At 39.8% G+C, this 127,679-nt stretch overlaps 6 protein-coding genes across 6 annotated transcripts; 5 read left to right on the forward strand and 1 right to left on the reverse strand.

Moving 5' to 3' along the window:
* Nucleotides 1-11,953: 11,953 nt before the first annotated feature.
* On the forward strand, nt 11,954-33,391 carry LOC146632164 (FYVE, RhoGEF and PH domain-containing protein 5-like). Its single transcript, XM_085354127.1, has 21 exons — nt 11,954-12,145; nt 13,073-15,635; nt 21,812-21,965; nt 22,480-22,538; nt 22,646-22,676; nt 23,220-23,371; nt 23,565-23,721; nt 25,390-25,480; nt 25,605-25,655; nt 26,224-26,282; nt 27,224-27,295; nt 27,524-27,592; nt 29,214-29,297; nt 29,449-29,528; nt 29,726-29,822; nt 29,950-30,087; nt 30,241-30,343; nt 31,708-31,844; nt 31,946-32,071; nt 32,214-32,368; nt 32,809-33,391. The coding sequence occupies exons 1-21, from the start codon at nt 12,136-12,138 to the stop codon at nt 32,843-32,845; spliced, it is 4,425 nt and encodes a 1,474-aa protein (XP_085210253.1). The 5' UTR covers nt 11,954-12,135; the 3' UTR covers nt 32,846-33,391.
* Nucleotides 33,392-38,555: 5,164 nt separating this feature from the next.
* LOC146632165 (protein kinase C delta type-like) lies at nt 38,556-53,063 on the forward strand. Its single transcript, XM_085354128.1, has 18 exons — nt 38,556-38,616; nt 41,097-41,225; nt 41,369-41,568; nt 41,649-41,715; nt 42,019-42,172; nt 43,240-43,271; nt 44,083-44,168; nt 44,760-44,889; nt 45,250-45,350; nt 46,330-46,426; nt 46,600-46,730; nt 47,069-47,242; nt 47,349-47,440; nt 50,380-50,442; nt 51,245-51,383; nt 51,503-51,691; nt 52,525-52,653; nt 52,743-53,063. The coding sequence occupies exons 2-18, from the start codon at nt 41,117-41,119 to the stop codon at nt 52,899-52,901; spliced, it is 2,052 nt and encodes a 683-aa protein (XP_085210254.1). The 5' UTR covers nt 38,556-38,616; nt 41,097-41,116; the 3' UTR covers nt 52,902-53,063.
* A 1,722-nt stretch (nt 53,064-54,785) lies between these two features.
* Nucleotides 54,786-58,364, forward strand: rft1 (RFT1 homolog). Its single transcript, XM_085354129.1, has 10 exons — nt 54,786-55,050; nt 55,143-55,228; nt 55,313-55,435; nt 55,512-55,803; nt 55,894-56,028; nt 56,842-57,102; nt 57,195-57,339; nt 57,431-57,536; nt 57,629-57,878; nt 58,000-58,364. The coding sequence occupies exons 1-10, from the start codon at nt 54,988-54,990 to the stop codon at nt 58,162-58,164; spliced, it is 1,626 nt and encodes a 541-aa protein (XP_085210255.1). The 5' UTR covers nt 54,786-54,987; the 3' UTR covers nt 58,165-58,364.
* Nucleotides 58,365-59,281: 917 nt separating this feature from the next.
* mustn1a (musculoskeletal, embryonic nuclear protein 1a) lies at nt 59,282-60,415 on the forward strand. The gene is made up of 3 exons (XM_085354130.1): nt 59,282-59,379; nt 59,480-59,606; nt 59,924-60,415. Exons 1-3 carry the CDS (start codon nt 59,371-59,373, stop codon nt 60,019-60,021), a joined length of 234 nt encoding a protein of 77 aa, XP_085210256.1. The 5' UTR covers nt 59,282-59,370; the 3' UTR covers nt 60,022-60,415.
* Nucleotides 60,416-60,609: 194 nt separating this feature from the next.
* On the reverse strand, nt 60,610-68,419 carry ruvbl1 (RuvB-like AAA ATPase 1). Its single transcript, XM_085354131.1, has 11 exons — nt 68,167-68,419; nt 64,317-64,403; nt 64,079-64,211; nt 63,120-63,271; nt 62,867-62,956; nt 62,070-62,219; nt 61,889-61,952; nt 61,607-61,805; nt 61,407-61,509; nt 61,226-61,317; nt 60,610-60,863 (listed from the first exon to the last, which is right to left on the reverse strand). Exons 1-11 carry the CDS (start codon nt 68,305-68,307, stop codon nt 60,704-60,706), a joined length of 1,371 nt encoding a protein of 456 aa, XP_085210257.1. The 5' UTR covers nt 68,308-68,419; the 3' UTR covers nt 60,610-60,703.
* A 431-nt stretch (nt 68,420-68,850) lies between these two features.
* On the forward strand, nt 68,851-80,638 carry eefsec (eukaryotic elongation factor, selenocysteine-tRNA-specific). The gene is made up of 7 exons (XM_085354132.1): nt 68,851-69,360; nt 71,516-71,723; nt 72,039-72,135; nt 73,369-73,533; nt 74,745-75,389; nt 76,821-76,977; nt 80,198-80,638. Exons 1-7 carry the CDS (start codon nt 69,057-69,059, stop codon nt 80,377-80,379), a joined length of 1,758 nt encoding a protein of 585 aa, XP_085210258.1. The 5' UTR covers nt 68,851-69,056; the 3' UTR covers nt 80,380-80,638.
* Nucleotides 80,639-127,679: the final 47,041 nt, after the last annotated feature.

Here is a 127,679-nt window from a genome sequence, read left to right on the forward strand (position 1 = left end):
AGTGAAATGGTATGGGGAATGCTTTACCGATACGGTTTTGGGCCCCAATACAGCTAAATATTGCGTAAACATCACAGCCACCCCATTACTGTTGCCAATCACGTCCTTCCTTTTATTATCATAGTGATCTTCTGGTGGCTGCTTCCAGCAGGATAGCACACCATGTCACAGAGCTCAGATCATCTCAAACTGATTTCCTGAACATGTCAGTAAGTTCCCTGAACTCAAATGGCTTCCACAGTCTCCAGATCTCAATCCAGTGGAGCACCTTTGAGTTCTAGTGTAACGGGAAAATTGCATCATGGATGTGCGGCTGTCGTATCTGCAGAAACCGTGTGACGCCATCATGTCAATGTGGACCAAAAATCTCTGAGGAATGTTTCTAACACCTTGTTAAATCTCTAAGACATGTCTAAAAGCCCAGCACGACCAAGATGCACCTAGTGGTAAATTAAATGTGTCAATGTCATCAAATTTCAAAATCAAAGTCAATATTTCTCAGTTTCAGTCACTGCTGTCCAAAGTGAGTGGCTCCGAACACTGACCACGACTAATCTGACCATACAGCCTTAACTGAGTGGGGCCAAGAAGTAAGTCAGTGCCTTTTGTGTGCAGTTTTACCAAAGACTGAACAAGATTTGACTTGCTGACTTATCACTTTAATGAATCTAATCACTTATTAGGGACATGAAGGTGTGTCCTGCTGACAGATCTGCCTTTCTCTCAAGGATCAGCCACACTGGGAAATCATTTCTGTATTTCTGTGTGGCATTTTAATTCTGCTCTGGGTGAGCAAAAATGGCAATCAGCCATTTTCTTAATGGACAATAAATGATCTGCACATCAAGGATACTTACAATGCACTCTGTTTTTTTTCCCCTAATAATTTTTTGGGGGTAAATCAAAAGCATTAAGTTTCGCCAACAGCCACACATGTGTTGATGCAACTATGAAGCCACTCAGTGCTGAAGGTTGCAAACTGGGGGTGATGTGCACCACTTTCTCAGCGATGCCCTCTAGACTTGAACTGATGATCTAATCTCTGCAGGGCCCTGATCCAGAGAGGTGGGAAGAGAAGGTCTGTCCCCCTGTTAATGCACTTACACTGACATAAAAAGCAAACCAGGCCAGTGAGCTGCAGCGTTTATCCCTTCTACCTGCAACATCAAACTACTGGCACTGGGAGATCAAATAAATCCTCTCCTCGTGCTCCAGAGAGGTTCAGATAAACTAGAGCAGTGCAGAGGTTTCACACTGACTCTTTGTATTAAAGTTTGTATAGTTTGGAGCTGATCCTGATTATTATATTGATATATTGAGGCAAACATTTTCTGTGTCCTCAAGTCTGTAATTAATCGAAATTGATCAAATTAGATTTTTTTGGCTTTGTAGTGGAGATACTAAAATCAAAAGTGCAGCTACAGCCACTTGTTCACTGGGAAGAAGGGAAACAGCTGGCCTGCCTCTGTCTGAAGGCAAACTCTTTGTATAATTATTATTTACTTACTTCTTGGCCATGAGCTATATACTTCCTGAAATCTCACGGTTTAGCTTACACTACAACGTCACACAGGTCTTTCCAAAAATCTGTTCACACTGTACCGGCATTACTTTAGTTAGGCCCAGGCGAGCTGTGAGCTCAGACGACACACCGGTCTTTGGGATGTTTTTAATCCTCTGGGCAGTTTTATGATGCAGAGTATCAACAGCACAACAGGGGACTAAACTCTCAAAATGGAAAAGCAATCAAACTCATAAATTGTCAGTGCAGGACACACAACTGCAAGTTCACTGAGCTGGATGGAGGTTTGGTAATAAAACGAAACCTTCATCAAGAAGTTTTTTTCATCAAGAGGTTTGTTTTTAAGGTTTAATGTAACGGTAAGAAAGGAAATAGCAGGGTTTCCTTGAACGGTAATAAGGGATTACGTTTATTGATTAATGACATGCACATTTGAACCAACAGAGACATTTAGAGACAGTGACAGATTACTGAAATTGTTATATGCAAAAAATTGCGAAAGAATGTGTCAAGTATTGGAGATTTTCTTTTACATAAACTGAAGTTTCTAAACATTTGACTAAAAAATCAGATTAAAGTTTTAAAGATATGCAGAGAGCAGGTTAAGATGGTAAGCACACATTGGTGTGTGTGTGTGTGTGTGTGTGTGTGTGTGTGTGTGTCTGCATGTGCTCACTGAGCAAAGTTACTTAAAGTTGGATCTTCACTGGAGTCATAAAACAATAGGGGGGCCTTTTTGTGAAGTCCAGCAATCCTGAAAGAGAGGCTGGTGGAAAATCTAAAATTCATTAGAGCTTATTATGTTTAATTTCTGACACGTAAGCATTTTTATGCCTCTAAAATTAATTTCACCTTCTGTAAAGAAGGACAGCAGCTTGGTTTCATTTCCTTTCAACAATCCATGATTCCTGCTTTGGGATCCGCGGCGTTCTTCTGTGTGCTTATCTCAGCTGTGGAGCGCTGCAGGAGCTTCAACTTATTTGATTCCAGAGTCCTCCTAGAAATGCCACATGATAGAAATTAATTGAAAAGTTGCAGGGGAACAGAAACAGAGAGATAGAAAGAAGAAAACACAAATCAGAACAGGCTTCATGCCTTTGTTTTACCACTGTTGCTACTTCTTCTCGCTACAGCTATTACAAAAGAAATGGGTGAAACTCATGCTGCCCCACGGCTTGATAAAAATGAATAGCAATGGCACCCAAACAAAATGTGTCATTAGAACATCCTTTAAAAAAAATCTTCAATGAGCATCATCTAAAGATAATTAATTAAAAAAGAGAGCTCCATTAAAAAATAAATACAACAACAACAAAGAAAAAAAAATTAAATTTGTGCACGGAGCAGACAATTAAATCACATTATTAGCTCGACATCCCACACTGCTCAACGGGAGCACTGCTTTGCTGCTGTAGGCTTCCTTAATGGTTCATCAGTGAACAGTCTTACACTTATGTGTATTGCCACCTCCACACCATGAGAGGATGTGCTTCAGATGGAGGCCCGGGTCGCTCTGTCAGCATCACCCCACGGTGAGCTGTAATGAGTTGGTGAGCATAATGATAGCTAATGCTGCCACGGCTACTGAGCCCCTCTTGCCACAAGGCCGTAATGTGCTCCTGCTGCGCTGTGTCAAACAGCCACATGTAAAACAGACTGGTGCCAGTGAGCTTGATGGCAGGCCTGCTGCAATGTCTCCCCAGCAGCAGATGGATCAGAGAAAGAGGGGACAAAAGGGCCGTGGAGTCTGTAATGACAGTGTTTGGCTGCGGATCACATCACGACTTGGGGCAGCTGAATTTATGTTGTTAAATAACACCTCCTGCCTCCTCTGATCACATGTTGTTAACACGGGGGTGATATCAATGAGAATTTTTCAGTTCCACTGCCAATGCAACCACTCGGTCCTGATACTGCTGCTTTGTGAGACGTATGGTTAAGAGACTCATGGTTGCATCAGCTGACTAAAGTGCAGTCAGTATTAGTATCCAAAAAAATGCCATAAGTACTTCTAACAAGTCAACAAACTGCATTCACTGTCCTACTTGATTAAGCAAACACTTATTGCTACCCAAAAGTAATAATGAAAAAATTAATTGTACATATAAATGTCCCTGGTTGCTATTACATTGTGTATAACATAATTAGACAATTAATTCTGATCCATCAGTGTACCGGCAGCATTTGAGTGCTGTATGAGGGACCACAAAGCAAAACGACTGGGAGAAACGGATTTAATCTTTTCATTAATATGCTTATGTTTGTTTGCTTTTAAGGTTTGAAATAAATGAATCAAGTCCAACACAAGAACCCAGGACTTTGAGTATAGTGTATATGAGTAATATAAAGGTACAGAAACCACACTGCTGGGTGACATGTTTAAGATGAACAGGGATGCGTTTTTCAGTTCATCACTGTGGTGAATATTAACAGACATACCAAATCAGTCTGCATTAATCTTTAGTCAATAATAGTCCTCCTTGAGTAAGTTTTGGTAAAGCTCACTGAAAACTGCTAAATAGTGGGCTTTTTTCTAAATTAATAATATTTGTGACAATTTGAGCACATCACTCTGTGAGAAGCTCAGAGCCACAGACTCTGTAGGCAAGTGAGAAAATGCAGAAAAAGTGTATTTTATGCAGTTATACATGATTAAGCAGTATAATGCTATACTTATTTTTAAGTGATGTGATCTGATTTCCTTTTTTTGTATGTTTGTCACACTTGAATGTATCCTATCATTAAACAAGTTTAAATATCAGACTGTATATAATAACTGTATACACAGTAGTAAGTGTACCTGATTTGAATCTATGGTAAAACTGATAGCTGATGTGTTTCTGTACATTTATGTCTTCACTTGTATTGTTGCATTGCTCCTGATTCTCTGGGATTTTGAGCACTTTTCACTTTTCCTCTATTAAAAGAAAAGGTTTGTGCTGAATTCATTACTGAAGTTGTTTCCTTATAGAAGCAAACTAATGTGTCTGAGATGCTGAGGAGTGTAAAATGCATCAAGTGTATACAGTACTTCTGGGCTGAGCTGAGCTGTGAGCTTGGAGGTAGTTTGTCTCCTGGGCAGTGTATGTGTCGCCTGTCAACTCTCCCACCCACCCACCCACACACACACACACACACACACACACACACACACACACACACACACACACACACACACACCACCCACTCTTCACGATGGTGGATAAAGATATTAGCTGGGCACTGTTGACATTGCATGCACACCCGTAATGGCCTCATAAATTCTGCTGATGTGAAAGGGGAGAAAAAAAGGAGTGAATAGGAAGGAAAGGGACTGGGGACTCATTGCAAGTCTACTCATTCTCCTGCTGCTCTAAACCACCCAGCAAGCTTTCTACCTGCAGTTAACAGATGCAGCAAATAGTCCTGCAAGTAGCATTTGACATTTGTGTTTACGATACACTTCAGAGCTCTGCTGCTTCATGTTGTGGTCATATGGTTTCTTTTTGGAATGTAACTCCTTTTTAAAGTGCTGCTAAAGTTCTTATATTACCATGTTTGATATTGTTTTAACAATCTATTATTCACTTTTACCCTAAAATGGCAAAAATAGTATGTATATTATATTTATGGATTTATTTTAGATAGATTTTGGGTATTTGATTGTATGAAAGTGGAAATTAAATTTGTGTGTAATATAGTTGAATAATGGTGCTGCCAGTTTTTGTCTTTATGTCTGTTCAGCTGATAATGTGCTGTGTTTGGACTCTGGTAAACTATTATTTGGTCATTACCTGTAAATGAAAGATGGATATTGTCACGATAACATCACCTACTTTTCTGCCATCCTAGGTTTTAAAACCAGATGTTAAGAGTGAGGGACAACCGGTTGGTATAAAATAGACAATAAAATATGCAATAAATAAAACTAGAAAGGCTAAACAAACAAAAAAAAAACGGACTAAAATTATCTTGACTAACTAATATTAACTCTGGTGTGTGTTTTTAAATGTGATTTAAAGTGGAGGACCAACTCATTCTATAATTTGGGGGTCACAGACCTTTGTTTGGTGTATATGTGCAGAAGGTCTGCCAGGTAAGTGGGAGCCAAGCTCTAAAATAAAAACTGCTTTATTTACTTCACGTAGGACCTAATTTTTTTTTAAATTAAAAGAAAAAAAAGATTAAAAAAGACTTGAAAGTAATGATTACATTTCATGGAACATGTTTGTTGAGATCTGACCTTTTCGTTGTTACTTTCTGATTATTTGTAACTTTTACTTTTGCACCAGACGAGTCAGCACCTGCTGGTTATTTGGAGAGAAAAAAAAGTCCTCCTTTTGCATAAAGCTCCATAAACATATTGCGCATATTAGTGTGTTTTAACTGCAACTGTCACACCAGCTGCAGTATTTTGTGAACTTTTACAACTTCTTGAGCCTCTGACCAAACATCTCATACCAATTACATCAAAGTAATAGACATAAACAACAAAGATCACCTGATGCTAGCTGGCTAGACAACTTTTCGCCCCTCCTACGGGACACACAGGCTTCAACAACACTTCTGAAGAAACAATGCTATAAGTGCATGTTACAATACACTATATGCATTATTTACCTTAACAAAAAAGGGGGCCATGTGACCTAATTTGAAGGTTTTGTGACATGTGGAAAGTAGAAGTGTCAGCTGAAAACTAAGTGTCTAGAGTCAGACTACTGAGTTGAATTTGATGGTGATCTATGGCAGTCAGTGACCTTCCCTAAATTAGATGCTGTAAAGAACGGAGGCGGTGTTTCTTGGCAGCAAAGATGTCACTCTTGCTAGCTCCAGAGTCACATGCCCAGTATTGATTGTTAGATCCAGGAGCTGTTAAGGGGCTGCTTGCATCTCAATGTGTCCTTCAGCAGAGAATTAATGCTACCTCTGTAAAACAGCCTCTTTCCTGCTGGATTTCACTTCATTATTAATTAAGCACAAACAACAGTTTCCGAAACCAAAGTAAACTAAAAGATTCAGCAGGCACAGATCAGCATTCTAGTCAATACTGCTGTATTTATTTGAGAATTTTGAGCTTTCACAAATGCATCTCTGTGGTAAATACGAGGCCACAGCCAGGAGTCAGTTAGCTTCATCAGGTAAAAAAGCACATTTTTACACATTTCAGTATGTATTAAACAAACTGGAAATGAAATACCCAAATCAGGGACATTAAAGGGATTTCATGCTTATAAGTTGTGAAATGGAGTCTGTGACTCAGACGCATTCCACAAATTCAAAGAAGGCAAGATGATGGTGTCAGTGCAGCTGCTTAATGCATGTTGTCTCAGTTAATGCAATGCAGCAGAGCCAATACTGTATATGAATAAGTACATATAGTACTCATTCAGAAATCATACTTGTTATTAATCTCTGGCTCTCTTCCACAGCATGTCTTTTATCCTGTCTTCCTTCTCTCACCCCAACCTGTCGCGGCAGATGGCCCCGCCCCTCCCCGAGCCTGCTTCTGCTGGAGGTTTCTTCCTATTAAAAGGGAGTTTTTCCTTCCCACTGTCACCAAAGTGCTTGCTCATAGGAGGTCATATGATTGTTGGGTTTTTCTCTGCATGTATTACTGTAGGGTCTACTTTACAATATAAAGCACCTTGAGGCAACTGTTGTTGTGATTTGGTGCTATATAAACAAAATTGAATTGAATTGAATTCAGAGGATGTCAGTTGATGTAGCAGATACACAAGGCGCCATGTCCACTTGGGTAAATGGTAAATGTATCCTTATTTCCTAAAGATGAAATACTCATAGAACTAAACCACATCAAACTCTTAGGAAATTTATGTATTCAAGGGGGAAATATGGGAGAGGCATAACCCATGAGACTTTTCATGAGTTTCACTCCCACACGAGACCATCATTTAATTAATTAGTTAATATATTGATTTTTACTTATTGTTGCATTGCTTTAAGGACTTTGATTTTTAGTTTTTCTGTTTGTTTACTAAGAGATAGGGCAGAGAACATGGTGCGTTTATGAAAATATCCACATTTCTTTCTGTACATTAAGCAAATTAGATACTCTGTATCCCTCTAATATAGACACAGACAGATTTAGTCCAACAAAACGCCTGATGTAATCTGATTTAGTGTGAAACACTGAACATTTGTTCTCATTTTTTTCCTCACTTTGTTGCAAATCTTCTGGAAATACAACGCTTAAATAATCAAAGGAACACTTTGCAAACCCATCAGATCTCAGTGGGAAAAGACTCTATCTACACTGATATGGGTTTGGTAATATGTTATAAATGAAAGGATGCCACATTGTTTTATTAAAAATGAAATGATCAGTGTGGGAAGCATCACTGAGGTCCTGGACAGTCTGAGGTACAACCTGGCACTATCAGATGAATGAAATATATTGTCCCAGAGGTGTTCTACTGGATTTAGGTCAGGTGAGTGTGGGGGCCAATCAATGGTATCAATTCTGTCATCCTTTAGGACCTGCCTGCAAACTCTTGCCACATGCGGTGAACCTGCTCTAATATCTGAAAAGCAAAGAGTGCCGGTGGTGGCCTGCCAGTTCTGGTATTCTATGGCAAAAGCCAATCGAGCTCTATGGGGCAGTGGGCACAGAGCCCACTAGGGGTTGTTGGACCTTCTTTTTCTGATCGTGTGGTCAGAGACATTCACACCAGTAACCTGCTGCAGCTCATTTTGCAGCTCTGGCAGTTCTAATCCTGTTCCTTCTTGCACAAAGGAGCAGATTTTACAGCCTTGCCCAGCTTTCCTTGAGAGAAATGGTCTCCTCCATGCTCTTGAGTCTGTGCTGGGAGACACAGCAAACCTTCTGGCAATGGCATATATTGATGTGCCATCCTGCAGCAACCTCTGTAGGCGCAAGGTATCACCTCATGTCACCAGCAGTGACACTGACCCTAGCCAAATGCAAAACCAGTGAAAAAACAGTCAGAAAATATGAGCAGAAAAAAAAATGGCAATGGCCTCCAACTATAAAACATTTTTAGGGAATTGTCTCATTGTTGCCCCTCTAGTTCACCTGTTGTTAATTTCATTAACACCAAAGCAGCTAAAACCGATTAATGACCCCCCCTCTGCTACTTAACTGACCAGATCAACATCCCAGAAGTTTAACTGACTTGATGCTTTACTGTGATTAAAAAGTGTTCCTTTAAGTTTTTTGGAGCAGCATATTTGTTTTCACTGAGCTATTACTGAAGTTCAGCGACTTGGCCTCTGCGTGCAAACACACACTGACATTTTATTACAGGAAACACACAAAATATTCAAGACAGAGTTTAAATTAAGTTCATTTTTTCTTTTGTTTTTTTGAAATGACAGTTTTAAAATTTTGCATCAACAACCTTATGGTCACAGTTTTCCTTTGTAAAAAACGATCCCTATTGTATACTTCTTGTACACTATTGTATGAAAGTTCTCACAGAAGAACAAAAACAACCTTCCAGCTGTGTTTTCTTCCTTGTCATGATGTGAAGGGAAACTAAAATTAGACCGCCATGACACAAAAGTTTCTTCCTGCATCCTATCAGACCCTGTCAGTTTACTGGATTCAGTGTTGCCAAAGAGAGAAAAGTCAACAAAACTTTTCAAGGATACTGAACATGCGCCTTTATTTTTCACTGGATGTACAAAAATAAAGTTTACCTGTTAGTTATCCATCAGTGTGGATATTATACTAGCTACCTACTTGCCTTCTGATTTTAGTTTTGAGACATTTTTCTCTCAAGTAACCTCTCAGTGCTGATAAAAAAGTAGGACAATGAGGCCCTGATTGAAAATAACTTGAATTATCCTTTACGTTTGTTGACTACACCCTGTGTGTAGTTTCACTGAAAGGCTTGAAAACAGTGACAGGAAGGAGTAGATCAAGATGGAGTTCCTTTTTTAAGCCTCGGCCTTATTGTTTTACCTCAGAGCAGGAGAGAGGAGCAGACGCACTCTTTTCTTGTCTGACACAAACAGGAGACACACAGATGGAGATGAACCTCTGAGTTTATCTCCATCCTCACTGTAAACAAACTGCTTTTCTCATCCATTAGTTGTTATTGTGTATTTTCAACATAACGTGACATGTGTAGCCTATATCTCTATTAGGTTATGTACTCATTGTTCTTTAGTGATTTCTTATTATCTGTCATATATATGTACTATTACAGTGATGGATGTAACAATGGGCACACCAAGTGGTGGGGGCACGCTGCTCGGAAACCCGACAATGGGTTTGTCATACTGTGTTTGGGTATTTTGCTGGCTTGTCTTCTTAGAGGAGAGATTAACTGCAAATCAATATAAAGTTGTTCAGAGTAATCACCTTTATCCTATGATGAAATATTTCCTTTATTCAAAGATATCCTTTAATTTTTCACCTATCCGCATGCCTAAAGAGCAGGTCTAGAGAGATCTTATCTTCTTCTTATTGCAAACAAATCCAATTAAAAAAATTATTTTAGGTACTTATTGAAGGTACTTTAGTGACAGAGTTTGCACTAGTGCACAATAGTGTATCAGAGCAGAGTGTAAATGATCCTGAGACAAGCATACCTAAATTCACACCATTTTTTCTTCTTTATGCTCAATTTTTGTTAAAAAAAACTTGCTGTGCCCAGCTGTTTTGGAAAACAGCCAGATGCCGACAGACTGGGGAAGTTGCAAAGTACTGAGGGACAAATTAACTCATTGTTTGTTCAGCTCTGTACTTTAGACTGACAATAGCATCACCAGCCTTACCCTATTTTATTGTGTGCGCTCGTGTTTGTGTGTGTGTGTGTGTGTGTGAGAACACCCACTCATCCTCAACATGTTTTTCTTAGCGGATCTGTCATTACTGTTTGGTGCTAGAGCTCACCTTCCCCTCTTTATTGACTCAATATGAAAACACAATTATTGCACCAACAAAATCAGGGTCAAAGGTGGAACCACATGATGTTTGTAATGAGTCTAACACTCTCTTAATGACAGGACTATTCACGGCCTCACATAGAGCAGCACATTTGGGGTGCTTTTCATTTAGGCAACTGTTTGAAATCAGCCTAGTTTTGTGTTTCTTCGTCAGAGCATCTCAAGCTTTATGTTGGGCTGTGATAAACCATCTATTGTGGGGTTATCAGAGATGATATTTTCTATAGTTTAATGCATGCAAGATTGACTGGCATTGTCGGGGGACTGATTTTTGATCTTAAAGTGTGATGCAGAAGAATATCAAATGTGAGGCTATTCATCCTTATGTTGCATGGCCACATAAACTCTCCGCTCACTTGTAACCCACTAAATATGTACAATGGGATAACAGCCAAGGAAATGTCCATTATAAATGTTTGAGACACAAAGTCTACTACATATGATTTGCCCTGGATTAGCCTTTCTAGCATTTTGTAATCTAATTTCACTCATGTTTTGTGATATGAAAAAAGGATATTTAAAAAAAGAAAAAGAGATCAATTCATTTGCTGTTTTCTGTTTGATGTGAATTATGTGTTTTTGAGTCAAAACAGCTGTTACTTGACTCCCCCCTTTTTCGCATGCTGGACTTATCCCCCACTGAGCCACTCCCCTAACCCTGCTGTTTGCTGCTGTAACACACACATATTTTTGGTGTTATAAATCTTCACCAGCTGACTACAATTGATTAGTAAAAATAACTCCCCTTACTTCACCACCGGTGAGTCACAGTAAAATGCACGGAGGGGTTAAATGATGTCCATAGGCTGCTAAGGATGTGAAGTTGGGCTGTGCAGGAAACATGGGAGAGCAGCTTCCTGTTGTGCAAAAAAGGAGCCTGTTGTACAGCAATCAGATGGACAGATGGGCGTGCAGGGAAACAAAGCCGGTTTATCAATGCAAGAGAGCTGTTCTGAAATGTCAAATATATTTTATGCTGCTAAGAAAAACTGTTTTATGAGAATATTATCCAGTCGTTGCTCTGATTTGACACTAATAAATCAAACACTCAGTTTCACAAGAACAACTTTAAAAAACGCCCATAAGTTGCAAGCCATGACTTTGTTGTATGTTTTATTATCTCGTGATAATGTTTAACATTTGGTTACTTTGTATGATATAAGTGACATATATATATATATATATATACACACACCCTGGGACAAAATGTGGCATTTTTTGCTTTTATGGGATTTTCCCAGAATTATCGTTTTTGTGTGTAGTCCACCTCGTGAACAGGCGTTAAATTAAGTTTCTTTTACATAAATTGAGTGACTGTCTACGTAAAACATCCACATCACTCCGTTTAATCTCATCCCTGTTATATTTACTGATTACAGTAAAGTACCAATCATCGCTGAAATTCATTTGTAGGCGGACTGTAACATTTCCAACACTTGACTGGACCTGCTGCTGTGCAGGGATTCTCCTCAAGTGCGGTTCATTCCAGTTTCCAATCGCGTCCGGCGCGCACCAAGACGCACCAGCGAGCGATCAGCTGGGCAGCGTTTCCCTCCCAGAAGGCAGGGCTGCGTTGAGGCACACTCACTCACTCTCTGCTTAGACTATTCAACAGAGTTTGCTGTTTGCTCCATTTTTATTACTTTTTGTGTCCTGACTGATTTTGCGGACGAGATGTTGGAGATACTCGCTTTCCAAAAATGAACACAGGTGAGACGATTTGCCTCGAGCCACGAACTGCTTCACTTTCGACATTTTTAGAAAATTAGAAGACATATCATCTTTTTAAAGATATATATATATATATATATATATATATATATATATATATATATATATATATATATATATATATATATATCTCACTTTGGCTCCTTTCTTCGTAAATGAATGACTCCAGCTGTAGCAACAGGATATGGAGCAAATCAAAGTGTGCCTTTACCCAGTGTTTCTTGATTTTACAAGGAAGTATGGTGTTGGTTATATAGAAGAAAAGAGAGCGCTTTAGCAAAAAATGAAGCTAGCTTGGGGTTTGAAAACTTCAAATCAATCTTTAACTGCATGTTTTCTATTTATAGGCAACTGTCATAATTGCCTATTTTAACACTTCCTTTATATAGATATTGTGCATTGCATAATGTATTGATGTAATTCATGTATTGAATACACGTGAAGTACATGTGCTGATTTATTAGCACTGTCCTTTGCCACATGTAAAGTGACCTATTGTTCTTAAAGCAGTACAGGCAGCCTGACAGGAGTGTCTCTCGCTTGAATCACAGGAAGTGAATCAGGGAATTCCCTTCAATTCTTTCTTGAAGAATATCAAAGTATACATTACTAATTTAGCATCTTTTTATTATAATCTTACACCACCAAGCTGTACCAATTGGAGGAGCTATCTTGGTTTGTACTGTCAGTTTCATGTATGGAAATATATATATTTTTACAAAGAAATATTCTACAGATTTTGTGAAGAAAATGTGCACAGCTAAATATGACTCTTACACACGGTTCAAAGTTTTATCATTTGTGAATCTTTAATCAGTTTTAGGTCACAGTGAAACAATGCAAATGACCTGCAATCTATTTTAAAGCACATAATCTTACAGTTTCCTTTTCCTGTTGTTCTTTCAGACTGCACCAAGCCCTCTGTTGCTCCCAAGCCAAGATTTGTTTGTCACGCCAAGCTGTCCCCCCTTCTGTCTGCAGCCAGGGGTCCTAAACCTTCTATAGCCCCAAAACCTAAAGTCGCATCAGAGGTAAATGGCAGCCAGGGAGGATGCAGTAATGGCAGCCTGGTAACCTCAGATGGTGAGGCTGATGAGGAGCACAAGACAGAGAATGGTCTAAACAAAGCAATTATAGACACATTGCCAACGGAGCAACAATTTAACTCTTACATCCTCAAATCACCACAAACAGACTCACCATCGGGGTCACATGGGCTGGAGGACAGAGATGTGACAGAGGAGGAAAACGAAGATGAAGATATGATTCTGAAGATGGATGAGGACTGGAGATTAACTGACAGTGCTGTGACAGAGGAAGCTGATTCCCTGGAAACACTTTGGATCAGTGATGCTAGACCCACGGCTGACTCGGAGGAGGCAGTGGAGATGATTGACACAGACGTGACGGAGGACATGGATGCTGAAGGTTGCGATGCAGGTGAGGCGCTGGCCGACACAGATGGCATCTCTGTGGGAGACTTTTCTGTTAACAGCATCGATGAGGAGGCAGGCTGTTATTCTGGTGAAAGTCGAGACCTGAACAAGAACCAGCGCCAAATTGAAGAGGATGCAAATACAGCAGACGATCTAACTGAGTCTTGTACAGATGAACCTGATGTCCTGGGTGAAGAAACCACAACTGAGGCTGATGACAAGCGTGTTTTTCTAGCAGAAGATGAAGAGAAAGTAGAACCAGTCTCTGACTGTGGTTTCACTTGTAACATCCTAAAGCTGAGGTGTAGCCCTAAGATTAAAGAAAAAGGTGAAAGCCAAGAGCGCACCCGTTTTTATGACTTCACTCCTGACGACCAGAAACAGATCTCTGGTGCAGCTAAGAGACACACTGGCTTAGAAGGCGATCCAGGTTATGAGCCGTTTTACATCTCTTCGGAGGACATTATAAACCGAGACTTGATGTCAAGGAAAGACAAAACTTGTGGACCACTAGAGAGTGCACTCACACAAAGTACCGTTTCTTCTTTAAACAGCCATGGAGTATCAGCCAGGAAATATGAGGAAACAGCCGAAAATATACAAACGGAGTGTTTGGGTTCTCAGGATTACATTAACAACACTCATGAAAACAAGGTAAGGATATGTCCGAAAAGGATGCCTGTCAAAACTGAAGAGCATAATTCTCATGCAGTGGGAGACATATTAAATCATTTGTACTTCCAGCCGAGGTTCAGGCAGATATCCATCTCAGTACCAACAGATGCCGATACCTCACTGACCTCTTCATGCTCAGGAAGCCAGCTCCTGTCCCCAAACGACTCTGACGTCTTCAGAGACGACGATGACTCGGAAGGCCACATTGTGCCCTTTCTGGATGACACCACTGACACAGAGCAGGACATCAGCGATGAGCATCTATACGAGGAGCCAGGGAAAAGTTTGTATGCGGAAAATGGTTTTCCTTTTGATAGGAAAGTGACCGGGATTCGATCCCACTCTTTGTCACACCGCATTACTAATAAAGTGGAGGATACAGGAGTGCAGTTTCTTCAGAAGCCCTACACGAGTGGATTTGGACAACCTGCAATGAGCAGCAGCCCCATGTTAAACTCAACACGGCACAAAAGTTACTCAAAACCCCATTATTTGTCCCTGTACCCCCGTTCCCTGTCCATGGAGGGCCAAGACTCATCTCTGTGTGTCTACAGGGAAGGATCTCCTAGACAGAGAGGTGCCCTTTGTTCATCTGAAAGCTTCTCCAGGCGCTCCCCTCTCTCATCCAGTGCCCTATCCACACCTACATCTGCAGTGGATATCCCTCCTCCGTTTGAGCTGGCCTACATCACTAAGAGGCCTATTACAAAGAGTTCTCCTTCCCTTCTCATTGAGGGGGACTCATCAGAGAAAAACAGGAAAAAGAAGTCCTCCCTTAAGCGCTTTCTCATGCTTAAATTTAGGCGGAAGACAGAAAACAAGCCTGCGGTCGATGTCAAACCATCGTTCTTTAAGCCCTCAGCAGAGTCCAGCCACCGTACGCCCAGCAGACTGCTGGATTTAGATAGAAGCAGCATAAACAGCTCTCCGCAGCTGAACTCACGCTCAGTCAGCAAACTACAAGTTTCACCTGAGCCGGCCTCTCCCTTCCTGTTCTACAAGGAAAGCAGAAGGAAAGGGAACACTGTGGCCTTCCTCAATCGCAGCGTTGTCCGGGTGGAGTCCTTCGAGGATCGCTCTCGTGTGCCTTTCACTCCTCTCCCCCTGACCAAGCCTCGGTCCATCTCCGTCCCCAACACAGATACCTCTGACTACGAGAATGTTCCGGTCATCAGTTCAGACTACGAGAACCTTCAGGTGCCGCAGCGGAGGCCTGTTCGGCAGATACCTCTCACAGACTTCTTTGTCCGTCCCAGTCGAGTGCTGTCTGCTGCCAATGAGACAGATGGTTATGTGGACATGAGCAGCCTCCCTGGGTTTGAGAAAAAAACTCAGTCACTTGAACAGGAAACAGAAAGGTATGTAAATGAACCAAAGCTTGTAGCACTGCCTTGAGTTAAATGATGACATTGCTAAAAACAATAACAATGTTGGCTTAAAATGTTATCTTGGTAATTGCTTATTACCACTAAACATCACACGCAAGGTTTTATGCAATTCAAATTTGACGTGTTGACGCTATCAGAAGAAAGTCATGTTATCTAAGTTAGGGCTCCACACTGGATTCACCGTCTGAAGATTATGAATCTCTGCAACAATTTTTATGTCTGTCCATCCCAGAGTTTTTGCAATAAATCCATCAGCACCAAAGCAGTGGAGTGTCTTACTAAAAGACCAAGAAGCCAAACAGCTAACACGCATGGCAATTGTGCATCATATTAGTGATTCCTGCCACTACCATTTTTTATTACTTCATGGTCACTTTAATAATGTCCTTGGAATTATCATTATTTGTTATATAGAGACCCCCCTGATGCTATGATCCCTGCAGGTATGTAAAGAGGAAGCTTACCTCTTACCTTGCAGTAAGACTAAACTTGTCTTGTCATGGCTTGTTGAGTGGGAGAAGAGGAAATGCTGGTGTAGGGGTAGTGGCTTAAGATGTAATTGAAAACGGGCTGTTTTCATTCATAAATCATCCCTTTAGGTACAGAAAATGGGGTCCTTTTGGGCTGATGTTGTAGGCAGAGCCTCTTGTGTCTCTAGTGGGATGCTGTTTGTTGTATGATCAGCCAGGCGGCTCTGACTTTAACCCACCTCCCCCTTACCCCCCACCCCCACATTCCTGTTAGCTGTGCCCATATCATACAGGCTGTCCACGATGATTAATAGTCAGAGTCTTTTGGAGTCATTGCTCGTCTCTAGCCATTCAGAAACAACAGGCGGTGATACAATCTCAGTATGTTCTGTAGTCAGCAGTTGTTCACCAAAGAGCTTCCCTCTCCTCATGTTCACCATTTAGGTTATACTATATGTGCAAACAAAGCTGTACAGCAGGGCTTATAATACACTGCTGAAGAGGCTGACACAGTGTGGTTTGACACAGACCGTTGTATTTTATACTCTATATCATTTCTGTGAAAATTAACTCCTAAAATCAACCATTGGAAAACATACAGGTGTACTTCTGACTCTTAGTCATCAATGAACAGCTTGCTGTCTTCATCCTTTCATATATTTTCCTCACAAGAAGTTTTTACAGTCTATAAACTTAAATATTTTATGTTTTAAATCAATAAATCAACCTGCACACACCTTGAGTTGATGATGAACATGTGAACATGTTGTATGGCTGAGCATATCATTATTACTCTGGTTTGGGCAAACTTTTTTTCTGGTGCCTTAAACTACACATGGATACTATTATTTAGGGACTTGTTTAAATTCCAGCTTTTTCATATGGACACTGTGCTCACTTGCATGTGCACACACTGGCTCCCCATAGTATTGCAGCGTGAGTTAATAGAGTAAATTAACCTGTTTATCTACTACACATTTGAGAACTGTGAAAATGCCAAAGACAATATTGAAGAGCCCAAGGTGGCTTCATCAAGAATCTTTATTTTGGCCAAAAAATGCAAACTATTTTTAAAATAATGACAAATAAAAAAAAGTAAGAAATGTGAAAATGACCTAAGGGATAAATTTCAAGCAAAGACCAGGCAGGTAACTTATGCACACAAACAGAAAAACCAGAGCATTTGCTGCTTTCTCTTGTCATGGTTACAAACACTGCTTTAGCTCACTGATTTGAACAAGTGGCCCAAATGCCATAAGCCTAGTATAGAGGCCCAGGTTGGATTATGCCCCACAGCCATTTACTGCATGTCTTCTGCCCTGGTCTTTCTCCCAGTGTCTTCTCGCCACTGTTCTATCAAAGTAAAGGCTGAAACCCAACAAATAATTAAAAAAACAGACTTTATTTAAAAGATACCTCCATGACGTCCTGTTGTGAAGCCTCGTGTTTGGTACAGACAGTATAAAAGACATAGCCACCCTGACTCTATAACTGTAACTTAGAAATTCTGCATTTTGAAGCTTCAACATTAGCATTTTTGTCTGCTGTGTTATTTGGAGCCAGACATTCCCTTATATGGATAAATGATGGTATAAGCTACCACTATAGCCAGCATGGTGAGCAAGCTACTTTCATAAGCTGTACCAGGTAATACCAGCTAATTAAGCACAGACTTCTGCAATGGTCTATCTAACAATAAAGCTAAATATCAGTCAGATAACACATTAAAAGTGCTCAAACAGCACAAACATGACACTCACAAATGCACACACAGTTGGGAGGTCCAGTTTAATGACTTGAACTAGGATGAGGCCTACCCAACTGGCTCCAGCTGCCTATCCATAGATGCTGAAACTGTTTTTAGTACCAGGCTGTAAATGTGTTTTTCTGTTCTGCAACATTGGACATTTTAAAGTGTGAGCCTGTAGGGGCTGACTGTCTTTTGCTGAAAGCTTTAAGCATTGTCTTGAGGAACTGCAGTTTTTGCCACTTCTGTGCTGACATCATATTTCATTCACAGAGGTTGCCCCCCTGGTTTGACAATATAATCGTCACCATCTTGATTTTTTGGAGACAGAAAGAGAAAGGGTTACAAAATGAACACTAATAATGTTAATAATAATAATGATGATGCTAGTGCTAAGATGTAAATCAATAATTAATAACAATGATAGAATTGCAGGGTCAAGGTGCATAAAAAGCAAATTAACTGGAAAAGGCAAATTAACGTGAGACTCGTGTAACATTAAAATTGTTTCAAGAGAAAAATTATTTTGGGAAAAAATGGTCAGCTATGTATATAATGCTTAAAGTTTAACACTGAATGTATAATAATTATTTTTAAAGAATCATCACCCTTTCAATTCTTACAAAGGGGGTTTATAACAAACCCATAAACCCTTCCAGTTCCTGCTGTCTAGTAGTGTCAGAGATGTAAGTTCCCTTTCAAAACAACAACGATTTTAAAAATAACACTACTAATAATCTACTTAATCCAGTTGAGCCTTATTTGTCAAAGCAAAACAGGAAAAAAAAAGTATTTAACAAAACTCCATCGTAAATACTACGTAAACAGTGAATAGCTACAACCTCAATAAATCAGCAAAGTTGTCAAATTTAAGAAGCTACAGTAACAAGATTTTTTCATTATATAGATTGAAATAAAACTTTTTAAAATAATTAATGAATAAGTTGTTTTTTTAAATTATTTGCTGATTTTTTTTTTATTATTATTTTTATGCACGACTAATTTATTGCTTAATTGACCTTTTAATGTTAATCCTAAACAAACAGTGGTATGAATATGATTTCTGCACGGTGTTTCAGCTTCTACAGAATAAAGCCAGCATAATCACAGTTCTCCAAATGGACAGTCGAGTTAGAGGCTGAGGATGTTAATTTTGCAATAGCCTGAAGGAGCCATATTAACAGATAGTTTGGAGATAATTGGTGTCTTTTCTCCAGTCAGCTTTCATTGGGAACCTTGCTTGAGGAAAAAGATAGAAACAATATTTTTTATCTCCTGTAATTTATCGCTGCACATTTCGCCTTGAGACGTCATACATTGTGGCAGGAGCGTGTGAAGAGATGGAGGCAGTTTCTTTGGCAGTGATATAAAAGCCTAATATAGAGACTGTCCGTGCAGTTTTGTGGTATCTCATTCAAAGTTTGATCTAGTAAACAGTAATGGGCCATGCAGCTCTAATGTGTGTGATGCAGAGATCTGAACTGCTCACATATGTTGTTCATATGTAGCTAATTTGCATCTCAGTGGGATTTAATCCACCGGTGCTTGGAGTGAAACATGGCAGGAAGATTGGCAAAGCAATTATCTGGTCAAGTAGAGGACTACTGCATCACCACTGTAACTTTAAGGATGTGTTGTTATTTGCGTAGCTTACATTCCCCGCTGAGCGGCAGACATTAGCATATTCATTTGGGCTCCCCGCAGAAGGAAATCTCATAGCATAAAATACCAACATGTGTCCCTGATCGGGTACAGTTGTCACCGCGGGCCTTTCAGAATCAGTTTATTGGCTTTTGCAGACCTGCAATGTTTTATCTATTCACATTTAATTCTAACACTGACTATGTTTATTATAGTGATATTTCAATGTGAAGCATAAGGATGATTTGAATGGTTAAATAAAATTCATCTGATTTATTCTCACATGAATGAAGCTCATATTATAGAATCACTTGGTCAAAGTGTGGGGAAAAAAATGAAATGACACATTTTAAGGCTAGAGTAGTGGTTTTCAACAAGGGGATGCAATATACACTCACCAGACACTTTATTAGGTACATTATGCTAATACAAGGTTGATTTCCCATTTAGCTTCAGAACTGCCTTAATTCTTTGCGGCACAGAATCAACAAGGTGCTGGAGATTTTGGTTCATATTGACATTGACGGCGTCACAGAGTTGCTGCAGATTTGACAGATGCACATCCATGAAGGGTGTCTTTAGATCTACCAAAACACAAAGGTGCTAACTAACCCCCACATCATTACGCCACCACCATCAGCCTGAACTGGTAATGTGAGATAGGATAGATCCATTCTTTCAGCAGCAGCTTACAGCAGAAATCAAAACCAAAATCATCTTTTGTGGTCCAATTTTGGTGAGCCTGTGTGAATTATAGCCTCAGTTTCCTGTTTTTAGCTGACAGGAGTGTCACCTTGTGTGGTCTTCTGGTGCTGTAACCCATCATCTTCAAGGTTTAATGATTTCATCCATTCAGGGATGCTTTTCAGCATAACTTCATAACTAGTGTTTTTTGAGTTACTGTAGACGTCCTATCAGTTTTAAGCAGTCTGACCTCCTCTGACCTTTAGCATCAAAATGCACTTTTGCAATTCAGTGGATATTTTTCTCTTTTTCTGGACCTTTCTTCGTAAATGCAGAAGTCAGCTGGGCGGGAAAACCCCAGTAGATCAGCAGTGTCTAAAATACCAACACGTTCTCACTCCCAAAGCGTAACATTTTACACTAGGTGACAAATCGTCAACATATTACGTTTTCGGCTACCCACCACGTTCCTAAATGACGACCTCGGAAAAAAGAGGAAATATGAGAACCGTCTGGACTCCATCTAAACATGTTCGCTCTTTTTCTTCAAATCGCTTAGAAACACGCTATTTAACATCATTATAGTCCTGGTTAAGATCAGGCAAATACTCAGACTAGCCTGACTAACAGACACCGAAAAAAAAACCCAACAACATGCAAAGTCACTTAAATCATTTTTCTTTCTCATTCTGATGCTCAGTTTGAACCTTAGCAGGTCATCTTGATTATGTCTACATGCACTCTGTTGCTTCCATGTGATTGGCTGATTGGATATTTACATTATTGAGCATTTGAACCAGTGTCTATAACAAAGTGTCTGTGGATATATTATTATTAAGGAATAAGAAGGAACAAGCACTTTCCCCACATATTTTGATTTTTGTCGATTAATGATGAAAACAATTACAGATCCTGAAGGTAGGTAAGTTTAGCCAGACTTTTTGTAAGTCAAAAAGCAGAGACAGCTGGAATGTTTTGGTCACAGTAATCACTTTTCTGTGGATTAAATAGGTTAAAATGTCGTATTTAGTGAGCTTTAAGATGCTCCTTGGCAAATATTATTTTGTTTCGGCGTTAGCTCTGTGTCCTTGTATTCAGTATTTATGTTAAGGTGCTAAAGTTCTGCTCTCCATATCTTCATAAAACCCTTACGTTCTGGACTATTGTCCATCTTAAATAATACCCCACATTTACTTAATTTAGTCCGTAACACTATGAGGCCTGTGGAAGAATTTGAGATGAAATAAGTCTCTGTATCCTTTTTACCAGGCAAAAGTGTGATTTGAAAATATTTTTGCTCTCAACAAATCAAAACTGTAAATTAGGCAGAGTAGTTATGAGGCTGTTACATCAGTGTTATGAGCCAGAAACCAAATGAGGTACAGCCTCATAAAAATAAGCCAACAAGGGCGATATTATTAAACATGTTTTTGAAATTTTCCATTTTACCAAATTCAGTGCAAAAGAAACCAATAAAATGCTACATGAATTTTCGTCATTATTGTTAAGAGTGTGCATATACTCTGTAGCATTTTTTGGACTGTATATCCAGCACGCTGCCTTGTTTCACACCAGCCACTCCTTTTTTTTGTTGCTTCCCACAGTGCCTATACAGAAGCATACAACGTGTGTGCGTTGGCAGCTGGTCCACAGGTTAATCCGGTGGGTGAAGATGTGAGAAAGACAATGGGTGAAGAAGACCAAGGACGCACCTCTGAGGAAGACGAGGCAGTGACAGAAAACAACTATGACAGACAGGTTGGGTTCCTTACAGGCACACTGAGGGGAGAAAAAAGGTTTTATAGGTAGAATAACAGATTTCCACAACAAAATGTTAAATATCTTGTCCATAACATACTTAGCTTAGAAGTCCCCATTCACTAAGCCTTTTATTCACCTACTCTTATTTAGAAAACCCTCCATCCTCAGAAATAAAACTTAATTATTTAATTGTTTTTACAGAGAAGTCACCTTTCCTCCAAATGACTGGTAGAAATGAAGATGTATTGTAAGAAGGGAGTAACATAACACAGAGTAAACTGTTTTTTTTTTCACCTTGGCCAACTGCAAAAATGCCCTCCAGTGCCAGCATTTTAATGCAGGTTAATGGAGGTTAATGGGCTACTACAGGGCTGTCCTCATTATTTAGAATTTGATTGCTGCTTGGAGATGATGTTGAGTGGTGAGCCAGCTACATTTGAACCTGCGCCAGAATGCTTTAGTTTCTCCCAACATGAGGCTTATTCCAAGTAAATAATATGATTGTTTACAGCCTGACGGTCGATCCAGAGCCTTTTACATCGTCAAAGAGCTGGTGGATTCAGAGAGAACGTAAGTTTCCTATTTAACATATTATTTCTTATTAACTATATCTGCTAAAAGCAGTCTCGTTCCCAGTACTATCCTGCTGAATTGTGGCTTTATTTATCTACCCACAGACATGTTAAAGCCCTCAAGGTGCTCCAGGAAGTAAGTGAAGTTTATATATATATATATATATCCTTTTCCAATTAACCAACCCACTCTACATCTCCTGTATGCATCCAGATATTCAGTACGGGTAACATTACAGCTCAGGTTTATATTTATTACCTTTATTCCTGCGTCTGCTTTGCTGTGTGTTCGGACCATAGTTACTCATTCACAAGCTCATTTTCACCACACTCATTTAGCACAAGTACACTTTTCTTCTGTCCTCTTTGTAGCTCCACTGAAACAGTGTGGAGCACCTCTGCTGTGATAATGAGACAGGAGCAAACCCTGTTTTTTTCATTTTGCTTCCTGCTACAGTATAGGGCATAACCAGTGACCTAAACCACTCCAGTGCTTGAAGAGATGATGAGATTCCCTGATATATTAGCTTAAGCTCTTCCTGCTGTGGGAGAGTTAATCTATGGTGGAGAAAGGGACGGATTGTTGGAGGCTAACTGCGTGGTTTTGGGAAACTGGAAGCAATATTCTAACCTAAACTGTGACATAAAGTTAATTCCTCCACACTCATCCATGTGCCAGGACTTTCGTGAGGCTGTTCGGTCGACAGTAGGAGACCAAGGGGAACCTGCGCTGGATGATGAGAGACTTCGAGAGATTCTTAATGAGCTTCCTGATGTTTACACCCTGCACCGCACGATCCTTACTGAGCTAGAGAATCGAATCCAACACTGGTGAGCGATGGGACAGCATACATTACTGTTAAATAGGAAATACTTCAACACACACACACCTAAAACACATCAAGCTATTATTGAAAAAAAAATCCTTTCCAACCTTTTTCTTCCTCTATTGTGTTGCTCAGAAAGCAATCTAAGGGCAGTGGGTACTTCTCTGTCATGATCTCGCCTCTGTTTGTTCATTCAGGGAGGACAGCCAAACGATTGCAGATATATTCCTGAGCAGGAAAGCAGAGTTTTTGGTCTTTACCACCTACATCGGCCACTACGATCGGAGCATGAGTTTACTGGAGGACAGCTGCCGAACATCGCCCGCTTTTGCGGAGATTGTTCAACGTTTTGAGGTATGACCTATGACAGGGTCTTTTAACTGACTTGTGAAAGGTAGCACAAAATTCAAAATGGCATATTGTTAAAATTAACTATAAATTTAAAAAAAAAGAAAAAAGAAAAGGTGTTTTTGAGAATCAAATGGTCTTTGCTGTGCTCAGTGAAAGCTGCACAGCTATGATTACATTTTCTTACTATAAGGACATTATTAGATAGTCAAGAAGTCAAGTAGAAAACCTATACTGTTATTGTATGTTCAAAAGAACAAAAACAGAGTTAGTGATGATTAAATGTAGGATACTTGTCTAAGTAGTTATGGATTTCTATATACATATATGTGTGTGTACATGTGTGTATGACAGAGAGAGAAGAAATAGAGACATAAGGCTTTGAAAAGTCAGACACTAAGTAGCTAGAAGTCATCGTTTTATTTCAAGCAGCAGCTACATTCATCTGCCAAAAAAGGAGCAGTTATGGCACCCAAAAGACAAATAAAGACATTAAAAAATCTTTCAGAATGACAATTTAATCACCAAACCTTTCTTAAAATTTATGTTGCTTGCATTTACCAATGGCTTTTTGAACTTTCCCAACACAGGCACAAATTAATTAGCGACTAATTTTAGCTCCAAGGCTGCAGTTATAATTAGCCTCAATTAAACGAGCAGACACAGGAATGTGTTTGTCTAACCAGAGAGCAACAGATAGGAAAGCCTTTAAGTTGATAAGTTTGGAGTATTAAAAAACGATAAGTACAACAAAAACGCATTATAAGCATTTCTTAAACAGCTGTTGTCTTATTCTCAGTCGCATGTTATTTAGAGTTCAGAGCAGGTCAGTCTCAAGTTTGTTCTTGCTGTTTTTCTCCTCAGGGTTTGGTTACTCAAAGTATTATGCTTTTTAATAATGCCAGTTAATTGTAGATCAACGTCGAGTGGCACAGTGTACATGTGTTTTATTTATTGACAGAGGAATTTTCAATATTTTCCATCCATTTTACAGACCACTAAGGAGAGGAGTTGGCTGTAAAAGTTTGCAGAGCTGCGCAGTTTTCTCCGTCTAATTTAAGAGCACCGGTGTTTAAACGTCCTTAGATTCTACTTTGTGCATTAATGCCAACGCAGTGAGCTTCTTTGTCTACCCTTTAAAACAAGAGGCTGCTGACAGAATAGTTTTTTTTTTTCACTATGAATTAAAAAAGTGAAAAACTCAAATTATCACAAAAATACTATAAACAGAAATATGTTACACTGTCCATTACATTTATTTACAGGGCAAATACCTTCAGTACTTGCCGAGCCCCATTCTTAACAGTAGCATTGAACCAAGTCTTTCTAATGACTAACGAAGATTTGCATTTTTGTCGCTAGCAGTGTCTGTGTGAAATAACTAAATACAAGTTCAGGCACACACCCAAACTCACAAACTGCTGTGCTGACAGGAAGTTTGGGTTATTGGCCCTTGTTCACGTTTAAAATATGACTGTTTCTCCTCAAAGCTCCTGTGATGTTGTATAGCTTGTGTGTCGATACAGCTGTCCTCTTTTTTGTGGACAGTTTCATTCCTTGCCTTTTTAATCACTCTGGCATTGTTTGACTTGTGTTCATGTGAGCTTCTGCAGTAAACGTGGCCCTTAGGGGCAGCTGTGATTAAGGGAAATAACAAATATGTATGTGTCTCAGGAGAAAAATCCAGCTGGGGAAAATGCCTCCTTTAAACATCAGCTTCTGCGGGTCATCGTGCGTGTGGCTCAGTATCGTATGCTCCTCACGGGTGAGCCAAATTTTAATTAAATCAGGACAAAGCGTCCGTCCTACAGTATTTAGATAATATCTTACTCAACATTGTTGTCTTCTTTACTCTCTGGAGGAATTCTTTTCTTTTCTTTCTCTTGCAGATTACTTGAACAATCTCTCCCCAGATTCCAAGGAATATGAAGACACTCAGGGTACAGTAAACATATCACAAGAGCAGGCAGCAGTGTGCACAGAGGCTGCAAAGTTCACACTCTCTTCTACTCACAGGAGAGCTTTGCCAGCTTCTGTTTGTGGCTGTGTGTTTAGAAAGAATTTATTCGTGCTCATTTGGCATGTAGAAATGGTCAAGAGAGAGCCAATTTAGATTTCTTTGTTTTTGGTGGTAACCCACCGAGGAGTCATTCGAAGTATTTTCTGCCTGAAGACAGTAATGTGTAATTCATGAGAAGGCACGTTGAAGCAACACTATCTCTTGCTGTATCTCCCATAAGGGAGCCACCTAGTCCAAACATGCAGACACTTCCAGACTCCTAACTTAATCACTTTGCACACAGAAGCAAGGAAAAAAGATCTCATGAGTTATACAAACCTTTAATGTGATTGTGGTCGTGACTGAAACGAAATAAATCCAGTTCAGCTTTATTTATGCGAAGTCACAATAGTACTGACACCTTAACTTTATGATATTGTAGAAAGAAACCAAACAATCCTCTCTGACGTCTCTACCCTGATCCCTCTGTCTGTGTTTGTTTTACTCAGCTGCCGTAGTAATCATGTCTGACATCGCAGATCAAGTGAATGACAGCCTAAAACATGGGGTAAGGGTCACACGTTAACTCTTGTACACACAACACCACCTGTGATGCAGAATCACACTTTTTAAAAAATCTTATTAAGAGCACACACACACAAATGCAACATTCATACAGGAGTACAATCAATGATACTGGTTTATAGACCTAGTTGAGAAGGAAAGTTCACTGCTCCCTTATTAATAGTGTCACTTTTCAATGTGAATGCATTATTAAATGCACACATTTAATAATGCATTCAACCCAAGATATCATCAAAATCACACTGTTTAAGCAGTTCTCTTCTTTCTCATGTTGGAATATGAACAAATATCATTTAATCCTTTCTTATTGTCATGAAGACATTTTGCAGCCACACTAAACTGAGACATATTTGGTGATTCCCAACCTTTACCAGCTTTTGGAAGGAAAAATCTGATATTTTCAGTCAGAAGCAAATAAGCTAAAATTTCAGGAAATCCCCCCCAAAAGAAATAAAACACGTTGTGTAGTATATATTTGTTTATTTCTTCTAATCTACATCTACTTTATCCTTTTACCCTTTGTGAACCGTCTGAAAATACCTGAAAGTGCAACAACTGCTGGATGTACTGACAGGAAACTGGGCACACTCTTCCCCACCTTTAAAAGCTGCAGCTGCGCTTTGAGAGTGAAATCTTAAATCAAACATTCATAGTAATAAGAGTCATAAGTAGAGACTCAAATCAGCATCCAGCTACAACTGTGTAGTTGGAGTCACATGTCTGGCATAATGACATTTTTGATTGGGTATGGTCTAAAGCGAAACATATATGGTATGTTTGTCTGATTTAAGAGATAGCTCCACTCTGGAGTCAGACAAAATATAAAAATATCTTGATGTTGTCAGGAAAATGACGATAATGCCCTTTCATCCATCCGTCTCTTATTTTGGCATCTCACCCCTCTCCTTTCTTTCTGTCTCTCAGGAGAACTTGTTGCGTCTGGTCAACATAGAGTACAGTGTTCGTGGCCAGCGGGACTTGCTTCAGCCTGGCAGGGTATGTGTCTGATAACAGTATTGTTTCTGCTTAAAGCTTGCCAGCCCACCCTGTCTGTGTTGCACCACTCCTTGCTGCCCTTTACACAATCATTCAGCTGGGAATCCCCACACCGCCTGGTTAAATAACATTAATTACCGCAGATGCCCTCTTTGTGTCAGGATTTGATGAGTTGTGAAATGCTTGGTTTGATTAAATCATGTTTGTTTTGTTTTTTTTAACCGTCAGATTTTTGTGAAGGAGGGCACGCTGATGAAGGTCAGCAGGAAGAGTCGACAGCCCCGCCATCTGTTTTTGGTAAATGTTGTTTCCTGTTTGCAGGACATTGGTATTAAAGACTCATGTACCAGTCTCTTATTATACCAACTTTTTAAGATATGTGTGCTATTTGCTTAATTAGAACTTCTTATTTTTATTAAATGTGTAAAATGTAGAGTGAGGCATTTTCTGTCTGGTCTATTTCCATGTCCAGACTGAGCTATTAAGAGCAGGGTTTCCTGACAGGATGTTTCTGAATGCTGGCTTCCTGAGCCAGTTCTTTACTGACAGCACAGGGAAGGTCAACAAGAGCTCCTTAAAAGCTGAGCGATCCATGTAGAGTTTTACAAGGCTAATTGTGTTTGGTAAATATTAGACTAGCATGCGTTTAGCTCCTTCAGTTGATCCTTATTAAGTTCATGCGATATGATGATAAAGAAGTAGAGAAGGATGTCATTGATGAAACAGAAAGCATAAACTTAGTAACCACCTTAATACAATTGCTCTGTTTATTTACTCTAAAAATTCAGTTTGAAAAATCAATACAAAGATATGAAATATGAAATACTGCAATCAAGAGAGGTTGGGAAATTAAACGCCTTCGCATATTATCCATAGAGCATGACCGAGGTGGATTGTTTTTCCCTCCTGTGGTGTTTTTGAAATTTGTGGTCTGAGCTCGACACTAAAAAAACCCTCGTAAATGTCTCTTCTGGAGGAATATTGATAATCATCACAGCATAACTTTTATTTCCAAGCTTATTGGGATTAATGTTGGGGAGAGCATAATAAAACAAGACTGCAGGAGCTGGCAGTTTCCTCAAAGACGGTACTAAAATGCAGAGGGACAGTAAATAAAATGATGTACTGGAAAAATAATAAAAACTTTAATGATGCAATTTGACACCGACTTTGATAACCGTTGTCTCAAATATCTCACATATGTATAATCATAAACATTTATAAGTAGGAGTTATCAATTCACAGATCCCCTGCAGACATGAAATAATAATCTGCATATTTTTATTGGTTGTCTCACAACTTTAATCCTGGATTTCCTCATTGAAAAATTGAAAAATTTGGTATTTCAAACTGCTGGATATTGTTTCATAAAAAAACACATTGGAAGCACAGGGAAACTTTCCCTGTTAGGAGATGAATCTAAAAATGATCTTCTACTGTCAAACTATGCATGTACGTTGGTGTTCTCATTGGAGGGCAAACATACAGGGGACATGACACATGAGACGCAACCTACATAGAGGGTGACTTCACAGTTTTATTTACCATGTTTCAGAATAACCGATAAGTTCCTAATGAAGTCAAAATCGATTATTGGTTTCTTTTAGAAGAGGGTCTGATTGTGTTTTCATGCATGAGAAATTATTGTTTGTAAGCATTCAAATACACTGTGACTGTTTTTACTTTGTGCAAGAAAACGGCTGATAATTAAAAGGGAAAAAAAAATCCTGTTCTTTTTTAAATGTGAACACGGTGGTCAAGTTTTGCATTAGAGTGACGCCTACTGGAGAAAAGCTGCATATACATGAACGATGAACTGCTCAGCTGACTGTTTTAACTGCTGACTATTGTTTTTATGCTTCTAACAAAGCCTTTCATCTACACTCACTAACTGTGTCTCATGTCTGCCTGTTGTCAGATGAATGACGTGCTTCTTTACACCTACCCTCAGCAGGATGGCAAATATAGACTGAAAAACACTTTGCCCCTCACTGGGCTGAAGGTCAGTCTTAAGATTAGAGTCAGTAATGCTCAATCGCCGGCTTACATGCAAGTTACATCTATAAAAGCACATGGATATTTCAAGAATGTGTTTGAATTTCTTGTACGTTTTTTCTTCATGTCTGGATGTCTGATCTTGAATGATTGCTCAGGTCAGTAAACCCATTATTGAAAATGTCCAAAATGCACTGAAGATAGAGGCAGCAGACATCTCCATCACTTTGTCTGCAAGGTGGGTCACAATATAGAGCATCCTGTAAAAATGATCGATAATATCTGTGGTACTGATGGTGGTGAAAAAAACAAACAATGATTTTGCTACCAAAGAAGTCTAAAACCTTTGAAACTAAAGAGATGAATGTGGATACTATCACATTAGGTGTCTAGTTGAATTGAAGCTTGTTTTGAGCTTGTCTGTATATTTTGCAGTTCCTTTTTTGAAAGAGAGGACTGGTTTTACACTCTTAATCGCGCTGTGACTGAACATATGAGAGGCTCTGTGACATTCAGCAGTTGCTCTGGAGAGGTGAGCAAACCCTGCTTCCAAACAACTGTGTTAATACTTTACTACTGATATTTCTTCAGTCATGCTTAACCGCACCAACCACAATGAGACTGATATATCTGTGTGCTTCTGTGTGTGTGTGTGCCAGGCCAGAGATCGCCTCCGGCTGACTCTAGGAGAGAAGGCTCCCACACTTGTTCCCGTCTCACAAGTGATGATGTGCATGAACTGCACCTCAGATTTTAGTCTCACTCTTCGCAGACACCACTGCCACGGCTGTGGACGGGTGAGCCACATACAAATAAAACACTGAGCTTTAAGATAGTTTAAAATCTACAGTTTAGACAGGATGCAGCAAACTGTAGCTTTCACAAGTGTTAATCGTCATTAGAGCTTGTTTTAATGCGCTTTGTGGTTCCTTCGTATATTTGTGTCACAGATTGTTTGTCGGAGCTGCTCCAGGAACAGATACCCTCTGAAGTACATGAAGGATCGCATGGCCAAAGTGTGCGATCACTGTTACAATGAGCTAAAGAAGAGAGGTGAGAAAAATGTGCTCAAATACATTTGAATATCATATATTAAGAATTTCAAACTCAGTTTACATCATGAGTCACATGCAGCCGACTTTGACCTCAAATGGATTAGAACAGTGAAGCCCCCCCCCCTTTTTTTTTAAGTATAAAGAAGTTTAATCACACATTAAATCCCTCAGTTATAAGAAAAAGAAGTGCTATTTCAAAAACATGTCCCAGTTTCTCTACATGACAAAGAAATACTTACATTGAAATGTACTTTAATACTTTCTGTTGTAGTTAAGTGAATAATGTGAAACATTTCTTTCATTTAAATGTTCACCTATTACTTGATTACTGTGGTGTAGTACGAATGCCCCCATAGGGGCTGTAAAACTTCTGAAAATACAGTTAAAAGTAGAAAATCAATCGAACATGTGATGGTGCGGATTGGAGTCTTTGGCAGGCCGCTTTGGGGCACTGAGCCATATGTTTGACAACCATCTCCTTTGTCTTCACCTGTACATGCAGGTCCTTTTGATTAGTTAAGTTTATGCTCGGACTGAGTGTGAGTGGAGTCAAACAGAGCTGGAAGATTAAAATGTTTATTTTACCAAAGGTACAATACTGGGCAAGAGTCTTGAGTCGCCCCTCCTTTCTTTATATTTTGCCAGAAGATCTGAAATAGATGCATTGATTTAGTGAAACGTGTGCAAACAAACAGGAAAATACAGGGAAATATGTACCTTATAATATTGTTTAAAACTGCTGGTTCATCCCTTCAGTTAGGTGTCTTTGTATGCTTAAATGATTCATAGGTCAGTAAACAAACAAACAAATTAACAAATTCTCTCAAAAATGGTCAAGAACGTGGATGGGACTGAGTAAAAAGCTGCCAACATCCAAAGAACTGTGAGAAAGCCTGGAGAGCTAACCCCTAGCTCAAAACCACGACAAAAAACAAAAAATCAAGAAAGTCTGGCTCCTCTGGAAGTCTGGAAGCAAAATATAAAGAAATGAAGCTCAGGACCTTTGAAATGTGTATTCGGAAAAGACAGGAAGTTGTACTATTGGAAAATAAAATAAACAATCTAAATTAAAGATGAAACTCCTGGGCTGCTATTATGTACAACAGCTTTTTTACTGTCAGCTGCACCACGGTACAGTTACCTGTTACAGGTAAGTGGTCAGACAAAATAATAAATGTGATTGTGTTATCATTGCATTAGTATATTACTTGAATTCACACAGTTGTTACTGTGCAGTTTTCATCGTTATTCGTGCACGTCTTCATAGTCACAACAAATATGCCTGTGCTGTGAGTTCTCATTTGATTGGGTTGTAGCAGCTGTCCTTCACGCTGGTTGAAAGAGTGTGGGCTCTCTCCACAGGCGGAGATGCTGCTGTGATGTCAGGGCAGACTAGCCCTCGGTCAAACCGCTCCAGTCGTCCGCTCTCCACCGTGTTCCAGAACATTCATCCTCCCAATATTTGGAGACATCGGAAAGGCACTGCATCCTTCACACAGGTAAATTCAACAGAGTCTGTGCATTATGAAGGTTAATGAATCGCTGGTAATGAAGTGACAGCTATGCCATTTTATTAAGTAAAACTGCCATTGTTACACAGGTGACAGTGTCGGAGGAGGGCTCAATCAGTGGCAGTCTACAGCGAAGCAAGAAGAGCAAAAGGAACTGGAAGAGACTGTGGTTCCTCCTAAAAGACAAGGTGCTTTACACCTACAGAGCCCAAGAGGTGAGGGGAAATATGCACTCCCCTTTAACCTAAACCACACATATTTTACACCTATACAGACTGGCGCAATGGCGAGGTTTAATAACAAAGTGTTGTATGTTATAACCTGTTTAGTTTCCTCTGATTTATCTTCCATCTGCAGGAGAAGGTAGCGTCAGAGAGTTTACCTCTGTTGGGTTTCACAGTGAGGCTGCCTGACAAGCAGAGGGGAGATGAAGAGGCTAATGTCTTCCAGCTGTACCACAAAAACACTTTGTACTACACTTTCAAAGCTGAAGATAACAACACAGCCCAGAGGTGAGAAGCACATTTACCTGATAGCCCATAAAATGGAAAGAGGCTTAGCTCTTAGCCTGACTCAGTTTGAAACACAACAAGCATTACTGCTGTATGGATGCTGGTGTTGATCTTGGGAACTCACAGTGTCTTTGCCAGTAAAAATAACTAAATGATGGCTTCGCATTGACGGGTTGTTGCTTTCTGGGAGAACAACTTGACCTTAACCCACAGACCATCTACAGCAATTCTTCAACTCAGTTTAAGCATGAATAGCACCAAATTTGGGGAGAAAACAGAAAAGCTACCATCCTTGGCCAAGATAGACTAATATTAAAAACTGAGATATAAGACATAAAATTAGCTCAGTGAATAACGTAGCCACCCGATAGCCCTGGTTATTGTTAGGTGGTGCAGACTAAAATGACTCTTTTCTGATCTAAAATCTTTTCCTTGTGCAGATGGGCAAACGCCATGGAGGAAGCCACAGTTTTATAGAATAAGCTGAAAGAAAAGTCTGCCTTTCTCTTTCTACACACTTGCGCCCCTCAAAAAACTTCTGACTGTGAAACCACAGCGAAGAGGAACAAACACTGTTTTATTACTGCAGGTTTACAAGTTATAACTTGCCAGCTGGACTGAAGAAAAGAAGACATTGTGTTCTTTGAGAAGGGACATGATCACCTACTTTGTCAACCTCCAAGTGTTCCCTGCCTGCTGGTAGAGCAGGTGTGATGCTGAGAACCACGAGATGCACTGGCCCAGATACCTGACAGTGTGGAACATTACAATGATGTGACCTGTATTTCCCCCAGCAGCTGATCAGCGTCACTCCTCCAAATTGTGGTGAAATGCTGTCGATTATTTCCAAGTTTTATTACTAACAATATTTTGAATATGTTGAATACTTCAGAAGAGGCTGAAAAGATAATAACACCTGTCAGCGTAACTCAGAAATGGCCTCATCTTTAGTCAAACATGCATTATTTATGCCTTAATTTCAACATTTGTTCTTGCACTGGATCTCCATAAATATGCTCTGAAGCACAGGCTGCATCAAATAGGGAGTAACTTTATATGTATAATAGTGTCTATTGCTTTGCCATGTACTGTATTGTGGAGATGAACGTGAATAAGTAGTTTCTATGCCTTTTGCACTGATTTGAAAAAGAAATGATTGTACAAATGAGTGTCATTCATTACTGGGACCAAAAGGTTCAACTACTGTACTTAATATACTAGCTACTGGGAAAATGTGGAAAACTATGTCTTTAACATTTTAAATCCCTATAATAAGTATATTATAAATCCATGTTTGTATAAGACTCACTGAGCTGGAGCAGATCTGCAGACGTGGACTGAAACATGAATCACTGATTGCACTGATCTACATAATCAGTGTTTTGGACTTTGTACTGTACTAGATGTTTTCTTATGTTTATTTACAAGACAATAATTTTAAAACAAAGTAAAAGATACTATATGATCATACAAAGAGTCAGTGTCTGTGCTTTCTCTTCATTCTGCTCGTGTCCTCTAGATGGCAGGTGGACTATATTTTAAAGCAGGTGGCAGGCTGTCATTGATTTTCTGTTACCGTGTCCTTGCTCGTGGTTTACAACACATACTTTAGATTAAAATAGGAAAAATTCAACATGCAGCAGCTTCTAAATAAACCTAAAGGTGCCTGGGCTGACAAATAGTCCATGTGACGCTTGTTCCGAGACCAAGCTGGTCAGTTTTTCAGCTCACGTGCAGAGCTTCTCGGGAAGACACAGTGGGACTAAGTGATACACAGACCAGTGTGCTGTTGGGCCAAAGACAGGCCAGGCCTGTTCTGCTTCTCATCTACCCCTGAGGCTTCCTGACCCAGAATAATATCAGGCAGAAAGTTTGCTTTCTGGGGCTACTGAAAAGTTGCAGACACCTCGTCCTACATAAAGGAGAGACCATTCATCACTGTGTTCTTCCTCTCTAGCCCCAGTTCTGCTTTCTCCCTACTCTGTTTGCTTTCATCACATATCTTCAGTTGGGACTTCTCTACCTACGTTGCATAGCAGTTGCCAGATGCCACAAGGAAAGCAGGGTACAAACCTAGTTTACCTAAATGTAGAACTTCTCTGTCAGCTTCCAAATGCAAATTTAGTGTGTCCGTATTTAAAATACTTCCCCTTAACTTTTTTTCCTTCTTCTAAAAACAGGAACTCATTGCAAGGGCATATATGAGGGCATATATGACAAGAACAGGTATATCCGGTGGCACTTTTAATGATTATTTATGTGCTAGTTAAGAAGCACAAAAAGAAAGCCTTCTGTGTGCTTGACGTGTCTTTTTCAGTGAGGCAGGAATGGTGTCATAATCCGGTCTTACTTCCACATTGCTGCAGGCGGGAGCAATGCAGAGTGAAGCAAATAATCAATCGTACACACAGCCTACTCAATAAGGTCAGATGCAGGCAGCTCTGTTATATGTGGTCTGTTACCATTAACAACTGATGCTACGGAGCCGCTTGAAATCTATTCTGAGGTGAGCTTCCTTACCTGTGGCTTTTTACTCACAACGCACCAACAGCACACACTCGACTTTATTTAACGACAAACTCACACTGACACGCTCGGACCGCCAGTCTTTGTCTGAGAAGGGAATGCAGCGTTTGCATTGATGTCGTGAGCTACAACAGGATAGCTTCTCATCTTTCATAGTGCTGTGTGGGCAGCATTGCCTCAGGGGAAAGGAAAAGAGTTTATTACGCAAGAGCTGGATGTTTAATAAAAAGAAAGACTCCATCCCCTTGACATTGGCTTGACATTTCTGGGTTTGCACCTTGTGTTTCTCGTTCTCACTCAGAGATGGGGAGAGGAAGTGGAGAAAAGAAAAGATACAGAGAGGCTGGAAGAATAGAGGGACTCACTCTTATGTCCCACTTTGCAAACTCTTTGCAGCCTACACTGCCAAGTCAATGTTACACCTATTCCACCTCCCCTAAAGCTTTAAATAGCCCGCTTTCCCTCAAAAGGACAAACCAGAGAGAAACACACAGCCTTCAGCACACTCTGCACCTCCGACTGAACATACATTATTCCTGCTGCCTAAACGGGTAGTCTGCATTGTGCCTTCTGTTCTCTGGTGATCAGTGTGTCATAAACATTTAGAAAGAGATAATTAAACATATGTCAGCAGGACCAGCATCCAACAATAAAAGGCTTTGAGATATGACATCTCAGAGGAGGCTTTTGCAAACTCCAAACACTTTAAAAAATGCTTGTTATTTGGTGACCAGGCTTTAGAGCTGTGTTAATGAGAGTTAATTTAGAAGACTGACATCACACTCGGGAATTTCCATTTAAAGTGGATCTTGTTTTAGTTTTTTTTTAATTTTGACCGTAGAATCACTTTATTTGAACCATTTTAATTAATAAAAATAAAGAAAAGCCTGATAGGTTAAAGAGTGTGACGACTGGGGAACAAATAGATTTTCAAAGCAAACAAATAATACCTTTCAAATCTATGGAGCTCACTAACAAGAATCTTGTTTCTAGTTGAAAATGCAGAAGTGAAAAGGTAACCTTGTCAACAAACATCACAATGTTTTACCCTCATGCCCTTCATCCAGACGTGAAGGCTTTATTTTTTCTTTTTGTGCACTGCACTTCAGGTGTAAAAACATCTGATTCTGATTCTGATCAAGTTGTAGTTTGCTTGGAGTTTATTTAGAAGACCATGGGAATCAAACATAAGCTTCGGTGGCCCAAATAGGACTGGGCCAACACTCCACTGAACTGAATTTGTGCTTTTAATAGTATTTTTTTTTTTTTTATATATAAATAATGCAACAGTTTTCCAAACAATTAATTGCCAGTGACAGATAAATTCTTGTTTTTCACTATCTACTATGTAAATGGCTGAGCAATGAGTAATTTTAAAATGTAAGCCCAAAGAGTAGTGCTGGCAGATTTCTTTCATTTACCACAGTACCATATCTGCATTATGCAGAAAAACTAAGACATACTGGTCAAATTTCACTTATTTTTCTGATATTAAGATATTTCAGGGAGCAGATGTGTAGGTAAAATTCATTACACTGACAGAAAGCAGAGTTTCACTGGTCCAACCCAGATGGTGAATTTTGGGTTGTATGAATCAGACATCTCTGTAACAGACAATATATTAGCTGGAGGAAATTGCAACCAACACAGAGTTCAAGCACCCGCTGGTTTATTCTATATAGCCTCCATAAAAACGATGAAGCACTGCTTTTCCACTTTGTTTTTGTACAGATTTAATAACATTAACTGTGTTAATTCACAAAGTCAAGTTGTGGTGGAGTTTCCGCCACAAAAGCAAGAAAGCTGATGTTACACACTTATCCCTTAAACATGGGAAACGATCTGTTTATCCTAATACTTGTAAATGGAAATGCTCTAAATGTCTTTTCCACAGAGCAATCGGGAGATGCTGCTGTGTCTCTCTAGCATTATGCATGAAACTAATTCATCACACAGTCTTTATCTGCAACTGTCAGGCACCCCCAAATTTTTTTCTTCCTATTTTATAGCTGATGCTATTCTGCTTAAATCAGCAGTTGTGATGTGCCTTTTTACATTTGATTTTTTGAATTGTACAAAATAGAGAAAATAATATTTTCTAAATTTAAAATTCAAATGTATCCTCTATTTACAGCAACAAAAGAAGCAGCTTTGAATAACCTGACGGCCAAAACAATTTAAAAAAAAAAGTCTTACACCTGTAGTTGACCATAATAAACATTTAAATAATAAACTCACAACTGAGTATGCACTAAAACCCATGAAAGAAACCTCAGCTTCAAATGACGAAGCCTCTTCCTTAGCTTCCTAGCCCACAGAGCCACATAGCCATATGCATTCATCTGCATGCATAAGGAGTTTCTATGTAGATGATCATTCTCTCTTCCATCTCTGCAGGCTCAATTTAACATCCGCCTGTTCTCCAGCCTATGAATCCCACTGGTGGATCATCACAGTGTGTGTATGTGTGCATGTGTGTGCTGGAAAAAGAACAGAATAACAGGGTTTCTTGAGCTTTGAGGGTGCCTCAGTGAGAGTCAGAAGAGTCGGTGAGCATTGAAGTCTTTAGTGCACACACCTAGTCTGCAGACTTCCTGTGTCTACCATGAGTCAGAACCTGCTTGTTATGTAAATCCACAGAGAAGTGAGGGGGACACCGGCACACCTGTGCCCTGCCAGCCTGCTCCTGTCCAGGTTTTTTTTCCTTCCCTTTTGACACAGAGCAGCAATTACTTATTGCTCCCAGTCATTGAACTATGACTCATCCTGGAGGAATTAGGCCCTCAATCAGCCAGTATGTTCTATAGCTGCCTCTAATCAGATGACGATGAATACCAAGTTGGGCTTAACCCCCCCTTACTTGTGCTGACATACAATTATTTAGATCTATGTGTGCGTGTGTGGGGGTGAACACAGGCATGAAACAAATAAAGAGTGTGGATAATCTGGAGTGCCTGTTTATAACAAGAAAAGATCCTTCTTGGTACCGGAGCCAAATCTGCCACCTCCTCACCAGCAAAACCTAGCGCAAACCTCAAAACTACCCCCGCAGCCTACAGTCCCAGCCACGTGACCCCACCCCCTGCCACACAAACACTTCACGTGGAAAAAAAAAGACTCTTCCCCCACATACTGTAATCTAGGGCATACTCACCAGCAATGCGGATCTTTATGCACAGTTATAATGTGTTGGGTCGCTTTTTCATATTTATAACTCATATAGTCTCATATATGATCAACAGGTCTGCTGTGACGAACACGCCCGTTAACTTCAAACAGGCTTACATGTCAAGTGACACGCGTGACTGAAAAGTGATAGACTATGTGTGTATTTGCCTGCATCTGTGCTGTGTTTGTGTGTGTTAAGGGAATACTCCCACCCCTGAGGGGGGAGAAAAAAAGAAAAAAAGAATTATGGTAAGTGGCACGGCCCTAAATTCAATGAGGGCAGCTAAGTGTACAGTGCCCCGCCACCGCTTCACAGACTACCCTGTGTGAGTCTGTGTGTCTGAAAGAGAGAGAGAGGGGGGGAGTGAGTGTGTGTGTCTGTGTGTGTGTTTGTGTGCATACTAGGTAAACGTCACAGCTTGCAAAGAAAGCCCCTGCGCTGCGAGCGCGCGCCACACTTCCTCAATCGACGGAATCACAGAGAGAGAAAAAAACACTAGAGGAAGAAAAAGAGCAACTTTCGTCGAGAACAACCGCCTGGTTTGCAGGACAAGGTGAGTCTGCCATTACAATCCTTTTCAGGCTTCAGTCGAGTGGGTTTTTAGTAGCAGAGTACGGGTTTTACGTCTAAACTTTACAGAAAGTTACAGAAAACAGTACCGTTTCGTCTGCTTCTTTCATCCTTTGGAAAACCTCACTGTGAGGGTGAGGCGAGTAACGCTAAACCCTGGCTAACTGGTTACAGTTTTTCTTCCTCGCTGAAAGCGTTAGCTGTTGTAGCGCAGTGAAAGTTTAGCCAGACACGTTTCATTTCTATGAAAAGTCAACAAGGCAGCTGGCACTACACAGCTGTTTTGGTTAAAATAATAACCCCTGACAACTTTTCCGAGTAGCGACTGGAGCTGCTTCAGTGAAACAGTGCACAGGAATCCGTGACCCCGTCACACTTGCTGACGCTACGGGGTCACAAAAGGTACTGACAGGTGAATTATCGCGACCTACTGATCTATACCCACCACCCCTTTGGACTGGAACATCTGCAAGCATCTGCGGCCCTGTCTTAACACAGTCGGTAACTGCATGCAGTATGTCGGTAATTCTGCTTATGTGGAATCCGTTAAGTGACAGAATATCACCAGGGATGAGGAGGAATGTGAGCAGGTCTGGACAGCAAGGATGGAGGAGTAAAGATAAAAAGAAGAAAAGGGAGAAAAGGGAGAAGGAACAGTTATTTACTTGTCATTAAGACAATCTGGCTGCAAGCTGCTGTCTGAGTCAGACGTGGGGTGACATCTGCGTTCAGCCAACTGACAATCGACCACATCCTTTAGAGAATAAAGAGAGAATCAGATGCACTGACTGATTCTCGGTGAATGTGACCGTCAGAGTTTAGTTTTTCATTATGCGCAAGACTCAAATCTAGATAGGACCTGTGTCAACCTCAGCAATGGTTTAGGTGTTCTGCGCGATCACATGAGGCGTTCAAAAGTGTTTATGAGGGGGTAATTACGTCGAGGAAGAAAGGCTCTTTTCCATACCACGATGAAACACAGTCAGGCTCTCAGAATCAGGTATTATGTTACCATTTCAGTCAGTAAAAGCGATGTTAGTATTCTTCTGTGTGGAAGAAAATTAAAATTTTAATTGAACTTTAAATTAAGCAAAGGTTCAGAGGAGAGTACAGCCATCAAATTATGTTTCAGTGCTCAGGGGTTTATTTTTTGTAATGATTTTACCACATTGCCTTTGTGAATGAACAGCGTGTAATGGTTTTTGATACAATTATTAAGCAATAATAACAGAAATCAGTAATTGTGTGGTTTGTTAGGTCAGACATTAGGAAGTAGACAACATAAAGTTGAATAACAAGCTTCTAGAGGATGTTTACCAGTTACAGTATGCTGGGGAGGTAACTAGACAGGACAATTTGAAACTGCTCACAGCTGGTTGGGAAATCAATCACTATTGGCCTGAAACACACAGCATGCCTGCTGTTGATTAACTCCCAAAAGCCCTGGCATCACAGCTCCCAGCTGCAGTACGTGAGTGAAACTGGTTGCATGCTTTTTTACTTGCCTGCATCTTTTATTCCGTCTTACTTTTCTGAGTCTGAGTGTAGGTGGTTACAGTTTCAGGCTTGTGATAGCAGCTAGGCTTTCTTTGGAGCACAGCATGCATTTGGATCAGTGACATGTTGAGACTAGCTCTGACTTTGTAGTGCTAGGAAACACCTCTGGTGTTGCAGCTGCAACCTGTCAGAAACTGCAGGCATAGTGATAAGGAACCAAACAAATGTGACTTTGTGCTCACATTTTAAATGTGTATCAGTGGCAATAAGAAAATAATAATTAAAGACTCCATGGGTGTAACAGTTAACAGGGGTTACCTAATGTATTGCACATACTGAAACTAGTGGTGTTTGGGTTGTTATAGAGAAAAGTTGTGGCACTGTCTGCAACACTTGTGGAGTTATGCAAGCAGCAAATCATGCGTGAGGTAACAAGCACCCAGCACAAAGGGGGACATTGATCGCTCATTATGTGTCACCACTGGAATTTCACTTCTAATGCAAAAGAAATCCAGTTATTCAGGTATTTCCTCTGTAGGTAAAAAAGTGAATGATTTTTTTCTCTTCAGTTAGGAAAAATATGGAAAATATATACATGACATAAAATTCAGGTCATGTACTAAATGTGTGCGTAACTTGCTTCCAACAAGCAGTCATTTGGATTAATAGCCAGTCCACCATAAAAAATTGAGTCAGAGTAAATCTTGCAGTGAGAGAAAGCAAAATACAAATTTGTGCTGCAGCCAGAGGCAAATTTTGCTCATTGCAGGTGTCTCGCTTAGTGACAGGAAATTCTCAAATACCAGTAAAAAGACCGCTTATCTTATCTTCTGTCTTTTTTTTGTTTGGGGTCAAAATGCTCAGATAGAACTTAGCACTATTGCTTGACATTTTGCAATATTTTGAGACAATGCGATGATGCACTTTAACAGTAATAAATTTGTGGTTGTTCTTGTCTGAGAACAGGCGATCCTGGTACTTTCACCATGGCTCCTTTCTTGAGGATTGCCTTTAACTCGTACGACCTGGGTATCCTGCCTCCTCTGACTGACCCACCCTTCTGTGCTATCAAGATGAAGGAAGCCTTGACAACTGGTGAGATCATTTTTTTGTCTTTTGCAGAAGTCTCTACTTCTGCTCAAACAACAAACACAAATTATGTTATCTTATTTTGTTTAAATTGAAAACATGCCAAAAATATTTTTTCTACTTCCTCTATCTGCCCATCTGCTTCTCAGAAAGAGGGAAGACCCTGGTTCAGCGTAAACCCACCATGTACCCAGCCTGGAAGTCCACTTTTGATGCACACATCTATGAAGGTCGTGTGCTCGAGGTACTGCTGATGAAGACAGCGGAGGAGCCGCTGGCTGAAGTGTCTGTCGGTGTGTCTGTCCTTGCTGAGCGCTGCAAGAAAGCCAACGGGCGTGCTGAATTCTGGGTAAGTCATTACACACTGTCCTTTGTCTTTAAGAGCAAATGTCAGGATCCTGTTTAACTGTACTTATATTTTGTGTTCAGATGGATCTCCATCCTTCAGGAAAAGTAATGATGGCAGTGCAGTATTTTCTGGAGGATGCAGATGCAGGTGAGATTAAATTACATTATATTTTTATATTATTTATTTTTATTTTCTCTTCTATGCACTTCCTTTTATTTAAGTATGTTTTGCAGCCTCTTCAAAGACAGTTAGAGGGGTATCCCCCTCACCCACACCAGTCATCTCTGGTTTTCAGCTGCTAATTTAATGTAGTCCTTACACACACTTTAACGTGTGATTCCCTACTGCAATCATAAGGCTATCAGTCTGTAACAAATCTGTAATATGACCTCTCTTTTTCTGTCACAGTGTTGTATATGACTGACTTGTTTTTCTCTCTTTATTTGGAAGAGAGCAAGCAGCCTGTGAAGGAGGAAGCTCCTACTCTGAACCGTAGACGCGGGGCCATAAAGCAGGCCAAAATACACTTCATCAAGAACCATGAGTTCATTGCAACTTTCTTCAGACAGCCCACTTTCTGCTCTGTGTGCAGAGAATTTGTCTGGTCAGTGCCCGTCTAAAACTTTCATCAAATTAGGAAACAGGATATTGAGAATCTAGTGTTCAGGAACTTGTGGATATGTAGTATTAGCAGACTTATTTCTGATTAAGACTGTAATTATTTTTCTAGATCACTGTTTTGTATGTGACACTTTTAATGTGAACAGTTCCTGGAAATATGAGCTCTCTAATTAAAAAAGAAGTGAGGACAATCCCCTGACATAGTTTGGCAGAAACTCTCAATAACTATTTTTGTTTGCCAGACCATGACCCAAGACTTTGATGACCCATTTTCTTGATGTTATACATAGAATGCTCATGTTTTCCTTTGAAGACTTTAGTTGTCCAGTTATCTGATATGAAGCACATTTTGATGAAATTGGAAATTTTGTGCAAAAAGATACACAAAACTACATACTTCATTTGGAGCCACATTACAGAAATGTACTATTTTAGGCCTAATATTAGATAAGCCTAACATTATTTTCCCAAATAGATTCTACAGAAGTAAAGTCTAAATATAGGAGGCATCCTATCTTATCTGACTTCACTTTATCTTATTTCAGATTAGGAAATGATAAATATACACCCCAACATCTCGTTTAAGCCCATTATTGACCACCCGCTGGTACTTTTCCATCTTACTGAGCTCCACACATCCTTGTTACCATTAGCTTTCTCAATGATTGCTGTTGCCACGTTAGTTAAATGAAGTTCAGAAATAAAGTACTACCACTAACCCCTTCCTCACACATCTGTACTTACTCACTCTACTTGATGGAAGAGGGATTGTTAGTGTAGCTCTAAGATTACCCTAAAGGTAGGAGACTTGTGCTTTTGGGAGGTTATGTTACTTGTGTTATGCACTTTAATATTCTTAGGTAGAGTAGCAAATCAGGGCCTGTTCCTATGAAGTGTTTTAACCTTAATGAGACTTAATCACCATCGTTACCACACAGTTAAGATAGAATTTACAAGTTATAAAGTGTATGCAATGCAGTACCTGTTCCTTATTGCTTTTGAGTGATAAACTGGGAAATCATTCACAAAGCCTGTCTTTGTCTCACACAGGGGACTCAACAAGCAAGGCTATAAATGCAGACGTAAGTGTACTTCATTAAAAAAATCTCAATACATTGTGTTATAGCTAAAACAGCAACATAGATGTTCAACACGTTCTCACTCCCAAAGCGTTACATTTTACGCTAGGTGACAAATCGTCTGTATATTACGCTTCCGGCACCCAACACGTCCCTATATTATGAGATCGGAAAAATGAGGAAACATGAGAAAACATGAGAACCGTTTGAAATGAATCTACACATGTACGTTCATTTTACTTAAGTTGCTTTAGAAAACACTATCTAATGTCATCAAAGTGCTGGTTAAGGTTCGGGATAAGTTTATGGTTAGGGCTGGAATACATGGCTGGAATGTGTATTACCGGTATTCTACTGGAATTCATCTATAACCAGGCGCGTAGCATAATACACGTTCTTATGCTTTCGCGTTCCTCAGGAATGCCTCGGGACTTAACATATCGTGAGTATATCACATCTCGGGAGTGAGAATGGCTGAGATGTTAAACATAAAAAATGTCTACTTAACCATAAAAGCAAACTGTGAAATGTACATATTCATTTCTTTTACCGTTATGCACTCAAAAATATGCTGATTGCTGAAATATTTCCATGTAATTTTTTTTACAAGGTAAAATGATAGATTTAAAGGAGTCTGGTCAAAAGAAATGTAGTGGACTACCATTTTCCTGCAAGATTAATTATATAGATAAATTTGATTTGACATATTTTCACTGAATTTTATTCAAAATCACTGCTTCATGTTTATGAAAGCATGTGTGTGTACAGCTTAAAAACTAAAGTATTAATCTGCTATATCGTTTCTTTTTCTCAGAATGTAATGCAGCCATCCACAAGAAATGTATAGACAAAATCATCGGCAGATGTACTGGTACTGCTGCCAACAGTCGGGATACTGTGGTGTGTAACACACATTTCTTCTGTACACCATGTACTGTTAGTGTTCGCCATATGTGTCCCAATTAGTGCGCAATAGTCAGTTTAGTGTGGGCTTTTTTTCCTCTGTGATTTACGATTTTGATGTATTCCTCCTTAGCAAATCAACAATGATTCGTTTATCAAATTAAAGTGTATAGTTCGGTCAGGGTTTAACACAAAGGCACATACCTGTTAGTTTCCACTTCCAGTGAAGCATTTTTCAATGTCCATCAATATTAGGGGATAATCAAAGTCCAGCTAACCTAGATAGCAGTGACAGGAATGAGCACTGCACCCCCACACATTGTGGGACTAACAGATGGGGTGTGGTCTTAGGGAAATACTTTAAATTCAACTAGCAGGGACAGATCTGGCCCACAAGTTGTAATCTCTGAGAATTTTTTTTACACAGTGCTGTAGTGACTTTTGACACATTGAAGTTAGAGAGGGAAGAAGAAGACAAGGGGGAAAAAAAGGATGAGGAAGGTGCGCAGGAAAGCTAGATGTTACAGGCCTGTGAGCGTGAGTCCTTTGGTCATACATAGCAATGATGAATCTTCTCCGTGCCCAAAGTTCCAGAAGGAGCGATTTAAAATCGACATGCCGCATCGTTTCAAGATCAACAACTACATGAGTCCCACCTTCTGTGACCACTGTGGAAGCCTTCTGTGGGGTCTGGTCAAGCAAGGCCTGAAGTGTGAAGGTACAGCAGAGACATGATTGACTGGATGGTTACAGGAGCGTGTGCTTCTGTACTCTACAGACTAAAAAAATATTTACACCTAAAATGTTGACTTTAAGCAACTTAATTAAAAGTAAATTTTCTGTGTATTTTTTACATATAAAACATGTAAAACATTAAATTTAATGGATTTGGTCAAATTAAATTTACCGTATTGAAATACATTTAGTTTATCCTAAGCATATTTTCCTTAATGATTATTTTAAAAAATAACCCTTCAGTTTTATAGATTTCATTTTTATTTTACTCAAAATTATTGCTTCATATTTATGGGGGCCAAGAAAAATTTTTTCAGTGCAGACTTGTTTTTTCTCTTTGCAGACTGCGCCATGAATGTCCATCACAAGTGTCAGGACAAAGTAGCCAACCTTTGTGGTATCAATCAGAAACTACTAGCCGAAGCCCTCACACAAGTCAGTCAGGTGAGTTCAGTGAGTCATTCAGTGGATTGTATCTTTTGGTATTCAAGTCCACATCAAGATGGATGACATTACAATGAGAAAGAAGTGTGACTCAGGTGTCATTCTACTAACGCGACTTTGCTCTTGGAGATTTTGTGACTCCGAATGATAATGAATAACAAATATAGATAAGCACTTTATTAAATTTTATATAAAAAAGATAATTTAAAAACTGGTTGTTGCTGTTCTGTTTTCTATGTAGTGGCACTTATTTGGATGTTTTCCAGAAATATTAGTAAACATATTAGCAGCAAATTTCTTTATAACTTTATAAACTTTCTGAATAAAATGAATACTTAAGCCTTATAACTACATCTCTATATTTTATCATCATTTAAGAAATGAAATAGCATTTAAATTCTTGAAGTATTTACATTATTTATCATAATGTGTAAATGTTTGTTTTGAAAGGATAGAGAAGATTCAAATAGATCTGAAATCAAATCTAGGCACTTAGCTTGCAATGTTGCCAGTACCCCGAGATGCTTGTGTTTGTTGGCTCAACAAAACCTAAAACTGGTTATAGAGATAATGGGTGTCATGATAACAGTTATCAACTTTCTTTGTTTACCCAAACTTTCCACTTCAGGCTTCTTACCTGAAGTGGAAAGATAACAAGCTGATTAATAATAACTAACTAGCAAAAAAGTATCTTATTTGTTTCACTTGAATGTGAAACTCAAAGTTACTGGTGTGTGTTGACCTAATTTTCCTGCCCTTCTGTGCTAAACGCCTGACTCATTCTGTTCTGTCTTTACAGGCCTGTCGTTCAACCCAAAATCTATTTAGTTTTGAAGACAGTTAAAGAGAGAAGAATCAAACAAGTTTTTGACTCAAATGTACCACGGCTGTTAGTCGACCATTGTTAGGAAACAGTTGTTTGAGTTCTTCATGTTTATTTTTTGTTTATGTGTTTATTTTTCTTCCTTTTTTCCATCAGAAATCATCCACTCGCCGTTCAGATCCAAATCTGCCTAATCTCCCGGATATTGGAATCTATGACGAAGTGAATAAACTTGCTGGACTTGAGATCAATGGTGAGTGAGGCTTTATTTGTTGGTGCTTTTTCCTCCAAACATTCAAGCAGAAAGTTAAAGTTCTGTACTGATAGCAAATGCTATGCAAATAAAAACTGCAGAAAATATGCAAAGGTTTGAGATAATTGTGTAAATATGTCATTTCTGTGTGTGGTAATGTATTTGTCCATTAGATGGGTCGACATACGGCAAACTTTGGGAAGGTTCCATCCCACGGGTACCGTCTCGTCTTACCCACTTAACCAAGATCAACATGGACAACTTCATCTTCCACAAAGTCTTAGGAAAAGGCAGTTTTGGAAAGGTACGGAGCAATGACGTCAGTGTGAAACGAACTGTGAGACTGCCATCTTAAAAACTAGAGAGAAAAAGAGAGAATATAAATAAGTGAACCAACAACACTCAAGTCAACCCATATCAGCTGTCATCATTACAATGGAGGCTGTAGTTCTCTTATAGAACTTATTACATGGACTGTGGGTGTTTCATCAACCAGCGAATTAAAATACTAATACTTCTCTTCTCTTCTCTTCTCTTTTCTTCTCTTCTCTTCTCTTCTCTTCTCTTCTCTTCTCTTCTCTTCTCTTCTCTTCTCTTCTCTTCTCTTCTCTTCTCTTCTCTTCTCTTCTCTTCTCTTTGTAGGTCCTGCTGGCAGAGCTGAAAGGGCGTGGAGAGTATTTTGCTGTGAAAGCTCTGAAGAAAGATGTAGTGCTTATGGATGATGATGTGGAGTGCACGATGGTAGAGAAAAGAGTCTTGGCTTTAGCCTGGGAAAACCCCTTCCTCACACACCTTTACTCCACCTTTCAGACCAAGGTACTTCCCCTCCATGTCATTAATGACTGTATTTTATTCTGCATCAGTAGTTACATTACATTACATCGTTGTGCCTTTAATAGTAAAAAATGAAATGTTTCTCTAGGAGCATCTGTTCTTTGTGATGGAGTATCTGAATGGAGGTGACTTGATGTTTCACATTCAGGAAAAAGGGCGCTTTGAGCTCTACAGAGCCACGTGAGTTCCACCTGTCACACAGCCATCATGACATACTGTACGTTACTCAGTGGAAACACAATCCCTGCCATCCTTACTCAGTGTTCACATGCTTGTCTAGCTGCCCAGAGACTCACATTTACAGAAGATACTTGTAAAGATGAGCATATGTTTATTGTCTCTTTGTCACTTTTTTAGCCTGCATCTTGTTTTCTTTTATATGATGTATAAAGTCTGAAGGACTGGGGCAATGCTGGCATCTATTAGCTCCTGTTCTTTAGAAGACAGGCCTTGTAAGGAGTGAACAGCTCTTAATGTTTGTGTATGGGGAGATATCAGTTACTACACCCACTTCTCATCACACTATGGGAATCTCTCCAGAGAAAAACAATCGCAAGCTGGTGAAATAAAGCGTTATGAATCCAAAATCTGGCGGCACCTTGACTGCCAACTAAACTTTTACTTTTTTAAATTAAATTACACTTTTACAAACCTGCTGACATTTCTTAGCAAGTGCTAAGGATTCAGAGAGATTAATATGAGAGTAATAATCATGTTATGTGGTGTTTAGAACCGATGAAATTCTTGCTTTTTAGTCAGTTATAAATTTAATTCACTGAGTGCAGAAATCTTTTGAAAAGTAATGTTTTGGCTGAAGAGTTTTGACAGAATTTGGCTGTATGTAGCAGAAAAATACAAAGAGTGTACAGCCGGGTTTTAAGACTGAATGCATTCGCTGGATTTTTTTCTTATGAACCACTGAAATGCTTCATGTTCTGCTTTCTAACTGTTGTGCTTAGTCACTGATCTTACATCTCCTGTAGTTAAATCAGCGGCTGTGTCCAGTACCTTTGAGATGACAGGAGTAATTTTGTACTTTGCAAACACTGACACCTGATCCTTTGTTGGCATCCTCTAGAATTCTCCTCATTCAGTGACTGTATTCACTCTGGGTAATTTATCCTCAGTGAGTGAGAGAGAGAGTGGGCTATTTTATTTCCCTACTATTCATTCCTTTACGTGTTTGCATCTTTTTTTATGTTAATGCTTAAAACAAACATGCCTCAACAAGACAGCAGAAATTCTGTGGTTCATAAGACCGAATTTAAGTCAATTCCAGCAAAGCAGTAAATTAATTAAACAAATTTGCTTTAATTTAAATGTATGCTTACAGTCTGTGGTGTTAACCATGCATTGTTTTTGAAGACTGAATGGTAATATCAGTAAGAGCAGCAAGTTCATGCTATGAGCTGTTGCTTTTTTATGCAGTGCACTTTATGTAAGTTAACCTTGGTAGTTTTGCCTATCTTGCTGACAAACAGCATAGCTCCACCATGACTATAACATTGCCTGTTATAGTCATGGTGGAGCAGGTTGGTTGTTTAAACTTAAAAAAAAAAAAATAGGATGCTTGTAGATGATGCATTTATACACATTTAAAGTGTTAAACAAATGAGGATGGATGGATTAAAATAAGGACTTTAATATTCTCTGCAGGGAAATTATTTTGTAACAGCTCTAATACTGGCGAGTTGTAAAATCCCACAAGCCTAACACAACACAGGACTACAAGAAATCACTGGGATGCATAGTCCGTAGTCTCAATGCAAGTGTGGATGATGTCACACGGAGTTGCCAGTTTGCTGGAGAGCGCGATGTAAACAACAGCCAATCTGGCATGTGAAAAGTCTGTGGGTATATAGTGTGGAAGTAGCCCCATGTTAAATATGTGGGCTGCAGAAGCGTTCCTTCACAGTAATGTGACAAGGGTGGCACCATCTGTTGTTAATAAAAGTGGCAAATCATCCACATCTTTATTTATTACGCTTGGATTTATTCCTGTTCACCCGAACTGTCTGAAAGCGGTTGATGGTAATCAAGGGATCTGAAATATACCCTGTTGCTATGTCTCTGTAAAACGTAACTGCACACTCATTAGGCTCATTTCCTTGTCAATCTCATGCCATTAACATAATTTCCTGCACTGTTAGAGGTGAGATATGGCTTTGATCCCCTCCTTTCATTTTCTTATCTATCTGTTCCTCCAGTGGCATTTCCTCTTATTTCTGTAGGAATGCTCATTATTGTTGTGAAAAAGACAAAGCAGTATTCTTCCATCAACCTGCACTTCCACCGCCATGCCAGTCAGGAAGTCGTCTAGTACCTGCAATATACATAATCTTCTGGTGACTTATTTATAATAGAATAGTTTCTGTAAACTTGATGACACACAAGATTAATGTGTCTAAACTGTCGTGTTGTATATTGCTGCACAGGCTGTCACAGAATATAAGGCATGTGCTGGATCTGGTTATGCAACATTTTTCCTTTGGCAGTGACTGAACTGCAGAGTCTCAGTTAAGCTCGTTGCCACCACAAAGGCTGCTGCTAACCTGACAAAGACTAGTTTCATGCACCATTTCAACTTTCCTTCAGCTTGCATGCATATCGAGGTGTCCTCTTACAACTGTGTGTTTTTGTTTTGTTCTTCGTGATCCAGGTTGAGACGTTCTTGTACATATGCCTGTACTGTCTGACTCCTATTCTATGAGGACTGCATTTCTAATGATGTTAAGTGAGAGATATTGACAGTCTATTCAGTCCTGTTCAGCAGGTCATTTAGTGTCACTGTGCAGGAACTGGGCTGGAGAGATGGCTTTGTGTGCTCTCCGGACCTGGTTGTTTCACTCGACACAGATGACAAGAGAAGCAGGTCAGCGATAGGCTAATCATTCGGCTCGCAGCAGCTCTTGGGTTTCACATTATGAGAGTGTTATTCACCTGTCTCCTACTCCATACAAATGTCCTCTTCAATAATTCAGGTGTACACTGAAATGAGTCTGCAGTTACACCAGTGTTAAGCCTCCAGCTATGTACTGAGATAGCTCCGCACAGGCCTGTAGCTTTCCATCAGAGATGAGTGTCTGATATTTCTGTCTCTGACTCCTTTGTCTTGCCAGGTTCTACTCTGCCGAGATCATTTGTGGTCTTCAGTTTTTACATTCCAAAGGCATCATCTACAGGTCAGAGCACAGAATAGGAATTTCACATGAATATAAAATACACTTAAAAATCTGTTTTCTTTACATTATTTTGTTGTTGTTTTTTAATGCGCCAATGATTTCAGTTGCAAGTGTAATGAGAAAATGAATTTGCAAAGTCTCCAATCTTGTTTAGTTAGGTAATCCCACGCATTTTTGACACTTTTTCCCCCTGAAAGTTTAATTATTATTGTGTGGCATGCATTGAGCAAGGGCTGTTATGAAAACTGTGGACTTGGATGCAGTACAAAAATGTGATTTAAAATTTTTTTAAAAGATTTTGGGAAGAGGAAAATGTAAATGTGTTTATTTGTTACACTGAGAAAACCAGACTCCTGACATTTCAGGACAACACAAAACTAAGATAACTGTTACAAAATGTCTAGTAAATGAACATAGAAACAGTAGACCACTCAATTGGACTGCATATCTCAAAGACCTTTCATATCTCTGCATAATTTTGTTTTTTTTAATTATAGTGAAATCACCTATAAGTATAGTAAAAATTCAATATCCTCAAAGAAACTCATATAATTACTGCATTTTACAAAACTGCTGCTTTGTGTAGCAAATAGTAGTGTGTAAAAAATCTCACAGTTCAAAGTGCAAATGCATCTGTAATCAAACATTAATCCCCTTAAAATTTTATTTAACCTTTTATTGTAAGTTGTTATTTGTGTGGTAAATTCTGTTCTAACAAACACAAAATAGTTTTCTAAAACGTTATCATCACAATAACTCATGTTTATATCGTAACTTGGTTCTACTTTTTATTCATTTTCAGGGATCTTAAGTTAGACAATGTGATGCTGGACTGCGATGGGCATATAAAGATTGCTGACTTTGGCATGTGCAAGGAGAATGTATTTGGTGACAATCGCGCCACAACTTTTTGCGGCACTCCGGATTACATCGCTCCAGAGGTGCAGTCTTCTTCCAAAATTCTCTCTTGTGCTGAAATAATCAAATCTGCATTTAAAAACAAAACTTTTAAACGTCTGTCTGGTTTAATTGTTATTTATAATTTTTTGTTTAACTTTAGATTCTGCTGGGACAGAAATACTCATTCTCAGTTGACTGGTGGTCATTTGGGGTGTTGCTGTATGAGATGCTGATTGGTCAGTCACCTTTTCATGGAGATGATGAGGATGAGCTGTTTGAGTCCATTCGCATGGATACTCCCCATTATCCCCGATGGATTAGCAAGGAGTCGAAAGATCTGCTTGAGCGGGTTTGTATCATATCTTTAATACTAAATATAATAACCCCAAAAAGCGTTCAGACACGAAATGTCCATGAGTCCCAAAAAGTTGACTCTGTTCATCTGGACGTAGCGTTTTCAGTGGGAGCAATGTTTTATCACTCATCCAAGTGAGTTTCATGTGTTTATTTCACAAAGTATTAGGTAAACTAGTATTTGTGTCACTGGCAACAGACTGGACATTGAACAAGTCAGAAACATGAAAAGAAGCAGCTTGCAGATGCACAGAAACAGTGGGCAAGAAAAAGCTGCTTACATTTCATATCCTATATGAAATAACCATTTGAAAGGGTTTTAGGGTAACTGAGCTTAGTCCTCTGCTGGTGTGGGCTAATACTGGGATCAGCTAGTCTGCTGGGATTGTTCCAAGACTTGCCTTTGTGGGCCTGCCTGAGCTAAAGCTTTGCTTGAGGTTTAGTGAAATGAAATCAGCCTTTCTTTTGAGGGAGCATCCAAAAGCCCTCCAAATATTAACAAAAAGTATTTGGACAAGTTCTAATTGTCACACTTAGTGCAACATATCCATTGTTAATATGGTCTACTCCACCTGCAGTTACTCTGCCAGTTGTAAGACCTCGCAGAGTCCTGACCTGAATAACTTAGATTGTCTGTGGAGTAGGAAATGACGGTAAAAAAATTAGCTTGTTGATGCACTTGAGTGGAGGGAACATTAAGCACCAAGTTCAGTCCCTGGCTGGTACGGTCTGAGAACATAAGCAGTCCATTTAACTGAAAATCCTTTGTGTTTGACACATGATCACATATATTCCTTATGCAACCTTTCTGACCTTCCTTCCCTGCAGTTGTTTGAGAGAGACCCAACTCGCAGGATAGGAATTGTGGGTAATATCCGGTTACACCCCTTTTTCAAGAGCATTAACTGGCAGGCGTTGGAAATGAGAGAGGTTGAGCCCCCCTTCAAACCCAAAGTGGTACGTCACACACGTCACTGAGGATTTAAAAATTGTAGCTCTTGTGCTATGATTACATTTTGCTGAGATTTGTTTGTGGAAACTTCCAGAAAGCGCCGAATGACTGCAGCAACTTTGACCGGGAGTTCCTCAGCGAGAAGGCTCGTCTTTCCTACAGTGATAAGAACTTCATAGATTCCATGGACCAGTCGGCATTTGCTGGGTTTTCATTCATGAACCCCAAGATGGAGCATCTTTTAGAAAAATGATGTCATCCATGTCAGACTCATGTTACTCTCCTCATGTTTATGGAACAGTTTGCCTGCTTGCAGATGAGCAAGCTGTTTCACAATCAGTATTTGTTTCACCTTATTTTAAGCACAAACTATTCTTGGGTACGATCAAACAACAAACGGCCCGTGTACTGTATATATATATATGTGGATGTTTCATTTATGTGCATGCTTATTATTTGTATAGGTTATGAAGACCTGTGTGAGTAATAATATACTGTGGGAGTGGGAGTCTGAAAAATCCTTACATTCCACTTGACGTCATTGCTACCATCTGCTGCCATCATGTTTCCCTTTCATGTTGAAAATCATCTCCACTGGGGATAGAAAATATGAAATGGAGGAAAAAGGCTACAGGAACTAATTTTACTTCATGCTTCAGATATAGGTCGTATTTGTGAATGAGGTGACTGCATGTTTAGAGATTTGAGACCAAGAAAAATCCATCAATCTTAGCATTGTGGCTTAAATATGAATGTTATAATTTCAAACATCCAACTTCTTGCCTTTGACTAAGAAGAACTTGTGGTTGTAAAGTTGACTGAACAGTGCCATGTAATGATCAAACTTTAATGCTCCAGCTGTTTTCAGCTGTACAGAAAAGTTCTGTTTTGTGGATGGAGGTGCAATGAGTGCAGCCATGGGTACAAAAAGAGTAGTGAAATGACTAATTGGTGAGCCACTTAAACGCTGTATATAATATTTATGTATATTGTTGTTAACATGTATATTGGTTTGCAAAGGATGTATTTTTTTTTTTACTGTCTCCATATTTCCCATATGATTAAAAAAAACATAAACTCCCAAGTCTGTGCTCCTTTTGTGTGATTTTGAAGTGCACGTAATAGAAAAGGTTTTAAACAAATTGACTTTCAGGAGCTGGACTGGAGGCGATCTAAAGCAATATAATCTTTATATAAATCAAATTAAAATTTTGAAGGCTTTTCACTTAAAAGCGTTTTGGATCTGATCAACAACCCATTATCCTTTGATTAAATTTGATTCATAAACAAACCAAAACAAGAATCAGTATCAGTCGACAAAATATTTTTTTTTCTATTTGTTAATAAATCTTTTTATTTGGACAGGAAATATTAGACACATTTTCCCGTAACTTATTATTATTATTATTATTTTTATCAGAAATGCATATATGTGTTTATATAGCGAATATATTGAGACCCTATGGATGCTTGTTTCTGCCACTAAAACATCAACAACCAAGGTTTGAGTCAGAAAGTCGAATTTGGAGATCCATCCATTCGCTTCCGCTTATCCTTTCCAGGGTCGCGGGGGGCGCTGGAGCCTATCCCAGCTGTCATGGGGCGAGAGGCGGGGTACACCCTGGACAGGTCGCCAGTCTGTCGCAGGGCCAACACACAAGGACAGACAACCATTCACACTCACGTTCACTCGCACATTCACACCTAGTGGCAATTTGGATTTTCCAATTAACCTATCCCCACAAGCTGCATGTCTTTGGACGGTGGGAGGAAGCCGGAGTACCCGGAGGGAACCCACGCAAACACGGGGAGAACATGCAAACTCCACACAGAAAGACCCCGGCCTGATGGTGGAATTGAACTCAGGACCTTCTTGCTGTGCGGCAACAGTGCTAACCACCGTGCCACCGTGCTGCCGAATTTGGAGATATTAACCAGTAATGCATTTTCCAGAAACACGTGGTCCACGTGGACCTGTAGTACATAATAAATTCCCGAGCATTAATTTTTGATTTCATCTATAGATTTTTCCTAAGCATTATGACGCTATCTAGTGGCACTAGGGTGAACGCAACGTTGCGTGACGTCACTACGTAATGCGCTTGCGTAAAATGTCTACGGAAGTATTGGTGTACGATCCACAGCTTTAACTGCCGGGCACAACTGACAGCTCATAGTTGCTCTACTGGAATAATGTCTGGTGCCGCCGGTTTGTAATGCGGTCGAGATAAGAGTTCCCACACTATGGCAGCATTATGATTCTTCTTCGTAGAAAGCAGCGGACACCTGGTATACTCCACACCTGACTACAGTTTTCACAGAGCCAAAGGAAGATCAAAATGAGCTCTCAGGACATACTGCAGAGTGTGTCCACTCTAGCGTCCTATAATGTGTTGCTACAGGTAAACAAACACGGTAGTTGATGTGTGTTGAGCATTTACAGCATTTTTTTTTATTTATTTATTCATTTATTTGTCCGGTTTTATGTCCTCAGGTAATGTTCCGTGTGCTCACCTTTCTTCTGAATGCCTTTACGCTGCGGTTTGTGTCCAAAGAGCTGATTGGGGTGGTCAATGTCAGGTAAAGTTTGCAGGAAAACAACACAATGGTTTTCGGGCTCCAGCCGCTGTAACATGTGTCCTTACGTGTGTCTTTATTATGCAGGCTTACACTGCTGTATTCCACATTAGTGTTTCTGTCCAGAGAGGCTTTCCGGAGGGCCTGTCTGAGCGGGCAATCGGGCAAAAACCACAGCTGGAGACCAGTTATCAATCTCCTATGGATGACGTGAGTTGATTAGATGATAAAATAGGCATTCTGATTTTCAGTTTTTGATGCTCACATGTTATTTCTAATTTTTCAGGGTACCCCTTGGTGTGTTATGGGCAGTACTTCTGTCATATGTGTGGCTTTGGCTCCTAGAGGTCCCAGATGCTCACACTGTCCCTTACTACAGTCCTGCTGTGGTGCTGTTTGCCTTATCTGGGGTGCAGGAGCTCTTGGCAGAACCCTTGTGGGTCTTGGCTCAAGCTCACATGTTTATCCGATTGAAAGTGGTGGCTGAAAGCTTGGCAATGATCGCAAAGTGCAGCATAACTGTGGTGCTGGTGGTGTTTTCCCGTGAATGGGGCCTTTACATCTTTTCTGCTGCTCATGTAAGAAATCAGCTGAAGTATCAGCTGCTTTATTTCTGCAGATATTTGTTTGAACTTTTCACGACTTTGTGCTGTGTTCACTTTTTCTAGTTGGTGTACACAGGGATCCTGGTGCTATGCTATGCTGTTTACTTCATTCATTTCCTGGGTTCCAAAGAGGCAGCGAGGAATAGTTTCCCACTGCGCCGTGTTAGAGATTTGCTGCCCCGCAGACAGTATGGAGAGGTACTTGACCTTGCACGTCATTATGCATTACTCATCACTGATCACATCAAAGTCACACTGAGTCATTGCATCTGAAATCACTGTGTGCCTTCTGCTCGACCATCTCCAAATTTGCATGCTAAATTTATGGTACAAAGTTTGGATGTATGTGATGATTGCTGTGAAATATTCGCACTGAAGATCAAATCATTCTCTCTCTCTCTCTTTTTCTGATTTATGAAATTCCTAGTCGCAAAAATTAAGAAAATGGCATTACCATTCAACTTTCATGCTGGTAGAGCAAATATGACAATTTGTACCACAAAAACAATAGCAGACAGTCTAACCTGAATAGAAGAAAACTCTATTTTGTGCAAAGTTTACATTTTTGAGACCCACTTTTAAGGCATGCACTCTGCCCTGAAGGAATCAAATCATTCAGATTAGGTTTAAAATAAATGCAACAATGTATCATTTTCATGTATATTATAATATCATAGACAGCAGCCTTCGTTGCAGCAGTCAGCATGATGATTATCTGATCCCTGCTTGCCTGTGGAAGTTCTGGCGTTAAGGTTAGGTTTGGGTTACACTGCCTCAGATGCCTCAGGGAAACAACACCCTGAAAGTGGGTGGATAGGCCATTAAAAAATCTAGAAAAGCATTTAGCATATAAAGCTAAAAATTTATATCCAAGCTTTGTGCTATAATGTTTTAGGTAAATTAGAGACAGTCAAGCAGAAAATGTTGTAAAAATCTGATTATTTGTGATTATTAATTATATTTTGGTTACTATTCACGGCGGATATTCTTAACCTTTTTCTGTGTTTAAAGCCGTTAGTCGACAGGAATCTAGCGCGGCTCACTTGGAGCTTCTTCAAGCAATCCTTCCTGAAGCAGATCCTGACCGAGGGTGAGCGATACGTCATGACCTTTTTGAACGTCCTCAGCTTTGGAGATCAGGGTGTTTATGATATCGTCAATAATCTGGGCTCCATGGTGGCGCGCTTCATCTTCTTGCCAATTGAAGAAAGCTTCTACATATTCTTTGCCAAAGTGCTGGAGAGAGGGCGCAATGTCAAAAGTCAGAAACAGGTCTGAACTGTGGACGTTATCTCAAACAAATGTTTGTGAGTGGCTATGCTGGAATTGTTGATTTGACCTCTTTTTGCTGGTTTTTGTTATAGGAAGAAGTTGCCATTGTCGCAGAGGTCCTGGAGTGCCTGCTGAAACTGGTGCTGGTGATTGGTCTGATTATCACAGTGTTTGGTTATGCATACTCTCACCTGGCTCTGGATATTTATGGTGGCTCTCTCCTTAGTAGTGGGTCAGGTATGTGAGCTACAATCCGGTGACAGGAGACACCAGTATATGACATTTTGCTTTGCTGGGAATTTGTAAAATGTGTTTCTTTATTTTTTAGGGCCCAGTTTGCTGCAATGCTACAGCTGCTATGTCCTCCTGCTTGCTGTGAATGGTGTAACAGAGTGTTTTGTTTTTGCTGTCATGAGCCAAGAAGAGGTTGACAAGTGAGAATGCAGAAACACATATATATGTATATAGACACACAGTTATTTTATAGCGTGTAAACTGTCATTTAACACTGAGTTTATGTCCTCAGGTACAACTTCATCATGCTAGCCCTGTCTGTCTCCTTCCTCTTCCTGTCATACGTACTGACAAGTTGGGCTGGCAGTGTTGGCTTCATACTGGCAAACTGCCTCAATATGGGCCTCCGTATCTTACACAGCCTGCTTTACATACACCGGTACTTCCAGTTGAGTCGGTGGAAACCTCTGCGAGGCCTGTTGCCCTCCCCTCTCATACTGCTGGCGTTGGGCGTCAGTGGAGTTGTCACAGCAGTTTCTGAGGTTTGTTTTTTTTCTCAAAACAGGAACTTTTGAGCTGCGCTTTTAGTAAACATACTTATTATTATTTTTATTCTGTAGAAGTCTGTGATCCTAACTGGAGCATCTGTTTTCTTGTCTCCAGGCTTTTTTCTGCTGCGACAGCGGCTTGCTTCTGAGGCTCGTCCATATCGGCGTGGGGGCAATATGTCTGCTTGGTGTGGTTGTAGCTGTTCTTCTCACAGAGACTAAGCTTGTTCAGTTTGTGAGCACTCAGCTGCTGCCTCGATTCAGAAAGAAGCGCACTTAAATTAGACGTAAAACTGTTACACCTGACTCAAAGAAGTCGTGCGTTTCCACTACAAACTGAGCCGGGGAACAACCTTTTCTTTCTAAGGACCTCACATGTGTCATGAGCGTGTGTGAATCTGTGAGTTTTATATAAAAAAAATGAATGAATTTAGTTGTGGGTTTAAAAAAGTGGATGTATTTTAATAAAACTCTTTATTGTTTTACACCATGACCACTGTATTTATATCTGTGGTGTTTTTCCAGGAATTAAATGGAAAAAAGTTTGGTTTTAAATACTGCGTTTGTGTTGCTCACCTACCTCTGTAGCTGTTTTGGTGAAACAGTTGTGCACAAACTAAGGCAGGCGCTCTCAGTGTTGACTGATTGGAGTAGAGTTGTATTTAAGAAGCAGTACAACATGTTTACTAAAATGAAATGAAATGCTTGACTTCTGCTACCTTACCTTGACCAAATATTTTGTTTATATTGTGAGAAGTAGTTACGTTCTTGAGCCTTGATTTGCACTAGTATTTTTTTTCCTTTTTTTAGAAAGAAAAGTTTGAGTTCAGTGCTTAAGTCAACTCAGCTACTTTGTAATTGTTTCCCTGTCTGATAAGACAGCCATTTAATTGCTTTTCTTGCCCCTAAACTAATTTCCACTGAATTTGGGGTCTCCGTGGGGTTGAATAATGATGTAATTATGGAAAATGAACCTATCCCATCAGCCCAGCAATTTTTTCACAAAGATGGATGGATGGGTGTGTGGGTGGGGTGACATTCTTTTACAGCAGGAAAAATTAAGTCTCCTCTTAAGAAAATCAAGTACTTATCTCTTGATTCACATCTTATAAACTTTGAGTTTAATTTGCATGGTTTGTTTATTGTCAGCGCTGTTAGAAAGCAGCTGCCCAACCACGCTTGCAAGATTCCTACACCGCCGATTTATTCGACAAAAAGTAATGCCACAAGTTGTAGAAGTGTTTCATTTTCTAAGGAAGAAGCAGACCCTGAGAAAAATAGGAGGGAGAGATCAAGAGGAGGAGTCAGTTCCCTCATTACGTCATTTTTTATGTGTTAGGAACAGAGTTATTGCCCACTGGAGACTGACTCACTGTTAGGTTGTGTATATATATGAGAGTGTGTGTTGGGTTCGGCCTGTTGGAGAAAGAGAGCCCGCTGAAAGAAAGAGAATTTATTCCAGGCCATCTTCAGCTACTCAACAATCATGTCTCAAGTAAGAGCAGTGTTTGAGCTTTCAAAGCAGGGCATAATTGTTGCAGACACGGGGACTGTCAGTAACCTCTGTGTTTTACTTTCCCTTTACTGCCTTTCAGCCTAATCAGGAAGATGAGCAAATGCAGCGTCCTGAAGTGAGAGAAGAAGACCTGACTGAAGCAAAGAACAAGCTGGGTGCTGCCGGGCCTCCCAAGAGCAAGACAATGGAAGTAATGGAGGAGTGCGGTAAGGACACTAAACCAGCAGATGAGAGCGAATGAAACTATTCTGCTTTCTGTATTTGGTTAAGCTAAGACCACACTGCAGCCGTGAGTAAATGCGAGGGGCGTTTCTCATGATGCTCAAGTTTCCATTCCATATACAGAGAAGAAGAAAAAAAAGAAAAGAAAGGGGTTGTAATGATGGGAGATTCCTGTCACAGTGTTCCCTCTGACACGGAGCGGGACACAATGTACTTACAGAGCAAATATTTGTCTTACATAATCCTCTTTACTGCTGCATTTACAGTGAGATATCCTACTGCTGTTTCCTGTTCTTCACAGAGAAAATGGGTAAAGTTGCGCCCTCTGTGTTCAGCAGAGCGAGGTCAGGAGCAGAGACTGCTTTCAACACTCGCTCAGGCCAGCCAATCAGGAAATAGGAGAAAACCTGACCGTGGCTGAATCACACCTGCTCCATGTTCATGTGTTTGGATCAGCTGTTTTCTTGTCTTACTTCAACCCAAGGAAAATCTTGTTTAAAGCCCATTTTTTCTGTATTTCGTTATGACAAAATTTTACACTAGATTTATATTGATAGTTCCTTGAATTTTAAGAAAGGTGCCTAACTGATGAACTCAGTTTCAGTGTTTAAAACATATTTGTTGATCTGTCTGATACGACTTTTTGTTACACCGGAAGTTTCAGAGTGGGAGTATAAAGTAGTGTATGCAGTACACTTCAGAAAAACCTTAATGATAATAATGATAATAATGAACAGAAAGACAGATTTATTCAGCAACGATTACGAAATTACTTTGCAATAAAATCTCTTGAAATGATGCAAATTGTCTCTTCTTGCCTGTCTGTTATTACAGTGAGATGCTAGTAAACTTTACTACTAAAATCCAAAAATAAGAGGCAAAACTAAGAAAATTTAATTTTTCCTTTTTTATTTCAAAACTTTCCATTGACAAATGGAACAAATAAAAATTCATCTGAACAAAACTACTACAGAAAGCAGAGGCAGGGACACCGGAGTGAGTTACAGTGAAGGGCAAAGATGATAAAATGCAATGAACGTTAGAGTGAAACTAAGATGGACAAATACAATGATCACAAGTTTTATTTCATAAACTTGTGATCCTGATCTTGGAGGATTTTTGCTGAAGACTTGGCGTCATAGAACAGCTCATTGATCTCTTCTACCTGCTCCCTCTCCACTGTTTCTTTTCCCTGAACGCGGCCCAACAGACTTGCCGGCGTCAGCAGCTGTACAGCGTATCTGAGACAAAACAGGAAATAGGAAAGACTCAGTACACCCACACACACATATTTATAGTAAACCTGTTTATAGCAGAAGATAGTTTAATGGGTGCAAATCCTACAAGAGCTTTACTACAGTATACAGTCTTTTATCTGTAACTTTATACATGTTGGTCTCAGTGACGTAGCTGACCTATTCTAATCCCTTTGAACAACGTTTTTTTTTTTTAACATCTGGCAACAGTTATGGCTAAACAAATTTATTACGGTACGTCAAAAATAGAAAGAGTACACATGAACTTTTAGATTTTGTTGAGCAAACCGTAACTGAGTTGAGGCATTTCATTATAACACACCCACACCCAGAGTGTTTGGCCGTACCTGAGGGTGGTCTTGGTGCCAATCTCTGCCAGGTGTGTAAGAGCCTCCTCGCTGATGCTGATTCCTTCGGTCTGAGCCCGAATCTTGATGATCTGCAGACCACAGCCTCGTTAGTGACGCATGCACAGACAGTTTGATGTCGCACATCACATAATCCACAGAAATTGGTTTTCAGACTTACCTGCTTCATCTCCTGTGGTGTGTACAACATGGTGCGAATGATCATGACTCTGTCCAGCAAGTCCAGAGGAATGCCGTGTGGAGAACTGATGTCCTCTGTCCCCCTGGTCAACAAAAACTACTTAAATCCTGAAACTGTTTTGTTTTACCTTAAAAATAAACAAAAACAAAATGTGCTTCTCTCCATAAAGCACTTCTCACCTGATTAAACAGTTTCCCCTGTTAGAAGCGAATACGACAATGGGGGCGATGCTGCTTTCCAGTGCTCGATGGAGGTACGTGAAGCATTCAATGTCCAGCATGTGCACCTCATCCACGAACAGCACGCCGGGTACGAGCTCAGCTATACCTTGGTCTATGTAGCGGTTCACCACCTTGTTGATCTCAGCACGCAACTTATCTGCAGCGAGAAATTGGCAGTGGGTCAAGAACTGAAGACAACTTGAGAGATTTAGTCTGAGTTAGGTGTTACACCGTCTCTACCAGTGATTTCTGTCTTTTTGGGCTTCATCAATTGTCCCATCATGGAGAGAATGTCCTGGCCTCCCTGAGATGAAACAATGAACCGTTTATAAAGAGTGCCAATATAAAAACAATCAAATTTAAGATGTATACAGATGTGTTTATTCCAAACCGATGCTACTTTATTATTGCAGTTATGTACCTGGGGGCGAGCATTTGCAACATCCAGGTCATGCAGTGTGACATCTTGGACAATCTCCTTCTTTTTGTGGACATCACCTTTGGGCAGCGGAACATACTCCTCTGCCTCCAGGTCAAACTCTGTTGCAAAGGTGTCACAGCGGCCTTGTCTCTGCAAAGGCACAGTAATAGAAAAGATTAATGTCTCACATTGCTGCAGTCAACAATGAAGGGAAAGGTACCACACTGCAGGAGGGAGAGCAGATGTATGACTGAACTCAGTGCCAGCCCACTGCAGAAACAAGGGCATGTGGCTGAAGGATGAAAGAGGTTCAGAAGGAAAGTCATGAGGTGGCTGTCAACAGTAACAAATGTGTCGCCCAGCCCTCCTCCTTTACCCTCTGACTAGAGCCGACCTGTGCTTCTGGCCCACCTGCACTGATTAAAAGAACCGCTCCTGCAGCCTTTCAGCACAGGCCGCAAGCCCCACTGTTGGTAAAGAGGCACTGTGGGAGATGGAGAGATAAATGGAACATGAAGAGCCGCAGGAATGAGAGGCTCATTCCAGAGTACAACACAAATGCAGCAGGGTGGAGAGAGATGAAAGCATGCCACCATGAAGGGTTGAAGAGGACAAGCAAGATGGAAAAACCCTCAACTTTGACCCGACTAAGACGTTTTTTGGAAAAAACATTTTTCATCTGTAAACTATACACAATCTGGTAAATGAACAATCAGCCATGATCAGTTTCTCGCTTTTGCCAAAAACCAAAATGTGCTGCAAATGTAACATAACAGCATAAAAGTAAAATAGTTTACCTTCACGGCTCCGCTGTTAGCTTCAATGTAGATGACGTCTCCCACCTCCACACGCTCTTTCTGAAGACTCTCGTAAATACTGGGATCCAGCTAAGGAAACACAACAACTTTAAATGTTTTAAAGCAAAACGCTGGCCTAGCTTTGGCTGTCAGCATTATAGGGTTTTTTTTTGGCCTTTTTCAGCTTTATTGACAGACACAGTGAAGAAAGGACAGGAAAGCTGAGGGGAAAGATTAAAACTCTCAGTCTGACCTTGAGCTGCTTTGTGCCTTTGGCAGTCTTCAGACCGATGATGACGTGGCTGATGGTTTTGCCGTAGCCGCCCATGGGATTCTCGGTCTCGCATGGGGTCAGCTCTGTCACCTCCCCTTCATACACCTCCTTTGTTTCTTTGATGCGCAATCCTGAATATGGCGCAGCATTACAGTTACACATTTACACACATACAAACTTATGCACAACCTAATCTGGTCTTTATATTCCTACATGAGCTAAGCCGCAGCATCCATTGGGTCACCGAGCAACGTATTTTATTACAGAAAAGAAACGTGTCCTGTGAAATGACTGGACATTGTTCAGTGTAACACGATCATGCTCTTGTTCCTGTTACATGCAGCACACAGGTGTCTAATCCTCGGTGCTGTGGGGCACAGAGCAGCTCTAAAGGCGGGGACTGTCCATCAGGGTGCTGTTATTGACAAGGTGATGACAACGTTCAAATGAAACCTGGTCTCTCTGAAGAATCTGCTCAAGGGGTGGAGTGAATGTGCTAATGACCACGTCTCCCTCCACCTTGGCTCCATTTGCTGCCCACTCAACAGGTAGCATCAGCAGTCTCAGATCCCCTTTCTGCTATTCCTTCTCACCACCTTTATAAATCTGCTTTACAGTGTTACCTTTCAGCTCATGACAACTGTGTGTGCAAGAGTTTCTTTCTCACTGCTAGTATGACCTGATCTTTTCCCACCAGTACAATAGAAGACACGCATAAAAATATTATTTTTAAAAAGACAAAATGCTTTAGGTGTATATCAATATTAAATCTAATTAAATCATTAGGCCAGTTTCTTATTTTCTTACCAATTAAGCCTTTGGTAATAGTAAGCTCATTTTCACTTCTACAAACTAAATGCCCAACAGGTCACAACCCATCGAGTAAACCTGGAGAACAGAAAACTAAAATCTGGGTTAAAAATCTATCCAACACTCACCAATCGCCCTCCTGAAATTCTCCATCAATACTTCTGTCTTCTTGATTTCAGATGAGTAGACCTCACTGCCGACCATGGGGCAGAATGGTACCTTGTTTCCCAGCTCCTGTGCCATAGCCAGGGCGAGGGCAGTCTGAAGGTGCGCAGGCAGGAAGAAATAAAGAGGCATGGTTAACAAACGCTGCAGAGATATCTGCTATATTAGATTAAACCTTACTGCTGAACACAGCACACTTACCTTTCCTGTTCCAGGTGGCCCTGCCAGTAAAATGGCCCTCCCTGCCATCTTTTTTGAGCGGATCAGCTCAACGATGATACCACAAGCCTGGAGAATAAGACAAATTAGACTATTATGCACACGCGCAAGGTTTAAATGCAATACAACTAACTAGCAAAACCCCCACTCCTGAACCCAGGCGTTATACAACCCTGTTGGAGAACTGTAAAGCACACGAGGCAACGCATCTGTTGTGGCTAAAGTCACACTCTGATACAAACATCAGTTCCTTTAATGTGGCTGACAAAAACAATTCAATTCAAAGCCCACCGAGTGGAACAAGAATTTAGCAATTCACATCCGATTTAGTAGAGTGTTTAAAAGTTTAACAGCATACAACTGTCAAAAAGTACAATAATGTCATAAAATAAGATATACATGAATCTAAAATAAGGCATTAGCTCTTTTACTCTGTGTTCTTGGGGACAGGGGGGCTTTCTCTCATTAGTAGAAGGCAAAAAGAGTTCCGATGGTGTTATATCTCATGGATGAGGTAGATCTGCTGTGTGTTCATGTGTGTTTTTGTGCATCTGCGTGTTTAAGTGTGCTAGTGTATCAGTGAGTGAGTCTGTCTGTAATCCCTTTAAGGGTGTGTGGCATTGCTGCAATGAAGAAAAGCGAGCAGATCGACATTCTGAATGTCACCCTGAGCGCTGATGTAAACAAGATGTTATGATCATATAGATGCTATTAATAATGAAGTGTCCACCCTAACAGCACCAAGTCAGTGGTTTAGAGTTTTACTGGCACGTGGACATTTTTTTTAGGCCTGAAGAAAAAACTTTTATATGGTTTTTATTAGAAAACACGATTTTATTAATAAACCATTTTATGTTATTAAAAATCAGAAAAATACTGTTACGAAAGCCTTGAAATAAATGGCCTAATATACACCATGCTCACCTTTAGATTCACCCCTGCTTGCTGCAGGTTTGTGATTGTGATTGAAAGTGCTGCTGTTGTGTTATGAGCTTTTTGTTTAAAAACTGGGGGCTGTGTGGATTTAATGGCTTAGTTTTTTTCTATTGCATCTCTATTTTTAGTCGCAAATATGAGTGAGATGCTGGGTGATGACTGAGAACAACAGAGCTGTGGGTTAAACAAAGCATAGAAGCAAAAACAATTTGCCCCAAGGATTTTTTGCTCTTTATAACCGAGTTATGCAAGTTATTCTGAATTGTAGCAGCACTACAAGCTGTGTCAATCTAGTTATAATCTGTGCAATCCTCTGTAGCCACTCACATTAACTGTCAGAGAAATAATAATGCATTGTATATTTGTATCAGAATAGCAAATAACAGCTTGCACAATTACTTAAGAAATGCTAATTGTTCTCGTTCCCGTCCTGTGATCCCGCTTTTATCATCTACAAAATATTGCTCGCCTCAGTAAAATTCCATCCAAATCGGAAATGGAAACAACTGGACTACTGCAATTCACTGTACATTGGCTTCAATAGGTCATTTGTTGGATCGCTTACAAATAGTCCAACCAGCAGCTGCGAGGCTACCTCCAAGTGTTCTGATGTGACACCCTATTTGACGTCTTCACCCTGGATCCCCATAAGTTCAGACTAAGATCTTTGCAATCATTTTCAGAGCCCTGCATGATCAAATGCCTGCGTTCATTAGTAAATGATTGCATCCATATACAGCATGCAGGTGATTGAGATCTTCTGGCCAAAACCTCATTGTTCTACTCTGAAGACCGAAAATGAAAGGAAATCATGCATTAGGGATCGAGAATGTACTACTATTACATTTAAAATCCGTGGACTCCAATGAAACTTTAAAGGAGCTTATTTGCATAGACTTGCTTTTTCCTAGTGGAAATTATTGTTGTGTTTTTATATCAGCATTGTTCTTTGTTGATTGTTGTGGTAAAGCATTTCATCTAGAAATGTGCTATATAAATATGTTTTACCTTCATTCGTTACAAAAACATCAGCACTGGGTGCAGCGCATGTAGCAGAGTACACATCGGAGGTGGGCAGGGTCAATGTAGGAATTTTAAGAATATTAAGAAAATAATTTCTAATATCTGATTTTTTTTTATCTGTCAGAAATATAAAACATAAACAGATTTCCCTAACATTTGTTACTATAGTAATTCATTAATGCTCTGGTTGTTGCTTCTGTGGCGTTCCAAATTACAGGGAAGTTGCAGAGTGCCCTCTGATGGACAAACTATGCAGTGTCAATACGTCGTTCTCTAGTCTCCTCTTTATATTTTCCCTATTTTCACTGTTAAGGCAGTATAAATGCCAATACTAACAGACCACTAAACAGCTATTAACTGTTGATAAACCTACCCTGCTGATAAATGAATCAGGCTCTAGTCTACGGGTGTCAAACATATGGCCTGGGGGCCAAAATAAACCAAGCAAAGACTCCAATCCAGCCCATTGGATGACTTTGGAAAATGTGCAAAGTGGAATAAATTATTATTTTTTTAACTGTATTTTCATAGGTTTTACAGCTTTTTCCTGCTGCTAATGACATCCCTATTCATATTACACCAAAGCAACAGATAAGCAATTAAATGACAGAAAATTTCCAGGTTTTTTTTTCTCCACTATTTTCTAAAAAGGCTCCTTTTTTCACAGCGATTCCCAATTAAATATAATTTTTGTGACTTAAAAAAAAATGCTGTTTCATAGTTGCAGGTCAGTCTGAACAGGGAACTACCAGAACCTTTTCAGCAATTTTAGACATTTATTTCTTTCAGTTTAAGACTAAAGAATCATGTTGACAGAGTTCTTTTACTATTTACTACAGTAAAATGTCTATATCATGTAAAAAAACTGAGACATGCTGTTTAAATTGCACGTCTTTATCTTATGTTAAGATATCTCAGAGATTAAATGTGCAGTTATACACTGACGGAAAAGAGTTTCACTGGTCCAGCCCACTTAAGATCAAAGATGGATGTATGTGGCCCACAACATGAAATGAGTTTGACATCCCTGCTCTAGTCTTTACCATAACTTTGCTATTTAGTTTGTGAAAAGCTTTGCTGGGTTAACAATGAACCTGCAATGTTTAATTTTCAATAAAACTCACACTAACTGGCAAATATATCAGTTTGTACATTCAAATAAATGTTACTTACCAATGTCAGTGGCAACTGATCATTGAATTGGTGTGTTACATGAGTTTTGTGGGTGTACATTTTTTAAATATAGTGTGACACCCTGAAAGACTTTACACCACTTTTTTTATTAGTAATGATGTTTTTTTTTTAAATTACCAGCACAAAATGGGAATAAATAGCAAATAAAAAGATAAATACAAAAAATTGACAATGGCCAGCAAGAAAAATTTGTATGCCATTAAAATTTGTATCAGCTCCCATAATTCACTGCTGTTCGGGATCATTTAATTTTCCACTTAAGAAAAGGGATATATTAAACCACATTTGAATGTTAAAATGGCTTTAAATAAATGTAGTTCATCTGGTTGTCCTTATTGTACCTGTACCCAACAGCAGATCCGTTTTTTCTCAACTAGATCCATCAACAACTGATACCTCCCTGCTTTCCGTTAGAAAACAGTTATTATAAATTCACAATTCATACTTTTAATCCAGATTAAGTTAAACTATAGGGATGTATATACCGTCTTCTTATAAGTTAGCGTCTCTCTGTCACAAATCGGACCCGCAAACGACAGCGACCCCACTCAATGCTAATAGGATTAGCTTGTACTGTAGTGCCTGTAAAGCGCTCAATTGTCCTCGTAAATATTCCCTTCTTACATAATATTCCCCCAAAAGAAAAAAGAAAGCAAATGACGTGAAACACGAATATTACCTCTCTTGCAGCCTCCTGGCCCACGAGTCCACATGCTGTCTGTTTAGCATTACCGGCCTCGTCTAGCCCCAGTCCTTTGACGTGACTGTGTGAAGCGATCCTCTGCGTTTTTGTTGTGCTTTTTACCTCCTCGATCTTCATAGTTGCGTTATTTGTGAAAATGTATAGTGTAAAGTCTGCCAGATGCGTTAAATACACATATAATCTCTAATACGAAATACCGCCTCAATCGGCGCCTAAACTCAAAACATAGGAAAATCTGTTTCCATGTGGGTTACTAGGGAAAATAAGCGGAAGTAATACCTTTAAGTACCGCCCATCTAACAACTGTGGTAAACTATTGGGCTACGCCAAATATCCCTGAGCATTCATTGGATTAGAGCCTGTCAATCACATTTACACTCCAGAGCCCGCCCTTTTGTCGTTTCCCATTTCCGTTTGTGTTTCTGTTGGTTTGTCGTAGTAGAAACTGTCAAAAACTTGCAAATATATGAATTAAAATACAATATAAATGCAGGAATAAAAAAGGTGGACGGGTTTTAATAATTTCAAAATTAAGATGTGATTAAAGTGCTATTATGAGTGATCACTTTCCTTTTATGATTTTTGTCTGCTAATAAAAAACAGTTCCCCCTTAACATGTTGTCCCTGGGATAGAATACACTGACACTAGGGAAGACTTTCAACAGTTTCCTCGAAAGTTATGTCAGATTTATTACTAAACCACACGCTGTAAGCCACAAAGTATTCGTATATTTTGTTGCGGCTTTGCTAAATAAGCGCAGTCTGTGGCCATAAACTAGCCCCGCTTTTTGTCTGTTTTTGGAGCCGAGTTAAGCGTCTCTCCCAGAGTAGAGAAAAATACGCGCTCCAGGTAAGAGTTCAACAACATGTCCGAATCTTCTGACACCCGCACGAAAACGTTAAATTTCAACGTCGGCGTGCTCGGACATGTCGACAGCGGGAAGACGTCGCTCGCCAGGGCGCTGAGCAGCACCGCGTCCACTGCCGCCTTCGACAAGAACCCGCAGTCCCGCGAGAGAGGCATCACTCTGGACCTCGGCTTCTCCTCCTTCACTGTGGATCTTCCCGATCACCTGCGGGACAGCGTGGGGAAGCAGCCATATGACAGCCTCCAGTTTACCCTGGTGGATTGTCCGGGGCACGCTTCTCTCATTCGAACTATCATTGGAGGTGAGCTCTGATGTAGGAGGGTCACGATTTCCCATTTTAAATACAGGATTATCAAAAGAAATGACAACAACGATTTTATCGCGATATTTACAGAAAATGTAAATATGCAGTCAGTTAAATCTACTTTGTGTGTGTATGTGACTGCATGCTGTCTTCTTGGGCAATAAAATAACTTGCAGGAATCTGGGTACAAAAAGTTTGGATGTGAGACCACAGACATAAAATACCTTCATAAACCTCAATTTCACATAATTTCCTTATTGATGCATGCTCAATCATCCAGGTAAGTAAATCCCCAAAAGTTGATTCTGTTCATCTGGGCGTAGCGTTTTCAGAAGGAGAAACGTTTCAACACTCATCCAAGTGAGGCATTTTTTAAAAAACACCACGTCTCAGTGGCTGCACCTTGGTCCACCCCAAGGATCTGTCCCCTGACACAAACAGAGAAATATAGTGTAAGTGTTAAGTGCCAGGAGGATTGGCAGGATTTATACATCGGGGAAACCAAACAACCTCTGGCTAAGCGGATGGCACAACACAGAAGAGCCACTTCGTCAGGCCAGGACTCAGCAGTCTATTCACACCTACAGGCCAGTGGACACTCTTTCAGTGATGAGGATTTACACATCCTGGACAGGGAGGAATGCTGGTTTGAGCGTTTAGTCAAGGAGCCCCTTTACGTGAAAAGGGAAAGACCATCTCTGAATTGAGGAGGGGGCCTAAGGGTACATCTCTGCCATCTTACAATGCTGTGATTGTAGCCATTCCCCAACTCCCTGTAAATGGTACTCATGGTCATTGATCAATGGGCTTTGATCAGTGGTTGTTGTCATGAGAATTTGCATATTAATTGATCAAGGAACTGACCTCCCAGCCCATTGTTCCCTCAATGGTGCTAGTTTCAATCATTATACAAATGTACTATTTATAAGATTGGGGAAACCTGCAGTCAGCTGAGACTGAAGAATTCACTTGGATGAGTGATGAAATGTTTCTCCCACTGAAAACGCTATGTCCAGATGAACAGAAAAGGCATTTATGCAGGAAAAACATTCAGAATTCACAAATTCTTTTACACATATTTGACTGACTATGACTGACTCACTGGGAAATAGCCTTTGAAACAGAGTGGACTACAGGCAGTCACAACATCACCCAAGTTTATATATAACCATCAAATGAAAATTGGAAAAAGTAAGTGCTGGAACATCATAAGATTTAGTGCTGATCAGTCACGAATGAACAAGTTTGTACAAAACAAGTTTTAACAGTATGTCCATAAAAACATTAAAACATGTCTGGGATGCCTTCAGTAGCACAAACACTGACAGTGTTTGGTGTAAGGGTGTACATTATCAGACTAGTATGTTTGTATCAATCACAACAGATCATTCTTTCAGATCTTTGTGAGGGCTGCAGTCAACAGGCCTTAATAGGATAGTAACTACATCCTCGCTACATTTGAGCTTCAATTTGTTGTCCAGCAGAGGGCGCCCTCTCTTTTTCTGTGTGTGTTTTGTTTTGTTTTTTCAAAGCTTGTTTGAAAGTATGTTGAGTTTAAAGGTTGGAAGTATTTGGAGAAACAACTTTAGGATTTGCAGATGTTCAGAGCAAGAAGTCCTGTTTTCTTATTTACTGAACAATAAAAGGTTGTTTTAGAAGCCCATTAAACACTAAATGCATTTGCGTTGTGTGACCAGCACTGTAAAAGAAAAAAAAATGCAAGAGCCATTTAGGTGGCACATGCTGTAGATTATGGAGGAGCAAAATTGTGTGTGGATTGGGGTCTATATTAAACTTCCCCTGTAGTCCCAAGTGGGGCGAGCACAGGAAAGAGAGATTGCCAAAATCAGGAAAAGAAAGAGGGAAAGGAAAGACAACCAAGTGAGCTGCGGCTCCAGTTTCAACCCTCTAGCCTTTTATTCTCTCTTTGCCTCTGTGCACCCCCTCCCTTTATTTCTCCTCTTTTTCTCCTGTTATTTTTGGGTGTCCGTGTCCATTCCTGTTTGCATTGCTGTTGTCGGCTACATAGCCTCTAAGCATTTGCATCTTTTTATAGAGCAGGAAAGCTGAAATGCCTTTAACACAAAGCACTGCATTGTTCCCCTTCAGCTCACTACTTTTCTTTGACCTCTGTGACATCTGCCTCCTCTAGGTGCCCAAATCATCGACCTGATGATGCTGGTGGTGGATGTGGTGAAAGGGGTGCAGACTCAGACTGCAGAGTGTCTGCTGATAGGGGAGCTCACCTGCCCTCGCATGGTTGTTGTCCTGAATAAGATTGACCTACTGCCACCCAACAAGAGACAAAGTGCCATTGAGAAAATGACCAAGAGACTCCACAAAACACTGGAAAGCACCAGGTCTGCAATTATATCTAAAATGATAATTGGGTTACACAGCTGCATAATGTAGAGCCACACATTAGTGGGGTTACGGGGATCCCAAGCACTTGCAGTAATCACAGGTCTAACCCTCATGTCAGCTCCCTCATTTATTACACTTCATATCTCTCCCTCTGTGTCCAGAGTTAGTCTGCTCAGCCTGCTTATATTTCAGTGATGCTTTAAAGAAAACAACACCCCCCCCCCCCCCCCCCCCCAAAAAAAAAAAAAAAAAAAAAAACGAAAACATTGAAGCATGACATGATTCCACCTTGTTGTTTTTCTGTCGGACAGATTTAAGGATTGTCCTGTGATTGCCGTAGCAGCAAAGCCAGGGGGTCCCGAGGCTCCTGACACAGAGGAGCCACAGGGAGTGCCACAGTTAATAGAGGTAAAAGAGACTGGTTCCACTCTGTTGTTACTAGTTAGTCAATAATAAATGAGTGATCAGTAATTTACTATGATTACTTAATTGATGTGCTTAAAAATGAGTTGGTCACAGCAAGTATTTCTTTAATCACACATTCTCAAAGTACCAAATTCAGTGAGTTAACATGCGTGAAACATTTTTAGATATTATTTAGAATGTGTCTGCTGAGTTTGGATTTATGTTGATAGGTTTTTGTTTTGTGCTGATTCATTCATTCAGTCAAGTGAGTGGAAGAGTAATACAATACAATATAACTTTATTTATAGAGCACATTTAAAAACCAACACTTCACATAAAAGACAGAAAATAAGACAAATATTCTAAAAATTTAATATTATTAAATATGTAACATATAAAACATATTAAAAGCACAAAGCCAGAAAAGATATGCATAAAATGTAAGAGTAAATTTTACCTTTTATACATGGGAAGTAAAGCTTCCTGTGTCTCATTGAGCACAGTATATCATGAACTGTAGGGTTGAGTATCACATACTTGTGGGCCACATTAAGTGTCACCACTGGCTCACGGGATGTACATGAAAATTAAATAATCCACAAGGAGCCATAGCTAAATAAATTCTAACTAATGTAAATAAATGCTGTCAACACTTGTCTGTAGTTCTGCCATGAGATAAAAATGTGATGATAATGTTTTAGGCTATTCTTTTTTTTATGCGTATCTAAATTATAAATAGTTTTGAAGCCATTATTGTTAGTATTTTTTTATTTTCCTCATTGTTTTGAAGAGACAAACGTATGCAATAAGAGCAACATTTGACAGCTGGAAAAGAAGCTCAGTGCTCTCTGGTGGTCAAACTGTAATGGAAACATTACTTCAGGCACATCTGGAACGTGGAGTTTCTTTACTGCTCACTGATTTCGATAAACAATTGGTTGATTTTACTGGTCAAACTAAGTCAAGTGTTCAATAAAGCTAAATAAAACGTAACCTAAGGATGGTACTCTGGAGAGTTAATGTACATTTTCCTGGAGTGTGAAAAACTGCTGAGTCGGATCAACTCTGTCAACATAAGAGGCCGAGCTTCAAAAACAGGATTAATGAAGACAAGATATGGATCTCATTAATGCTTGTATGTGTCCGAAACCATAGACGTGACCTTCAGATATTTTTTCAAATCGATTAGAGTGTCTTTTTTGTATTTCATTTTGAATATGTGCTTTCTCCTTCTAGCTTTTGAAGAAACAGACATACCTACCAAAGAGAGACCCTGGAGGTGACCTCCTAATGGCTGTGGACCATTGTTTCTCTATCCGTGGTCAAGGAACAGTCATGACTGGGACCATCCTGCAGGGGTCACTGGCCATTAATGACACTGTAGAAATCCCAGTGCTAAAGGTGTGTTCCAAAAAAATGGGCACGAATTTGGAATTTCTGATATGTACAAGCACGAAACATTCCCGAGCAGTGGAAAAACATTCGAAGGAACCGCAGTTTCGGAAGTTCAGAAGTTGAGTTGGCTGTGGGCAGAAAAAGGGACGGCTTGCCGGCTGGGATCAGAGGATGTGTCAGTTTAGTACGAGGGAAGGATGGGGGGACTGGGGGTGGACTGGGAGCACAGGAGTTGGGTAATTTAGACCAGATGCAAACTATGAGCGTGTCTCAGTGGTCTTGTGTGCAGTCATCATGGTCACCTCTTGGAGGCAGCATATAGCTAGATTGATAGCCACTTGTTAAGGAGCCTCAATCCAGCTTACGGGTGATTTTGTCTGTGTAATAGGCAACAAACACAACCATGAAATTCTCAGTGTCAAGCTAGGGATCGAGAGTGTGGTGTGACATATACGTATACATAGATGCTCATCTGGACACCTTTAAATCATCCATGTGTTCACCTGTTTTTGGAGATGCGTATTTGGTGTAACAAAACAAAGCTTGGCATCTATTTTTCAATCAGTGTCTTATTTATCTTCATATATATTCAAATATGATTTTTACTCTTCAGGTCCTTTTCTCAGAAATTAGTCATGTATAATATTTTACACTTTAATGGGACTTTTTAAATATCCAAGAAGTTTAATTATTTGTCTTTGCATTTATCAAAGCTAATATGCTGACAAATAGTTCTTATCTTTTAGAGATGAACAGTGCACTTTAAACTGTAACTTATACAAGCTTTTTGTTTACATGTGTGCATGTTTTATTGATAAAATTCCGTTAAAGGGCGTTTTTGTGTGTTTTAAATATCAGAGTACAGGAGAAAATGATAACTATTATAACTGATGTTTCATTTCTTTTTAATCTCTACATGTATTCTGGGTTTGTTTTTCAAATTTTACCTCTAAAATGAAAACATTGATAAAAATAAAAATGATAAAGGGAATATAAAACATTATTCTCTTTCAAAAGGAACCTATAGGAAGTTAAATTCTAAGCTGTAAACTTTACTGTAGAGCCCTAGTATGCTTTCTCCTTCTCAGTTTTGCAGTTGTAGCTTTGTATCTGTTACATCTCAGTCTCTTATTACGTTTACATGAGGAAACTTTATTGTTTGTATTTAAATGTGTTTTGAGCTGTGTTATTTATTTCTCTATGCTCTCTGACATCAGGTGACCAAGAAGATAAAGTCGGTGCAGATGTTTCGGAAGCCCGTGTCTGGGGCCATGCAGGGGGATCGGGTGGGTGTGTGCGTAACACAGTTTGACCCTAAACTGTTGGAGCGTGGTGTGGTGTGCACCCCTGAATCCCTGCGCACGCTCTTTGCAGCTGTCATCTCTGTAAGGAAGATAGGCTACTTCAAGGGCTCTCTGTCCACCCGTGCCAAGTTCCACATCACAGTGGGTCACGAGACAGTCATGGCAAAGGTGACCTTCTTTGGCCTGCCACCTGTGGGTGCCTCAGAGCCCCCTCCAGACTCTAAGCCGCCTCCATCAGAGCCCTGCTCACTGGAAACTCCGTTCACCTTCGACAGGGAGTACTTCTACCAGGATGAATATGTAACTGGTCAGGGAGAGGGGAGTTTGGGGCCTGACCCAGAGCAGTGGGCTCTATTGGAGTTTGAGCGGCCAGTCACGTGCCCTTTGCTCTGTCTAGTAATTGGCTCAAAGCTAGATACAGACATCCACGCCAATGCATGCCGGCTGGCTTTCCAGGGCCGTCTGCTGCAGGGGTTTGAAGATAAAAACTACGCTGAGACCGATCTACCTCGTCTGCGCATTTACAAAACCAAGCACAAGGAGGGACAGGTGGAGAGGGTGAGTGCACGCTCAGCAGTTTGTCTCTCATTTAAAATGATCAGTGTGGTGACCTTTCAGCCTTCTTTGGAGTCCGCTCCTTGCATCTCTGCCCGCTCTGTCACCTTGCGCTCCTTTTGCGTGCTCTGAATCTTTGGATGTTTCTCATTGCTGGTGGCACTGGAGCGTGTCGCAGACAGAGCCCCTATTGTATATTCATAAACAGACACGTACACACAAACAAGCATGCATATGCAGCTCTGGTGAGCAATATTTGAGGCATGGGATGGGTATGCATGCCTTAGCATGTGCTGTGACAGAGGTGTGCGTGGGTGGCCGCCTGACGCCACTAGTCCTGTCTAGCTGTCAGAGGCTGGCGCTGTTTGGACACACCTGAGTGGCACACGAATATCCACATCCACTGTGAACTAGCCTAACTCTCCCTTCTGTCTGCCTGGGCGTCTTTCGCTCTCATTCTCTTCCTCTCTGTCACATACTCTCGCCACCTTTATTTTCATATTTGTGTGATTGCTTTTTCATTGTGTCCTGAATCCCGAGCCGCTCTCTCTGTGGTTTTCATCAAACATCTAACTGACTTAACTTGGATTTGTCATTTTTTCAGAAACTTAACAAGTTATATTTAAATTTTTGTTCACACTAAGTGTGATGTTGATAATAGCTGTTGTCATTCTGTGTGTTACATTCTGTGTGTGCAGCTTCTCTGCATGTTTCCCTCATAGAAAGGCAGATTCAGGTCAGGGTTCAAGTGTGTGAATTAGTTTCCTGCTTTAGCACCTCAGGCTGTTGACAGCTCCACTCGCTAACTCAGGAGCAGAACAGCATGTGCACGAGGTCAGATGGTGGTCGTGTGACGTTAACGTTGTCACTCGTGTGTCTCCCAGAATGCAGCAGTTATGCTTCAAACTTAAAGAATGTCCTTTTGGTAAAAGAACACATTAGTGGCATTGTTGAGATATGACGAACTCGAACAGCCACAATTCAGACGGTCTGTCAAACGACGTATACAGCAACTGTATTTTTTTTTTATCAGCTCATCAGTCACGCTTGCGATACATCAGGGTCAAATGTTCAAGAATGAATGAGGGTTAAGCAGAAGAGAAAGGAAGAGCTGGTGATGAGGGCGAGTTGGAGACAGAGCGGTGCCCTCACGTTATCAGATTAGCAGCGGGTTATATTGACTTAGTGATGGATGATAATCGAGAAATAAAAGCAAATATGCCATTAAGTGCACAACCATGGAAAAGAGAGTGCGAGACAGCCAGGCCGCGGGACTCGAAGAATGCAGCTGGACGGTGCAATTGATGAGGATGTGGGACAGATCAGCTCTTTGTGACGGAGGATTAAGTCACCACAAGATGAGCAATAAATGAATTATTAGATCATACGCTGCCTTGCACACTGTTTGCATCATTGTTGCTCTCTTGTGCCCAGGTAACCGATGATTACACTGTGATTGGCCGCAGCCTGTTCAAGAAGGAGACCAATCTCCAGCTCTTTGTGGGGTTAAAGGTCACCTTGTCCACAGGAGAAACTGGTGTCATTGAGGGTGGGTTTGGCCAGAGCGGGAAGTTCAAGATTCGCGTACAAGGTAAGGATTTAGTGAAACAACTACCCTGATGTTTTCTGCTGCACATAACAGTCTCTCCCTCTTCATCAGTGCTCACATCAGGAGCAAATTCTCTGTCTTTCCTTGAATTTTTGGGGCTCACCGGACAGTTTTCAGGATGTGGTAAAAGTGGTCGGCCTGACATCCCGAGCCACATTCCCAGGATTCCTCTGGGGATTGCACGTGTTCCGGGGGAAGCCTGATCAGTGTTTATTTTACCTTCTGTTGCTCAAAACCCACGACTCCACACCAGGAGGGAAGAGAAAACAAAAATATCTAGAAAGAGAGCCTCACCTACATCCTTTTTGCTGCCTTACTCCTGCATAATCAAAAGTCTTACATATACTGTCACGCACATCTTCAGGCAGGAACATAACATGAGACATTCAGGGGTATAAGACAGAGAATGATGGGTTATGATCTGTTTGAGCAGTTGTACTCCTAACCCTCAAGTGAATCCATCATATTTTGTATAAGAATACTTTTTTAATGGCTTTACATACAGATTCTTACCAACATCATTAAGTGAGGTGGTCTCCTTGGCAAAGCCAAAGTCTGTGAGCTTGAGGGGGGCACCGGGTCTCTTTCAGGAATACAGTAAGTTCTCTGGCTGCTGGGAGTATTCAGGAATCTAACAAAAAGATATGATTACAACATTAGTAACTAAATCACCCTCAGTTGAAAGAAAAATAAAGTAAATTTCTTATGAATAAGTATGATAAGCCAATGACAAATCGCTTGAGATCTCTGTGGGCGATGTTGATTGCGTGTAGAAATTGGATAGCCTCACCTGTGCTCTTCATGATGTTAGTAGCCTCTGAAGTGGTGAGACTGTCTGGTCTTAAAACAGATAATAAATGATTGGACTGAAAAGCTTGTCACCATCCATGCTAAAAATTCAATTTAAATTTGCCAGTTTGTTAATCAGTTCAAGTAAATCATTGCGATAAAAATTGCCACTAAAAACCTATTAGGAATCTACTAGGACCAGCCAGAGTCTCGAAAGGCACAGAAGGTAGGTTGCTATGGTTGCTTTCACGCTCTTTTAGTATAACTAAAAGAGAGATTAGCAGTTGATCATTTTAAACACAGGTCTAAACAGATCGTTAATGTGTTCAACAGCAAAGATGGAGGATGACAAACTCTCTTAATGCCCCCTTTATGGTTCAGAAACTTAACATCAGCATGCGGCATGTACAGACATACGTATGTAAAGTAATGAATCCTGGTTTTCAATATTTTTTATGCAATGAGGAGTTTCAGCATCCCAGTTCTACTAAATCTTTTCTCAGCTTTAGAAGGGATGTATTGTCCTCATATTCTCAAAAGCAACAATTTTCCTTGATCAAACAGATTTCCTCAACCAGCTCTGGTTGCTCTTGTTGTTCTGGTTGCTCAGTTGTCAAACTGCATGTACTTCTGGATATCTCTGATTCTCACATGGTACACCACAAAATATTAAAGAGCAATGTTTAGAAGCTGAAAAATACAGTAAAGACAAAGCTTATAATGTTAAAAAAACCCACATATATTTCAAGGGCCATAAATAGAAACATGTTCCTTATCTAACTTCCTGTAGGAAAAAACCCCCTGAAAAAATGTAGATTCCAACAAATTCATGATAGGAAACATTTTATTTTTAAATGTAATAAGCTTATAACAGGAGGAAAAGACGAATACGTAGTTGTTTGGAGGTTAAAGCAGTTTGTATATGCTGGAAGTCTGAAGTAGTTTCTTTCTCACTCAGTGTAAAAAAAACCAAAACAAAGCAAAACAAAGTATTGAAATGCTTTTACTCTAATACACAAGTTAACTTGTAAATATTATGAGCTCTCCTGCGGCCAGCACAGGTCTGTTTCTAATGTGTGTGCCTGCTTTTACACAGACTGCACCCACAGATTATTTCCTGTTCAAATCAGCTGTTCATACCTGCATTATTCATAAGGCTGCAACTAATGATTATTTTTATCATTCAGCTGAGCATATAGTCTAAGATAATATTCCTATAATTGTGTGTTATGTTAGAAATAGGTAAGAGGCCTATCCACAGATTTCTTGTACAGAGTAGAAGTAGTAGTGACCGGAGTATTACTGATTGTTACTACTTTTCTAAATATACCGACACAAAACTGTCAGTATATTTGCCACTGCACATGTTCTCCAAGCATGTGTACTTTACCACTGAAAAGCCCAAAAGAACTGTGTAATACATTAGGTTGCTGTCGTTGTATTGATTCAGTCACTTCGTATCTCCACAGAAAACAAAGTGATCTTCACACCAAAGACAGTTTTTATCCGTATTTTATGCTTTTTGCTTATTAACTTTGAACCACATCTGACAAATATTTTTTAAGTAAAAATCGTCATGCTTTGAGAGACGCTTTAAGTTTGTGTAGTACCTGTAAAGTTTAATTTTGCTGTGTGTGGAAAATGCCAAGACATTGGCAGCATTTGTGGGCAGAAACCAAAATAGCAATCCTCATGTGTCACTTGAACCCAAGTGATAGGGTGTGGGAGGGCGTGTTTTGTGGGCATTTTCAGCTGATCAAAGATAACAAGAAGAAATTTCTGGCTGCGCTGCAACCATAACAACCCTCACGCTGGCATAACGATAACAAGAAGAATGCTGGCGCCGCTGTACGTGAGGTCAGACAGCCAGCGTGTAAAGCAGTGAACTGAGACCATTTTTTACCTTCCGTGTGCAAGGCAGCAAGCAAACACGCATTCAGTTTGTTCCCTCGAAAAGACATACAGACAGACGACAAGATATGATAGAGAAGGACTTGCATTGCACGCCTAACTGGCATCGAACAATAAACTGAGCATTCGCATGGGTTGGTATGGCTTAGAATAAGGCCAATATGAGAGGAAAGTGATGACTGAGAAGCTAACAGATAGATGCGACACAACGTGGAACTGTGTAGATTATAACTAGGAGCAACTGCGACCTGGTTTTTCTACATACTGTCGTCAGTTACATCAGGAGCACGAAGGCATCAGTTGTTTTTGAGGTCAGCACATTGTTACAACATCAACTGCACACATAACTGAAAAGATCCATATCATGTATCACATATGCCATCACAACTACTGTTCATACTGTCGGACAGTATACAGTAACGATCTTAACGTTTTCTGTGTTTCCATCAATGCAGTTTTTAATACAGTTTGAGTTGACCTTGATGTTGATGTTTTTCTTTAGAGGGTCTTCGACCAGAAACCAAGCAGCTGTTTTCCTCCGCCTCTAAGAAGAAAGGGAAGAGTGGGAGCAAAGGTGCAACTGCAAATGAAGAGGAGCCCAGAACAGATTTTCAGCCTGTTAGCATTCACTTGCATTTCAAGCGATATGTCTTTGATCCCCATAAAAAGATGGTTCAGTCTTGACCTCTGCTGCGCACACTTATAGACAGACACCATTGGTGACAGAGAGTAAGATAGAGAAGTTGTTTGAGAAGTCTTGGCACAAAGAGAGGTGACTGCCAGGCTGTGTTAACTCTCATTGCCTTTCTTTTTTTCTGGAGATGGAGACAGTCTGCTGAAATGCAATGATTGTGGGACGCTAAACGCATGCAAAGCAGTGATTGTTTTATCTCAGTTTAATGAGCTGGATCTAATCCTGTTTGCTCCATCAGAAGGGTGAAAGCTGCTCAACAGATCTCAATACGTTTGATTTATCTTTGAAAGAAATCAAGGCTTTTGTTCTTCTTTATTGATAAAAACAGAATTGATTCAATCATTCTGACTAGAAACTAACTTTTGTCTTTGCTGTTTATGTGTGTGTGTTTAGTTTTTTTTATTTTAAATTTCATCTGAGAACTTGTTGGCATAAAGACTTTAGCACTGTAGAAATACTAAACTCACGTTCACTCAGGTCTTCTTTGCTCAGTGACTGGGTTTGGCTGCATCTTTAACTAATCGGTGATCATTGGCAGTTTGTATGATATTTGATTTCTGTTCAATATTGATGATCTCAGAGAATTAAAACAAAACTCCTGTTAAGACTGTTTTTTTTTTCGGGAGGGGGGGGGGAGTATTTATGCATAAAGTAGTACACTGGGGGTTCAATACGAGCCCTACTGTACTGTTTATATACTGATAATGCTCCAGCAGAGTGTAAGTTACAGAAATGACATTAGTTTTGCTAAATTTATAGTCAATAAAATATATAATGCACACTATATGTCGTCAAATAATAATGCAAGCAATCAGAATTGCTGTTTGAGTTGAAAAGAAGGAAGTCTTGTGCATTCTGACTCTCCAGACACAAGAAGAAAAATGGTTTGCACATGATTTAGTCTCCCTTCTTTAAACCCTAAAAAAAGGGACATCAGTGTTGCTGCTAATCAGCAGTTATCGAGAAGTTGCTGTTCAGCCACGGTCACGTCTCTGTGCCTGAGTATGCGTGTATGTACGTGTCCATCCTGTCAGTGTTATTGGGCGGGGCTGTGAGAATGCAGGACGCTCGATATGTAGCGGATGATGTCAGCAAACTGTTCCTGTGAACAGCGACTCTATCTCAGCAGGAATCTGTGGAAATTGGAGAGGGGGGGGGGGGGGGGGGGTAAGGAGGGAGGAGGAGCAGCAGGAGCAAGAGGGGACACTGGAAGGATTGTTCCTCTGAGTGACAGTCCTTTTAGTCTTATCTCCTCTCGTTCCTCTTATAGAAAACCAGACAGAAAAAAAAAATCTGTCGCTTTTTACTCCTGGTCTCTCCAATTTCTCTTTCTTGCTCCACCTCCCCCTCTTTCATTCTGGTTTTTATAGAACCCCCCTCCCCTTTTTCTCTATTACTGGCTTCGTTATGAGGCTGTCATGGAAATTAGCTTTTTGGTTCCTAAATATTTCCCCAGTGTTACAATTAAACCGGCATACCATGACAGCGCACATATTTGCGTCATTGCCCAAGTTTAAGATCTTAAACGTAACAAAACAATAGTGTGCATGTTTGGTTTGTTTCCATATGTCATAATCTCCATTACTATAAGAATGTCCTTAAACAACAAAAGCATTAAAATCAAAACATGGTGGATAAAAGATAATAGATCGTGATTACCTTGATAAAGATCTTGTGTTTCATTAATACAGATGTGATAGCGAGCACACTGAACACCCCCCCCCCCCCCTTTTTTTTTTTTAAACATGCATGCTAATCCTGTTGTGCATGGATGAGACAGAGGGGTTACACTTATTCCTGCAACATTGTGGCCTACATGTCCTCATATTCTCTTTTCCTACACATCCTGTAATGTGCTCTCTTTAAACACCCCCCCCCCCCTCCCCCCTTTCTGTTTTCCTCCAAAGAGATGAAATACAGCAATGACCATTTTCCCTTCAACACCCCTTTCCTTTTTACTGGTGACCTCCAGGTCAGACAGGAGTCGAGGGTCAACGTCTGAGCATCTGATTGTTTATAGATGGAAAACATTCGCTGATGAGCGCTGATAACAAGCTGGGTAGGAGAAAGAAAAGAAGGAAGAGTAGATTATTGGCAAGGCAGAGGAGGAGGGCCGCAGAGAAGCATTTCAAGACAAGAGGAGCTTGAAAAGACTAATTAGCAACTATTTGATTGGTAAACGGCTGTATCATCAATTAACAATTAATCCAGGGAGGCTAGGGTAAATTACTATAACTATAAAGACACTGTTTTATATCTTATTTTCCTTGCAAGCAATTACAGATATTCTTTGTGTTTGTTTTTTTTTACATTTGTATTTTATTTATTTATTTTTACCATACAAATGAGTCTAAAATAGCTTTTTAAAGAATCTTTGCCATCAGACAGCTGCACCGTACTAATGAGACACAGACGGATAGAATCACCCTCGGCCTCATCACTCCTCTGAACCGTCACATGCAAATATAATTAGCTATGATTAAAATGAGCGGCGTTTAATTAATACCTCCGCGGCCTCTTTCTGTCGACTTTTCCATTTCCTGCGCCGCTTATCTCAGATCCTCCCATCAGCTGTATAAGTCTTTCTAGGTGTTTTGTTCTTGACACGCGCTTTTGTAAAATATGGATGTGATCAGAGAAGAACATTAAACCTATATAAAGTCACAAGGTTTATTTCACTTCCAAAACAGTTTGAAGCACGTCTGCAGTAACCAGATGAGCACAATGTGAAAATGCAATTCCAAGTCATTTTTAAAATGTTTCTGACTTCAACAATGCCAAAGTCAGAACCACAAATATGCACACCTGACTATCTGACTTTATTTGATGTTCATGTACTCTTGCACAAGTGTTAATTTAACATGACTGAAATTCACTTAAATTACCAAAATGGTTGTGGCCACTTAATCTCACTTAATCTTTAGTTGTGGTTATGGAGGGTCTTCAATTTATGGGCAAAAGAGATATTTAAATGATGCAAACTGTGGAAATATAATAATGGCTTATTTATTTATTTACTTTTAGCACATGTGATATATTGAATGCTATTTCAATAAATAAAAAGTAAAAATGTAAGGGTTAGAAGCCAGAAACAGTAAGTGCTAGGATTTGGGACACTCTGCAAAAAAGAACTTTTGGGATGTGTCCACTTAGAAAAGGAACATTTTTTATTTGTCGGAAAAAATTCCAGAACTCAAAAAACAACAAAACAAACATAAAACTAATACTAATACAGATAAATTATATATAATATAATAATAATTATAATAATACAGATAAAACGTAAATATTCCCTGAAGACTCCCTTCTTTAGATATGAGGAGCAGCAGGCACCAGCAGTGGTGAGTGCAGACTGCCTCTTTCATTTCAGTCATAAATCTGCTGGCGCTGTGAGCTGCTGCTCAAGAGTTATTTTCAATTTTCATAAAAGTTGGGCATCCCTGTTTTGTTTGTTTTTTTCACTTTTCCTCTTTCGCGTCTGTTTTATTCATTTTAGTATTATTAGTCTCAGGAGTCAAGGGGAGGTAAAATACAGACTTCTGCATATGTGTTATCATAATATAAACATATAGAGAGATTACACTTCTGGTATTGTATAATATAAAAGCATTCTTTTCTTATGGACAACCCTCCTCATGGATTTGCAGTGATGTTCATTAATAGTTTGTAGTGTTGAGTTTGTTTTGTTTGTTTGTTTTTACCAGAGAAGTTTGTTTCACATAATTTGTTTTTAACAGTCATTATAGTTATTAATTGTGTCAGCAAGTTTTAGAAAAAGGCTTTTATTCATGTAACCAGCTTCTAAAACCAAATTCTTTATATCCTTTGCACATTAAAGAGCCCCATTAGCTGATTTATCCACAAAACTTTTTTAAAGCCTAAGCAGAACACCATAATGAAAGAAAAGCTTTTAAAACCACCATTGTTTTCCCATCATCACTGAGTTGTTTGCATATCTCTTCCTCTCTCATTTACACAGACAGAAAAAACATGCAAATTAGTGCTGGCACCTCAATAAAGCAATCTATTGATGTACTGTTTCCACACCCTGGCGTACACACATGCACACACAGTCTGTTTTTACCGCTGCTGTCATCGTCTCATCTCCTTCCTCATCTCACCTCAGGATGAGGGGACGGTCAGTGAAAGGCAGAGGCTGATGGCTGAAGAATAACAGTCGATCATTATAGCTGAGCTCAGCAGAGTCCAGCAGTCCAAGTCAGAGGCCATCTGAAGCATCACCTTGGTAAAAAAAAAAACCAAAGAACCTTTCTGTGTGTCAGTAGATGTCAATGCACCTTCACACATACAGTGGAATGAGAGGAGACAAATATACACAAACACCTGCAGCTTTGATTGAGATTACTGTGAAGAGCAGTGGCAGTGTCTTTAGCTCTGTTTATTTATTTTTGTTAGCGTAGCATGGATGCATAGAATTATTGCTAGACTAATGAATTGCCCTATCCAGTACAATGGCCAGTATTAGGTTAATGATAATGCATGCATGTAAATAAGGGTCATGTAACAAGAAATTCAGAAACGCCTCAGGTAATTTTTAAGCAGTTAACAAACAGCATTGTCATTATGTAGTTTATTAATTAAGGATTTCTGTAAAGTTTATGTTTGGAAACATTAAGTGTGATGTGATTCCTGCTCCAAAAACGCTAAATCTGATTTGAAATACTGCTATCCCTTTCAGTGTTGTTGCATTTTCTTTTTCTTATCCAATTCAATCAATTCAGTGAGAGGCAGGGTGTACATCTTGGACAGGTTGCCAATCTTCCACAATGCTAACACAGAGAGACAGACAAACATTCAGGCTCACATTCACACGCATGCTCAGTTTAGAATCACCAATTAACCTAAAATGCATGACTTTGGTCTGTGGATGGAAGCCAGAGTAACAAGAGAGAACCCACACAGACACAGGGAGAATATGCAAGCTCCACACAGAAAGGCCCTAGACTGGCTTCAAAGTGGTAACCACCACAGCACCTTCCTGTGGGCTGTTATTTTATGATGTATATCTAGAAGTCCACTGCTGACGAGCTGCCAAGTGCTGGAGCTCTTCCACTGTGTCAAAAAGGGAGACCATTCAACTTTAAATGTGACTTTATGGGTAACAACGTCAAAAGAACCAAACATGAACAAGAGGGTGGCAAAATGGCACATGCCACAATTTAAGTTGCTAAATTTCCTCTCTTACTGATCCTGCTGGTCACACCTCTGACCTGATCCACCAACTCATAAGTTCTTCAATTAAAAATAGCAGTTCGGTAAATTAGATTTTTCTGGGCACCTCACGCGTTTGGCTGATTGATCTTTGTAAACAAAAATCTAAAGGTTGTCTGGAAAAATGACATTTGTAACAATATTATTACAATTTCTTTTATTTCATAAATATCACTGATCATACATTTCTCTCTTAACCCTCCGTTTTTAAAAATGTATTCTAACATAAAACATATAATTGTCATCAGTGATGCCGTTAGCTCTGTTTACAGCTTTAGCTATCACAACTATTGGCAGGATTTTACTTTGAGATCCTGTGTAGGTTTCCAGTAATTATGTTAAAGCAACATAGTAATGAATCTGAAGGAAAAGCCTGAAGCTGTTCCCATTCTAGCATTCTGTTACTGCCGAGGGGACTTTGGTCTGCAGGGAGGAGGGTTTAAAACTCGGGGTCCAGCAGTAAAATTGCTGCTGGTGGGGTCATGTGATGCGCAGGGTCATGTGAAAAGTCACTTGCACTCTGCATAACCTTGTAAAAAACGTAAAAGACATGTCAGCTATTCTTGGATCTTCATGCTTGTTTTACAATTGAATGAAATGTCTTCAGGGAAGTTTAGGGGAGTCCATCTGGCCTGATGTAACTCAGAGGTAGATGTTATGCTTCGATTAGTCACCAAACATGATAGTCCCAAGCAGAAGAAGCCAGTCCTAACTCATTCCTCATGTGTCACGCAATTTATGTTTGTTTCAGAAATCACTGAGCCTAAAATATCTTGAACTAATTTATTCATTAGTGAATGGCAAACAGCATCTTGTTCATGTTCAGGGATCTAAAATCAAAGTATCTGGTAAGCAAATAAATACATTTGCATATATGGAACAACATAAAGTACTGTGCAAGAGTCTTGAGTCATGTCTAATGTCTTCACATTTGCTAGGAAAATGCAAAGCAGATGCAGAAACGTGCAGACATGGAAATAAAGTATATGAGGCAAAAATACGTTTGTACAGTTTTAACCTGCTGGAACATCAGTATCTGGTCATCTTCATTTTTCAACACGCACTGAACTCTCAGGCAAGATCTTGTAATTTCTTTAAGTGGTCTTCAGGAAAAGTTCTTCAGGCTTCTTGAAGGACATTCAAAGCTCTTCTTTGTATGTTTCTTCCTTTTGTCCTGTTTCCTGTTGAGATGATCCCACGTTGCTTCAATAATTTTGAGGTCCGGGCTCTAGGGAGGCCAATTCATGACTGATAGTGCTGCATTATGTTTCTTTTTCTATACTGGTATGCTTTTAATATTGGTAGTGGTTGGGAACATTGTCATGCTGATCATTGATTAACTGTGAAAAGATCTCCAACACCACCAGCTGAAATGCAGCTCAAAACCATGACAGACCCTCCACCATGTTTTGCAGATGATTGTCGACACTCACTGTTGTACCTCTCCTGACATCCTCCATACATATTGATGATAATTTGGCAAAAGTTTCAAATTTGGATTCACCACTCCAGCACATCTGTTGCCACTGATTTTCAGCTCAGTTTTTGAGTAATGTAGCATACCTCAGCCTTTTCTCTCTGTCTGCCATATTTAAAAATGCCTTTTTGACAGCTACCCTTCGACTGAGACTAATTCTGATGAGGCTTTGGCAAAGAGTGGATGGCTAAAAAAAAGAAACTGAAAAAGAAAACCCCCATAGCTGCCTGTTAGCTAGGAACGTCTTCTTCTTCTGTTTTTTGATGAGTACAGTCTCTGGCTTCATGTGAAAATTATTTTTGATTTGTTATACTTTGTAGCAGCTTTAATTACTCTTTAAAAAATCTTTATTGAGAGAAAGTGTTCCAACAACAGCAGCGGGGAGAGTTGTACTGGACTGCTGTACTTGCTACTGTGGATAAAGCAAATATAAAATGTTTTTATATTTAAATTGTCCATTTGAATGCATTTGAATTTGACTTTTGCTGCACTGTCATTATGTGGGATTTGGAGGCAATGGAAAACCAGTAGCACACTTAAGAACCTCAGGATCTAAATTTGAGGAAACCACAAATCATTATTTAACTGCCAGTGAAAAGCTGTTTACAGATTTAGTGGTTCGTCATAGAGTAATACATTAACATTACTTTAAACCCACAAAAAAAAAAAAAACCTCTAAAAGACTTTCTTTCTTGGGCAAACACAAAGTTATCAGATTAAATAATATTTATTGTGCTTTTCGGCCTACACTGTGTGTACTATAATGGACCAGTTTGTATATAGACTTAATCCAGGACTGACTCTGGGGTTCTGATGGGCTAGAGGGTTTTGTATCTTCGGGGGGACCCAGACATGGCTCTGGTTCTGTCTGGGACCCATCTGAAAGTACACTGTCAGGCTGGCCCAAACACTGGCTGATGGGGCTTTTAGAAGAGCAGAGTGAGTGACAGAAGTTTAGAGGAGATCTGACACTGCAGCCTGTGGTGCTGCTGTTTATGTATGTATGCTAGCCCTCCAAAACCAGTGTTTATGAAAACAGTGGCTCTCTGCCCATCAGATACAAGCTCGATGCCTGGGACAGGGTCGGCTCCTCCGAGAGCACAGAAAAGACAGAAAGACAGAAAAAGATAGAAATGTTCAAGAAGACAAGAAAACTGGACAGTAACACAAATGGAAAATATAAAAACCAGACAGGGGGGTTCATTGTGGTCAGAAATGACTCCCCAATGCTCTCATTGTCTGTCTTTATTACGTCCTCTGTCAGTTTCTCTCATTCCCTCTCGTTCCAAATGTTTTTGCTAAACTCTAGAAAAAGTACTTTGCCTTTCTCACTAATCCTCTCCTGCCTTTAATTTGATTTCTTCCCTCTGTTATGCCCCTTCGGTTGTCTTCCTCCTTAATTAGCTCATATCCCTCTGGTTTGCCAGATTGGGGTCGTTAACGTGCACACGGCACAGCCCCAAATCAAACACATACAGCCCTCCCGCTCCCGAGCATCACATGCACAAACTTTTTTTTGCTTCTTCATCTTCTTTCAAGGAGAAATAATATCATTACATCCTGTTTTTTTGGTGCTTTCCTCCAGCTGTTGCAGTTACCTGTTGTTTTCTGTTATGATGCGGTCAGGAGACGTGTCGTTTATTCAGGATCATTTGAACTGACCTTCACTCTTATTTTGTTTTACAGATGATATTCTATACAACCACTTTACTCAAAACACATTTCTTTATCCACTGTTGTTGCTTTGCAGCTATAGTATCCTCCAGTATGTATGATTTGTGCAGCTGCACACTCACACGCTGGCTCTCTAAGTTTATTTCACTCGTCCTTGATCATTTTTGTGATATCAAAGGAAAGCTGAGAGAAAACTGCCTCTCAAAGTTCACATTTCAAATATTTTAATTGTTTTATGCAGCTTTCATTTATTTTTCTAATAATCCCCCAAGGCAGCTGGAAGACTGTTTACTGTCTTTGATTTGCAGTATTGTAGCTTTCACTCCAAGCGTTAATTAACCTTCAAATGGAGAATTTATTGTAGGCACACGTGTGTGTATGTGTGTGCATACTCAGGGAACACACACTCACACACCATCATAAAATCAACAATGGAAGAGACTTTTTTCTGCCTTTCATCTGAGATCTGTCTCCATGCTTCTCTCTCTCACACACTCTCTCTCTCTCTCTCTCACACACACACACACACACACACACACACACACACACACACACACACACACACACACACACACGCACACACACGAACCAGACAACGTGCAAGTCGACATTTATTCACTCTCTTTCTCCTCCTCGTTCCTTTGTGCTCCAAAGTCTAACTCACATCTCAGCTTCCAGATTCTTTGAACTTCTGTCAACATTAAAATAACATTACAGGTTCAAAGACAACAGATATCTGTTTTCTGCTAAGAACCAGTTAACCTCCCTTCCTTTCACTCTGTTTGTCTCGCTTCAGCTCTTTTTTTATTGTCCTATATGTCATCCTTGAGGTTTCTTTTTCTGCTCATTTGTTACATAGCTGGTAAAAATTTCTATTATTGTGATATAGGTTCTCATTAGCTGTTCAGTTTAATTAAATGAGCTCATTCTTATGAAAATTGGAGGCTGATAGTGATTTCCTTCCCTAGCAACTATCGCTCACCTTGTACAGCAATTCTTAATTAGAAACCAGCTTGATTGACATTGGGCAAGCACTTACGCACGTATAAACATATATACGTGATCGCCTTCTTCATTCAACAGTACAGCTAAACCTGAAATCACGTTCCCATATATTTATCTTATCGATCAGGTTCTTACTTTTTTCATGATATTGGAAGTAAAGATGTCTGTCCTCTCATGGATATTTGACTTGTGGTACTGAAACTGTCAAAAAATATACACATAAGACTCAGCAGCAATATATCTTAATACATATATCCAAAAACCTTTTAATACAGTTTAATGTGGAACTGAAGAAGAAGAAGGAAATTTTGAGTGATCTGTCTGTAGCAGAAATCTTTGCTACCTGTGGGTTTAGGTCACCACAGACACACAGACAGAAACTTGTCCAAACTGTAATTCAAGGAAGCTCTCCTCAGATCAGTGCAGTGCATAAAAAAAAGAGAAACTTGTTAACAAATTCACAGCAGGTGTGGCAGTAACAACTAGCACTGCTCCCTGAATCACTTTGCCTCACCACCTGCAGCAGAACCAAAAGCTACACCACACAGCCATATTGTCCTTTGGAAAAACAAACAAACCACCAGTTCATTTATATAGAGCCAAATCAACAGTCACCTCAAAGAGCTTTATATTGTAAGGTAAAGATCCTACAATAATACAGAGAAAACCCAGACAATCAGATCACCCCTTGTGCGTAATGACTTTGTAGACTGGGAAAAAAGTTCCTTTTAATAAGAAGAAACCTCGGGCAGACGCTGCGACCAGTTCGGGGTAGGGGAGGATGACAGGACAAAAGACACACTGTGGAAAGAGCCAGAGATTAATAATAAGTAATGATTAAATGCAGAGTGGTGAATAAACACATAATAAGAGAAAAGAGGTGAGTGAAGAAGACACAGTCAGTGTATTATGAGAAGCTTATTGTGGTTTAACTAAAATCTTTTTGGCTGGCAGAGCTGAGGTGATTTTTTGGCTTATTATCTCAAAATAATAATTTCCTCACCTAAGAGAAAGTTTTAATTGGAGAAAGTTTTAATTTTGAAAGGCTTTTTTTTCCTAGTTCAAGTTACTTGTTGCTCTAAATCTTTGAGAACTTGGCATCGTGGATTTAGGCTGCCTCAGACTCCTGTGTCTCTCTTCTTGTAATCCCCATGATACTGAGATTGAGGTTGTGTGGGATCATGACCATCTGCTGCAGGACTCCTGGTTCACTCCAGTTATATGTTTGGCACCATTGTCACACTGCAGAATAAATTTAGGACAGATTTGACTCTTGATGGTCCCTTGATGAAACTTGATAGTATGAAAAACTGCATATAGTGGTAAATTTATTCTGACCCTTTGTTCGTTTATTTCCTGCTCACGTCTCTTCTTGTGAGAGCACTGATAGGTTAATTTATGCAGTGTTTACTGTCCCGAAAAGATTCCCATCAGGCCTTTCTCTCCTCTGTTTCTTTTTGTCCCCGTTGCTCTTTTCAATGCTTCATCGCTGCATATTAATCATCAGGTGTGTGTACATAACATCATTTCACAGTGGCGACAATGCAGACAGGGGCACAGACCATTCAAGAGTGACAGTGAGATACATATGGCAGATAATGCAGAACAAAATATCCCGTTCTTTTGTTTCTTCATCTGATTCCACGTCTGTGTCGTGAAGGATCGAATGGTCTATTTACTGTTGCAGCTCTCTAAGATATATTAGTATCAGTCTAGATTCAAGTTAGCAAGTGATCTATTGGTTGCAGATACTGTATGTATCTCCTTGCTTTTTTTTTCTTTGATTCACTAACCATTAAAACTTTCATTGATCTTTATTAAATCCCTAAGAGATGTAAGTATTAAGGAAAAGTTAGTGAGCATTACCATAGGAAATACTAGATATTTACATAAAAAAATAACGCAGGTGAAATAACTAAATAAATAACTAAATATCTCAGGAGAATAAATACTTATATAAATATTCATTCTGATAAGTAATGAATCCTTAATTCTTATAAGTAATTAAGTAACAATCAGTGACACCTATAGCGCTCACATTGGTTGCTATAAGTGTCTATACATCATCTATACAACTATAGTAGAATGTTTACAAAATGCATTTAAATGATGAATTACTAATAAAGTTTTCTTCATACGTGGAGGTTGGCCAGTCCCTTCCTGCTTTCTCAATTCAATTCTGCAATACCAACAATAACAAGAACATAAAAAAGCTAATTACCCAGCAAAGACTTTGAATTCAGAGTGTGTATTTAATATTTTATCTAAGTTTATCACCCATTAGGGTGTAGTGTTTTAATTTTTAGCTTACATTTTTACATCCTATACATTTATACACGAATTATCTTGTTAATAATTTATGCAATAATTTTATCCTCTGTTCAATACTATACTGCTGCTGCTGAACCCACACTTGTCCTTTTAAACAATATTAGTTCAGTGTTTTAACATTTTCGATTTGTTGCGTTTTATACTTTTTATATGCGCCACAATTTGTTTCTTGTTTAATGGTACATCTCACATGATTTTGGTATAAATATAATTTCATCTTGCTTGGTTTCCTATAAGAGGTGCTAGTGATGCTCAGCGATAGTAGATAACCAACAGCATTTTGCAGATAAAGATCACAGAATAATATAAGAATATTTAATTAATGGTTTAGGGAAAACACAATATATGTTCATGGGTATTTTTTGTAATAAATATGTATAATTTATAATAATTTATGGGCAATTAAAAATAGAAAAAGATTTTTATAAATTATTTAATTACAGATTTAAAATATACTTACAATGTAATTTAGTTGTACTGTTATACGACATTTTACCATAACTGTTACCTCTTATTTGTGAGTTTTGCATGTTTCAACGACTTAAGTTTGTGTATTCTCACAGCTGATGTGCCCATTCACACAAACAAACAAGCATGCAAACACACACAAACACACTGGTTATCATGTATTCAGCGTGTTTGGGTTGGTGGTTTTGCCTCCCCAGCCACTACCAAACTGAAAAATCAGATTAGACATACTCCTGGCTCTTGTTCCTGTTCGGACTGGTTGTGGATGGTGAGATTTAACAAGGGTTGGGGTTGAAGTTGTGTCTTCGTGGATGTCACGCCTAAGGCTTAAGGGTAGTTTCCCATGGAAATGAGCCATTAAAACTGAAGATTTATTTATTTTTCTCCTTTCTCTTTTCCTTGTCTGCATTTGGCATGGGGTGGAAAGTCAGGCAGGCTGTTTGGGAATGATGTGGGGGACAGGATGGAACGCCCCCAATGGAAGTCCGGCCCATGAGTTAAATTTCATAAATGGAAATGCTGCCTCGATTATCGGGTTTTATTATTTATTCAGCAAAATCTAAAAGGGGTTTGGTGTCTAAAGTGCTTCTGATTTTCTCCCAGTAATTAAAATGTGTAACTGGATGTCTTCCAGTCATAGACAGGGGTTACAGCAAAGGCATTAAAGCTGATAAACCAGTCTAAGAGGGGCCTTTTCTTTTCAGCTGTAGTTTTCCACTTCCATCCCTTCTCTGCCATGTTCTTCTGCATCCCTGAAAACAAGGCCAAGGCGTGCATGCACAGGCTGGTTTTAAGGAGATGGGACGATAGTAGACAAGTGAGGGATGTGGTTGAAGTTCTGCTGTTTTATCAGCACAGCACAAGGCCAGCATCGATGCACTGTGCCCAACTTTGATGTGCAGCCCAGAGACACCAAAACAAATTCGACCCTCATTCAAACAAAGCGAAAGCAAACCACAGCAAAGAGGACATGTTTGCTGCTCCTGTTCAGCAGAAACCTGCTGGAATTGCTTTGTTGTTAAGCTTAGCCTAATGCAGAGAATAAAGAGATAAATCCAGTTTTAGGTACTAAGGATGCTCTGCTTTCTTAAGTATCCATTGTTTTAAACTTTTGGACTTTGGGTCGAAAACTGCTGTTCTCAAACACCACATTAATTAATAGTGCAAATATTGAGAAGTTATTCAGAAGGTATAACATACAACCCATTATATTGCAACTGGAGCTTTAAAATTGTCATTAGCATTGCCTACAGTTTTATATAAGGAATAAAAATGTTAGAGGGTGTTTGTAGGCAAAACTAAACTTTTAACACAACATGTCAAACAGTTGTAACTCTCAGTTAAATCATCTGACAATCCCTCATCCAAGTTTGTCGATGTAATAATAAAAGCTGAAGAAAAGTCCCTCATTAATGTCAAATGGTTGTTATTAACTGTATTTTCAGTAAGCACGAGCAATAAAACATGGAAACACAGCCCTCGTCTTGTATTTTAGGGATTACATTCATCCTACATTGTACGCTTTTGTTTTTCCGTGTATGTTTTTGCAGCAGTGATACGAGCTCCCCTGAGTTCAAGTAAATACCAATGCTCCCCATAACTGTGATCATGAGTGTCTGCTCTTTCTGTGTATTAATCTCTGTAATCCCAGTGTTTGTTTAACAAAATATGTGGCTCATTTAGAACCTCTGTGGATTTAGAGGCAGGATGAGATCATATGGAAAAGGTTATCTGGCTGGTTAACTCGTCTGGATGCAGTTTTGACTCAGTTTTAACAAACTGTTCCTATCATTTTTGTTTCTCTCTCTTTTTATTGGTCAGGTTTTCCTTCTTCTTCTTTTTTGCCGTATATTTTAATAGTCCACTGTTGATTAGCTATAATTTAACTTACATGACAGTTGCATAACAACTGTGAGGGAAACCCACCTCTTCACAGAAGTTGTGACTGTGAAGAGGTGTCACAGATATATATATGTGTGTGTATATATATATATGTGTGTATATATATATATATATATATATATATATATATATATATATATATATATATATATATATATATATATATATATATATATATATTTATAGCAGAGATAACATGGTAAATGGACTAAAAAGAATGGAAAACTTGGGTAATGCTATTAAAAAGAAAAAACAAACCTGACCATGTCACAGCTGATTAGGAAATCTAGGAACAGCTTACTAAAATGGTTAAAAAAAGAAAAAAGAATCCAACAGCTGAAGAAAAGTTTTTAATGTAAAATCACATATAATTTGGGGAAAGTTCAGAGAATCCAGAGGAAACTGTACTTGAAGGACAAAATGAATATTGAATGACTGCGAGCCACAGGTACTGCTTTAAAGGATGACAGGAATCTGCAGAGGAAATCAGTGAATGGGCTCTGGCTTGTTATCCACATCCAGTAGTAACAAGCAGGTTATAACATTTATTAATGGGGGTGGATTAGTGCACATGGCATGAGTAACTTGCATCTGTGAAGGTTAAAATTTAATGCTGGAAAAAATATATAAACACAATGAAACATAAACTGTAATTTTTGTGATTAGATGATGTTTTTTTGGTTTTGTTTTTTAAATTTGGAGAAAGCCTGCTTATTTCGGCAATGAGGTGCCAAACTACATTCTGAATGTATTACAAGAGACGTAAAGGTGCTTAATGGGGCTAAACCGACCTGATCTAAGCTTTCACAAAGGAGTCTGTGAACCGTTCCCTCAGTATAAAAGGGAAAACATTAGCTTTCTCAAAACTACAGCAATTGATTTCCACTTACTCAGTTCAGTGTCTTTCTGCTGCCTTATGTTACTGAGTACCATGGATGTGTTTCCCCCTTAGGGGAAAAAACCTTTCTGATGAATATGAATGAAGAAACACAATTTCATTAGTCATAATATGGAAACATTTCACTCAGGTAATTTTATGCAGTTGTGATGCCTGTGTAAACACTGCAGGCAAGGTATGAAGGGACATGAGAGTAACTGACTGTACACACATAAATCGGCATGCACGTAATTGCTAACACAGGAAAGACGGACACATGCAGACATTTACAATCAGGTTTTCTGCTACTTTGATCCATTGGCCCAGGCCTCAAGGCTTTGAAAACCTTTCAGTATCTTGCTCTTAGTTTGGACCATATGGTTATTGTGGTTAGTCTAATGTCTAATATCAAGGATTAATGACATAACTCCCACCTGGAGAAGCAGACTTTGAACAGCCATTATTAAGCCTGCTGGACAGATAAGGCAGCCATTAGCTAAGCTAGATCATTTCATGGCTACTGCAACAGCAAGAGTGACAGCCCCTGAACGATGACTACGCCCAATGAGATGCACTGCTCCCCCCTTTTTTCCCCTCTTGGCATGTCTGCAGAAATGTGGTGGAGGGTATTGTGTGTGGGTTACAGGCCGTTTTGAATAAGCAATAAATGTTAAATCTGCCTGACGTTTTCAGTATCCATTACTGCAAAGAGCATAGTGAGGAAGGAGATGGAGATGAAAAAGCTGGAGTGAAACTGGTAGACGGAGGAGATGAGATCAATAGAGGCAGAATGGAGGATTGATTCAGGCTCTTAGATCTTTGAGATTAGTGGCTCGATTAGAGACAAATATGGAGGCTTATTCATGTGACCTTAGCAGTGACAGCCTGAACTAAGTGGCCATAGAGTAATTACATTCAAACCCCAATATCCCACTGATGCTGGAGATTTTGTAGATGACTGCTTCAATGGATTTTCTAGAATCTTACAGGACAAAAAATACTTAAATGGCCCAGTTTTAGAGGAGGCTGGTGCGCTCCGTCTCTTAATGTTTCTCTGTACACTTGATTTCAAACTCTGAGGCCAAGACATTTCTTTCAGTGGTCAGTCAGCCTAGAGGATTTTACTTACAACTTATTACACTGTAATCTTATCTAGTGGAAAACTCTATAGGGTAGACTTTCTCTTTTGCAACAAAATATGTTAAGGTGTTTTATGCATTAGTTGCAAACAATGGAGGGTTCATGTGGTCTGGATGTTCCAGTATGAAAACAGGCCCCATGCAAATATAATCAAATGCACCATGTGTAAAAGTCAGTATGTTATCTGTTGGCGCTTGTCTTTAGAAACAGGTCTGACGGGTGGATTTGCAGCTTGACCGGCATATACTCTTGTCAGCTATAAAAATGTGAGATAACATTTCATACGGTCATTCTTAACGACAAAGTGCATGATAAAGACTGCAAATAGGGCAGAGGGAAAAAGAAAGCACGCTGGAAAATCCAGAAATGCAAAAAATATGAACGTGAACATAGCGTGACTCCACAAATCACATGGAAACACAATCTGAAACAAAGCAGCTATATAAAGAAAAGTGCAAACACGGATATTAATATTAGATGGTAATGACAATTACATTTGCAAATCTAGGGTTGGCAATCTTTAATATCCAAAGAAAAAAAAGTCTATATGGAGCAACAAAAGCCTATTAAATATTCACTTTTATTCATTAATGTGCAAACTTCTCCTTTGGCTATTTATGATTAGTTGATGTTTAATTTAGCATTGTATTTGTTGCTTCTGTGAAATGATCAGTGTTGGGCAAGTTACTTTGAAAAAGGAATTAATTATAGTTCTTCAAAAAAGTAACTGAGTCACAAGATTCTAAAAGTAATTAATTACTTGAAAAGTAACTATTGCGTTACTTTGGAAAAAAAACCCCAAACGTTTAACCCTCTGGGGTCCAGGGTATACTTGGCCATTTTTAACTACTTTTGGTTTTCCCTCCACATTTCACCTTTAAAAACTATTTACTTTGCCTTGTTTGGTCTCACTCTTTTCAGCACAACCTCACGTTATGTTTTCATTTTGACATACTGTATTAACACAATTGATCTAAAATCAGACAAAAAACATAAAATCCGAGTAGAAAAAGTTACATTTTTTTTACTGTAACAACCACAAACATGTTTAATGAATCATATTTCATAACTTTAAATGCAAATATAAATTGTCAATTTTAAAATCTTATGCACAAGTTTTGCAAACAACAAAGTTATTTGCATCCATTTACTTTTTACCCCCTTTTTTAAATAACCATTTCAAACTATTAACATAACAATCAGCTGTTTTGCATTCAATAAGATGCCACACAAATTATTTGTGCCACCCCAAAAAAATAATTTCTGTCCACTATAAAGGAGAACATCAGAGCCTGATACCTGCAGGTCTGATAGCAGGTGTATCACTCCTGTTTCTACCTGGAGACAGCAGTCACCTTGCTACACAAGACAACACATTAACTACACACTCCAAACACGCTAAACGTCACAAATCTCTCACATCTCAAAGCTTGCTCTCTCTCTCTTTTTCTGCTGTCTTTCTCTCTCTCTCTCTCTCTCTCTCTCTCTCTCTCTCTCTCTCTCTCTCCCTGTCTCTCGTTGTCACTCCTAAAACGTCCCCCTCTTCCTAAACAACCACATGTCATGTTGCTATATCATTTTTGATTGGTCGACATGGTACATTTTTCCACCAACAGGAAAGAGCTGTTTTTTGTTTTTGTTTTGTTTTGGTCATAAACAGAGAGGCTTGCTCGCGCTGTTCTTAGACAGTAAACGTGATGAAACTATTGAGGAAAAAAACGCTGTGTATATATTGTTTATCATTACGTGGCTTATCAACACAGATTACTTACAGCTACTTCCTTGCAACTGATATAAGATGCGGTAAGCTGAACACAGCTTCAACCGTCTGTTTGTTGAAAAATAGTAACGCGACCGTACCGCGTTTTCTTGTTAGTAACGGTAACGGCGTTGTAACGATAGAAATAGTAATTAGTTACATTACTTGTTACTGAAAAAAGTAACGCCGTTACTTGTAACGCCGTTATTCCCATCACTGGAAATCATACAATTAAAATTATTTACTTCTTTATTTAATTTAGCCAAATTTGATAATAAATAAAACATAAAGCACCATAACAAATTTAAAAGTTGTGAAAATGAGAGTCAGTTTCCAGCCCAGATGGAGAGTATCAGTAAACCAGCAGGATTGGTGGTGACAGTAAATCTGTCCAGGCACTGTTAAATTCTCAGTGTCCCTCTGAATTTGGAATCCATAGTGAGACTCGGGGCTGCCAATTTATGTGTATACATCCATGCTAAATGCTAGTATGCTGCATAGGTTTACTTAAATGGAGAGGATAAGGAGCCATGCTATTAAATTAAAACTGTTTTTTAATATTTCAGATTACTGTCTGCACATTTTTACAGTTGGAAAAGAATCACTTAAAGCACTGATCAATAAAAATGCATGCCTAAAATAGCCGGAAAAAAGGTCAATTTACATTTTATTATTCAGAAATATTATTCTAGTTTTCTTTTTGAAGCCACTGGAGATTTACTAAACAGTCACATGTGGCTCTGGAGCTGCGTGACTGCATTTGTATTTTTAAAATGTTGCTGTTGCCTGAAAAATCCTCAATGAAAAGGAATCAAACAACATTTGTAAAATCATTATTTGCATGCACTTCACGACAAAAAGTGCTATTTTAATTTTAGTTTTTGCAAATGTAGCATTGATCATATTTCAGAACAGAGAAACATATATTGTCGTTTTGGTTTTTCTCACGGGGAAGGTGACACTGATGTGTGAAATCAAAATGAAATCTAAAAACTGAACAATTTCTATTGACTTGGGCCCTAAAATGGAAATCTATAAGCATTACAGTTTGGGGCTACAGAGCCCTTTGTATTCTGGGTTATTTTGCAGTCACACCCTATGACACAGGAAGTTCTGGGACTCGAAGTTCCTCCTTTAATTTTTATCTGCTGGAACTATTTTTAGCTCCCACTCACAGAGATACCGCACCAATCAAATCTTGGCAACGGCACTATCATTTAGTATCAACAAATAACAGATCTGGTAAAGTGGGTCAGGACTGACAGTGTGGAAGAATACTTTAATTTTTTTCTTTTGTGTCCACAATTCAAAACAAGGCATTTAAATGTTCCTGGCAAACCTAAATTTTAGTGTTAGATCTGCTGGTGGTGCCGTCTTTTTGTGTGACACGGACACCATTTTTTCCTGGTGCTCAGTGTGTAATTATTGTAGCTCACGGGTTGTTTATGATTGGCAGGTGGCGTTTGTTTCTGTTGCCTGCACTGATACGACTGCGAGAGATACGACATAAACACTTACAGCTAGAATTAGCGCAGGAAAACCCCGTCTTACTTCAGTGCAGACGGCCATTTTAAATTAGATGAATAAATTTGTGAGCTTAATTATTTTTGCTGCTCTGAGCTATTATTCTTCTCTATGGGAAAGTGAGGGATGTGACAGGACAAAGGGAAGGAATATGTGATCCCTAGAAAACAAAATGCAGATCTCGCTCACTTCCTTCTGTCCCTCTCATTCTGTTGCCTATAGGCATAACTTTATTTCTCTTACTCTACATGAGATTGGAACCAAACAAAACAAACTCAATTAACCTCATTTGTGCCCTCTAATTCTCTAAGACACTCCAGCTAGTACACAGGATTCATACAGATATGCAGAATGGCTCTGATACTTGTGCATAATGGTGCATTCGTACCAGCACTCTTCATCAGTGTATACCATTGCTATTAAGCACAGCCACTCAGTCTCTCCTTTTTCAGCCCCGCACATGGTGTTTTTGGCCAAGTGTAATTCAATCAATTCACACCAGCTCTCTCCTCCTCCCCTCTTTTCCTGCTGAACTTGCCAGGTCATGTTCCGTGGCTCATGTGTTTGATTGAGGCCTCCATCTCCTGTCTGGGAGAAAAGCGAGGTGGGGTCCGTGGGGAGAGACCTGGTCTGGCCTGGTCACATCGGGACTGAACTTCACGAAGTTGGGAAACAATTACAACTTTCCCCATACCTCCTCACCCTCCTCCTAATTTCTCCACTGTCTGTCTGCCGCTATTCTTTTCATTCGCTCTTTTGCTTTAACACTGTCTTTTCCATTCCAGTCCCGGGGCACTATACACGCCTTTATTTATTTATGTATCAAGAAACGGAAATGGACTCCCACCCAGGGAAGAGGGGTGAGAGGGAGGTGAAATTGTGACTATGTGCACATGGATGTGTGTTTGCATGTATGTGCACACGGACGCATGCTGCATTTGCATTGTGTTTTGATGAATGGTATAGTATATAGTATTTATACCAGGCTGTGGTGTTTTTGACCATTTATGGAACAATGGTTTGTGGATTTCTGGGTACTTTTCATCACAGATGTGTATGTGGCACACTCCAATGTTGGCAGTTTCAGTTTATTCTGATCAATGATACTGGTATTTGTAAGATGTGGAGTAAATGAGCAAATGCAAAAAACAGCAGTAAAGAAGGAGACATAACATCCAGTAACTACACAAAGAATACAAAAACCCCCCAAACATGATGAATGAAAAGAAGGATATAAAAAGGATTAAATGTTAAAATGATTGTTATATATTTGAAATATATAACAATCATTTTAAAAAATGACACATTTATCAGACGTTTAATCTACATTTAGTGTTGCACGTTTTGCAGCACCGAGAGCAAATGAACCCTAGGCAATGTTAGCATGACGGCAGAGCAGACTGTCTGCCTCCCCTCTTCAGGTTTCATTAGTTTTGAATTTTGTTTATCTTGTTACACACAGATTTGGGGCTCCAGTAATAAGTCTATATTTTCCAGAGAAGTGTTTTCAAATTGTTTAAATCTGCCTTCTTTGATTTTGTTGTAAAGCCACCCAGATGTAGCCCTCATACAGCAAAGTTTTCTTTTAACAGGGGTGGCTTACTGTGCAGGTCACGACTACACCAAAGTCCTCTGCCAAGAAGTCTCAACCACAAAAAATACAGAAAAATCAACACAAATGGAAAAGACAAAAAAAAATGAAGCAGGCTTACTCTTAGATGAAAAGTTCTGATTGCACTGTGCACTTCCCAACTCCTTCCTGTACATGACCTTTGCCTCACCTCTGGGAGACTCCCTTTGAATAAGTCTTCTTCTGCTCAGCTGCTCTGGGCTCCAGGTGAAGGGAGACGGGGGTGAGCTGAGGTTCAAATTGCCAGCTTTCTGTTTGCATCAGAGTGCACGTTATCACCTCCATCACTGCTGCACGCTGTTGTAATTGCAGCCTGTGATCTCTTTCTGGCCCAGCTTTAATTTTCCTCAGAGGAGATTTTTGAAGGTCTATCAAATGCTCTCCTCTGCCCCGTTTGTCAACCTTCCACCCGTTGACTTCAGAAAATCTTTGTTGAAAAAAAAAAAAAAGCCTTCACTGAACTTTGTCACATCTCTTTGAGCTACATGTGTAGTTTATTGTAAACTTCACACAAAATAAGTGACCAACCAAATAGCAACAGGTTTCTTTAACTGTGCTTGACATTTCTTTGTTCTGTCAGATGCACTGAAGTTTTAATACAGCTGACTGGAGGGGGGAAGGGGGGGCTAGGACTAGCTCAGGCTCCAGTTGCGCAACCCTAAAATCCCAGTAATCTGTGATCACTAACCTAGAACTAGTTAGTGATCTCCTGGCAACCACTGGGAAATTGACACCATTGCTACATAGTTTACATGAAAGACACCAACTTGTCTGCAAACTCTTGTTAATTACTGGCTAACTGGTACTAAAATTGTGAAGAGTGCAATTCAAGCTGGAGGCAAAGACTTTCAAATCATAAAAGTAAAAGCTGCACAATTTGAAACACGTTGGTTTCACTTTAGGGGCAACTTTAAATTTGAAGGTGAACGGTCCCTTTTTCAGTTTTTCCATATGGACAAGTCGGCATCATCCATGCAAACTACAGGGAAAAACCCAGTAATCTGTGAGCAACCAAAGCAATCACAGGGAGGTGAATGATTTCACCTAGCAACCACTCAAGGTGCCACTGACTGGTCCTTAGCTCCTTGCCCCTGGAGCTTTAGTCAAGATAAAATTCACAAGTTGAACTTGTACGATCGTTAATGGGAATGCAAGATGAATATATGTTTAGATAAATCTGGGATTACACATTTAACAAGGTGAGGTTTGTGTTTCATGTTCAAGACACAGATAAGATACCAACCACAACAGAATAAAAAGACTAGAATAACAGTAAAACTACTAGGGCTTGGTGTCCCTTCCAAGTTAACAGTGGCGACTCAGACAATTCATAGTTTTGTCTTTTTGGCAAAGAAAGCGAACAGCAACAAAATTAGTCACTGTATTTATTAAAAGAAGATAAGAAAAGACTGATAGAAAGTAATAAAAATAGCAAAGCGGTTTTTCAGAGAGTACTGTACATGTTCTCTAAAACCCTTGGAATCCTTGAGCACCTTATTAGTTTGACATCTGAATCTTTTTGGAATATTTTACTTTATAAGATCAATTTTCATTAGGCCAACATGCATAACTTTGTAGATATATGTAAAAATAACAAAAGAGAGATCCAGTGACTAAAATGAATTAAGAAACATTAACATTAACACACACACCGAGCCAGTATTCTTATGCATGCTTAGTGCTTTTATTGTGTGTGTGTGTGTGTGTCTGTGTGTGTGTGTGTGTATGTGTGTGTTTGCATGTTTTTTGTGTGGCTCTGAGGCTTGAACTCATCACCTGCAGGGTCAGCTTTGCTTTCTTATCACCTTTTCCCTCTCTGATTGGCCTTTATCTCTCCGCCCAGCTCAGAATCTGAGGTCATGATGCTTTACTGCAATGGAGCATAAATAGCCTGATAACACACTGATACCAGAGTTCAGCACTAATACACGAATAATACTTAACATTATATACTGAACGTCAGCTCGTTCCCAGCTGCTACCTACATTAGCAGAACCACTGAATTTTATGACATGCTAACAAAATTATATTATAAAGAGCAGTGTTTTGTTTGTCACTGGATTTGTGTTTCTGATCCTGTGAATCATAATAAATAAAGAGATAAAAAATAAAATTTAACACTGCAAGGTCTTTAAAATGAGTTTTCCTTAATAGCTAAAGAGAACAAAAGATCACAGGAGAAAATCTTTTCTTCCTTTCTGTAATTTTTTGTAGAATACATTTATTCGTTTTTTTCAAAAATGGTCTCCACACAATTCTTGTTTGAACTGACAACACATTTTGTTTACTCAGTTGTGCTAAAGCACATAAAAAAGAAAGGAATTTTTTTTCTTTCCTAATGGTAGAAATTGCATTTACTCAAGCAAAACTTTATAGGGCAACAGATCTAGAAAATATGATTTACAAAGTATGATGCACAGATTAAGCCACCTTAACCAACGTTAGCCCTCACTATACCTACTACAGTGTTCATTTTTTTTTACATGTTAATAAATTGATAATGATCTGTTAATAACAGTAACACTTGCAGGAGCATAATGATAATATGATAGTAGTTACAAGAAATTAACCTGTTGTGAGAGTAAAAGCTGAGAGTAGCTTTTATTCAGTTCAGTATTTTCCCCTCATTTGTGTTTTGTGCCATAGGTCCTCTTAATTGAATAATAACTGCTTTGTCTACCATGACAACAGAGCTGGCTGCTACAAACCTATCATCTTCCTGGGCATTATGGCCAGAAACACTGAGCAGCACTGAAAATCCTTAAAGTCTTCTAATAAAAACGAGGTTTTCCACAGTGGAAAAAATTTCCTTTGCCCTGAACTCGACCATTCTCTCCCTCAACAACCAGCTCAGGCATTTAGTTTAATGGTGTACAGTATATCAAACACATCCAAATCTCAATTATCATTCTTAATGAGGGAACGACTCTAGAGGAATCCCCTTTCCATCTGCAACCTTCAAAGGTCCTTAAAAGAACATCTGGGGGTCTTTATCGGACAAAGTTTCTCCTTCATTTGAATAATTCTCTAAATCGGCCAGAGGGAGATATGAGAGTGAAGAGTGAGGTCCTAAACTCCTGAAACTGAAATGAGATCAGAGTATCACAGGGAGGGTGGGTGACATAGTAGACTATGATATGGATTAGAGTGTAGGAATCTTTATCATTCTCTCCTGTTTTCCTTCTTCCTCCACTTCTGCATCTCTGCTGTTTGCAGTAAAGCCCTTACATACACACTGGTGTTTATGCATGCACTCTCACACACTTATTAACATGAACACTTGCTCAGAGGTAAAAACAGGGTCAGGAGGTGTTGGAGAGGAAGAGAAATGTCTAAGATATGAGTGTTCAGAGGGCCTGTATCTCATTACATAGGAGTGTGATAGCCATCAGAGTCAGAATAATATTTAGCACATGCTGCCTGCTAATGAAGCCTTAATGTCCACAGACTGGAAATGAGAACCAGAGATGGCTCTCTTTTCCTTTTATCCACTCATCTTTACTGCTCTCTCCCTCCATGGCCACTTTGTTCACTATTGATTGCTACCTGTTACCTTCCTTCATTCTTTTTTTTGCAGCTGTTTTTTTTAATTTAATTTATGTTATTTATCATTCTAAAATATTTTAAAAAGCATTTACTCCATATAGCAATGGACTTTTGTTTACTGTTAACATTTACTGAATAAAGAAAACAGCTTCTTGCTGGCTTCGTCAGTCAAACTGTAGGAATTGTTCTTCAAGTTGTGGTTTTTTTTACTGTGATTTTTTTCCACTATCACTCACATTCAAATAACTTGTAGAAGAGTTATTTACAGGCAATGTATTAATTCATATATGATCATTTTAACCATACATATAAAAATTATTATCAGTCATCTGTGTCTGTGCACAAATGTTGTCTTTGCAATAATCTTACAGTATATTTGATCATATAGACTCATTAGATACTTCGTCAAATACATCTTGCTAATACAGGGTTGGACTCCCCTTTTTGCCTTCAAAACTGCTTTAATTCTTCATAATACGTTTTCAACATTGAGCTGCGAACATTCTTCAGATATTCTGGTCCACATTGACATTATAGCGTCACACATTTTCTGCAGATTTGTTGGCTTGGCACCCATGATGTGAATCTCCTGTTCCACCACACCCCAAAGGTTCTCTATTGGATTGAGATCTGGAGACTGTGAAGGTCACGTGAATACAGTGACATATTTAAGAAGCCAGTTTGAGATGGTTTGAGCTTTGTTACATGGTATATTATCCTGCTGGAAGTAGCCATCCATCGTCATAAAAGAATGGACATGGTCACCAACTTTTGGCACTAAGAGGCCCAAAATGAGTCAAGAAAATATTCATCATGCTATTGTTCCAACACCAGCCTAAACTGTTCATACAAGGCCTGATGGAATCATGCTTTCATATTGTTTAGACCAAATTCTGACCCTACCATCCAAATGTAGCAGTTATTGAGACAAGACAATGTTTTTCCAATCTTCTGTTATCCAATTTTGCTGAGCTTGTGTGAACTATAGCCAGTTTCCTGTTCTGGCTAGAATTCCCGCAGGCTGTGGACCATCTGCATCAAGATCTGAAATGTTGCACATTCAGAGATGTTCTGCATACCTTGATTGTAACAGGTAATTATTTGAGTTACTGTTACTCTCCTATCAGCTTAAAGTAATCTTGCTATTTTCCTCGACCTCTGGTATATACAAAAAATGTTCTGCAGAGAACTGCCACTGACTGGATATTTTCTCTTTTTTGGACCGTTTTCTGTAAACCCTAGAGATGGTTTATGAAATAATCCAGACCTGGAGTATTGGTTGTGGGTGTGAGACCAGCCCGTCTGGCACCAACAGCCATGCCACATTCAAACTCACTTAAATTGCCTTTCTTCCCCATTCTGATGCTTGATTTCACCTTCAACAAACGGTCTTGAAAACTACATGTTTCAGTTCACTGAGTATGACTGGCTGATTTGATATTTTCCTTAATGAACACTTAAATTTGGGCATGTAATAACACCACAGAAGCATTAATTATTTACAGATACAATCCACACATGACTGAGTGTTTTTGTATTACTCTAATCAATGCACTCACACCTAGCAATAAACTACACACACTTGAAGTTTTTTTTGGTGGAGTTGTTGTGTAAAGCAGGTTTCAGCACATACATATCTAATCTCTGAATAAAGAGGTTAGTGCTTGATAACAACAGCACACATAGGCACATTTAAATGAAACTGTCAGTACTTTGAAGATCCTCAGACCACACTCATGGCTCTGATGGTGGATTAGCTTTATAGTTGAAACATAAGTTAGCTTTTATAGCTGTCCAATAAAACACTCTCTCTCTGCTAATCATCCTCTGCTGACTTGATTTGGTTTTTGCTCGTAATAAAGCTCTCTGTTTTCCATGTGTGGGCTCGTGTGACATTTGAAAGAAAATGGCGTTTATTACAGCCTTATCGGAGTAAAGATGCAAACATGGAACATGCAGTCCCGTTTTTTCAAACAAAACATCACAAAAGTCATAAACTGCCAAAGAAAACTTCTCTGAACTAAACGAAGCCCAAATAAAGAGAACTGTTTCTTTTTCGTTATTCCACGTACACATTCAAAGTTTGCAGTTGCTGGAGGCTAAATGCAAATCACCCAAAAGTTAAACCAAAGGAGAAAGCACATCTGAACTCAGCTTATTTGGTTAATGCTATTAAGTCTGCCTGTGTCATTCACCCTGCACATAGCATGCCCCCCCCCCCCCCCCCCCCCTCTCTTTTACAAGCATGCACGCACGAAAACACCTGCCCAAAAGAAAAAGTGATTGTTTCAACTTTCACCCTGCCCCACCACCACCAAAGCCCTCTTCCTTGTCGAGAAGATTTACATGCTCTTTTTTCCCCTCCTGGCCTTTTATGTAGAGACTGTCCCCCTGTACAGATCCTCCTCTTCCCTCCCTCCACCCTGTCCCTGCACAAACACAGCTGACAGGAGGTGGAGGCGCTGCTATGACACAGTCGCGTGCCGTCCAACAAATCCCTCTCAATCCCTCAGCCAGAAGGCCCCGAGTGGGCTTGTTTGCATCTTTGAAACTGTCCTTAGTTCTGGAGCGTGTGCATATGTGTGTTTTATGGACTGTGTTTATGCGTCCTGTTCCCTGCGTGCTCATCTTCGCCTCATTGATTCTCCAGTGATTATTTACAATTATATTGTTGCTGTTTGTTCCACGGATCTGGAAGAGAGTTCATCGATTATTGGTTTTAAAAAAGAAAAACAGTGACATACACCGGCTTGATTGACTTGAAGAGCTCATCAGTGTATTGGACATCAATACAAGTTTGTTTTGAGCCAGCGTGTTGCATTCATCAATCCTCTGTGTGATCAGTTTGTCACCTCACATTAATGTATCTGTCTTTTTGGTGAACCAGTCTTCCTATAAATCCATCTTATCTTTTTTTGCTTAGGCAGAAAGTTTCCCCCAAAGATTGCTGCCTACTTAGAAGTATTTATTGTTAAATACAACCGTGCTAGTGACTCCATGAGGCTGTAATTTAGGCTGCATTGTATGCAAGACTAGCTGGTGCTAAGTAAGCATTTTAAGTGTTTTTTAGCATGTGTATAGCTGATAGTGATTATTACTTTTTATGCATTTTATTTTTGGTATAAAGGCAACAGACAACTTGAAACATCATTGTGGCACTCCATTAAAAGTCCAGGTCATCTTATTGGTAGCATCAGAGGATAGGTCAGGGATCGCCAAAGTCATAAAGATTTATCCACTTGACACTATGAATCTGTGTGTCACCTTCAGACTGTCCAAAAACAAGAAATTTGAAGTGTACAACAATTCTTTTAATCAATTGTACATGTGAATATCACTTTGAGGCTATCCAGAAGCTGTTTTGTTTCCACCAGGTCACTTACCTTTCCCTTGTCACGTCTTGTAAAGAGATTGATGTTTGTCTTTGCTGCTGTTAGGATGTTAGAAATAATGCTGACAGACTATTGTCAGGTAAATACAAGCTGCTGGTGGTCTGTTGTCTACCCAATTAAAATTCTTGACAGGCTTTATTTTATTGTTCTTATTTTCAAACTCAGAACCAAAAACACAGTCAGCATACATCCGAAAACAAAAATTTTGTTTGTGCTTTCCTGCTGATATTTCTGTGCAAGTCTGTATTGTTTTCTCCTTGCATTATATCTTGGGGATTGAAGTGAAGCAGTCAATTATGGATGGATTTCCTTTGCTGTGTGGCATTTTAACCAGAGAGACAGCTCTGCAGCTGCTTGTGTGTATGTGTGTGTGTGTTTAACACTATGGGTTAAACACACACACACACTACAGCCCTCCAGCTCTCCTCAGTCCAGGGGGCAGTAAAGTGGTTATCTCTCTCTTTCAGATCCTAATCTGACAGCAGCTCCTGCCTGTTGCCAGGTTACCCCTGGGGCGTCAATCTCCATTTAAATCCTCACTGCCTCCCTGCCCACCCATCAACACCAGCCCTGCGCACCCACCACCACCACCTTCTACTGCCATCCTCCACTACCCTCTTCTCAGACGCCCCTCCACCCCTCCTGAGCCACCCCTCCTCAGCCTTTAGGGTCCACAGTCTACTCCCCAACCCCTCCATCAGCCCCCATTCTGACTGTGATAGTAGCATTAGACTGAATTTACGCAGGATAGCAGGTGACACATGGATGCTTTAGAATCAGCTGGTATGGAGGAAAATATGGAGTCTGTGTTTTGCTGTTGCGAGATCAGTGATGTCGTTTGTCTGGGTGTTCAAAGGGGCAGGTTGTTCCCACCATTCTCTGGCATTCGTCAGCTCAGTGGTCAACAGGGTCTTGTGGAGCAAGGATGTGAGCTGAGAGGGTTTGTTTTAGAGAAGGGCGGCAGACAGGGGGTCTAGGAGCTGTAGGAGGATGTGAGCAGAGGCTGTGCAGCCAGCTCTGCTTCGACACATGAGGGGGAATGATGGAGAGATAGTGGTATCTGAGACTGAGAGAACGCTCCTTTTCTTCTTCTTCTCATTCTCTCTGTCCACTACCAGCTTGTGAATGGAGGCCCATTGTGTATCCTGGAAGGGGCATCTTACATATTGACCCTCACTCAGAGGTCAAAGGGCAGGCAGGGTGGATGAGAGAGAGCATGTAATTGTAGCGCAAACACAAAGACGAGCCCAAGGAGAAGTCCTTCTCTTGTGCCAGCTCAGCCTCAAAGAAGATGCCAGCCTGAGATGGGCAGAATACTGGTGAGCAGGATGCACGTCCTGAGCTCTCTGTGTACAGTACAGCGTCTGTCTGCTCTTTCATGTGACTATATAGGTTGTTGACTGGTTGCGACCCCGAGGCTAAGGAACTTGTTGCATTGTTTTCCATAGAACAGACAAGGAGGCATTGTTACCTTTGGCCTGTTGCACGATAGACAGACAAATAAACATAAAGGCAGATAGTGAGAAGAAAAGGATAAATGTGTCAGGAGAGCTCAGGAATTAATATGTTTTTACTGTTAGCAGATCTTATATTGCTTTCAGCCTCCATGTCATAAAATTTGTTACATAACAAGCAAGTGGTGCAACAACCGATTTAAAAACTGTTAAATGACTTAGTCTTTAAACTTAAAAAAATCATGCAAGTGTTAAATGCATTAAGAATTTTAATTTACTCATAAAGCATTTAAAACAACAACAACAACAACAACAAAAAACCAACTAAATCTTCAGCAGGACATGACCCATGGTTATATATGGTTATATGGCTATATACCACTTAACATGTTGGAAGAAGATTTTATGTCTTACACTTTAAATAGCACAGCAGGACCCATAGTTAATCCTGTGTAAGTACAGATATGTAAGAAGCAACATATTACTTTTGGCAATAGTAACTCAGGCCCACTGTAACCACTTCTGAAAAGATGAAGGAGCGAGGAGGCTGTTGGTAAAGCAAATGAAAATTTAAAAAAAAAAACCTTGTTTATACATATACATGTAAGTCCTTTATATCATGAATGCGTTAAAAAGGAAACTATAATATTTACAACATTGAAGGATTGAATGACGGTAATTTTAAAATTATGGACAACAATCTTGTGAGTATGCTACAATTTATGTTCATACTGAATGATTCTGACCTCAGAACATTTAGTGCTACTGTACAGCCCAGATGCATTAAGTGCATACTTAATGTGCCCTTTATTAACAAAGTAAAAAGCAAGGGAATGAAGGTGTGTGTAGCCCATTGGAGTTATGTACAGGAGCCAGATGTTTGTGTTTTGGGGTTTGGTGTTTATGTTTTTTTGTTTGTTTGTTTGTATTTTGGGGGGGGGGGGTTGCATAATTGTCTAATATAAGCATAAGTGTCTGAATGATTTTTGAAAGAAAAAGAATTCTGCAAAGGCTGTATCTGCAGGAGCCATCTTTAGTGTTTTTGAACTGACCCCAGAGGAGCTTTGGATAGAGTTGTGTGTGTGCTGGAGTCTCCTCTGCATTTATGTGTGACTGTAGTTCACTTGGCCCACTCCTGGTCAGTGTGTCAGTCAGTCTGTCGTGTGAGAGGGCAAGCTCGGTGCATCTGAAACCTCTGGGCTGACGGCTGGCGGGCATTGCTCAGCCACCGGTGCTTCGCTTGGCTGATTGATGTGGGCCTGTTTGAAGTCCTCTCGGGGAGAATGAGCTCCATTCATAAGCTGCTGCAGTCGTCCGGCCCCACCACTCGCTGCCATCCCTCTGCTCTGTTAACAGCTGAAATGCTACACTGCTCAGAGCTCATGCTGGTATGAAGCTGAGGTGGACACAGAGCAATATGATAGATAGCCTCAGGACATTCTCCATCTATGATGAGCTGCAGCCTGTTGTGGCTTTATTTCCTGGTTCTCTGATTTGAATATACTGTGCAGAATCTAAAAATACAACCATCTCTGACCACAGTTACCTTTGACATTCACCGGTGGATTTGTGAATTGGCCATCTCACAGTAATATATATCCCTTGGCAAACATACCAGACCTTTTTGTTATTGATTCACTCGCCTATTATAATCTTATTTAGTCTGCACTGATAGTAGCAGTTAACTTTAGCGGGTTATTGCTTTACAGCATTTTTATTTTCCCATTAGGAGAAACTTCTTGTTTATTTCATTTTTCAAAGTTGGGACAAGCACCAGTTTCTTACAACACAAAGATATTTAGATATTTAGGAGAATGAACATATAATGCTAAAAGATTGATTTAAAACATGAGTTCAGTATTAAGATTATTTATTTGTTTTTTTAAAATATATATATATATGTATATGTATTAGGGGTGCAACGATATTCGTATCGATATTGAACCGTTCGATACAGTGCTTTCGGTTCGGTACGCATATGTATTGAACAATACAAAATTTTTAATTTATTTTATCAACTTTCCTTCTGACGATGCTGTCTGTGTTGAAGCTCAGTGAATCTGCGTTCGACTACTCCGCCTAGGCTCGACAGTGCAGCCTAGGCGGAGTAGTCGAATGCAGATTCACTGAGCGCTCAACACAGACAGCATCGTCAGAAGGAAGAGCGCAGGGCAAGCTAGCGAGACAGAAGTTAAGCTCTCCTTGCAACATGGACCTCCCCCACCCTCATTCAGATCTGGCATTTGGAATTATTTTGGTTTTCATGTGACGTATGACCCTGAAGGTAAGCGCGTCATGGACTAAAGTAAAACAGTATGTTGGATGTGCCATGCAATGCTCAATTACATGGGTGGGAACTAGTGTGTTAGCGCAGTTAGCTCGTTAACGTGTTGGCCGTCTAGCCCCATGCACGGGGCGATCGGCGGTAGCTCGTTAACGGAGATTTGCCGTGTTGTGGCGTTAAGGTCATTTCAACGAGATTAACCTGAAAGCACTAGTGGGAACACAACGAATATGACTGCACATTTACGCCGACATCATCCTAGTGCAAAGACAAGTGGAAGCAGACAAAAAACAAGCAAGCATGCTACTAACTTTAGCCGAGTCATTTAGACAGCTGTTAGCACATGATTCTCCTTATATGTTTAATATGCTGCTGAGAATATAGCCCAGAAGAAGCGGATAGTATAGCTTTTATTTTGGAAAGAGACATTTCTCTGTAATAAACTCTCTTTTCCAAAGATGAGTGATTCCTCAATCAGATACAGGGCTCGCAATATCGCTAGCCCGACGTCCCGGGGCTAGCGATCTTTTCAGTCGGGCTACCAAAATCTATCTCTGCCCTGCCCGTCGGGCTATTGTAGGAAAAATATATGTCAATGCTTTTGCATTCTTTCAGAAATGTAGCTGGGTAATTATGTCATTGGCATCGGTGAGCCACTGTCAATATGTGACATATTGAAATCGCGTTTGAATTTGCGCTTGTTTTTTTGCTTTCACTTTGCAATGACAGCACTGATCTGTGAGTGATGATAATTTGTGCACCAATTCCTCTGACATCGTCTTATTAATCGTTAGCTTACTATGCAAACATGACAAGTGAAATCTCCCGCAGCAAGCTTAAACATGTGAGAGGTTGATCGCGCAGAGAATCGCTGAGCTTATGTGAGTGCGTGTGTAAAAGCAGCAGGATATATATTTGACTACGATGACCTTCACAGACAGATATATATTTTAGTTCTGCTGAGCCAAATAAGACAGGTCAGGGTGAAGAAGTGACAGCCAAAGAAAAGCTTACCACAAAACGGAGAAGTTATGACAAATCAGACTATAAGGCAAAAAGAAAGTGCAGCTTTATGGTTTCTTGGACAAAAGAATTTCTGTGGCTGCAATATGACGAGCTAAATAACCAGGGCTGCACATAAGTGGTCCGCAGGTGCGCATTCGCTGTCAAAATAAAAAACACGCACAAGGGTTAGGGTTAAATTTAAAAACTGTAATTTTGAGTTAAAATATATATTTATAATTTTAATAAATGACAAATTAAAAAGGCATGAACATTTTTTTTGTATCGAAAAAATATCGAACCGTGACACCAAAGTATCGAACCGAACCGAACCGTGAATTTTGTGTATCGTTGCACCCCTAATATATCTAATATATATATATATATATATATATATATATATATATATATATATATATATATATATATCTAATATATATATATATATATATATATATATATATATATATATATATATATATATATATAGATATAGATATATATATAGATATATATAGATATATATATAGATATAGATATATATATCTATATAGATATAGATATATATATAGATATATATATAGATATATATATATATAAGTTCTTTCCAAATTGTGTACCTTTAGTAAGGGTTCCATCTCCTTGCAACTCGGAAAGTTTTTGGTTCACCTGTGATTGTAATGTATTTTTTATTTATGTATTTATTTTGCTGTTGGGGACTAGTTGCTGGTAGTTGCAGTCACTGCCTGATGGGAGGCAGCCTGTCTTGAAGCAGTCACGATCTGACTTGGACTCCCTGCAATTATTCTCAGACAGACTGTTGAAAGTCTGCAAATAATTGCCTTCTTCCCCTGAAGGGAGGGAGCATGTAATTCCTGTTCCTGTTGTTTGTTTGTCTGTCTGTCTGTTTGTTAGCAGCCCAGCATCCACAGTTTTCACGATATCATTTGGAAATTTTGTGCGATTGTAGATACCAATAACAACTTCATCTTATTTAATTTAGGATAAAATCGGGTCAAGGTCACACCAAATGTGAAGATCAGTAGAAACATATATTACGATAAGTATATTACCCCATAGTATGTAACAGTATACTAGCCCTTGGGGTACACGAGTACTTGGCTGAGCAGTTGACCTTGACCTTGATTATTGGTGCCCAAAGTTGAACTTGAAAAAAAAAATCAAAAAAACATATCAAGTAATATATCATACGAAAGGGCATGGAGAGAGCTGTACGACAACTTAATTTTTTCCTACAATGTCACAATGATGCCATAAAGTTTTGCAAAATCACACACTTTATCAATATATCTTCAAATTTCACGTTTTTGCAGCTTTTAGAAGACAAATATTTCAGCCAGTTCTGCTCTAATAATGTTGGTAAAGATATCAACAATACACCATTTTAGTATTTAATGCTTCAAGATCATAGGTCAAAGGCCAGGATCACATGACTTAAGGAGAAGCTTTTGTTTCCACTGGATCATAAAGCATGAACGTTTTTCCCTTCAGGGGGTGTTATGCACTCTGTGTGCTCTTCTATATCCTGCGATCCATCTGAGTCAGTCTGCACCAATAACCCGTCTCTGACATGTCACTTTGCACTGGACTCAAGTGGTTACCAAATGGTTGTATTCTGGTGATGTAACAATCAAGGTCATTGACCACCTTTGTCATTTTGTAGTTAGATTGCAGTCATGCAGCAGCTATATCACTATTAGTGGAAGAATTTGTGAATTTCTGTTTCAAACATACAAGGTTCTGGCTGGATTTCATTTTTGTGTATGCAAACAGCAGTAGATTTGCAACAGATGGCAACAGATTTACATTTTTTGCTGATTTATCACAGTTAACAACCATACTACCACAACCAGATTGTCACTGGTCAGAAAGTCACTCTGAAGATGACAACTGACAGCAAGCAGCGATTTCAAAGGTAACAAGATCGCAAATTCATTGCATGGGGTTGTAAAATAATAATTTTGGTTGAAACATTATTCCCCTAGAATGACTGTAGCATAAAATAAGCTAACTCACTGCTGCGACATGTCATACATGCATCAGAGTGGGTTCAATGGTTTCATCTCACTTTCTTAAAAAGAGTAAAATGTTGAACTTTTCCTGTAATATCTGTGATTATTTCAGTAAATAAACAAATAAATACACTGTGAGCTAAGCTGCCATTTCTTCACGTGTCTTGTGTTGTGTGCACATACATGCACCTGGTCATAAAAGTGTTTCTCTTGTGTCCTCTTGGATCTGGCATATATGTGCATGGGTCCTTGAAATCTCTATCAGAGAGATCTGCTGTTGACAGGCAGAGCCGAGGTCAGTTCCTGGCCCTCTCACCACGCTTTGTCTGTGGGATCCCAGGAATGCACAGGAATGTGGGCTCCGACAGGTGGCGAGGTCCACCTCACAAACAGACACACTCAGACACAACTGCACCCCCCACCCACCCACCAACCGTTAACTTACTTTTTCTCCCTCTGCTAGTTCGTCCTTCTCCGCTACACCTCTCTCCCTCAGTCTGTATCTGAAAAATAAATGTCAGCAAACTGCTCTCCTGTTTTCTGCCTGCGCAGTCAGGCACAAAAATGTAATAAGAACGGGAGTGCGGGCATCTCCTTTTATGTTTTCTTCTCTTGGCAATTTTCTTCTACCATCAGATCTGATTTTTGTTTGGACTCCACTGTCACCACATACAGGCAGACGTTCCCGTTCTCCCGCAGAAGGACTGCCAAGATGTTTCAGGTAAAACCAGACCCCTCGTTCAAAACTCTGGTTCATCTAATCTACCCCAGCATGGAGCCAGACAGATACAAACTGGAGAAATAACCTGTTTCAAGTAGCGCTGGATAAAACTGAGAAAACCCTTTGCTGTCAGCGCCCCCCCCAATCATCCTACCACCCTCTTCCCTTCATTCAGCTTGTTATCATCAGTTAGATTATTGCTCCTGTAGAAACCTGGGGCTCCCTTGGGCTCCTCATGCTGCCAAATACAAAGTAAGAGCAAATTATTTATATTCACTTGCAATAACAACAAAAACATTAAGTTAGCACCCAGGTGTTAGCTATCATATACTTGTTGAAAAAGTGGCCTTTTCTTTTTAGATATACCAACACTATAGATCCCAGTGTGAGGTACATTTATTAAAAATGCAGGTGTGAATAATAGCAATGATTGCTCCATTCAATTAAGCTTCCCAGTAAGCAAAATCCTGTGAAGTGGCTCACATGTAGGGTTGCCAACCGTCCCTTAAAAAACGGAATCGTTCCGTATTTAGAAACAAAAGTACACGTCCCGTATTGAGCTAATAAGGGACGCACTTTGTCCCGTAATACAGTGAGAATCAAAAGTAGTCTATAACTTTTAATGGAATTAACGCTTTGTTTGAAAACATAATTCCCAGCCCCTCTCCTGCTTTGTGACCAATGAGCTGACAGCACACTTATGACAATTCGAGTATGACAATTCAGATTACCGCTCATCTCATTGGTCGAGGAAAGGTCGCTTGCGGAGAAAATACCGGAAGACAACAGATGACCACAACAAGAAGCATGGCCAGCAGGGAAACAAACGCCGACACTGCGGTGCAAGTCTCGGATGACAGTACCAGAGGTGTGGACTCGAGTCACATGACTTGGACTCGAGTCAGACTCGAGTCATTAATTTTATGACTTTAGACTTGACTTGAAAAAATGTTCTAAGACTTGTGACTTGACTTGGACTTTTACACCAATGACTTGGGACTTGAATTGGACTTGAACCGGTTTACTTGAAAAGACTTGATATTTCACCCCAAATATAAAATTTAACATGCATATTATATAGAGATTGAAAATGTGACGTCATTCACGGGTAGAACCGCAAAGGATTCTGGGAACTCGTGGCAAGCGGTACTAGCGCACGCAGGCTTTCAATTAAAATCAGTTATACAGCGATAAAAAGAAACACAAAAATGTCAAGAAGCTGTTGTATTATTAACTGCAATAGCCGGTCGCATGACAGCCACGGGAAGCCGACGGGTAAAGAGATCGGTTGTTATCGGATTACGTCGTTGAAGAGAAATTGTTCAAGCCATGTTTCCGAAGTAACAAAGACGCGACGGATGGCCTGGATTGCAGCCATTCAAAGACCAAATATAACATCCCAGAACACTCCAGCTCACAGGTTAGTCTGCTCCAAGCATTTCCACGAAGGTCAGTGTTTTTTAGTAGTTAATACGTCATTTTCATAACATAATTGGTGATATAGGTTACAAGCAAGTCTGGCGCTGAACAGAAATTGTCGCGCTATGCTCCTTTATTTATTGTGCATAAATAGTGAATTGTCCTGACACAATATTGCGTTTCGCTTCTGTTATTATGGTACATTGACAAAAACATATACTTTTATTCACAGGATAAAACAGGTTTTTTGTATCACTAATTGCCCAGTACGATTACAGCATACAATATTATTGTCACTGCTACATTTCTGTGATGCGTACCAGAAATTATTTCCACTACTAATTAATTACCGTTGAGCTCAAAGGTCCTATTAATAAACGGTTAAGGAATGTGTATTTATGACGACGATTTGTGAGACTGGTAAACTTATGATACGTACGATGGTCTTTCGTTCTACACGGTGCATTTCAAGGTCCTGCACCCATCCGTCGGTAAACTGTACCTGGGCTTGTTGCAGTGACCTGAAGTTACTAAACTTCATGAGTGTATGCACTCACTCCAAGAAGCGTATAATTATAAATATGCATATAAATATGCTAAGATGAGATAGCTGACTTCATCTAACTAGCAAATGTTGTCCAGGCTACGTTGGTGATACAGTTTTTTTTAATGTGTATATTTTTGTCATGCGATTTTAAAGCTGGTCCTACAACCGCATCCAAGAATAACATGCAGCTTATCTCAGAACTGTCGGTGAAAATTATTCTTGGAGCTAGGTTTAATTGAGCTGCATTTTAAAGAGGTGCAATTTCACAATTTGTGTATATTTTCTAAGTTCACTATTTTGTCATGTGTTGAGAAAAACACAGATTTTAAAATTACATGGTCTAATATTTACATTTAGCATATAACTGCAACATTATTTTTTCGTTGTTTTTTTTTTAAAGACTCGAAAGGACTTGAAATTCAAAGTTTCAGACTTGTGACTTGACTCGGACTTTTACACCAGTGACTTGAGACTCGACTCTGACTTGCCTGACATTACTTGAGACTTGACTTGAGACTTGAGGATAAAGACTTGAGACTTACTTGAGACTTGCAAAACAATGACTTGGTCCCACCTCTGGACAGTACACCTAAAGCTGGGCAGACACTGTGCGATTTTTTCAGTCGCGCGATTCAGCTCCTGCTCAAATTGCACGATTGACTCGCAGAGGTTAGAAGTTCGTAGGTCATGATGCAGGGTCTCATTCCAAAACGCCCGATGCTCTGATGCGACCTGAGTGCTCACACTGTGCCTCCATAAAATGAAGGTTATAACAGAAAATCTGTCGCTCGCTCTCTCTGTCTTTCACTCACACAGACACACCACCACCATCAACTTTGCTAAATTGCTAATGAAAAACATTGATCAGGCAGCTGTGTGAGCGCCTGTGGTGACACCCTCACGAGCGATTGATGATCGGGAGCTGGTCGTAAGGTGTTAATCGCTTCTCGTTACCCCACGTATACTACACGATGCACGATGAAGGCCAAAATCGGTCCGATCACTCAAAAATCGGCTCAAAATGGGCCTAAAACTGCACAGTGTGAGCCCAGCATTAGAGCAGCAATGTTTGTTCCCCTCAGAGAAAGGGAAGAATGGGAAAAGGAAAACACCTGGCTGGAAAAAGTTAATATGGGCATGTGCAGTGAATATCAGCGCTATGTGGCCAGAAGTGTGATAATATAACTTATTTTGTGTAATAAACAACTGCAAGGATAGATGATTACAACAAATTGATGACTAATACATAAAAGTAATACATAGATGAATAATGATGATGAGTTATGATGCGTAGTCATGGGAACAAGCGGGTTTACAAACAGGAGCAGCTGATTAGCATTAGAAAAGCTGAAATAATACCTCAGCTGAAGCCAATTGTACTAAATGCACTAAATGTGCACTGTTACAAGAATATTTTTCTTTCTATTGTTTTCTATTATTTTAAGTTAAGCAGGACAGAGTTCTTTTAAAGAAAGATTTACTTATATTCTCAAAAATTAAGCATGACAGGCTTCTGTTTAAGAAAGAGACCTGTTTTATCGTGTTAATGTTGTCATTTTGAGCTAAAAATAAATGGCTAAATGATCATTTGTTTCACATGTGTTCATATCACAAAGAATAGAATATGCATCTACTTAAATCAACTTCAAGTCAAATGGTTAAAAAAATAATTTCACACACAAAAAAAGAGCTAGAAAATTCACCACACTGGGAAGGGTGAAGACAACTGGGTCGCCCGGCCCTGGCCACGAGGTGTCCCTTATTTATTTTTCAGGGAGTTGGCAACCCTACTCACATGTATGCAAGTTTTCAAAGCAAGCCTGCTTTGAAAACATTACACCAGCTGCATCGGTGTTCGTGTGTCCAGTTTAAGAAAATATTTGTGCAATTAGTATTACAGAGTTATAATTAATTTCAATGTTTTGATTTATTTGTTTGTTTTTTGTTTTATATCAACACAAATCTTATTTTCCTTTTAATTAATGTGAAAAAATCACTTCGTCTTTTTTTTATATCAAAACAATGAGAAAAATTGAAGATTCTGTTTTTTACATGTCTACAGGCACTGCAAATAACTAAGCACAGACAAAAAATTATAGAATAATAGCAGCTATTTTTCATTTATAGCTTTTCACTAAACCGCCTGTTGTGTCAAGCTTTTGACATTTTTTTTAGGATGGAATTGGTCTGCCTTGTCTTTTTCCATGGAAAAATTTTGCAAGTGAAACACCACAGAGTTATTTAATACACTTTCACTGACAACTTTCACTGACCTGTCCTGGGTGCACCTCATCTCTCATCCTACGACAGCTGGTATGGACTTCCAGCCCCGGCAATCCTGAACTGGATAAGTGGCTGTGAAAAATAAAAGTGATAAGAGTAGAAGAGAATGGTAAATGGTATAAATGGCCTGTATTTGTATAGCGCTTTACTTAGTCCCTAAAGACCCCAAAGCGCTTTGCACTACATTCAGTCATCCACACATTCACACACACATTCACACACTGGTTGGATAAAAAATGAAACAATTCAATTCAATTCAATTCAATCTTTATTGGCAGACTACATGTCCATAAAAACAAGACAAGAAACACACACACACACAACTCCCCCCCCCCCACCCCCCACCCCACACACACACACACACAACACAAGGTATACCATTAAATATATATATGTATATAAATAAGTATATAAAGCATTTGTAAAAATATAAAACCATAATATACATAAAACACAATTACTTAAAATAAATCAATAAATACACAAACACTTTAACCAGTGCTTTCTGAGACTGGATGAGTAACGGGAACCACTCACTGTCGGATCTGTAAGTGCTAAAATTATACTGTTACTCGAACCATCCAGTCGTTCTCTAAAACTGAACATTAACTTTCTTAAAAGTGCTTTAAAAGTCCAGACACCCACAGCTACAAACATCTGACTGGCACTACCACTTCTAGGTATCCTGCAAAGGATTCTCATCGCATCATTATATGCAACATGCAGCTTCTGCACGCTACATTGTTTGTAGGATGACCACAAGGGGGCAGTATATAGCGGTGTGCAATACGCTTTAAACAAAGCCACTTTAACTGGAAGTGAACAAAAGCTGAAGTTGCGTGCAATAGTATTTGCCTGCACATAGAGCTTACATCGTTGTCTGTATATGTCATCATCATCATTCATTTGCTCAGTAATAAAGTGACCGAGGTATTTCACCTTTTTATGAACTTCAAGAGTTTTTTGTGCCAGTTTAAACAAAGGGAAATTTAGCTGTTTATCCTGCTTGGTTCTACATATCAAAACAGCACTTTTAGCAGCATTGTACTCAATGTCATATTGCACACCATATTCAGTACAGACATTAAGAAGATCCTGTAACCCAGCACTGCTTGGACTAAAAACAACCAGGTCATCTGCATACATAAGATGATTTATCAGTGCTTCACCTAATATACACCCAGTGTTACAGGCTCTCAGCTGTATGGACAAATCATCGACATATAAATTAAATAAAATTGGAGACAAAATCCCACCCCGTCTAACACCATTGCTGACACCAAAGGGGGCAGAAATACTGCTTCCCCATTTAACCTGCATGTTCTGATGAGCGTACCAGTAAGAGAGAATCCTCACGATGTATTGAGGAACTCCCTGTGTCTTCAATTTATCAAAAAGTTTTCTGTGGTTCACTCGATCAAAAGCCTTAGAGGCATCAATGAAACACATGAGGACAGATGAATTTTTAGCCCTATACAACCTGACTATTTCCTTGAGTGCATATATGCACATGTCAGTGCCGTGCTTTGGTTTAAAGCCAAACTGATTATCCAGAGAAGAGATGAACACACTAACTCTATCAAACAGGATTCTTTCTAACACCTTAGATAAAATACTGGCTAGTGCAATCGGCCTGTAATTATCCAAACAGCTCACTTTTGCAGCTTTGTCTTTCATAACTGGTACCAGTAAAATACACAGCATTGAGTCTGGTAATATGCCATGAATCATAAACCCAGTGAAACAGAGTGCTAAAAGAGGAGCTAGCCTTAAACTAGCATGTTTTAAATGTTCTGCAGTGATGTGATCCAAACCAGAGGATTTATTATCAGACAACCTATGAATGGCTTCAAATACTTCATGTGTCCTTACACTTATTGTGTCATTACTCATGTCAAAATTGTCCTCATATGGATCACTTTTTATACAGTTAAACAACGCACTGTAATGCTGTCTCCATAATGCTGCAATGTTATCTGCCCCAGAAACACCTTCAACAGTTGATGGTAGAGATGGTTTACAGTTATTAAGAGCTTTCACCTCTTTCCAAAAATCTGCCATATTATTACACAACATTTTCCTGGCCAAAGAATCTGCTCTCAGCATTTGCTCATTTTTAGTTATAAAGCGAACAGCGTACTTATATCTGGCATTCGCACATTTTTTCTGTTCAAATTCTGGGCCTTGTTTAGGTCTTCCAGCCATGGCCCAACATTTATAAGCTATGCGAGCTTCATCATGGTACATGGATACATGTTCTTTCCAGCCAGGTCTGATGTTAGGTTTCTTATGCTTATATTGTTTATCAAGCAGTGTACCACTTTCATGCAGAGCAGTCACTATATCATCATACATGGAGCAGAGTAAATGTTTATGCACAGCATTCTTACAGTTGACATCCTTGCACAAAATAGCTTCTTTCGGCAAAGAAATGTTGTTCAGATGTATATCGGTATTACTATGATAAGCTAAGAAATCATCTTCACTACAAGCTGACCAGTCTAATTTTACACTGGTAGCAATATTAGCAATATTGTTTCCAGTTGTTGCTGGCATTTGTTCCACATTCACAGTAAAACCAAAAGGTATATGATCTGACACAGTTACCTCATACCTAATAGTCATGTTTGCTAAAGCTGCATGTCCATCAGCTGTACAGATACAGTGGTCCAGCCATGATGTACTATGCCAGGCTTCACTTATGTATGTATAGCTATCTGCAGGCAGTAACACTTTGGTAGACAAGATAAGATTATTAACTTGACAAAAATGAGTTAAGTGGTCAGCAAACTGAGAACTGCTGTCTGTGAGATCAGCATTAAAATCACCCAAAACATATATGCTGTAAGTATCATTGTCTTGAATAAATGCATTAATAAAAGCCAGCCTACTGAGGTATTCTTGCTCATTTTGACAAGATTCATAGGGAGTATAAATATTAAGAATGATAAAACTACTATTGTTCTGTGTATATTGTATACCAATACACCAGTCTACATCCAGTCTAATGGGCTTTATCACAGGGTCTATTTTTTTGTCCCAAAGCACAGCAACCCCTCCAGGTATTCTGCCTCTGACTATAGCTGTGCTGAGATCAGTTGTTGATTCCCCCACTCCCAAAAAACTTGCATTTAGACAGTTAAGTTTTCCCAGGTCCTGTTTGGACAACCATGTCTCCTGCAAGCATAAAATGTCACATTCTGCAAGCAGACTGTCCACAACAATCCGTCGAGCTTTGTCCCCTGCACTCTGTCCCAAACGTAGACCACGACAGTTGTAAGATAATACCCGAATAGACATCTTCATGTTGATACGTTGGTACCAAAAGGCGCAGTTATCTCCCCTGCTGGATCCACTGAGCTTGGCACCACCGTACCGGGCTTACGAGGTTCATAAAAACGCCGGACCAGAGCCCCTTCAGGCCAGAGTTCAGGATTGTACATTTCACCCACATCATTACATTCAGCAGTAACCTTGAAAGAGCTGAACCTGCTACGTTTACTAGCAATTTTTTGACAGGTCACATCTCTTTTAAGTTTCTCTCTCAAATACAGAGCAAGAGTTTCTGCATCTACATCCAGGGCAAATTTAGTGGCAAACACGCTCACCAATTTAGTTTTCACAGTTCTGATTGTACTCACAGCTCCAGTGCCGATAATCGATACAGGTCCAGGCCTCTTATTGTGTCCAGTGGTAGCAGCATGCATTCCTGAACCTGAATTAACCTTCTCCAGCTTGAGACGAGGCTTGCCATTTTTCACAACTTTACTCCATTGTGGAGAGCATGTAGAAAGCACTGTCTCAACGGGATCCTCCGTTGTTGCTGTAGTTTCCATATTACGGCCTCGGGCTGTCGTCGGAGCCCGATCTTGACCACATAGCAACATCTCCGGACAAAACGCTGACACTGTGCTTGTTGTCCCAGTCCTTGAAGCAGCCAAAGCTCCGGCTCCCTGCCTTCCGCGCGGGCCGCCTTTACTTCGATTCCCCCACCGCTCCTCTGCGTGTTTCCCCAGGGGAAAGTGGGAAGCGGTCCCCGACCCCTGAGCATTCAGCATAACAGGCTCAGCCGGTACCTCAGGCTGACACTCAAGAACAGTCACACGTTGGTCGACCTCCACAGCATTGGTCATAACTTGCTCGCAGACATCCGCCTGTAGTTTAACTACATGTTTTAAAGAAAATGAAAAATACAGTTAATGAAAAATCATACAATTCAAGTTGTTTTGGGGTTGTTGTTTTTTTTTTTTACTTTTCTTTGTTTTTAATCTTGTCAGTGTGACGTGTCTCAACAGTCACACTGACAAAGTTTGGGACGAAGTTTACCTCAAGAACTTGAAGCATCTGAAGCAGCTCCTCTAACTATGAACTGCAGTGACAAAGACAGCCAGTCTCTGTCAGACATTACAGATTGTAATTTTGCATTGAAGCATCCTTGGAGTACATTTGCATTATGATTTGATTTTCATTTTCCTACATGTAGAGATACATATAGTACACAGTGTATTCAAATAGAACATATCTGCAGCCTTGTCTCCTTCCTCGCTCTTCCTTTAGTACAGTGCGGCATCTGACAACCTCTTGGTCTCTATTATTGGATCACTTCAGGGGGGGAACCAGAGCCATTCAGGCCACCTTTGACACCATCTTCAGCACTGTCCTGCAAGACTTCTGTGTCCTCTGATTAGATTTGACTCCTCAAATTGAATCTTCCTTGGAAACAAACACCCCTTTATGTACATGAACATGCACACAAACAAACTGGATACTGAAACCCTACTTAGTTGATTGTTTGCGCAGTGACTCTTATTCACAGTAAAAGCTGCTAATAGGGGCAAATTACTGCCAACAACTTAGAAATATCAAGTACCTAACTGCTTGGCCATAATATAGTTAACTGTTGACCAATCCAATTATGGGCCTGAGAGGGCCGAGTGGAGCCAGGGAGGAACGGATGGGATGGAGAGAGGGGTGTGCCAGCCTCAGGGGACAGGGGAGTGGAAGGTACCTGGCTTCTAGGCTGCTGACTGTCACTGTTTGGCTGTAATTGGATTTGGAGTGGACCACAGGGTAGAGTTGCCCCTGACATCCATACTTAAGCAGGCTATGTTATCTTATCAGTTTTTATTAGCTAACATAAAACAGCTTAGTGTCTCTTATTCCCGGTGTGTCATAAAATAAGCTTTCTTTAGTCTCATTTTAACTTGTGAGGACAATTTAGATTTCCCTGAGCTGCACTGTGTGAAAGATTGCAATTTAGGAGGCAGAAAGTGATTCTTCAAACCAAAACGCTGAAGATAATTAAACAATTCAAAGAGCACTTTTAAGGTTAAGGTAACAAAAACCCTCCAAAACCTTTAAATCTGTTGAGGACCGCGGCATGTTTGTTTTTCTTCTGCTGGGTGAGACATTAGACTGGTGGTGACCTAGGAGGTCAGCAAGAACACAGCTCTCAGCTCACCGGGTCAACTTTGTTTGACGTCGGGAAATATTAGAGCAGTGACTCAAACCAGGGCCGTTAATCTAAGCTAATGCAAGTTTGATGCAGCTGTATTTCTCCCTCTATCTCCACTTCATTTAACCTCCATTACCTCGGCATCGTTTCCTCATTCCACGTCCCTGTCCCTCCTTACCTCCCTCCCCCACCTCCCCCCGCTGTCTCCCCATGGTGTTCTGTTCAACTGTCTCCATTACTCGGACCCCCCCCCCTCGTTCCCTCCCCGGCACCGCTCCCCTTAGGCATCCCAAACCTCATTTACACAGATATGTTTAGCCAGCACAGGAAGCAACCCGTGCCCTTAACAAAATTACCGTCCAGCCAGCGAATGAGCCGCAGGGCTGGTCTGCGGGGACCAATCACAAAAGGGCCTCGACTGTAGCACTTCCTCCTTTTGAAAGGAATGGTGGTTCCAAAATGTTGACTCTCTTTTTTTTTTTGTATTCCCCATTTTGCAGTGCGACTTTAGACCCGACCATGAGCTTACCTCTCACAATGTGAACTAATGCAGTCCATTACAGCTTTTATATGCCTTCATGTGTAGCTTTGAATGATGGTGATGATAAGGGCGGTAATGATCGTGATGTAAATGCACTGAGTGCTGCGTTAACAGACCCAGGGTGCACGGCTGGGCTCTGATCACTATCTCTGCGGCGCCTCTGTAATTTGGCTCTGAAGTTGGCTCTATTAATGGGACTTTGCTTTTCCTTTTTCCTCTCATATCCTTTAATTCTCCCCATCCCTGCATTCCTCTCTGAGTCTTGTGAAACTCTTTTGTTCTTCCAGGCATGCTCTTTAAGAGATCACACTATTTATATTAAAGTTGATATGCCCACAACAACATTTGCCACTAATATTCTTTATATTTGCAAGGGCATGAAGTGCAACTATTTGGCCTCTTAGTAAACTTTAGCAACCTTTATTCTGAACATACCCTCATGGGTTTTACTGCTGCAGGCCTGTGGCTCTGTGGGAGCCTAAAGACTCCCAGTCTTTGATCAAACGGAGGCAGTCCTCTGTTTGATTCCCCATTTAATATTCCAGTGTTGTCTGTGGTCTTGAAGGGACCACGAGACCACTTAAACAACCCTGTCTTCCCACTCCTCCCCCTTAAATCTGTTTCAGTATGCATCGAGGAGTTTGGAGGGTAACCATGTGAGATATCTCTCCTCCCTCATTCCAATCACCTCTCCCTCCATGCCCTCTGCTCAGGTAATTAACTTCTCCCTCCCATCTCGATCCTCTCCATGCCCGGCCTCTCTCTCTGCTCCTTATCAGGGCTCCTTTCACACTGTTAAAACTATCAGCCCTTTTCCCCGTCCCCCCCGTCTAATTCCTCTGAAGGAGGTGGCGAATAGGTAAGAAACTAATCGAGACCTGCCTCCCACCGCCTCTGCTCTCTCATCCTGTCACTCCCCACATCTGCTCACAGCCGCTGTCTCTCATCAGTCGAATCACTCTGTACGTGTTTTGTCCCCTTTTTAAAAGAACTGGGGTTTTCACAGATTCATCTCTCTCACCTTCAGGTTGAATGGAGATTCAAGAGCGAGAGATTGGATTAATTAGACAAGTTATCCTGATCAGTGAAAGAGAGACTTGATCCTTGTTCACTATATCCTGATTAGGACCAGCACACACGCGCACATTGAAGAGACGAGGTGAGCAGAGACAGGCTAAATCTTTGACTTTTGGAACTGCTGGGGATTAAGGGAGATTGTAATTGCTTTTCTCGCCCCCCCGCCTCCTCATCTCAGTTCATTTGTATTGACAACTTGTTACTCCTGTGTCACACAGCAAAGAGCACAGAGGTCGCAGCTTGGTGAATAGAGTTGGAAGGACGAGTGACAAAGACAGAGCACGAATGAGGGTGCAAGGAAAAGAAAGAAGCTATCATCTTTCCTTCTAATACTCTAATGTCAACTTCTGATCTGATTCAGAACTTCTGTAAGAGTTAAAGTGCTCATAGTTCGGAGATGTGAATGGAGAACACACAAAGGAAGGCGCAATCTTTGACAGATACTCACTGTCACAATTATGATAGCGCACGATAATAAAGAGAGCTCTGACTGAATGTTAAAGGCATAAACTGGAGA

The sequence above is a fragment of the Diplotaxodon limnothrissa genome, linkage group LG5 (genome assembly GCF_057381915.1).
Source record: "Diplotaxodon limnothrissa isolate DT_005_m linkage group LG5, D_limnothrissa_male_GT1.1, whole genome shotgun sequence".
NCBI classification, from domain to species: Eukaryota; Metazoa; Chordata; class Actinopteri; order Cichliformes; family Cichlidae; genus Diplotaxodon; species Diplotaxodon limnothrissa.

Bases quoted from the DNA above. Each gene is read 5' to 3' on its own strand.
- LOC146632164 (XM_085354127.1), top strand. The intron at 29,298-29,448 runs GTCAGTCTTAAG...ATGATTGCTCAG, and splicing joins TGCCCCTCACTGGGCTGAAG to GTCAGTAAACCCATTATTGA. The intron at 29,529-29,725 runs GTGGGTCACAAT...TATATTTTGCAG, and splicing joins TCCATCACTTTGTCTGCAAG to TTCCTTTTTTGAAAGAGAGG.
- LOC146632165 (XM_085354128.1), top strand. From the start codon at position 41,117: ATGGCTCCTTTCTTGAGGATTGCCTTTAACTCGTACGACCTGGGTATC. The intron at 44,890-45,249 runs GTACAGCAGAGA...TTCTCTTTGCAG, and splicing joins GCAAGGCCTGAAGTGTGAAG to ACTGCGCCATGAATGTCCAT. The intron at 51,692-52,524 runs GTTTGTATCATA...CCTTCCCTGCAG, and splicing joins CGAAAGATCTGCTTGAGCGG to TTGTTTGAGAGAGACCCAAC.
- rft1 (XM_085354129.1), top strand. From the start codon at position 54,988: ATGAGCTCTCAGGACATACTGCAGAGTGTGTCCACTCTAGCGTCCTAT. The intron at 56,029-56,841 runs GTACTTGACCTT...CTGTGTTTAAAG, and splicing joins CCCGCAGACAGTATGGAGAG to CCGTTAGTCGACAGGAATCT. The intron at 57,537-57,628 runs GTGAGAATGCAG...TTATGTCCTCAG, and splicing joins AGCCAAGAAGAGGTTGACAA to GTACAACTTCATCATGCTAG.
- mustn1a (XM_085354130.1), top strand. The intron at 59,607-59,923 runs GTAAGGACACTA...TGTTCTTCACAG, and splicing joins GGAAGTAATGGAGGAGTGCG to AGAAAATGGGTAAAGTTGCG.
- ruvbl1 (XM_085354131.1), bottom strand. From the start codon at position 68,307: ATGAAGATCGAGGAGGTAAAAAGCACAACAAAAACGCAGAGGATCGCT. The intron at 62,220-62,866 runs GTAAACTATTTT...GTGCCTTTGCAG, and splicing joins CTAACAGCGGAGCCGTGAAG to AGACAAGGCCGCTGTGACAC. The intron at 61,318-61,406 runs GTAAGTCTGAAA...TGTGGTCTGCAG, and splicing joins CACCACAGGAGATGAAGCAG to ATCATCAAGATTCGGGCTCA.
- eefsec (XM_085354132.1), top strand. From the start codon at position 69,057: ATGTCCGAATCTTCTGACACCCGCACGAAAACGTTAAATTTCAACGTC. The intron at 71,724-72,038 runs GTCTGCAATTAT...TCTGTCGGACAG, and splicing joins AAAACACTGGAAAGCACCAG to ATTTAAGGATTGTCCTGTGA. The intron at 76,978-80,197 runs GTAAGGATTTAG...GTTTTTCTTTAG, and splicing joins GTTCAAGATTCGCGTACAAG to AGGGTCTTCGACCAGAAACC.